The sequence below is a fragment of the Meles meles genome, chromosome 13, assembly GCF_922984935.1.
Source record: "Meles meles chromosome 13, mMelMel3.1 paternal haplotype, whole genome shotgun sequence".
NCBI classification, from domain to species: Eukaryota; Metazoa; Chordata; class Mammalia; order Carnivora; family Mustelidae; genus Meles; species Meles meles.
Genome location: NC_060078.1, coordinates 87,429,849 through 87,562,367, shown reverse-complemented (window position 1 = coordinate 87,562,367; position 132,519 = coordinate 87,429,849). Strand labels below are relative to the sequence as shown.

General features: G+C 62.2%; 9 protein-coding genes across 19 annotated transcripts in view; 5 read left to right on the top strand and 4 right to left on the bottom strand.

Moving 5' to 3' along the window:
* ECHS1 (enoyl-CoA hydratase, short chain 1) overlaps positions 1 to 678 on the top strand; it is a 7,540-nt gene extending 6,862 nt beyond the window's left edge. The window contains exon 8 of the mRNA XM_046027434.1: positions 177 to 678. Coding sequence (XP_045883390.1) covers positions 177 to 242 — 66 coding nt within the window. The 3' untranslated portion in view covers positions 243 to 678. The remainder of the gene's footprint in view (positions 1 to 176) is intronic.
* A 4,481-nt stretch (positions 679 to 5,159) lies between these two features.
* FUOM (fucose mutarotase) lies at positions 5,160 to 11,331 on the top strand. Of its 2 annotated transcripts, XM_046026852.1 has the most exons (6): positions 5,192 to 5,570; positions 6,311 to 6,379; positions 7,860 to 7,930; positions 8,090 to 8,188; positions 8,806 to 8,879; positions 9,133 to 11,331. In XM_046026852.1, the coding sequence occupies exons 1-6, from the start codon at positions 5,486 to 5,488 to the stop codon at positions 9,197 to 9,199; spliced, it is 465 nt and encodes a 154-aa protein (XP_045882808.1). In that variant the 5' UTR covers positions 5,192 to 5,485; the 3' UTR covers positions 9,200 to 11,331. The 2 variants fall into 2 exon arrangements, with proteins under 2 accessions (XP_045882809.1, XP_045882808.1); XM_046026853.1 differs by lacking the exon at positions 6,311 to 6,379 and having other exon boundaries at positions 5,160 to 5,570.
* Positions 11,332 to 11,466: 135 nt separating this feature from the next.
* PRAP1 (proline rich acidic protein 1) lies at positions 11,467 to 16,829 on the bottom strand. Of its 3 annotated transcripts, none has more exons than XM_046026851.1 (6): positions 16,778 to 16,829; positions 16,084 to 16,213; positions 13,665 to 13,731; positions 12,964 to 13,016; positions 11,875 to 11,978; positions 11,467 to 11,765 (listed from the first exon to the last, which is right to left on the bottom strand). In XM_046026851.1, exons 2-6 carry the CDS (start codon positions 16,089 to 16,091, stop codon positions 11,533 to 11,535), a joined length of 465 nt encoding a protein of 154 aa, XP_045882807.1. In that variant the 5' UTR covers positions 16,092 to 16,213; positions 16,778 to 16,829; the 3' UTR covers positions 11,467 to 11,532. The 3 variants fall into 3 exon arrangements, with proteins under 3 accessions (XP_045882807.1, XP_045882806.1, XP_045882805.1); XM_046026850.1 differs by lacking the exon at positions 16,778 to 16,829 and adding an exon at positions 16,422 to 16,503; XM_046026849.1 differs by lacking the exon at positions 16,778 to 16,829 and adding an exon at positions 16,439 to 16,495.
* Positions 16,830 to 20,575: 3,746 nt separating this feature from the next.
* CALY (calcyon neuron specific vesicular protein) lies at positions 20,576 to 29,087 on the top strand. Of its 3 annotated transcripts, none has more exons than XM_046026848.1 (6): positions 20,576 to 20,677; positions 26,344 to 26,502; positions 27,532 to 27,645; positions 28,175 to 28,288; positions 28,457 to 28,815; positions 28,903 to 29,087. In XM_046026848.1, exons 2-5 carry the CDS (start codon positions 26,368 to 26,370, stop codon positions 28,790 to 28,792), a joined length of 699 nt encoding a protein of 232 aa, XP_045882804.1. In that variant the 5' UTR covers positions 20,576 to 20,677; positions 26,344 to 26,367; the 3' UTR covers positions 28,793 to 28,815; positions 28,903 to 29,087. The 3 variants fall into 3 exon arrangements, with proteins under 3 accessions (XP_045882804.1, XP_045882802.1, XP_045882803.1); XM_046026846.1 differs by having other exon boundaries at positions 20,577 to 20,677; positions 28,940 to 29,087; XM_046026847.1 differs by having other exon boundaries at positions 20,658 to 20,760; positions 28,940 to 29,087.
* A 4,526-nt stretch (positions 29,088 to 33,613) lies between these two features.
* Positions 33,614 to 39,960, bottom strand: LOC123955154. Of its 4 annotated transcripts, none has more exons than XM_046026840.1 (2): positions 38,713 to 39,960; positions 33,614 to 37,189 (listed from the first exon to the last, which is right to left on the bottom strand). In XM_046026840.1, the coding sequence occupies exon 2, from the start codon at positions 37,089 to 37,091 to the stop codon at positions 35,841 to 35,843; it is 1,251 nt and encodes a 416-aa protein (XP_045882796.1). In that variant the 5' UTR covers positions 37,092 to 37,189; positions 38,713 to 39,960; the 3' UTR covers positions 33,614 to 35,840. The 4 variants fall into 4 exon arrangements, with proteins under 4 accessions (XP_045882796.1, XP_045882799.1, XP_045882797.1 ...); XM_046026843.1 differs by having other exon boundaries at positions 33,614 to 37,138; XM_046026841.1 differs by having other exon boundaries at positions 38,719 to 39,960.
* Positions 39,961 to 73,206: 33,246 nt separating this feature from the next.
* ZNF511 (zinc finger protein 511) lies at positions 73,207 to 76,912 on the bottom strand. Of its 2 annotated transcripts, none has more exons than XM_046026844.1 (6): positions 76,747 to 76,912; positions 76,396 to 76,469; positions 75,920 to 76,121; positions 75,530 to 75,654; positions 74,399 to 74,548; positions 73,207 to 73,599 (listed from the first exon to the last, which is right to left on the bottom strand). In XM_046026844.1, the coding sequence occupies exons 1-6, from the start codon at positions 76,897 to 76,899 to the stop codon at positions 73,521 to 73,523; spliced, it is 783 nt and encodes a 260-aa protein (XP_045882800.1). In that variant the 5' UTR covers positions 76,900 to 76,912; the 3' UTR covers positions 73,207 to 73,520. The 2 variants fall into 2 exon arrangements, with proteins under 2 accessions (XP_045882800.1, XP_045882801.1); XM_046026845.1 differs by having other exon boundaries at positions 75,920 to 76,031.
* Positions 76,912 to 94,254, top strand: TUBGCP2 (tubulin gamma complex associated protein 2). The gene is made up of 18 exons (XM_046026839.1): positions 76,912 to 77,040; positions 79,275 to 79,457; positions 80,656 to 80,784; positions 81,544 to 81,717; positions 82,724 to 82,883; positions 84,427 to 84,634; positions 84,919 to 85,118; positions 85,495 to 85,684; positions 86,249 to 86,394; positions 87,886 to 88,066; positions 88,746 to 88,926; positions 89,743 to 89,915; positions 90,183 to 90,311; positions 90,591 to 90,711; positions 91,201 to 91,344; positions 91,824 to 91,952; positions 92,593 to 92,756; positions 93,855 to 94,254. The coding sequence occupies exons 2-18, from the start codon at positions 79,308 to 79,310 to the stop codon at positions 93,988 to 93,990; spliced, it is 2,715 nt and encodes a 904-aa protein (XP_045882795.1). The 5' UTR covers positions 76,912 to 77,040; positions 79,275 to 79,307; the 3' UTR covers positions 93,991 to 94,254.
* A 1,665-nt stretch (positions 94,255 to 95,919) lies between these two features.
* ADAM8 (ADAM metallopeptidase domain 8) lies at positions 95,920 to 106,087 on the top strand. Its single transcript, XM_046026181.1, has 24 exons — positions 95,920 to 96,078; positions 96,976 to 97,079; positions 97,909 to 97,985; positions 98,076 to 98,154; positions 98,247 to 98,323; positions 98,611 to 98,794; positions 99,082 to 99,144; positions 99,222 to 99,290; positions 99,395 to 99,564; positions 99,685 to 99,766; positions 99,914 to 100,065; positions 100,145 to 100,322; positions 100,507 to 100,596; positions 100,684 to 100,873; positions 100,958 to 101,039; positions 101,363 to 101,528; positions 101,984 to 102,061; positions 102,482 to 102,566; positions 103,176 to 103,281; positions 103,646 to 103,802; positions 104,231 to 104,296; positions 104,506 to 104,556; positions 105,231 to 105,308; positions 105,596 to 106,087. The coding sequence occupies exons 1-24, from the start codon at positions 96,036 to 96,038 to the stop codon at positions 105,644 to 105,646; spliced, it is 2,478 nt and encodes an 825-aa protein (XP_045882137.1). The 5' UTR covers positions 95,920 to 96,035; the 3' UTR covers positions 105,647 to 106,087.
* Positions 106,088 to 124,800: 18,713 nt separating this feature from the next.
* On the bottom strand, positions 124,801 to 128,468 carry VENTX (VENT homeobox). Of its 2 annotated transcripts, XR_006821295.1 has the most exons (4): positions 128,237 to 128,468; positions 126,331 to 126,491; positions 125,814 to 126,250; positions 124,801 to 125,351 (listed from the first exon to the last, which is right to left on the bottom strand). XR_006821295.1 is itself a non-coding variant. In XM_046027683.1 (3 exons), exons 1-3 carry the CDS (start codon positions 128,466 to 128,468, stop codon positions 125,870 to 125,872), a joined length of 774 nt encoding a protein of 257 aa, XP_045883639.1. In that variant the 3' UTR covers positions 125,473 to 125,869. The 2 variants fall into 2 exon arrangements, 1 of the variants encoding a protein (XP_045883639.1); XM_046027683.1 differs by lacking the exon at positions 124,801 to 125,351 and having other exon boundaries at positions 125,473 to 126,250.
* Between the last annotated feature and the right edge of the window lie 4,051 nt (positions 128,469 to 132,519).

Here is a 132,519-nt window from a genome sequence, read left to right as displayed (position 1 = left end):
GTCAGGGAGCCCAGGCGGTTTTCAGGTTTCCAGGTAGCCCTGATGCGGGACCTCCCGCCTGTGCCCCCCGCTCTGGAAGTGCAAGCTCCTGAGGGCCCCACAGACGGCCGGAGCCCCGCGCCTTGACTCTAGGAAAACGTGACCGTCTGTCTCTCCTGTTTGCCGTTTCCCACCAGGAAGACCAGAAAGAAGGGATGACCGCGTTTGTGGAAAAGAGAAAAGCCAACTTCAAAGACCAGTGAGCGCCTCGACCTCTGCCTTGAACCCTCTGCTTAAGGACACGTTGCCGTCTGACCGGCTGAGAAGCAGATAATTCCTTCTCTTGTCAAGGGCCGTATAGGGGACACCAGTTTCTCTCGCCAGTCAGGCTCTTGGTCCCCGGGGTGCAGGCCGTCTTCACCAGCGGCCATGAGAGCCCACGTCGGGGCGTGTTCACGCTCTGACTGAGCCTGTTCTTAATCAGAAGTTACGGGGGTGCCTGGGTGGTGCAGTGGGGTGAGTGACTGACACTCAGCTCAGGTTATGGTCTCAGGGCTGTGGGATCGAGCCCCCCATAGGGCTCTGCTCAGCAGGGAGCCTGCTTTAGGTTCTCACTCCCTCTGCCCACCCACCTGTGTGTGCACTCGCTCGCCCGCTCGCTCAGATCAATACAAATCTTTCTGACAGTTCTGCTCATGAGCCTCTGGGGTGTGTTTCGATTTTTACTTGACTTCAGGATCTGAGAGATCGTTCGATGCCAAACACGCACTCTGTTCGGTGAGCAGCGTTGGGCTGGAAGCATGTCCCCCATGTGGTCACTGTGTGTGGTCACTGTGCAGATTCACAGCCGGTGAACATGACCGCTCAGAGGGTGGGTGCTGCCGACGACGTGGCAGACGCTGGGCCTCTCTTGCCTGGAGGCCAGCGCCACGTCACTCTTCAGCCTTCTGTCTGGTCGTGCTAGACCACAAGCAAGCGTGACCGTCCGGTCAGTTCCCAGCACGCCCCCAGGCTAACCCTCGTTAACAGGTGTGTAGCTTTCCAGATGCTTCCGTGCACACACGTGCAGACACACACGGGATAGCTGCTTTCTTACAGGAAGGTTGTGCGTCCACAGCTCTGCACGCACACTGGCCCGTCCCCTGTTTGCCCACCATCCCGTCATCATGGTGAAGTCGAAACCCAAAGCTTCCTCTCTTAATTGTCTTTAAATGCCAAGCTCAGCGGCACCACAGCTGTCCCTACCATCTGTCTCCGTGCTGCTTCGTCCCCAGAGACACTGTCCCCATCACACGCTAACCCTCAGACCCCCGCAAGCCCGGCATGCCCTCTGTATCTGGGAATTCAGCGCTACCAGACAGGCCATCCAGCTTTTCATTGCCCGGCATTGCCCTGTGAGCATTCCACTCGATGGCCCGGAAGTACATTAGGGCACAGGAATGTCCTTTATTTACTTATTCCCGTGGTGTTGGACGTTTAGGCTGCGTCCAGTTTCTTGTTACTGGCGGGTGACCCGACAGTGGTCGTTCTGCACGTGAATCCTTGCACCGAGGTGCAGGCTTGTCTGTAAGATTTGGAGAAGCAAACCTGCTGTGTGACAGGGCAGGGCCCCTCCCCTGGTGCTTCTCGGTGCCAGGCTGGCCGAGTCTCCAGGAGTGATGTTGGGACGGCTTGCATCTGACCCTCAGGTGTTTGCTTAAATCACGTGCCCAGACCTGGATCAGAGCTATGGGAGGCCCTGGAACGCGTGGTCTCCGAGGCATCCACTGGTTCCTGGTACCTGGCAGAGCTGTGCTCACGGCTGCGACACTGAGTGCTGTTTGCTGTGGGGACAGAACTCCACTGGGTTCAGACTCTGGTGGGCCAGCTGCATCCCCTGATCCCACCTCCTAGGGCATGGGGTGACCGGGGCGGGGGGGACCCAGTTCCAGGAAGCCCCGTCTGCCCACCAAACGTCTGCCGCTGAATTTGTGGCTGAGCACAGCACAGTGCTCTTGACCCTCCATCCCTCCAGGCCATGGAACAAAAGTCTGGAGCACGGGTCAAAGACCATCCTCCTCCTGCTTGGGAGGGCTTCATGGGTGTGGGGGCTGTCGCTACCCCAGGGCAGGGCCCCATCCTCAGAGCCTCCTTAGACCCTCTAAGGGGAGGTCAGGCCATGTGCATCTCTGCCGGCAGCCGCTGGGCACCAGGGGTCCCAGCCGGCTCTTGGCGCCGGTGCAGACAGGGCAGGTGCGGGCTAACCGATGGGCCCACGTGAGGGGCAAGGCCAGCTGCCATGGAACCCCTGTCCCTCACCCCATCGATCCTGCTCTGTGGCAATGACCCCAGCTCTCAGGGACAGCCCAGGGCTCTGTCTAAGCAAGGACTCCACAGTAAGACCGGACCTGGCTGCTCTGGGGGCTGCGTCTCAGAGCCCTCCTCCCTGGAGAGCCCGCTGTCCCAGAGCTCCGTGGTGTCCCGGAGGCTCCTGTTAGTGATCCCGCCCCCTCTGTCCTGCAGGAAGTTAAACCAAGTAGTCCCGTGACCAGAATGCAGCAGGGATCACAGGGCTGGGGTAGGGCCCCGACCGTGTACCCTCCCCCGCCCCCAGGAACGGAGCGGACGCACCTGCATTGCAGAAAGAACCGAAGTCATCTCCGAAGCTCTGGCTCTCTGAACACCTTCGGCCGCGGGCTCTCGTGTCGTTCTTTGCACATAAGCCTCAGGGTCTTGAACTGTGTGACACTTAGTACGGAACCAGGGACAAGGGGATGGCTGGTTTGGGCTCCCTTGGGTAGGTTGTCAGAAGGCTGGGCGTTCGTCCGTCTGGCGGCAGGTGTGGAAATACTCATTGATTAAAGCTGAATGCGGGGCGCCTGGGGGCTCAGTGGGGTAAGCGTCTGCCTTTGGCTCAGGTCATGATCTCAGGGTTGTGGGATCGAGCCCCCTGCTCAGCGGGGAGCCTGCTTCTCCCTCTCCCTGCACTCATGCGTGCTGTCTCTCTGTCTCAAATAAATAACAAATATTAAAAAAAAAAAAAATGCTGAGTGCACACCGGGGGGTTGTGCCAGGCGACATACAGCATATCCTAGATGCCAAAGGACGACCTGAAAGGTGGCTCCACTGGTCACGTGCCTCGGGACGTGGCCTCTATCATTGACTGCACGACGGAGCCCCGGAGTTCTGCGGAGCTAGTTTCGACGAGCCCACATGACACTTGCCTTCCTACCCTTGCCTTAGCTGTGCTCGGCCAGAAGCCAGGAAATGGTTAAACCCTGAATCCATACACAAGAGTCTGTGTGCCTCAGAGGTCTGGCTCCAGAGCTGGGCAGGGACAGGAGCCCACCCCCTCAGCCTGGGCCTGGCATGGGGGCTCTGCGGGACAACCACGGGGCCCACAAACCCCACAGTGAAGCTCCCACCCCCTCTGAGTTTATGGACCTCTGGCCCCATGTTGTTTGGGATTTTGATTTGTTTTTAAAGGGGAAACCTTAGCTTCTCACCTGAGCCACTTGGGTGGCCCCTTGCAGGCTGGTTGCCCTTCCCCCTCCCCATCCCCTGGGCAGCTCCTGACTCTACTCTGCCCAACAGGGCCAGCCCAGGGCCCTGAGTTCCTGGCCCTGCTGGCTGCTTTCCAATGGACCCCCTCGGCCGGTCGGACTCCCGGGGCCCAGCAGTGAAACACAGAGACATCTTCACCTTCTTCAGGTTTTTGCTCTAGTTTTGCTGTTTTTCATGTACAAAGCCTTCCCGGGAGTGGCCTGGCCTCCCAGCATTTCCTGTCACCGCAGGGCTGGAGGCTGTGACAAAGACCACAAACCCTGAGTCCATTTGGGAATGACGTGGAAGAAGGTGGGCTCCACACGGAGGGAGCCCGGCCTTGGCTCCGGGTTGGACTGTCTCCTGCTGGGCCGCTGTGCCAGGCAGCCCCGTGAGCGGAGGCCGGGGCCTGTTGGAGCTGAGCAGGGTCCCATCTGCAGGGTGAACAATGAGGTCTGGTGGTGAGGCTGTAAGCAGGCCGATAAGCAGCACACGTGTGGGCACCTGCGCCGCCGTCCGCCCTCCAGCCCGAGTGTGAGAGGGCTTGGAAGAGAGCAACCAAGATCGAAAGCCGAGAAAGGCCCTCGGCAGGGCCCAGGACACTCCTGGATCTGTCAGTCATGTCTGCAGAATTGCTCCTGAACTCAGTAGCTCAAGACAGCAGTCCTAGCTGTTCCCACAGTCTGTCTGGGTGCCGGTGGGTCAGCTTGTCTTCACCTCACTGTGTCTGGGCCCTGAGTTGGAACCTTCTGACCAGTCACTCGTCTGTTGGTTGGTGCTGCCCCCGCTGGGCCTAGCTGGGGCTAAGGGCCAGAGTACCCACAGGGAGGCGCTCTGTGTGCCCTAGGCTTCCTGCCAATACTGTGTCTGGGCTCCCTGGACAAGCATCCTGACGAGAGAATCAGGAGGAAGCCATACTGCCTTTTATGACCTATCCTCAGAAGCACCCTTTCCAGCACATTCTTTTGGTTGGAGCAATTACAAAGGTCCGCCTGGTTGAAGGGAAGGGAAGAGAGCCATCTCGCAGTGGAACGGGGCCCCTGGCCCTCCAGGATGGCAGATGCAGTGTTGCCACCGGTTTTGGAGAACAGCCCGCTCCACAGTCAACCAGGGTCTGGCCCTGGACACAGCCTGAGGGGTGCACCTCTGGGGAGGTGAGCATCTTCCAGCAGGGAAGTGGTGACACGGTGGACAGGAAGGCACGGTATGGTTCGTGGTCCCAGCATCCCAGATCCCAGGTCTCCAGGGACAAGGGTCCTGCAGGTGGGGGACTCTGGCCAGCTGAAGGCAAGGTGCTCCCTCCGTTCAAGGGCACGGGCTGTGGACCCAAGCCCCACCCCACCCCCAATCTGGACACCCCATCTTGGTGGGGTCAGGGGTGGGAAGGTCCAGTCCTGAGGAGGACAGTCAAGCTGGGGCCCCGGGGGAAGAAGCGGTCAGGTCACTGCTGTCCTGGGATGGAACACGGCACCCCACTCGGGTGACGGGTGTCAGCGGGTAGGCGCCTGGGAGACAAGGTGGAGACCCCAGCTTGGCCCCGAGGGGGCTCCTGCCTGCCCTCCAGGGTTCCCTCCAGGGCAGGCCCGTGGCTGTCCTTGCGAAGAATGTTGGTGAAGAAGTCGGACGGGACTGGCCACCCGCTCCTCCAGGGACCCGGGGGGCTGGGGTGGGAGTTGGGGCGGGGGGACAGCGAGACCTGGGGGCGTAACTGAAGGGTGATGGGGAGGCCGCGAGGGGCGGCCGCGGGGAGCTCGGGTCTGGGACCAAGCGAGGGACGTGAGGCCCCGGAAGACGCCTGCGGGGTGGACCGGGTGTCGCCCCCGCCGCCGCCCCCGGTCAGCACGCGCGAGCCGCAGTCCCGTGCGCGCAGTCCTCGGGCTGCCCGCTCCCGCCCCCACCCCGCCCCTGCGTCGAGGCCCCGCCCCTTCCGCCGAGGCCGCGCCCCTGCGTCGAGGCCCCGCCCCCCGCTCCAGGGCCGGAGATCATGGTGGTGCTAAAGGGCGTTCCGGCGCTGCTGTCCCCCGAGCTGCTCTACGCCCTGGCGCGGATGGGGCACGGCGACGAGATCGGTGAGGGGCGGGGACAGGGCCTCGGGACCCCCACCCTTGGGCAAAAGCCGGGCGAGGCGCGCGCGGGGCCCCCGCCACCCCAGGCCCTGCAGGGGTCCCGACCCAGACTGTGCCCCCAGCGGTGGGGGGGGGGGGCGCGACGACTCCCCAAGCCCGGGAAAAGCCGGGTCCCGGGGTGGAGGCCTTGGTTTGGCCGCCCCGTCCCACTTCCCAGTAGGACACCCCCACCCCACCCCCACCCACATTCTTTAGCAAACCGGGGCCAAGTTGGTTGGTGGCCAAGCCCCAGCCCAGACCTTGGTGGGCCCCAAGCGGTCACGAGGGCGGTGGCCCTTGGTCCAGGCTGCGCCGTGTCCGGCAGGTCCGGCCCCTCCCCAGCCCGGCTTCCTGGGGGCCCCCGGGGCCCAGTTCCCAGCTGCGGCCTCAGGCCGGTGCTGTTCTCCAGACGCCCTCCCAGAGGGTCCCCGAGGGGCCACGCCTCTTTCTCTGGCGGTTTGACTTTCCTGGAGCCCTGGGCCTCGGGCGGGGGCTGCGCTGGCGGCGCCCCAGGGGGTGGAACGGGGCGGGGGTCCCTTGTTCTAGTCCTGGGGCACCTGCGGCTTCTCCCCGCCCCCACCTCTGACGGGAGGGGTCGGGGAGGGCAGTGGGCGTGGTCTACCGTATGCGACAGGTGCCCCGAGGTCTGTGCCCACCCACGCGGGCCCACCAGGGGCTGTCTGACCCGGTTGCGTGGCGTTCAGTTTTCGCAGACGTGAACTTCCCCACCGCGTCCATATGCAGGTGTGGGCCGGAGGAGATCCGCGCTGACGGTGAGCGCCGGGCAGGGAGGGTTAGGCTCCCAGCTCTGCCCTCCCCAAGTGTCGCCCTGTGCCCCCATCCCCACTGACGCCCCAGCACCCACCGGTGACCCAGGGAGTCCCCAGAGGTGACCCTGGGCCTCCTGCTCCATCTCAGGCACCTCTTGGTAGCTTCTTGCAAGTGGGGAAACTGAGGCCCAGTGGCTTGTTGGCTGGCTGAACACTGATGCACCCCTGCTCCCCACAGCACAGGTCAGCTGTTCAGCTTTTGCTCTGCTGTAGAAATCCCAGTACTGACCTCGCAGGCTCCGGGTGCTCACATGCTCTGTCTCTGGGACCCTCTGGGTGGGTGGAAGGCTTGACTCGGAGGGGCCTGCAGCCAGGGCCCCAAGGTGACGGTTAGTACCAAGAGCAAGGGGGTAGGGGGTGTGAGGACACCAGCGTCCTGCCCTGTCCTGCCCCACCCGGGCTGGCACTGGCCTTGGCTGTCCCCCTACCCTCAGCAATGCTCTGAGGCGACACAACTCTCCCTGCAAAATCGAGGCCACTGTGGCACAAAGATGTGAAATGTAGGGTAAACTGGACAGGGGGCCAGTGGTCTGAGGCCCATTCAGTGGGTTGCTGACTCCAGACCCAGTGACCTTGGCTTCCACCCTCTGCTGAGGGAGATGAGCCAGCCGTGCCTCGGTTTACACCATGGGCCAGAGGACCCTGCACGCTCTCCTGTCCAAGGAGGACAGGACAAGGTGGGCCATGGGAAAGGCCAGAATGCTGAAAGGTAAGGAGTGGCCAAGCTTCCGAGCGTCCCACAAGCCCTGCGAGTTAGTGGCAAAAACGATGAGGCGTGAAGGCCAGCTACGCAGACGGGTCTGACCGCGGAGAAGAGCAGAAAAAACAGCAGAAGAAAACGCACTCGGGATAGCAGGGCTTCCCGGCCGCAGGCTGATAAGATGGCAGCCCATTTTGGTCTTGTCCCCAGCCCCGAATTTCCCTGTTCTGTGCAGCCACACAAGTCCCTTTAACCATGAGAAACCAGCTCCACAGGACGACAAGGACCTCGGAAACCGGCGGGCAGCCTAGGGCAGCCTGGGACAGAACAGCCTCTTCCCAGACCACACTACCCTCATCACAGGAGAAAGGCGGCCACCCAGGGGTCATCTGGGGGTGCTGGGGTCAGGGAAGTGGCCCGGGTGCCCATCCAGGCGGGTGAGGAGGGGAGGTCACCACCAGTGACTTATGAAGTACGGACTGGCGGGCAGGGCAAGCCCAGGGCCAGGATGGTCACAGGTGCTGCGGCAGGGAGACTCCAATAAGTGTCACCAGGCAGGCAGCAGGGGCCTGCCTCCCCCGCCCTGTCCCTGGCCCGAGGCCGTCCTGGCTGGCCAGCTTGGTAAGGCCCAGGGTAAAAGGCGTGGACAGGCCTGGAGGGCAGGCGGCTCTGTCGGCGGCTGGTGGGACGGGGCTCCCGTCTGAAGCTGGCCCTCCGCCCTAGGCCTGGGCATCCCACAGCTCCTGGAGGCTGTGCTGAAGCTGCTGCCGCTGGACAGCTACGTAGAGAGCCCGGTGAGTGCCTGTTGCCCTGTGCCCCCTCCTTGCTCTGGGCCTGGGTTTCTTCTTGGTCAGATCTCAGAGGACCCCTGAACTGTCATCCAGTGGGAGGGGAAGCTGGGACCAGGGCAGCTGGGTGCGTAGGCCACAGAGCTGACCCCCCGCTGTCCCTAGGCTGCCGTCATGGAGCTGGTGCCCGGCGACAGGAAGATCGGCCTTCAGACCCCGGTGTGGGAGAGCTACGAGTCCATCCTCCTGGAGGCTGGCTGCGTGGTGAGGCCGTGCCCCACCCCGGGGGCCCCCGGGGACCCTCTGCACCTCTGTGGAGGCCGGTGGGAGTAAGAGATGCGGCCCCAAGCCCCCTGCAGTTGTGGCTCACGTGCTCACCCTCCACAGAAGAGGGACCCTGGGACTGTTCCCGGCCCCCAGCCTCTCACCTCTCAGGTCAGGGACCCTGTCGTGGCCTGGGGTGCGTCACCCGTCCCAGCCTGTGTGAGGAGCCAGGGGCAAGTGAGGCACCCCGGCCCCTGTCTTATGGCCAGAAGCCTGGCCTGATGCTGCGTGTCACCCCTATATTTTGAGAGGATGAACCTGCCCTTCCCAGGACCTCCCACCGACACGTCTTGGGCAGGACCCATCGAGGACAGGCTGCCTGGGACTCCTGTCCTGGGCAGGGGCCCTCCTGCCCTTAGACCAACTCCAAGGGACACAGGGCCCTGTGTGCCTGCCTGCCCAGTCTTCACAGCTCAGAGGCTGAGCATCCTTGGGACCCCAGCCAGGAGAGCCAGTCGTGGAGCTCAGAGCGGCTGTGTCTCCTCATGGCGCGGTGCCTGCTTGGGCCCTGAGGGTTTCTGAGCAAGGCCCCTCCACTGTGCCGTTTTGCCTTCCAGAGCGCCCTGGTGAAGATAGAGAGGTTTGAGTTTTATGAGCGGGCCAAAAAGGCGTTTGCTGTTGTGGCAACTGGGTGAGTTCTGGCCGAGTCCACGGGGTCCCTTTGGGTCCTGCTGGTCGGGGTAGCTTTGGCTGGGACTGTCTGGGTCTGGGTCACAGGGCCACTCCCCATCCCGGGCTCAGCCCCGGAGGCACTGGGAATAGGATTGTCGAGGGATTCTCCTGAGAACTGGTCCCTGGACTTGCCTGGTGGGTGGGATGAAAGGGGGCGGGACGGGCAGCAGAGCGGGGACCCAGCCTGGTGCTCAGCTCAGCTCCTTGTGCAGGGAGACGGCCCTTTATGGAAACCTCATCCTCAAGAAGGGGGTGCTGACCCCCGAGGCTCTAATCTAGGCCTGGCGAAGACCCCTGGGCCCAGAGAGGAGTCTGCATGTCCAGGCCAGACCGCGGACAAACCAGCCCTGCCCCGCTCAGCCCAGACGGCCCCAGCTGAGGACCGCAGGGACCAGGCGGGTCTTTGGGGGGTGAGGGAGGTGCTGCTGACGGGGACTGGGCCTCACCCAATTTACGACAATGACGTGAAGTGTGGTGACTCGTCTCTGAAGTCAGAGGTTTCAACGACAGCCCCGTCCCCACAAAGATTGTTCGGTGCCGGACACGAGGGAGGCCGTTGTCTCCTCAGGGCGCCCCCCCATCCCCGTGCACCCTCAGGCAGGAAGGAAGGCCTCTCTCCTCCCTAAGGTCTGAGGCAGGTCCCTGCGCTCAGGACAAGAGCTCACGCGCGTAGAGGTCCTCTTGTGAGGAGACCCCGCGGAGGGCTGGGCTGGCGGGCCCTGAGTGGAGGGGGCTCTGCAGTCCGCCCCAGAGCTGGGGGTGGCGGGCAGGGGTCATTCTGGGCGCCGGGGAGCGTGGGGGTCGGTCATCGCTTCCCTCTCTCTGGTGGTTGAGTGCCTACTGAACACCCGGGAGCCTGAGCTCTTCTGCGACATGGGCTGGTGGGGGAGGGGAGGTGAAGGGCAGGAGCACGTCCCTGGCGTTGCCCAGCAGGAAAGGGCCAGACTGCCCGAAGGCAGCACGCAGAAGGGAGGCTGTGGTGGCTTCGGCCTGAGACTTGGGCTGGGGCTCAGGGCGGGGGTAGCCAGCCGTCACTGCTCTGGAACCCAGGGTCTCCCCAAACCTTCCCCCCCCCAGGCCTTCCTGTAGCCACGCGGATGCAGAAGCTGGTGTGAGGGGCGCCTGGGCCTCTAGGCCCCTCAGAGCCCGGGGCTGGTGTCCCGAGAACCTGGGGGGCAGGCAGGCCCACTGGGCTGGGGGTCCAGGTCTCAGCCTGGCCAGGCCCAGTCATTGCCAGGGCTTAACCCCAGACCCCTGACCCCACGGCCACCTCCAGCCACACAAAGGCCTTGCTTTAAACAGCTTTATTGAGACTTCACTGACCTGTAATACGCTGCACACAGGCCAAGTGTACAGTCAAATGCCTTTGGATGTTGTCTACACTGCAGAGCCTCTGGCCGCTGCCCGTGTCCTCTTGCTCAGGAGGCTCGCGCACCTCAACGGCCCACTCTCAGCTGCATGGCTGCACCCTCGGGCTGGAGGAAACGCCCCTGGGGAGTCCTGGCTCCAGTGACACGGGAGAGAGATGGGGCTACAAGCCACCCTGCGCTGCCCAGGACTGAGGCCGCCACTGACCTTGGATCTGAGCTGGGCACCCTCAAATTGCTCAGAGATGGCCACCCTTGACCCGACCGGGGCAGGGGGATGACCTACGGGCCTGCTAACCCCCGTGCGTGCCATGTGGGACGCAGTCTGGGGCCTCCCCAGGTACCTGGCTCCCCGGATCCGGGGCAAGAGCGGGTGCCAAGTGCACCGTGAGGAGGCTGGGGCCACCCTACCACTGTGAGGGCAGGACCACGGACAGGTCAGGGTCCAGTCTGGGGTCCCTTCCACGGTGACATGAAGATGGCAGTGCCCTGGGGCGTGGGCTGCCATCCAGGTGCTCAGAGGAGACCCATGACAGGACATGGAATTCCAGGGCACGTGAGGTTACCCTGGGCAGCCCGCAGTCCCCGGAGCAGCCACATGCCTCAAAGTCGAGCCCTGGATGGCCTCTGCCTGGAGCCCTATTCGTCCTAGCCAGTGGAGGGGCTCAGGCTGGGGCGCGGGAGGCACCCCAGGCTTCCCTCTTGAGACAGGGGCGTGATCGCCACACAGAAACCCCGACTGCCTTTGCACACACACTCGACGCTCGTTCAGTACGTCACATAGCTGCAGTGAGCCCATGCGTGCAGCTGCACGTTTGGGCCGTGCCCTGGGGTCCGGCCCCTTGGGCAGCTCTGGACAAGCACCCAGAGAATGGGGAGGACCAGGGGCCTGGGCCTGAGTCCTGCACCACCCCCAACCTGAGCACCCAGCGATGCACCCCCTGCTGTCTTTTTAGGGCCCATCTGTGGGGAGCTGACTGGTCCTAACCACTGACCTCTGCCATGCCCCGGGCCCCATCCCACCGTCCAGGGAGGAGGCCTGAGGGAAGCCAATCGTCCCAGGAGCAGGGGCGCTGGGATGGGGGAGCTTTGGGGGCTCTTGGTGTTTGGAGACAAGCCTGTGGCACCAAGAGGACACAGGCCTTTCCTTGTCCCCGACAGAGCAGGCTAGGACCGTGGTCACTGTTGCTGAAGACACATGTGGCCTCCACCTCTGTGAGGTTTATTTTTCCAGTTGGGGAGGGGTCAGGGCCCCCCAGAATCCTCCCTGGGGTGGTAGATGTGGTCTCGGTCCTCCTCGGGCCCTTGAAGCACCTGGGGAAGTGAGAGTGCCCAGGACCAGAGCCCTATCTCATCCTGGGCCTCCCTGGCCTCCTCGGGCGCTGGGTGGTACAGGTCATCACGGTCCAGCTCAGGATCCCACCTGGGCCTTGGAACATGGCCCAGGGTGTCCTCCGTCCCTGCCTGGGCCTTGGTGCCTAGGGACAAGGAGATGGGATGGAGGCGAGGTCTCCTTCTGGAGGGAGGTCGACCCCATGGGCTCTGCCGCTGTGACCTTGCCCACTGCCCTCCTGGTGCCCCCCTGACCTTGCCGTTTCTCCCACGTGGCAGCGGCAAGGTTTGGTGCCGCTAACAGCCCCAGGAGCTGGTTGTCTGTCTTCAGAGTGTCCACCACACGGGCGTCCCAGGCCCTGCGAGCAGAGCCGGGTCAGGTCTACCTGTGCAGGAGGAGCCAGGAGCCCCGCCAGTGAGGGTACCCACCACCTTCCAAGCAGCCTGGAGGCCCTGGGCGGGAGACCTCGTGGGAGGTTGCTCCCCACCAGGGTCCTTGGTGGCTCTGTTCCATCCCTCACCAGCGGCCCCGGGGGACCCCTGGACAAGCACCACATAGCCCAAGAGCTATGGCCGGGCAGCCTCCACGGAACCCAGACCCGCCAGCCAGGCAACCGCCGCCCCCCACCACCACATCCCTGAGCTATCGGGGCCCAGGAAGGTCGGAGCGTCCCTTGGGAGGCAGCCTAAGGGTGTCCCCTGAGAAAACATCTTGGCCCAGCCCTGCGTCGTGGAGACCTGGGAAACTTGGGCAAGAGCTCCCTCCTGTCCCAGAGGCCAGGCCTGTGCAGGCTGGGGAGTGGCTGTCTGTCCTCTGGCCTGGCTTGGCCTGACGTGGCCCTGGGGGAGAAGCCATCCGGGGTTGCCTCATAGGAGTGCAGGGAAAGGGGCTTGGCTTCGAAGTGCCTCTGCGGGGGGCGCCTGGGTAGCTCAGGGAGTTAAAGCCTCTGCCTTCGGCTCGGGTCATGATCTCAGGGTCCTGGAATCGAGCCCCGCATCAGGCTCTCTGCCTGCTTGTGATCTCCGTCTGTCAAATAAATAATCTTAAAAAAATATATGTATTTTTTTTAAAGTGCCTCTGTGGGTAACTATAACCCGGGGCGTGAGGGTGGGGTAGCCATCCTGGAGGACGCTGGCAAAGCTAGGGGATCTTTCTGGAGCACACCCCCCCCCCCCCCGTAGGTCTCTGACAGATCCCACAGGATCCCGTGCCGGTCGGAGCAGTGCCCCCTCCCGGAAGCTGCCGGGCAGGGCCTCCCCTCATCCACAAACGCCCTTAGCCTAGAGGGTTTCCAGAAGGGGCAACAGCCGGGGAATGTGGCAAGGGCTGCTGGGGACACTCACTCCTTTGTGTCGCGCTCAGGACCCCCGACTTGGCTTTTGGTCTGGATGAGGACCTGGAAGAAGGAGGTCACAGGTGTGGGGTCCGTGGTCAGAGAACACCTGCAGAGAGATGGTTCCACGCCCCGGGACCATACTTGCTGACTCCACCCCACCCTCTGGGGACAGGATTGAGGCCCTGTGGCTCCTGGAGAGACAGGGCCACCCCTGGGGCTATGTCTGCCCCCCCCCTCCCTGGCTGATGGCCTGAGGAAGGAGGGCCAGTTCCTCTGAGTCCGGCCCTCTGGGGAGCGGGGGGAGCACAGGGCAGGGAGTCGAACAGGACCTTGGGGAGCGGTCGCTGTCTGTTGCCAGGAGGGGGTGGGCCTTCCCCTTCCCAGCCCTCCCGAGTGTGCAAGTCTGAGTGGTCTGGACCCGAGGCGGGGCAGGCGGGAGGAGGGCTGGGGAGATGCGGCCGGACACCAGTGACGTGCACAGATTACACCTGAGCGGCGTGCACGAGGACGAGGAGGAGCTCGGACGCGCAGGGCACACGAGTGTCATCGAGGGCCCCTCCCCCACCTGGACCAGCAGGCGGCTGTGATGGGGCCACTCCCGCTCAGCCTGAGGCCCTTCCTGGTGCCCACAGGGCCGCCTGCTGCACTGGGTGCCCTTTCCTCACTTTCCAGGCCGGTGGCGCGGGGCCCGTGGAGGGGCACATGTACCTGGGGCAGGGAAGCCGGGCCGGCCTCCCCCAGCAGCAGAGCCAGCAGGCCGGTGACCAGGAGGAGCCTGCGGGGACCGGAGGGGAGAGTGAGAGGCAGGCCAGGGCTCATCAGGCTCCGGACAGGACACCTGGGGGGCAGCCCGGCACGCTGGCAGCTCGGGTCCCAGCGGGGGAGGCCTGGGGCCAGGTCCACAGGTGCTTTCATCCTGTCTCCATCCCCCAGACCAGAGACACACAGGCACAGGGGTGGGACCGCCACAGGCCCACACTTGCTCGCGGGGCCCCTCAGAGCGGGCGCCACCGCCCGTGCACCCAGCGCTCTTGACAGACCCTCCGCTGCGGACTCGGGCTGCCGGGTGGATGTGACGGGCCGCGCTTCCCCAGCTCCCTGTGTCCGTGTGGCAGCTGCACACGAGGCCACTCCCCCTCGGGCACAGAGCGGTGAGGGCGTCCAGCACCCTAGGCTGCGTGCTGACAGGCTAGGACCCGGGGCGAGATCTCAGAGCGCTCTGTGTCCGTGGCACCTGGAAGCTGTCACACGGCTCCCTCAGGGCCAGACTGCCCCTTGCTCGTCTCAGAGCTGCGCTGGACGGCGGGGCCAGTGCCTGGGCAGGAAGCCCAGGAGGAGGCGGGCAGGATGGGCTGCTCTTTCCAGACCCATAGGGTAGCCGGGATGGCCAACAGGGGAGCCAAAGACCAAGCCCCAGGCAGGGAGTCTGAGGGGCCATGGCCAAAGGGAGGAGAAGGACAGGAGGACGGACCCAGCTGTAAAGGTCCTGGATGCCTCATCCAAGACGGAGAGGGGAGGATGGGAGACTGACAGGTGCCTGATGCGTGTGTGCAATACGTGTCTGTGCGTGTCTGTGCGCCTGTGTGCGTGCGTGCGTGTGTGTCTGCACGCATGTGTGTGCGTGTGTTCATGATGCCTATGGCGTGCGTGTGTGACAATGTGTGTGTGTTAAAAACAAGACAACACGCCCAAAATGGAATTGCTCACCCCAAGCCCCAGGTCACCAATCAGAACCCAGAACTGGATCCTTAGAGCCGTGAGGCGGGAACGGCCCAGTCCTCCCTGGGTGGGTCACCTGTCCCACAGGCCCCTGCGTCCGTCCCCTAAAGGAAAGTCGCCATGCAGGGACCCACCGCTTTTTGCTGCTGTGACGTCCTCGTCCCGCCCCCTCAGGCAGCGCTCAGAAGGCCTCCTATCTCTGGGCAGGACACCCGATTGTAATTGATTTTGCTCAAATAAACTCAACTTTTAATAGGCTTCTGTTTATCTTTTAGCCGTCTGTGCTCGCAGGGTTCTTTCTGTCTCTGCGGCTGGCAAGGCGGCAGGCTGGGCAGGGCTGGGAGGGGTCGGGGGGCCCCGGGGGTCAGCAGGGGCCTCAGATCCAGACTTCCTACAAGCTGCCCCCTCGCCCCATAGCCACAGATTCCAGTCCCACAAAGACCTTTGCCTCTTCTCCAAGTGGCTCAGCACTTCAGGGTGAGGGTTCCTACGGGCACCATGGGAGCCAAAGGGCAGGGGCGTGCCCTGGACTTCGGGTCATGCGCCTGGTCTCGTTCAGCTGCGCTGCCTCTCCAGGGCACCCCCTCCCTGGTAGAGGCCGGCTCCCGTGCCAGCAGGGGCTGACCCGCGGACCCGTGCCTACGTGTCTGGACTCCACACCACCACCATTCTGTCCAGCTCAGCCAGGGAAAGCACCTCATGGGAGAGGACGCTGCTGGGTCCAGGGACCTGGGGTCCTGGCTGTGGGCCCCCTGTAGGCCTCTCTCCAGGAGGACAGCTCTGGATCCCAAAGGGCTCCCAAGGCCCCCAGGCCACCCAGTGACCCACTTCTCTACAAGGGATGTATGGCCTCTGGTTCACATCAGAGTTCCAAGGGGAACCCCCAGAACTGGAGGACAAGGGGAGAGCCCTGGCTAGAGGAGGAGGGAAGGGGACCCCCATGGGATGAAGGAAAGAGGGGACCCCTGCTTCCTGGGTGGTGTTCCCTCAGGGGACCCTCTGACCCCTGCCCTCAGCCCTTGATAGCCTCCAGCCTCCTCTCTTGACCGAACCCTTTCTTTCCGGCAGTCACAGACCTGGTGCCTCCTCCCTCCCACGTGCAGGAGAGATTCCTTGCTGGGCCAAGGGACCCCAAGGGACAGCTGTGCTCTCTCTTTCTCATGGGGGGCCCAGGGCTGGCCCTCAAAGCTGGGGCCTGGACGCAGACCGCAGAGGGGCCACCGTCACTGGTAGCTCGGGACGCAGAGCTCTGGCAGCCCTGGGTTCCGCCGCAGGACACTGGATGAGGACAGAGAGCCACCCCCGCCTGCCCGCCTCCCCCCGCCTCCCTCCCCTGCAGCCAGCCTGAGCCAGGAAGGAGGTACCCCAGGGACTAGGGGGGTCTGGCTTCAGGGGCATCAGGCATTACCTCCTCATGATGGAGTCCCCTTCTCGGTGTAGACGGTGCCCTCGGGGACCTGGAGTTCCAGACCCAAGCACACGGTGACTCAGATGCCTGGCCCTTTTCCTCCCCACGCAGGCTCCTTGGGGTTTTATGGCTGCGTGTGGGTGTGTCCAGACAGAGGTCAGAGAACAGGGATCCCAAAGTCACCGGCGACTTGTTCTACACCACTGGCCCCCAGCTACCATCACTCCCATGGCCCAGCCCACACCCATGACAGGAGGGGTCCGAGGCAGCGAAGCCTCCCACCTCAGCACCCCTGCTGGACCCTGCACGCCCCATGCCCCCTCCCCCTGGCCACCCACCTGCAAAGTGTTCTGACCTTGCAGGCCCGAGCTCTGTGACCCGGAGGCGCCGGACCCCAAACTGGGCTGCCTCGTTGGCTGGAAGCTGGAAAACCATCCCCTGCACTCGGGGCACAGTCCCCCTCCTGGAGCTGGGTTTGCTCAGTCACAGGCAAGGGACAGGGCTTCCCACAGGTTGGAGTGAGGAAGAGGCTCTGGACCGAGGCCCGAGGCCTGAGGCCCAGGCGCAGCTGAGAAGTGGGTGCTCAAACAGGCGGCTGAGCCTTGGGGCAGAAGGGGGGCGCCAGCAGCCTCCTGGAGGGCAGTGGGCACAGAGTCTCTGCGGGGGCACGTCAGGGAGGCAGCCCTAGACATACCTGGGCGCTCCCAGCTGTCAGCAGAGAGCAGAGCCCCGCGGACCGACCGAGCCCGGCCTTGAGCAGTGTAGGCACAGAAGGGACCCCGGGAAGCATCAGAGCTGGGGAGGACAAGTCACCGCGTGAGGGCAGTGCGCACAGCACAGGGAACAGCGGGCAGATCCGGTCTGAGGGAACCGCGGACCGCCCATCACCCCCAGGGGGAGACACCAGAATCCAAAGTGGCTACGATCTAATTTGGTTTTTGTTTCTTTTTTTAAATGAAGAGAATCGACTTTTTGAGCAAATTTCGGTACAGAGAAAAATCCAGCAGAAAGTAGAGCCCTCACCCGCCCACCCCGGCTCACCATTTCCCCACCACGGACATGCGGCATCGGCATGGCACCCTTGTGCCTTCACAAGACCATTAAAACACGTATGGTTCAACCGAAAATTACAAGCAGACAAAGAAACAAGGGAAGTGCAACCACAATTAGGGGGAAAGCAGGTAATAGGAAGTGTCTCTGAGCGGACCCGGATATCGGGCTTTGGGAACAACAGCGGACTGAACCGTCATAAAGAACCAAAGGGAAGGATAATGAAATGTCCGAAGTAATTTCTACAGACAGAATTTCTTAAAGAATCAAATGGAAATTCTGGAATTAAAAAACATAATCACTAAAACTTAAAAATTCACTAGAGGGTTTAGTAGAAGACACATTTAAGCATTTAATATCTTCAAGTTAGATCTGCTCTTAAAGACGGATCAATAGAAATTGTCCAAGGAGGATATCCCAGGAGGCCAGTATCCTCTGACTGCAGAGACAAAGACAGTACAAGGAAAAGAAAAGCATAGACTAGCATTCCTCATGAACACTGACAACAAATTCTCAATAAAATATTAAAACACATAAAAAGGAATTTATTTTAGGAAGGCAAAATTGATTTAATATTCAAAATGAATTACTACGTTGCACTATACCGATAAAATGAAGGACAGAGGGACGCCTGGGTGGCTCAGTGGGTTAAAGCCTCTGCCTTCAGCTCAGGTCATGATCTCAGGGTCCTGGGATCGAGCCCCGCATCGGGCTCACTGCTCAGCGGGGAGCCTGCTTCCCCCCAACCCCTCCGCTCTCTGCCTGCCTCTCTGCCTACTTGTGATCTCTGTCTGTCAAATAACTGAAAAAAATCTTTAAAAAATCTTTAAAAAAATGAAGGACAGAGAACACATGAGCATTTTAATAGACGCAGAAAAGGAACCTGACAAAGTCCAAGTCCCACTTACGATAAAAGCTGGGAACTAGGAACTGTTGTAGGAACACGCCTGATGAGAAGGCACGTACAAGGCGCCGCAGCAAACCGAACGCAGTGGAGGACGGACGGCTTTCTCCCTAAGACTGGGCTGGAGATGAAGACGTGCCTCGTCAACGCCGTACAGTCGATGCCAAGCAGTGTGGCAAGAGCAGAAAACCGCTTGAACTGGAATGGAAAGTAAAACCGTCTTTATTTGAGGAGGATGTGATCCCGTATTTAGAAAGTTCTAAGGAATCCAGAAAGAAATTACTAAAAATAAATGTCTGAGTATCAAGATCTCAGGATATAGGATCAATGTACAAAAACCAGTTGTCTCTGTACACTAGCAATGAAAAATTTTATTGAAATTGTGGGAAAAGTTCATTCATAATAACAATGGAATAATAAGACTAAATCTAACGAAAGAAGCACAAGACAAGCGCTGAGAGAAGTTACAGATCTAAACACATGTGCGGGGCGCCTGGGGGGCCCAGTGGGTTGAAGCCTGCGTCGGGCTCTCTGCTCCATGGAGAGTCTGCTTCCTCCTCCCTCTCTGCCTGCCTCTCTGCCTACTTGTGATCTCTGTCTGTCAAATAAATAAATAAAATCTTTTTTAAAAAAATCAAAATGCATCATTCTTTTTAAAAATGCATCATTTTTTAAATGTAACAGCTGAAATTATAAAACCCCTAGAAGAAAATAAATGAGAAAATTTTCATCACTTTGGGTCAGATAAAGAGTTCTTAAATACAACACCAAAAGCATGGTATGTAAGAGAAAAAAATGGATGGTGGACCTCATCAAAATGACCAACTTCTGCACTTCAGAAGACACCACCAAGAAAGTGAAAAGATACATTATAAACTGTGAGACATTGTTTGTGAATCATCTATTTGGTAAAGGACTTGTATCCAGAATATATAGAGTTCTTACAACTCAATAATAGGACAAAAAATACCCAACTGAAAAATATTCAGAACATTTATTTGAACAGGTATTTCACCAAAATTATATAAGTGGCTAATAAAACCATAAAGAGATGCTCAGTTAGCTTCATTAGTTATTAATATCATTAGTTGTCAATAACTGATTCCTTATTAGAATCAGGTTCAAAACACAGTGCGATATCACTAATGCCCACTAGGTCACTGTTAAGGCAGAATTGTCCCCCCCAAAATTCCTGTTGAAGTTCTAATCTTCAGCACCTTAAAATGTGGTTGTATTTGGAAATGGGATCTTTAAAGAGATAATTAAGTTAAAATGGGGTTCCATGGGGGGCATCTGACTGGCTCAGTCAGGGGAGCAAGCAGCTGTTGACTTTAGCGTCCTGAGTTCAAGCCCCAGTTTGGGTGTAGAGATTACTTAAATGAATGAACTTGAAAAAAAAAAACTGAGGTCATATGGGCGGGCCCAATCCATTCTGATTAGTGTCCTTATAAGAAGAGGAGATGAAGACAGACACACACAGAGGGGCGGCCATCTGAAGACAAGCCAGAGAGACAAGCCTTGGAGGAAACCAGCCTTGCCCTTGGTATCAGGCTTGAGGCCTCCAGCATCGCAGCGAACCAGGTTCCCATGGCGTAGCCACGCAGTCCGTGGCACTCCGTCATGGTGGTCCTAGCTGACCAGCACGGATGGCCATCTGGCTATTAGCAAAAAGACAGTAACAAGTATTAGCGAGAGGTGGAGAGAGTGGAACCCTCATACATTTCTGGTGCGAATGTAAAATGGTGCAGCCCCTTTGGGAAAAGGTTAGCATTTTCTTAAAAAGTTCAACCTAGGCTACCCTCTGGCCTAGCAATTCCACTCTTAGGTGCCCACCCAGAGAAGGGAGGCCAATGTCCACACAAACACAAGTATGACGTTCCCAGCAGCACCGTCTACTGTCGACAAAGCTGGAGACTGCCCAGGCGCCCACCGCTGGATAAACGGGGCCCAGCCAGACCGTGGCTTTATTCACATTTTATTCAACAGCAGAAGGGCCGTCGCTGACAACATGCTGTCTTCCACCGGCTGGGAGCCGGGGATGGGGAGCCTGACCCCGGCCAGGCGGAGCGCCGCGCTCCATCGCGGGACAAATGCCTACCGGGCGCCCTCTCTAAGGGGGCACAGGGGCTCGGGCACAACGGTGCCCAAGGACAGGCTTGCCCTGGGAAAGCTGACGGCCCAGGGGCTTCAGGCGCTGAAACATGAGGAGGAGGCCTTCCTCTCCGGTGTGAAGGCCAAACCAAAGCGAGCCAGAAGGAAAGTCTGAGCGCCTGACCAAGGTCGGGGGAGGGGGGGTGGGGGCAGCCTGGGTACCTCCAGACGGAGGAGCCGCCCAAGCTCAGCTGGCCAGGGTGTGCGCTCCCCTGCCGTGAGGTGGTGTGAGTGTGTGATGTGTGCGTGGTAGGCCATGCCCCCCCACCCCGCACGGCTGCAGTGCGGGGGCGCGGTGGGCGGGCAGCGGTGGCTGCAGACGCAAATGCCCCCGTCCCTCCGCCCGCGTCTCCCAGGCAACGGCAGCCTCGGTCTCGGCTCGGCCCCTCCCCCGCCCCGCCCCGGCTGCGAAGCGTCTGGAACCGCATCCTTCCTCCGCATCCTCGTCCTGCCACCGCATCGCGCAGCAGCTGCCCGTTGGAGCCGCCTGTGAGCCATTTCCACCTTTCTCCTTGTGGAGCGGGGGCAAGGGGGGCCGAGTGTGTGCAGGGGAGTGTGCACGGGTGTGTGAGGTACGTGTACAGGTGCGTGTGCGGTGCGTGTGCGAGATGCGTGTGCAGGGATGGGGGGCACTGCGGCTGACCCAATGGCGGCCAGGTCGAGCTGGGGTCCTCCCGTGGGGTCTCGGCTGACCGGAGCGGGGAAGCTGTCCCCAGGCCTCCTGGACGATCGGGGGCCCTCCGCGGGGTGAGCCACTGCCTGGACCTTCCCGAAGAACCGTAGGTATCCAGCCTTGCACAGACCCGACGGCTGCCCGCATCTCCGCACCGTGGGGCAGCTTGGGGAGGGGGGTCGGACTGCTGAACATCGGCGCGCCCGCCATGGTCTGAGAGAGCCACTGGGAGGTGGGCGTCCCCGAGGTGGGGAGGGGGTGCCGGTTCCAGAATCCGTTCAGCTCTGGCTGAGGGTGGGAGAGAGCGGGGGCAGGGGGGAGTGGCGGGGGGTGGGTGGCGGGGCGCGGAGGCAGAAGGCGGCGAAGGAACCAGATCACGGAGAAGCTCTGCTGGCACCGACTGCGGGGTGGCCGTGGCGGGGGCGGCCGAGTGGCGGCAGGAGGCAGGCAGAGGGACATTTCTCCGGAACCACCTGCCGCAGCCCCTGGACGCGGGGCCACAGGTGGCTGGTGTGCGGGAAGCCAAAGCTGGGGGCGGCCCTGCGCTTCTCCTCGCAGGAGCCCTCCTCCCTGGGCGCGCTCGCAGTCACCTACCCTCGAACCAAAAGCCGAACCCAGGACCGGCCCCAGGGCTGCGGCTGGGGCGGGGGAGGGGCGTGTGGGGGCGCGGGGGCGGAGGCGTGTGCTCCGCTGGCTTTCGGCAAAGCACGCAGTGCGCCGCTCCGCAGTGACATGCACGCTCCCGACAGGCGCGGGACGCTCGTGCCCAGCCCAAACAAGCCCGCGCCCCTGCGCACGGGCGCGCGCCCTTCTGCGTGACGCAGCAGACGAGGGGGGCGGTGAACGCGAGTCCGCGACCCGCCGATCTGCCGCGGGGTTTCCGAGCGCGCGCAGCTAAGGGCCCTCGTCCCGCCTCTCCACGCGTGCGTCGGTCGGTGCGCACAGCCTTCCCACCTGTCCGGTGCCCCCGCCCCAAACGTCGGAGAGGAGCGTGCGCCGCCCCCACCCACGAGTCCACGGCGGGCGGGAGCCGCTGAGCCGCTGGAGAAGACACTGTTACAGCGCAGGGCGGCCGGGGGCGTGGGGGGCAGCGGGAGGAGTCGGGGCGAACCCCTAGTCCACGGAGTTGTGTGTCTGCGAAGGAGCCCAGCCAGCCTCCCGGAGGCCCCCATGACTCAGCAACGGGGACGAATTCGGGGAGGGGGTCGCACACGCAGCCCAGCCCCTTCCCCAGCATTCTGCTTGGGGCACGAGGCCTGGAACCGGACGCGGAGAGTCCAGAAGGCCCCAAATGGCTCCTTTCCTTCGTGAAGATGCGTCATCCCGGCTCCGTTTCCATGGGAACCCGCGATGACGTAGCCTAGACGTCATGCCTTGTCGGAGGAGCTGGAGCTTAGGTTTGGCTCGTAGGGGACCCCAGAGGCGGAGCTCCTGGTAGGAGGAGGCCTCTTGCGGGGGGCACCGGGCAGACCCGGGCGCAGCCTTCCTGCGGGCGGGGCGGCCAACCCGAGACTGGCGGGGCGGCGGGGCGGTCCCGCGCTCTGTCCCTCCACCTCTCCCCTGCGAATGGCTGGACTTGTGAGCCGCGGGAGCCCTGCCGCCAGACGGCCCGGCCCCCTCGCACTGGAACCGCCCCCCCCGCCCCCCGCGGAGCTGCGCCCCAGCCCTGCGCACTTGCCGCCCCTCCCTGCAGCCCCCACCTCCCAGGCACCTCGCGGGCGCTTCCGAGCCTTTTTCCTCCGACGGCTCCGTGTCCGTGTCTGCCTCACAGAGAGGGCACCTTGTCGCGTGGTCCGCGTGAAGAATAACCCGGGGCAGGGGCAGAGGCGTCTGCGAGTCCGCCCCAGGCCGCTCCCTGCCAAGCCCCCCTTTCCTTAGGGAAAGTCTCCAGCCAGGGAGTGGCGTTGGGGGCGCTTTGCTGACCTGTAAGGGCCCAGGGCCTGGCGCGTAAATCCAAGGAAGGGCCCCAGCTCAGGCCCTAAAGGGACATCCCTCCCTGGCGGAAAGCCCACGAGGGGGTGCCCCCTCTTGCCCAGCCGGCTGCGTCTCGCAGGCCCACAGTGCGGCTGCTGCTACCCGCCCCCCCCCCCCCCGCCCCGGCCTCCACAGCCCTGACCTCCCTGCAGTGTGCACACTCTCCATCCGGGCACCTCTCCGTTCTGGGTGGGAGGGCCCCCCCCCCCGTAGTCCCGCCCTGCTTGTCCCGGCGTCTGGCTTGTGAGAGGCTGGGTCACCTGTGGGCCTGGTGGGCACCTGTGCTGGGGGGGGGGGCGCTACAGGGAGAGGGTTTGGGGCAGAAGTCCGGGCTTCAGAGGCACAGCAGTCTTTGTAGGACGGGTGCAGGCAGTGGCCAGCGAGGCGAGCACAGCCCCTGGGGCTCTGCCCTTGAGTCCTCACAAGGAAGATAGTCGAGGGACGACCAGGCCACCGTGGCCAAGGGGCGCAGCTTCTATGTTCAGGCGAACGTGAGGGTCCAAATCCTGGGGGAGGGTATGCGGTAGCTGGGCCTCGGCCACCAACCTGCTGCCCTTTGGCTGTTGGTTTCAATCATTTGGGACACTTTTTGTTGTGAAATACAATGACTGTTCAGAAGATGACGTAAAACAGACGTGCAGTTGATGATTGAAGGTAAGTGCTCCCCAGTCATCCCCTGTCCAAGTGAAGACTAGAAATCACCACCTCTCCCTGAAGCTGCTCCCTCCTCCGAGACCCCCCCCCAGACTCTCCAGACTCAGAAGCAATGGATTCCTCTGGACCCCAGAGTGCATGTCCCTAATTGCCCGTGATTGGTTCCTAAAGGTTATGGTTAGAGATAGCTTGTTCTTGAACCTGCCTCTGTGCCTGGCTTCTGTTAGCCTCATCTGGTGGGCTTTGGGGCTGTGACCCTTCACTGGGTAGGAATGCCCCCATCCGTTTACTTGCATTCCTCTGGATGTTGTGTGGTGGTGAGCACTTCTGGGAACAGCGCAGCTCTCCACGTCCACGCGTGCCCCGTCTCCTTGCTGGGTGTCCGCCTGGAGTGAGGGCTGGTCACAGTTGGACACGTGTGGATTGTGTGGGTCCACACTGCCTGTGTGGCATCTTTTGCTCCTTGAGCTCTCCTGGGCTTGGATGGGCTTTGGTGTATCTCCTTAAGCCGGTTCTAATTCATCCCCTCACAGACTAATGAGGGGGGCAGATTTTTAGTATTCATGGACATTTGAAACCCTTCTCCATCCATTTTCCAATTAGGTTTCTCTTTCTTTCTCTTTATCAGCTCGAGCCGTTCTTCACACACTTTAGACAGACATCCGCCTGTCCCGGCTTCCTTGGGGGGCTATAATGCATGAGCACAAGTGGGTGGCTTAAAACAACGGACATTTCTTCTTTGATAGGCGCTGGAGACAAGAAGCTGGAACCCAGGAGCTGGGAAGGGCTGTGCTCCCTTTGAGGCTCTAGGGAAGGATCTTTCCTGCCTCTCCCAGCTCTGGAAACCCCAGGCATCCCTTCGCTTGTGAATGCTTCCCTCCAACCCCTGCCTCCTTCTGGACATGCCCACCTCCCTGTGTGTGTCCAAATTTCCCCCTTCTGTAAGGACACCAGTCATTGGGTTATGGCCCCTGGAATCCAGTATGACGTCATCTTCACTTGATCTCATCAGCAAAGTCCCCGTTTCCTAGTAAGGTTACGCTCACAAGTAGTGGGGGTTAGGACCTGAGCATTTCTGGTAGACGAGTCTCAGGTCCCTTGCCACGACACGGTCCAAATATCTTCTCCACTCTTGCTTTCCGTTTCCATTCTTTGAAGGCTATGTTTTGATAAGTGGGAGTTCTTAATTTTAATGTAGTCCTTTCATGGTTGATACTTAATTCTCATATTGAGGAACTCTTTCCCTCCCCCAGACCAGGAAAATATTCTCCTGTGTTATTTTCAAGATGCCTTCCCAACTGAGGTGTACCCACCTGGAGTAGATTTCTGTGTGTGCTGGGAGGCAGGGCTTAGGTGCCCTGTCTTCCGTGTGGACATCTGTTTATCAGCAGGTGGCCATGCCCCTGCTTTGCACAACAACTCTGTCCCAAGTCTGTGGTCCGTGCATGTGTGTGTCACATGGGGCTTTGTGCACCAACATCAGCACCACTCAGCCGTGTGAGCTGGACGCCTGCAGATGAGTCCCCCTCCTGCTCTTTGACAAGAAGTCACACGTGCTCTTGTCCCCAGAATTACGATGTGTGGCGAGTTCACACACAAAATTCTGCTGGGCTGTCCACTGGCATTTATTCATCCTACAGATACAGTTTGGGGGGAAAGGACATGTTTAAATTTGGAACCTTCCAAAATCCATGACCGTTTTGTTCCCCACTTCTTAAGGAAGTTGCGTCTCCTTTTCTCTTAGTGATGTTTTCCCTGAGGTCTTGCATGATTTTCCAAGTGGAATTCCCCCATTTCTTGAAGTCTGCTCCTGAGCGTTCGACATTTCCAATACTGTTTAAATGGAGTCTTTCAAAAACTTATTTTCTAATTTTTTGTCACCGCTACATAGAAATATAATGACTCCTAAAAGCCTTGGATGGACCCTGCTGGACTCTCCCTCCAGTCTTGGTCATGGGTCCGCAGACACGTGGATTTTCTACACACGCGACGTCCGATCCGGGAGCAGTGAGAGCATCCCGATACCCAGGCCTTATCGCTTCCGCTTTTCCTCCCCACAGCTTGGCTCAGACTTGCAGCACCGTGGCTGATAGAACTGATAATAAAAGGCCTTTTTATCTCCTTCCTCACCTTGAAGGCAGAGCTTTCACTGTTCAGGTGCAGTGAGGGTTGGCGCAGGGATGCTGTCTGTGGCCTTCATCAATCAGATCGAGAAGCCCCTAGAGCGCTGATAGACTCTTAAAATAATAAATGGATGTTGGATCTTGTCAAATACTTTTCCAGATATTATTGAAATTAATCAAATGACTTTTTTAAAAGATCTTATTTATTTAAGAGAAAGAGAGGTGGGGGAGGGGCAGGGAGAGAGAGAATCTCAAGCAGGCTCCCCACTAAGCAGGGAACAGATGCGGGTCTCGATCCCGCGACCCTGAGATCATGACCTGCGCTGAAATCGAGAGTCGGATCGTTAACCGACTGAGCCCCCAGGCTCCCTGGGCTCACTGTCGTTGAGCAAGGTAGCTGCTCTCAGGATGTGCGCTACAGCCTGCGGGCCCGGCGGACTGGGTCAGTGCTGAGTGTCTGGGCATTCACCGGCCAGAGACACCACCCGGTGCCCAGCGCTGGGGCCCATGGAGAGACCAGAAAGCGGGAAGGGACAGAGGCCCAATTTGGCCTGGGAGAGGGGCCTGTCTGTGCGTGGCCTCCCTGCTCTGGCATGATAACACAGAAACTTATCAAGAGAATACAAGTTCTTCGGGCATCCTACCTTTAAGTGTCCCCTGGCGCCGGCCTCACAAGCTCGCATGGACATCTACTAGATGCTGAGTGGGCAGTGACGTGTGTCTACCTCCAGACAGGACAAGGACCGCCACTCACCATGGTGAAGCTGGGTTGCAGCTTCTCTGGCAAGCCGGGCAAAGACCCCGGGGACCAGGACGGAGCTACCACGGACAGCGTGCCTCTGATCAGCCCCCTGGACGTGAGCCAGCTCCAGCCGCCCTTCCCTGACCAGGTGAGGGCCTCGGCTGGCACAAAGGGCCGTTCCAAGCCTGCCCCGGGAATAGAGGGCCGTGGGCTAAGGGCTGTTTAGATGTGGTCTCCCCCCAGCACGCGGGAGAGCAAGCAGAGGAAGGGCTGGGCTGGGCCAAAACCCTAGTTGGCCACAGGCTCCCCGCGCGAACTGGTCGGCTCTCCAGCCGGTCACCCAGAGTCACCTGTGCGCTGTGGGGGACTGGCTGCAGGCGATCATCAGGACTCACGTGCCCTCTGCAGACAGTGCCCAACTCACGGTGCCACCCAGCAGGGTCTCAGCAAGGAAAATGCCCACCGTTCCCTGCGGGCCCGAGGCAGGCTCTTTGGGCCATGACTGAGAGCGCAGCTTTCGGAGGAATCTGGAGGAAGCGGGCCCAGCTCTGGAGTGGCCCTGCCTCGCCCTACCTGCGCTCTGGAGTGTGACCATCACCAGGAGTGGTCCCAGCAGGAGGGCAGGCCGCCACCATCAGTCAACTTTCGGCTGGGGACCACGGGGTGGGGACCTCAGGCATTGACAGGTGCGCCCCGCCCATTGGCCGAGGGCAGTTCTCCAGGGCTCTGGGCAGGCTTCGCGGGTGTCTGGACCCTGTTCTCCGCAGACAGGTGGGCCCACTGTTTGCCCCTCAGGAGCACCCACACAGCACAGGACTGGACTTGCCCGGCTGCATCGTGGTAGGGGCCACAAGAGTCTGGGAGCCAGAGGGGGGGTGTACTTCCTGGAGGAAGGAGCCAAGCTGTGGAAGCTCCAGGGGCAGCTCCTAGCAGGGAGAGCTGAAGGCAACCAGCAGACGGAGGGGCTCCATCTGTGGCCTGGCTGGGCCCCGAGGCTGCCACGGCCCAGCAGGCAGCCAGCATCCCTCTTCCCCTGGCCTTGGCTTGTAACCAGGGGAGCCTAGCCCACTGGACAGTCCTGGCGGCCAGGCAGCACCCACACCACTGCTGGACAGCGGCCCCCGGACCCCCCCTAGTCCTCCCAGTTAGGGTCTTTCTGGGTCATCTCCTCCTGCAGGTGGTTGTCAAGACACAGACGGAGTATCAGCTCTCCGCCCCGGACCAGCCAAAGAAGTTCCCTGACCTGGAGGCCCAGAAGCTGGCCTGTAACCACCCAGAGGAAGGGCGCAGGGTAACTCCCCCCCACCCCGTCCAGTGGTCACTTCCAGGGGAGCAGGGGCAGGGGAGACAGGGAGCGAGCAGCTGCAGGCATGGAGCCCACGTGCCAGCCAGGTCGGCTGGGGGTCCCTTTCTCACTCGCTTGCTCTCAGCCCAGTCAGAAGCCTTCGTCCTGCTGTAAACGGTAAACAGCTGCCTTCAGAGCCAGTCTGGGCCGCCCCTGTGCCTGCGGGCCCGTTTCTCCCAGGGGCTCACGTGTCTCTGCCTTAGGGACTCGGGTTCAGTGTGCAGTACGGAGGGTCCCTTCTGCCGCATACCTGGCTAATGCTTCTTTCTCACGAACGATGGTTTTGTTATTTGTGGCATACCGTTTCTAAAGCCGCTTGCTTTTCATCAGTAAAGCTGCTCGTCTCCTTCCCTCCCCTGCTTGGAGCTAGACATGCCCACCCCCAGGGGCCAGTGAGGCCCTGACGGTTGCCCTGGCCCTCGCAGGCTTCACAGCCCCCTCCACCACCCCTTGTCCTTCTCACCCGCCCCTGCAGCTGCCCACGGCGCGGATGATCGCCTTTGCCATGGCGCTCCTGGGCTGTGTCCTGATCATGTACAAGGCCATCTGGTATGACCAGTTCACCTGCCCCGATGGCTTCCTGCTTCGGGTAAGGCCTGGCGAGCAGCGGGGCCGCCTGGGGAGTGGGGCAATCCAGGGCCCCCTGCGCTGCGCCGCCGACCCGCGGAGTGTCCCCGCCAAAGCAGGGGAGGTGGGCTGCCTGCCCCCCCTCCAGGGCCGACCCCCTCGGCCGCCCTGACCCACCCCCGTCCCGCAGCACAAGATCTGCACCCCGCTCACCCTGGAGATGTACTACACGGAGATGGACCCCGAGCGCCACCGCAGCATCCTGGCGGCCATCGGGGCCTACCCGCTGAGCCGCAAGCACGGCACCGAGACGCCCTCGGCCTGGGGGGAGACCTACCGCGCCGTCAAGGAAGGGCCCAAGGCGCCCACCCAGGCGGGCGCGGCGGGGGCGGCGGCGGCAGTGGCCTCGGGGGCAGGGGCACGGGCGGCCACCGAGCCCCCCAGCAAGGTCTCCGCGCAGGGAGAGAAAGAGGCATCGGGGAAGGCGAAGGCGGCCGGCAGCGCCCCGCCCCCGGCCCCCCAGTGACGGCCTCGGGGCCTGCAGCCCGGGTAGGTGTGCTGGGGGCTGGCAGGGACTGATGGGGGGTCCCGGACTGGGCAGCGGGCACGGGGCTCGGCCTGCACTTCTGCCTCCAGCACCTGCTCTCCCCCCGCCTCTCCTCTGTCTTGGCAGCGGCCGCCGGCACCTGCGACCGCCCTCGCCGACGCTCTCCCGCGCTGTGGTCGTGCCCCTGCTCCCGGGACTCCTCGCTGACGCCCTGCCCCAGCCCGAGCTCCTAGCTCTACCGCTTTTCTCTAAGTAAAGATGCACTTCCGCCTGGTCTGTGTTTCTCCTGAGCATCCTCTGATCCGCGGGCCTCTCTGCGGCCGCCCCGACCCCCGCGGGAGTGAGCGCGGGCGTTGTGTCTCGCCCAGAGGGACCCCTGAAGGATCCCCAAGAGCGGCGGTGCAGGGGCCGGGCTGGCCTGGGCGCGGAGACCCAGCGCGGACAGCGCTTCGTCCGGTCCGTTGCTCGGCTGCGAAGAAATGAGCTGTTCCGGGAACCCTCTGGGGCCTGACCTCCAGCCCTGACTCCGCCCAGCCCTCCTCCTGCTGCACCTGGACCGCCCCCCCAACCCCACTTGACAGGAGCGGCTGAATTCCGCTATTCTGGGCAAGCACCCACGTGTGGCTCCTGACCCCACCCAACCGCCTCGCCCACAGCAGAGTCACTGAAGAAAGGAGAGGATGTGTGGATCCACGGGCCCTGGGCCATGGAAGAGGGGATGTGAGCCCATGCCTGGGACCTGAGAGGGCTACCTGCTCCCAGAGCACCCCATCTCCCATTCCCTTGGAGCTAGAGAGGAGGTGGGAGGTCCGAGGGTGTCGGAGTTGGCAAGAGTCTCTTGAGCCGGCCCCCAGCACGAGCCACCTCCCCCCCCTGCTCCGGCCCTGTGAAGCCCAGGCCTGCTCCCGCCTGGCTAGGCGTGACCATAGCCATGACCTACGCCAGAGGTCACTGTCCTCCTCTGAGGGCTTTGATCCTAGGCCCCCCTACCTGGTGAGAGGGGAGCTCAGGCCCCAGCACTAAGGGATGACAGCCTTGGGAGCTCATGCAAAAGAAACAGGAAAGAGGCTTTTCAACGGGGGCCACCTAGTGTTGGGTGACGTGGGTCAGAGTCCTGGAGGAGGTCCCCCTTGGCCCTAGTGCTGTCCTGTGGGGGGACACAGGGCCGGGCACTCAGACAATGTGGGACCATCCGGCTTCCAGACCAAGGAGGCAAGGTGAGGGGTCTGAGCAGCTTTGGAACAGGGGCAGTGACCAGGAAGCGAGACGGGTGTTCAAGGTGTTCTGAGAAGCCACGGACACACTGGAGGCTAGGTGGGGGGCATGGGGTGGACAGGTCAGGGCTGGGCTGCAAGTACCGTGTCCATCATCACTGGGTTCCTGTCTGTCCGGCCAGCCCTCCATCCATCCATCCACTCACCTGCCGATCATGACCTGTCATCTGTCCCCTGTCCCCGTCTTCCTCTAGCAGGCACCAGCTCAGACTGTCATCTGGCTGTAGTGCCTCTGAGCCTTGGAGAGGAAGTCGCCTCTTAACTCTCAAATAACTCAGCGTGGGTTTCCCGGGAAGGGCGTGTTCTTACGTCACTTCGTGCCATGGTCAAAATCAGGAACTTAACTTTGATACAGTACTTTTATTTAATTTACGTACCTTAGTAATATTTTCCCAACTGTCTCAACAATGTCCTTCATAGCGAAAAAAAAAAAAAAATCTGGCCTGGGATGCGGTCCAAGAGCCGGCCACATCCTCCTTACTGGTTTCTCCCCTGGGGCAGCTCAGTCTGCCTGTCGTGACGCCAGGGCTGGAAGCACGCAGGCCAGGTAATCTGTAGACTGGCCTCAGCTTACATGCGTGAGGCGTGCCGTCGCGAGCAGCCAGAGGCTGCACCCCCCAGAGTGATGCCGTGTCCCCCTCAGGGTCGGACGGGGGTCACATCAGGAGCCACGTGAGGTCTGCTCGTCCACCCCTGCGGTTGACTTAGTCACTCGGCTAAGGTGGCTTTGATGAGCCTCGTGACCTTACCATTTGCCCTTTGGAAATTAATACACATTTCGTGGGAAGATACTCTGAGACGCTGTAAATATCTTGGTCCTCACCAACCCCGCCCTCGTTTAGTGCCCACTGACAACTCTTGTCTGAACCAGTAATTCTGCATTTTCCAAGTGGTGATTGTCTGAACACAGCATTTCTTCTGCTCTTAGCTAGTTGACATTCTATTCGTTTACCGTAAAGAAAAGCTCTCCCTTCCCCCTTTCATTTTTGTACGTCAGTGACTCCCGATTCCCATCTTATTCGATCGGCCAAACCCATTGTCAGTATTTGTTTTTTGTGTTCACGTTGTTTCGTATCTGGCTCAGGGAAGTCAGTCTCTGGGCACTTCCTGTCTTTCTGGCCCAAAAATGCTCCAGGCTTGACTTGTGCTACCGGGATCTGGGAGCCGGTCGCCGGCATTCCTCCGGCCCCCTCTGTGCGTCGGGCTGGTGTGATCTATGTGGTATATGATGCTCACAGTCAGGCACACACGACGACGTTTCCCTCCTCTCCGTGTATCTGTGTGCACACAGACACACGTGCATGGGTGTGCGAGCGTCTGTGCACGCACGGACGCAATCCCGAGTCCGTACAACACGCCCAGACAATACCCGCAGACTGTGTGCACGTGTAGTGACGCCTCGAAGCCCAATCCCAAAACCTCAGGTTCATTCTCAGTCCCTCCGCCCTTCCTGATAACTGCCCCCTCCAACACAGAGAAACCTGTTCTCAGTGTATTCGTTTGCTTCGGGTTAGAATACACGGGCGTCCTTTTCAGAACTGGTAAGCCATAGCGTGAGTCTCACACGCGCAAGACTAGCGTCGGGGCCGCTCTGGAGTCTGTCTCCAGTTTGAGGGCAAAACTATAGTTGAACCGCGGTGCTCCTCGCGTCCCTGGGGCTGGGCTGTCCCGCGGACACCGAGCGGACTCACTCTCCCGCTTGCACTCTGTTTCTGGGTCCCTCCCCATTTTATTGATTTTATCCTACCATTAACAGGATTCCGACCAGTGACCGGCTCCCTCCCGCCCCTGAGGGAAATCAGGTTCCCGTTTTATTTGTCCCGTTTGACATTTTTTCACTGTAAGGATTTTTCCCCCACACCAAAGACAATCAATTCTCCGACACAAGCCGGGTGTCCTGCAGCTCAGTCCTAAGCCGTCAACTCCCCAGAACTAGCCCAGACCCCACAAGTGGAGGCCTTGGTCTCGGGAGCCGGCCTGACTCCAGCGCCGCACAAGCATCGGGTCTTCCGGCCACCCCCATTTCTGCCCCACTGGACGACCAAGGGAGGATCACGTCTTGTCTTGCGATTTGATGACTCAGTAGCATGACTTAGGGAACTCCGGAAAGCACTTACCCAGTTCTAGTTTGTTATAAAGTACACAGCGCTGGGAGAGGCACCAGGTGTGAGCACAGGAGCACGACCCTCCCCGCACCTGCTCACGGAAGCCCCGTCTCCCTGTGCCAAAGCCTATGAGCCACGTTCGCCCCTCAGTCCCGCAGGTCCTCGGTGGGGCTGAAAGCCACACTGCCCCAACTGCGTCATTCGCATAAATTCAGGCGTGGCTCGGAGTCACAAACGGTCTCTCAGGAAATCCCTAGTTTTAGGAGCCCTGCCAAGGGCAAGGGGACAAGGGCCAAGAACATTTTTTATTTTTATTTTTATTTTTCTCCAAGATTTTATTTATTTATTTGACAGAGATCACAAGCAGGCAGAGAGGCAGCAGGGTGGGGGGGGGGGGAAGCAGGCTTCCTGCTGAGCAGAGACTCCCCCCCAGACGCAGGGCTGGATCCCAGGACCCTGGGATCATGACCTGAGCCGAAGGCAGAGGTTTTAACCCACTGAGCCACTCAGGCGCCCCAAGAACATTTTTTATTGCCACGCGGTCACTTACAGGCACTGAAATTCCCCGGCGCTGGGTGTGAGAGCTCTCCTCTCCTGGTTCCTGCCCTGGCAGGACGGTCCCCTACCCCGTTCCCCTGCCTGGGCTCTGCTGGCGTGTGCGGTGAATAATTTTGCGGAGATTTACCTTCAGGGCAAATTCCCAGGAGCGATCTTGCTGACTTAAAATTTTTTTACGTTACAAACTGTTATGATGTACACCTATAAATTTAAACCAGGGCTGGGGAGCAAGAATTTCTTCCCCCCAAAGGCCCTTCTAGCTTGAGCAAGAATCACATTGACTTGAGACAGAGGAGCAGGACAAAGTCAAACCCAATGGCAGGCCCACAGGCATGTTCTCTGCAGGAGACCCTTTCCCTGGGTGGGCAGTGGGGGAGGCAAGCAGAAGGTGGCAGGGGTCCTGGGGTGCTGCGCTCCTTGAACTGGCCAGAGTTAGACCTGATGCATTTTTTTAAAGCTTGTACTGATGGATTCAGGAGAGCGCGGGCATGAGCAGGGGGAGGGGCAGAGGGAGAAGCCGACTCCCCGCTGAGCGGAGCCTGACCAGGGCCTCCGTTCCTGACCTGAACCCAAGGCAGACTGTTCACCAGCGGAGCCTCCAGGCGCCCCCGATCTGACGACGAGTGTTCGGAGTGGACGCCCCCCGCCTCTCGCAGGGCAGCAGGGCCGTCCGCGCAAGATCCCAGCAGAGCGGACCGGACGCCTCCTGGGGAACCGGAGGACGACTCTGGGCCGGAGGCCAAGGGCCCCACAGGCTCAGCCTCCTTGGCCTTCCTGAGCCCACACGATCTGAAAGCCGCTTGGATGTCCCCCAGCCAGAGTAAAAGACCAACAGTCCTAGAAAACGGTTCATTTAGGCATTTTCTCTTTATTGTGCGCACAAGTGTGTTAGTTCATGGCCTTACAAATCATGGCTTTTGAAGGGACAGTACTTCGTTGTCCTCTCTTTTTCGTCTGTCCGCTGTCTCTGGGCCACACAGCGCAGCGCGGTAGGGTGGGGATCGCCATCGCCGCGCGGTTTGCCCGAGGACGGGCCTGTGTGTGCCTGTGGGTGCCCCGCCCGCAGCTAGGCCTTGGCTCGCAAGCCCCCAGGGACCGTCCCCAGACAGAGCAGCAGCTGGCACAGCCTGGAGTGGGCCTGTGAGGGCCGTGTGTGCCCTCTGGGGGTTGGGTCCTGGCCTCGAGTGGGTACGGATGGGGCCGTTGTGTCCGCACCCCACGCCACCACTGTGGGGGCTGGAGGGTCCTATGGCTCCTGGGAGGCTCTCTCTCGGCCTGGGGCCAGACCAGGCACCCTGCCTTGGACATCTCAGATTCCAGGTGCTGGCGCCCCTTGGAGTGGATCCTGGTGCCAAGCACTGCCCCCAGGAAATTTCTGGCACCCAAAGCTCACCCAGTGAGCCCTGGGGCCATGCTCTACTGGGCAGCTACTCTTGTGACCTGGGGTCCTACCTTGTGCCTTTCCTCACACTGTCCCCTTGCCCAGAGCCCCTCCCTTCTCTGTCCCTCAGCCAGCTGCCTCTGGCCAGTCTCCTCCCTGTGCTTTCCTGGGCCCAGGAAAGACGAGAACAGTCCAGCCTCTGTGTTCCATTAACACGTGTTAAGTGTGTCCGGGCTGCTGGGTGGGGACTTTTGGTCCAGCAACAGACCACAGGATCGGCTGTGCTTCCATGAGAGAAGTTGAAATAGAGAAGTCTGTTGCTGGCGGGCCCTGGGGGTGGGGCACGCCTGCCCAGAGAGGCCATGTCAACACAGTGTGGTCACGGCCTGCGCGGACGAGGCAGGATCACAGCTCCCAGGGTCTCTGGGTGATGTGCTCTGGGGCTCCTGAGCTAGGACCGGACTGGTCAGCTCAAACCACAAAGCAGGGTTTTGGTAAGATCCGTGAGGTGGAGTGGGGCACATGAGAAGAGGATCCCTGGAGGCAGGCGCATGGTTGACCATAAGGGCTGCTCAGGGGTCAGTGAGGGACATGCTGTCCTGAGGCTGTGGTCTGGGGCCCACGCTTGCGAGTCAGCAAACCAGCCTGAGCCAAATACTCACCGGAGCGGCACCTGGCCACGGGCCTGAGGCACCAAGGTGGGCCGGGGACATGGGCCCGGCACTGACTTCAAATCTAGTGGGACACGCCCTGCACATTTAGAGACAGAGGAGCCAAGGCTCCGGCAGTGCCCAGGCCACCCCCATTTCCAAAGTCCGGCCCTAGCTCTCTGCTGGAGCCGAGGGACCTCGTGGAGCCCAGCGGACCCTCACATGGGCATGGAGTGTGAGGGTCTCACCCTCACCCAGGGCACAGAGCAGAAGGGGCCGCACCGTGGTGTCCCCTGTTCCGACCCCACAACCAAAACCAGCTCACAGGTTTCATGTTTTTGTCTGCAGACCGCACTCTGTTCTCACGAGCGTCCAGGGTGGGGAGTGACGCCTGCGCTCCCAGCCTTCTGGGTGAGGGGACGAGGTTGGAGAGCGCAGCCGGCTTCAGCCACCTCCTCTGGGAAAGCCAGGCTGGGGACAGGCTGAGGCAGGGAGGGAGCAGAGACCCGGGTCTGACCGGGTGTCCATGCTGAGGACACACTCTGGTCTTCTCGTTCCCAGCCACGGTGGGGCTGCGGCAGGCCCCCCGCAAGCTCCCAGCGTCGATGGCATGAGCACAGGCATGTGTCTGTGACCCGCTGCCGTTGCGCTCGGCCTGGTGTCCCCACACCGCCAGCGTCTGCACGAGTCCCGGGAGGAGGGGCAGGTGTCTGTAACAGCTGCTCGGGGAGAGGGTCACAGGGCGCCGGTGCGTCGGCCCTGGTCCCCCTGGGACGCTCACCCGCCGTGTCGACAGAGGCAGGGCAGGGACGAGCTCTTCCCGGGGAGCTGGCTAGACCCTCAGGGGACCCGCCCCCTAGCCCGCCCTCGGGTCGTCTAGTCTAAGAGCCCCTTCCCAAACGGTCGGGCCGGCCGGGCTGACCGGTCACTCTGCCTTCAGAGCAGCCCATGGGGCCCTCGGGCCAGTGTCCTGACCAGATGTGGGGTCCTGTGTGTGCCTCCTGGGCCTCGGGGAGGCCGTGTCCACAGGGGCAGCCACGCCCCGGAGGCCTCCTGCGGTCACACGGGGTCAGCCCCGAGGCCCCGGGGTCTCCTCAGCCGCAGAGACACAAACTGGCAGAAGCAGAGACCCAGCTCCAGGTGGCCCGGAGCTCCCTGGGTGTCCTCCCAGGCGGGGAAGTGCGCGTGGGCCAGGCAGCAGGCGTAGCCGGACGAGAAGCGCAGGAGGGCCTCCCGGAACAGGGCCTCGCCTTCGGGGGCCTGCAGGAAGACCCGGCGGCAGTCGTCCAGCAGCACGTACACGAAGTAGAGCTTGTTCACGGTGTCGCAGCCCATCAGCAGCGAGTGCGGCGCCAGCAGCACGTTGGCCTCGCCCACCCGCAGCGCCAGCTCCCGCATCTTCTCCCGAGAGAACCTCCGGAACCAGCACAGGGCGTTCACGCCCAGGACGACGAGCAGCGGGCAGAAAAAGCCCGTGGCGGCCACCACGTAGAAGCGCTCGGCCGGCGGGATTCGCTGCAGCCCCAGGATCAGGGGGAGGGTGCACGCCACCATGGAGAGGACGAGCAGGAGGATGCCCAGCGGGACCCTGCAGCCCATGTAGCGGAGGCAGGACCTGGGGGACCGCACGCCGTTCAGGATGCCCAGGGCGTGCTTGTAGACCTCGGGGTCCTCCAGCACCTCCTTCAGGGGGTCAGGGACGACCAGGGTGCTGAAGGACCCCACCTTCCACGAGGGCAGGCTGTCCCTGTTGATGCAGCTCAGGCTCAGCAGGGTCTTCCCGCTGTAGAGGGCGGGGGCCGGGCGCCCGGCGGGCAGGGCGCGCTCCAGGCGGCGGCCGGCGCCGCACAGCAGCTGTCCCAGCTTGCGGAGGAAGCGGCCGTCCGTGGCCTCCAGGTAGGTCAGGTGGCTGAGGTGCAGCGGGACCCGGCAGGGCCGCAGCAGGACGGGGATGACCGGCTTCCTCTCCAGGCAGTAGCCGAAGAGAGACAGGTCGGCCTCCAGGAGGCACCAGCGGCTCTGCACAAAGTCCTGGCTCAGCACCAGCAGCACTTTCTGGCTCTGCTGGATGCACTCGGCCATGTTCTCCAGCACGTTCCGGCCCGGGGTGAAGTCCCGCTCATGCAGGCAGACCCGCAGCCCGGGGAGGTCGGCCTCCAGCCGGCCGATGAGCCCGCGCGTCCACACAGCGTCCACGCTGCTGTAACTCACAAACAGGTGGAACTTCTCGCCCGGCTGCAGAGGGGAGATGGCCAGCGCCGCGCCTTCCTCCCCAGGGCCAGGATCCATGGAAGCCGCCGGGAAATCCATCCCTGGGGAGCTGCCTCCCGTCTCCGGAGAAGGAAACCGCCCTCGGACTGCAAGAGATGGAGACAGACTGACCCGGCGCGTGGACGACAGCAGACGACCTGTGAAGATGGGACCGCGGTCCACGGTCTGCGGCCACCAGCTCAGACAGCCACCGACCACCCGCACTACTTGCCAAACCTGCCAGGAAATGGTCCGTGACAGAGAGTTTTCCCACCCCTCCCCTCCCTTCCAGCTCAGGACACACTGGAGAAAGGCAGCAGCTCCCTTTACCAGTCAAGGACACCCCTCCTGCAGCTTCCTGTCCCGGCTTCTCCATCAGGGCACTGAGCCCCCTTCCCACCGTGACGTCTCCCACTCCCCTGCTTGCCCCTCGGTCTCTGCCATACACACACACACACACACACACACACGTCATGGGACCCCTAATTCAGTAAACTCTGAGGACTCAGCCTTGCTGTTCTCCTCTGGAGGGTTTTCCTTGATGTCCACAAGACATCGGCTTTGAAAGGCCTGGGGCACACGGTGCCTACACCGTCCGTCCTTTCTTTCTCTCCAGCGGCGGCTCATGTGGTCACTGGTCGGGAGGCGCTGCTGTGGACTGGATGTTCGCGTCCCCAGACTCACGTGTGGAAGCCCCGACCCCCAGGTGATGGTATTGGCAGGTGACGAGGGCAGGAGGTGGAGCCCCACGGATGGGGCGAGCGCCCTCGCCCCTCCAGCAGTGAGGACGCAGGGGCAGGCCCCGTGCACAAGCCAGCAGGTGGCCGCCCCAGACCCTGAGCGCACGGCGCCCCGATCCCAGAGCGCCAGTCTCCAGACTGTGGGCAGTGGCCATGTTGCCGGAGCCCCCGGACTGTGGTGCTGTGTTCCGGAGCCCGAGCGGACGAGTCAGTCCTCCTCCGTAAGGCATGCTGCAGGGAAGACCGTCCCACTCTCCGGAACGCGCTAGAACTCCCGCGCAGCGCCGAGCCGCAGTCACTTCCTGCTGCTCTGACTCGTGATCAGAGCACTGAGGTGCTGCTCGGCCATCGGAGTGCTGCCCGCCATGTCAGAGGAGGGGCACCGAGCGCCGTCTCCCCGGGACTCGCGGCTGAGACCCCCCCATGCCCGCGGCTAACGAAGGTGACCCTGTCCGGAAGCTCTGCCCGCTGCAGCCCCGCACGCCCATGTGGCAGCTGGTTTGACGGACAGCGCCACGGGCACACCGTGGGCTGCGATGCCGCTTGTCCAGGCCATCGCCAAGGGAGACCCCATCCCTCCTGGTGAGCGGGAGCCAGAGAGTCGGGAGGACCACCGGCGACCTGCTCCGGGAAGTGCAGGAGGAAGGAGCCCGTCGGCCCACGCCCTGCTTCCACGGGACCCCGTCCCCGCCTGCCCCATCTGGTCGCTGGGAGGGAGGCACCCATGCAGTGGTGATGGGGGGGAAGCATCCCCCAGCCCAGCCCAGCTCAGCGTGGGGCTGGAGCCTTTGCACAAGGCCACAGTGTCCACCTTCCTGCCGGCAAGCCCTGCTGCAGGCCGTCCCCCAAGCCACCCCCCTTCCAGGCGGCACCAGCACCCAAGGACGGCGGCTTTGGAGCACACTGGCTTCCCCAGGCTCCCCCTAGGCCCCCCCCCTCACCGGTACCTGCAAGTGGGTAGTAAGGACGGGCCCTCGTCCAGGAGAAGCGCCTGCTGCGGTCAAGCGCTGTGACTCAGATACTGTCCTGGGCCCCAAGCGCCTGAAGAGTGCGGACTCTGGGCCGGCTGGCTCCTCACCGCACCGTCCTCCTCCTCCTCCTCGTCCTTGTCCTCGGGGAGGCCTGGCAGGCAGCGAGGGACCCTCCCCCAGTGCTGTCCCCAGACAGGAGGAAGTTTGTACCCAATACTTTCTAGAGGCATCTCCGATGAAGCCCACATAGTGGGAAACCGAAAAAAGGAAGCAAATTGAGGAAGGCCCCTCCTGTGGCATGGGGGTGGGCGGACGGGGGCAAGAGGCATAGCCCTTCTGAGAGCAGATTCGGGCTGGGACTCCCGGGTCTGCAGATCTGAGGCTCTTGAATCTGTCTGAAAGCGACACTGGCCAGACCCACCAGGGCTTGCTGGCCGCTGGGCCGGGCCCTCCAGCTGGAAGACGTGAGGGGAAGGACTGGCGGTGCTTCCGTGGCTCCCAGCTGGCTTCACTGGAACAGGTCTGGCCGGGGCAGCGGTGGGGGGCATCCTCTGTGCCCGCCGTGCCGGCTGCACCCTCCAAGAGAGGGTCCCAGATGCTGGGTGCCTCCCCAAACAGCCACGGGAGGCTCAGGTCACCTCCCCGGCTCCCGCCCTCTCAGGCCAAGGGGACAGAGCAGCCTGGGAGCTGCAGCTCCCGACACAGTTTCCCGAAACCCCCCACACTCCATCGCGGCTCCTTCCCCAGTTCCACTCAGAACCCAAGGGGCCATCTCTGTCCCTCCGGGCTCTGCTGCCCCGAGACCTCCTCCCCCTTGAGCCAGGGGTGTGTCCCCAAAGGCTGGGCTCCGGGCTCAGCTGTGATCACTTCACGAATTCACACTCCCGGCTGAGGAGACTCGAGGGCACGGACCCTGTCCTGTGATTGCTGGGAATCCAGCCAACCCAGGGCCCACGCGGCTCTGGAAGCGGGCGGAGCTGGTGACGTTCTGCCGTGACCGCTCTGGAACACAGCCCGGCCGCGTCCCCCAAAGGGCGTGGAGAGAGGGGTCTGCCCTGTGAGGACAGAGCCCTGTGGGACAAGGCCACATGCCCGGCTGATGGAATCCTGCCTGAAATGATGGGACTTCGAGGGACGCACGCGTCCAGCATTGTCCATTTTTGGAGGATAAAGATTTTCTTTTCTTTATTTTTTTTAAGGTTTTTTTTTTTTTTTTTAAATTTGAGGGCGCCTGCGTGGCTCGGTGGGTTAAAGCCTCTGCCTTCTGCTCAGGTCATGATCTCAGGGCAGGGAGCCTGCTTCCCCCCCTCTCTCTGCCTGCCTCTCTGCCTACTTGTGATCTCTGTCTGTCAAATAAATAAATAAAATCTTTTAAAAATATACATTTTTTTTTATTTGAGAGAGACAGAGCAAGCACCCAAGCGGGGGCATAGGGAGAGGGACGGGGAGAGGGACGGGGAGAAGCCAGACTCCCGGAGCCGGCCGCAGTGCTGGGGACCTCAGGGCCCACTGGGCTGGGGGGGGGCGCTCCTGGGCTCGGAGCTCCATCCCTGGACCCTGAGACCATGACCCCAGCCCCATAATCAGCTGAGCCGCTCAGGCGCCCTAGGAATTAGATTTTCACAACTCATCCTCTGAGGGGCTCACCCCTCCCTGCTCACCCTGCCACTCTCCCGCAATCAGATGGACGCCCAGTCCTCACCAGCACCCAGTCCTTGAAGCAAGGGTGGCCTGGGGAGGAGAAGTGTGGGCTGGGGAGGCAGAAGCCTCTGGCCTCCAGGCTTTGGTTCCTTCTTCCGTGGGCAGCCGCTAATGGGGCTCAGATAGGGTTTCCATTGGCAAGGGAGGGAGAGAGGGAGGGAGGAAGGCAGGAGGGAGAAAGGGAGGAAGGAGGAAGGAGGGAAGAAGGAGGAGGCCCACTGCACCCTGACTCGGGGCAAGTCGCTGGGTGTCCAGGAGGAGGGTCTGGACAGGGGAGGGGGAGCTAGGGAGGCGTTGGGGTCCACACAGCACGGCCACGGGCGGGGTGTGGTGGGGGGAGCAAGATGCTTGCACACGTCTCCAGGGAAGGTGACCCTCCCCATCCATGCCCTCCGGGACACTCCCACACCTCCCCTGTCACAGGTCAAGGGTCAAGGCTGCTCATTGCCCCCCATCCGTAGTCAGGGACCCTCTGGGCAGTGCTCAGTTGTCCTTGGGGCCCTGTCAGTGACACGGGCAACTTTGCTCTCATAGCGCATCAATGGCCCGGGACAGGCATGCCTGCCTGAGCGACCCCCTGGCCTGCACCCCGCTCGGTTCAGGCCCCCCAGACCTCAGGGACCCCAGAGAGGGCGCTGCTTTCCTGTCCCACCCGGGCTTCCTCTTCGCAACTCTGTGCCCTGCCCTGGCACTCCGGAAGCTTCCCAGGGACCACGAGGCTCACTTCTCTGTGGGCTGCTCGGCTCCCGACAGGGGACCACCTCCTCCCGGCGGTCACACAGCAGGCCCTCTGCTCCTGTTCCTGGTCCCCTCACAGTCCCCTCACCATCTGACAGCGACTGATTGTCAAAGCCCCTGGAAATGGGAGGCGGTAGGGAGAGGGGAAGGGGGTGGAGCAGGGAGGGGAGAGGGAGGCGAGAGGAAAAGGAGGGTCAGGAGAGGAGTAGGGAGCGGAGAGGGGGGCGCGGGCAGCTGCCTTTGGGGCAGTCACAGGCAAGTTCTTCCCTCCCACAGGCCCTGGGCATCCTGGGCCGTTGCTGGGCTGGAAAGGAAAGCAGAGGGAGGGAGGGAGGGAGGGAGGCAAGAAGGCAGGAAGCGGCTGGAAGGTGGTCATCAGGCTGCTGGCTGGAGTCTGGGTGGCTGCGGCCCCTCAGCTCCCCAGGCCCACGCAGGGACACTGAGGGCCTCTTGCCTGCCCTTCCGGCCAGACCCGGCTCTGGGACTCCCCAGTCCTGAATGCATCTAAGTCCATCAGCCCTTGTGTACCCTGAGCCCAGGAGGGAGAGCCGAGTGTAGACACGACCACGCCCGGGTTCTTGGGTAACCTGGGGGCCCCCTACCCACGTGTGTTAGTGGGGACAGAGTCTGGAAAGCCAGCCTTTGCTCCCAACCCGTGAGGCCAAAATGTGGAGGGCTGGGACGCGAGAGGCAGGGCGCTGCCTCGTCGGGGTGGTCCCGCCCAGCAGCTGGCTGTCCTGTCCCTTTGTGGCCGCACCGTTTCCTAGCCCATGGCTATCAAGCGTCCGAGTTAGGGCTGGATCGGGGGAAGAACAGAAGTCGTAAGGCTCCCGCAACCCTAGCTCTCCCTTACCATACACGTGGCCCTCGGACAGAACCCTAGACTCGGGGGCTCAGCTGGAAAGGGCAGATGCTGCCTCTCGGAGGTCAAGGGCAGGGCTTTGGCCAAGCAAGGTAACAGGACGCTTTGTTCGACCCCAGGCATCTGGGGTTTTGTGGTGGTTGTTCTATCCCATATGTTGCCCACAGTTTAAACGAGCGAGTTGGCCCCGGCACAGGTCGGGGGGGCCCCTCCTTCCCGGGCACTGAGGGAAGTTCAGAGTCAGGTCGGCAGGCAGGGCCCGGCCAGAGGCAGCTACGAAGCCCCCGGGTGGGTCTGTGGTCAGTGGGAGTCGAGGACACAGATGCTTCTGCTGGGACACAGCCTCCTGGGCCCAAAAATGCGTCACCTGTAACGTTACTTACAACATAAGATGGAACATTCCCCACAACGGCCAAAGAGTGGGACCACCCCGGCTGTCCAACGGTGGAGGAAGGGGTCAAACCGCACAATGGAGAGTGGCCTCCGAGGAACTGCGTGCTGTCCGTGCGCCGCACGGCTGAGGCCCGGGAAGCCGCAGGCGGAGGGGTCGGACGCAAAGACACAGCGTGGCCGCTTCCCCTTCCTTGGTCTGCGGAACAGCCCAACGCATGGAGCCCACAGCAGGTTAGCGGTGGCTGCGGGCCGGGGGCCGAGGGGGACAGGGGACGGCAGCCAGCAGGGACGGGCTTTCTTACCAGGACGGGATGGCGACAATCTTCTGGAATTAGAGCACTGTGAAAACACTAACCCCACGAAAACGCACACTTCAAGTGGCAAGTTTGGTGTTCTGTGTATCGTAGTTCAACGAAGACTAACTGAGACGGCCTGGGAAAGAGAGAGCGGAGGCAGCCCACGTGAGAACTCAGGGGTGGCGGGCAGCCTCGGGGTGGCCAGTCAGGGAGGACGTGCCACCCTCTGGAGCTTTGTGTGTTTTCTTCAAATACAGCCAAGCGAGCTCCCGCGTCGCAGCTTGGGACCTGGGCTGTCATTCCCCTCCCCTCCCCACCTGATCTGGAGAACCAGAGTGAGCCAACACCATCCCATGCCTCTCACTCCCCATTCCCTTTGACCTCTCTCTTCTGAGCTGCGTCCTGGCCGCTCCCGGAAGAACAGGCGGTCCCCCTCCTGCTTCCCCATTAAGGCTGGACCAGAAGACCTCAGCCCTGCCATCTCCTCTCTGGACAGTGTCTGGACAGCCACGGGCGTCTCCTGGCTGTGGTGGGACCCCGCCGGCTCCAGCAACTGTCTCCTCCCCTGCCCCTTCACTGCCCGGGCTCCGGCCATGCCAAGCGCTCCATCCCGTGTCACGGCTCTGCCAAGCCTCCCTTCCCTGGGCTGGGCACCCTTCCCCTCTTTGCTTCCAGATCAGTCTCTGCGTGAGGCCCCCACGGGCATCTCACATCCTCCCCAGCAGCGCCCAGCACCTGCCTCCCGGCTCACAGGCTCACCTGGCTGGGCCCCACCAGGTGGGCAGCATCCGGGGCATCTGTGTGTCCAGCCCCAGCGCAACCAGCTGGCCAGCAGCAGACGCGTTTGCGGAGGGAGGGAGAGAGGACCGAGCTCTGCTCAGCCCCGCCCACGACAGGCTCCTCTGCCGTGACTCAGCCCTGGGTCCTGCGTCCGTCCCGGGACTCGGCCCTGCTCCAGCTGCCCCAGAAGGATCCTTGCTTCAAAGGGCTCTGACCTGGGGATGGAAGGGAAGCCCCCCTGCCGGGCAAGAGCCTCTGACGGACCAGGATCCGAGACCGTGCCGGGCACTTCGCTCCACGCCGAGCTGAGCCCCAGACACAGAGAGCCCTGCCGGAGGGAGGGCCTCCTGTCTGCACGGCAGGCTCTGGGGCCTGCCCCCCACCATGGCTCAGACAGGCGCACCCCAGCATTCACTTCCTCTCCTGGGTCAAGGCCGCGGCAGGAGGCTGCCCTCCAGCCCGGTGTCAGACATTTCCTGTCCGGCCGCCACCAGGCAAGGCCTCAAGTTTCTGCAAATGGGGGATCCTGGGCCCTTGGTTCCCTGGTGGTTGGTGGAAAACGTGCTGCCCATAGCCTGGCTAGCTAGGCCAAGGTCATTGGGGTCACTCAGAAGGCCAGATGTCCTTGCCAGCCACAGCCACAGGAACAGAGAGGGCACCGTGTGGTCACAGCCCGGAGTCCCCAACCATGGTCCTGGGGAACAGCAGAGGCCTGAGGCTGAGGGGTCTCTCTCTAGTCCTTCCTCTCGGGGTGTCCTCTCCCAGGATTCACTCCCGAGGTTCAAGGATATCTCTAGCCCCACGGAGGTGCCATGAGTGTGTGCGGCCCCGAGTCCAAGGAGGGGACAAGAAGGGCACCGGCGTGTTCAAGGCTTTCCTCTTCAGGGGCCCCGCGCAGCCCAGATGCGCCCCTAGCTGGTTCTGTCCCAGCCAGACAGCTCAGGTCTGGGCGTGGGTTGAGTCCAAACACCACCTTAGAAAAGCCGGGGACAAGGCTGGAAAACCTGCCAGTCCGGTGCCGGGCCGAGCCGGGCACATCAGCAGCTCCCGGCGCCGCTGCTCCGCCCCTCGCAGCCCACCCAAGGGCCTGTGGGGTCCGCGCCCCTGCGAGCCCCAGCGCCCACGGCCCCGCGCTGGGTCTGCCCCTTCCCACGCATCAGCAAGGGGGAAACACACCGGCCTCGTCGGAAGCTGGGCTGTGCCCCCGAGGGGAGGGCCAGCTCTAGGGGCACCCTCCCCGGGGACAGCACCTTCCTCAGCGGCCGCCTCCACTAACCGCCCTACCTGGCCCCCGCCTAGACCCGGTCCCCACCCCCGCTGTGCCCACGGCTCTCCAGGTGGGGCGGGCCTCCCGCCTGCAGAAACCAGGTCCTGTCCCCACTCCGGCGTGGCCGGCAGACCGCTCTGCCCTCTCTGGGCTCTGTGCCCCCACACGTGGAGATGTGTCCTCAGACTCGGGGCCTGCAGACTCGGGCCAGACAGGGCTCCCAGGGCTCCCGTCCCCAACTCCGGAGCAAAGCCAGGTCGCCTCCCTCTCATGACGCCCCTTCCCCACATGCCCTCGGGAGGTCGAAGGTTAGGGTCGTCTTCAGCTTACCCCAGTGACCGAGGTCAGGTGCGTCCCCGCCGGCCCGCAGGAAGTGTCCTGCTCTCCGGTCCCTTTGCCGAGCGGGAGCCTGGAAGTCAGACCTGACCCTGTGCTCTGCCGCCAGACCCAGAGGAAAAGCTCCCATCTGCTCTGCCCAACCAAATGTTTGCTTTGACCTTCCAGACGGAGAGAAAAGTCTGACGCAGAACAGCACCGCGGAGCTGGGCCGGCGCAGAGTGGCCGTGGGAGCCTACGGGGCCGCGAGAACCCGCGCGCCCGAACCTGCGGGTCTCCGGCTCCCGGCTGCACAGGAGGGCTCCCCGAGGCCACAGCGGCTCGTGGAGTCCCAGGGGAGACTGGCCGCCTTAGGGAACACACATGGTCCTCCTTTCTTCCCCTGCTTGTTCCTGGGAGAGGGTTTGGAAACAGGTGCAGTTTGGCGCCGGCCCCACTGGGCCGCGAGGGGACAGGCAAAGCTGGGCCCCAGGCCTCGCTGCGGCATCAGCTTCAGACCCCCTGCCGCAGCGCGTTATCAAGACAGCAGGTTCGCGGGGCGCCGGGGTGGCTCCGTGGGTGAAACCTCTGCCTTCGGCTCAGGTCACGATCCCGGGGTCCTGGGATCGAGCCCCGCATCAGACTCTCTGCTCTGCGGGGAGCCTGCTCCCCCTCTCTCTCTGCCTGCCTCTCTGTCAAATAAATAAATAAAACCTTTAAAAAAAAAAAGACAGCAGGTTCGTTGCCCAACGTTCTTTCGACGTGATAAAACCGGCTCCCCGTGAGCAAACTCGGGGTGCTGGAGGGCTGTCCCACGGGCGCAGTGGCAGCCACCACAGGACACCAGTAGAACTGGAGTGACGGGTGCAGGAGACCGCATGGGAGAAGACCAGCCCCTTCAGGAGGATCTGCTGGGCCCAGTCCCCGCACCTGTGGCCGCATCTCCATTCCCCGAAAGCAGGATGGCTCCGGCCGCTGAGCAGGGAGGGGCTCAGGTCCTGGGCAAGATAGCACAGGGCCCTCAGCCCAGCCCTCCATGGGGCCAGCGTGGGGAGGAGGGGCCTGACCTGAGAGCCCAGGAGCCCCCAAGCCCCCCCATCTGCGGTCAGCCTTGGAGACGGTACTCTGCCAGCTGAGCAGTGGCCCCCAGGAGCCAAGGAGCTGATGCCTCGCTCCGGGGCCTGGGTTCACCAAAACCCTCCCATTGCCACCTGGCCTGGAGCTGGGCTGGGGCGTTGCTGAGGAAGGGGCTCCCTGGGAGAAAGGGCCTCTCGGTGCGGGAGCTGGATAGCCATCAGGGTAAGAAGCGTGGGGAAAGGAACCAGGGATGGCCAGGTAGCTGCCATGCCTCCATGAGGGGGACGACAGGTCCCAAGGGGGTTAGAAGAAAGGGACACCCCCTCCCTACAGCCAGGGAGACAGCTGGTCGGCCAGCCACTAGCCCAGGCACAGCCACAGCAGAGTGGAAGGGGGCTGCGTTGCACAGGGAGGCAGGTCAGAGCAGCTCTCAGTCACAGCTGCCCCTGACAGATGCTCTAGCAAACCCTGGGCTAGGGGTGTCCCTGGGATGGGGAGTGGCAGGTTCCAGCCCTGCCCTGCTTATGAGCACCTGAGCACCCTTGGATCTGACCGGTGGGCCACCGGCAGTTTCCCCAGGGTCTGGACAGAGAACAGGTGCGTCCAGACCAGCACATTCCCAGGACCCACAACCCTAAACACATCCCTTCATCAGCAGACGGTTGCTGAGCGCTTCCTGGCTCTGTGCCGGGGCGCACCGGGCACACACACACGCACACCCACACTCCCTCTCTACAGGGAGACAGAGAAAAGAGACAGGGATGATCCCGTCAGTGGTCCTAAAGGCTGAGAGGGACCTGGTGGTCGGGGCGACCCCCTGGGAAAGTGACGTGGGGCAGGTTGTGCACGTGAAGGGACCCAAGCGGGCCCGGGTTCCAGGTGAGGGCCTGGCACGTGAGGCGTGAACGGGTGGTCTCACCCCCCTGGAGTGCGGTCACTGTTGGGGGGAGCCAGGGGGCGGGAACCCGAGCACCAGAGACCCAGTGGAGGCCCCTGGTCACATGACACCCTTGCACTCCGGGTCCCAGATTTAGAGGTGCCTGCGGCCCCCCCGGTGCAGTGCCTGGGCACAGTCACGAGGTGGAGGCCAGTGCTCGACCTGAGAGCTACCTCCTGGGGACCTTGTCCAGGGTCCCCCCCCGGGCAGAGGAACAGCCAGGGAGAGAGGCCCCAAACCGCAAGTGGAACCAAGAACCCCACAAGGTCCTGAGGCCACAGGGCTGCAGGGAGGGCAGGTGTGGGTCCGTGGGTGTGGGGGGAGGGCAGAGACACTGCCTGAGGCGCTTCCCAGTGACCTGAACCCGTGTTCTCCGACCCTCAGCTGCAGGAGGAAAAGGAGGGAAAGGAGGAGCCCAAGCGACAGCAGGGGAACAAGGCCCAGGGAAACCGAAGCGAGAAACTCCTACAGGAGGACAATGGGGGTGTCCATGGCATGCAGCCTGGGCGCCAGGCCCAGGAAGAAGGCTCTACTCTTCAGGGCCTCTCCAGAGCTCTCCAGCCCCCACCCGGCTCAGGGGGAGAAGGAGGCATCTGCTGGCCTGTCCGTCCTCATTCGCATGAGGCCAACCAAGGGTGGGCCGCTGATGGAGGACGGCAGTGGGCATCACCTGGGCCTCCTCAGCCCGATGGCTGCCACGTGTCCCCAGACCCAAGTCCTCAAGACCAAGACAAACAGGAGTGAGCTCAGGGAATTCGAGAGAGGCGTCCAGCAGCGCTGATGCCGAGCAAGGGCTCCAGGAACCTCACTCGGAATTTCAAGTGGGAGCCCCGTGCCCACAGCCGCAGCCTCTAAACGAGAACATGCCAGGCTGAGACACAACCCCGCCTGGTTCCCGCCTCACCTCCCTCAGCACCTGCTCTGGCCCTGCCACCAGCGGCTGGCAGATGGTTCCAGACCCAGGGGCTTCCGCTCCACTGGCCAGCCAGGCTGGCCCAACAGGCACAGACTCGTCCATCAACATCAGTGGGCTCCAAGGTCTGGAAAGAGTGATCCCAGGTCTGGGGTGATGACCACATGGCATGGGATGGAGATGTCCTTGTCTGGGTCAGTCTTGGCAAGGCCTGGACACAGGGAGTGGGGGCAAAACCAGCCTGCTTCCCCTCCACCTGCCGCTGACCCAAGCACACAAGCCCACTCAGGGGCCATGCAACCAGAACGTGGTTTCTCTGGAGTCCGTGGAGGGGAAGTGGCTGCTCTCACCAGGAGGATCACAGTCCAATCGGCGGCTCCGAGGGTCCGAGAAGATAACGGAGCAAGGCCAGAACCTGATGCCCTGGTATCTAGGGGGGGTCACTGGAGCCTGAACCCAGCACGAGTGGTGCTGGGCGGGAGGTGGCCTGTGGGGAGACACGGCCCAGGGTGGAGAGGCTACGGGGCGAGTGGGCAGGGGCACGTGATGCCCAAGACCAGGCTGGGCAGGGACTCCGGACTGACCTACGGGAACCTTCATTCTTTGAGCTAATAAGAGGCGGCTGTCTCCTGGGCTGGGGGGCAGCCGCTGCCAGAACGCTCCTGGGAGCTCCGAGGGGCTGGAAGTCTAGGAGCCTGGACATCACCCAGTGCTGCCTGGTCCCGGGTCGGTACAGCTCTGACAAGTGGCCACTGGGCTTTACGCACCTGTGTCTGCGGACTCACTCGGGCCGTACCGGGAGGTGCCCCCTGTGTCCTTACATGACCCAGTCCCTGGACAGTGTGGCTTGACCACCCAGAACCCCTGAAGGCTGGACCCCAACCCAGAATCCCAGGGCAGGCAAACCCCTCGTGCCACCTGGGCCAGGGTCCAGGGTCAAGCCCATCCCTTCCAGGGCCTGCCCACACGGGGCAGGGCCCCAGGGGTGTGTGTCCGATACGAATGGTGAGTGAACGGCGTGTTTTCATGGCGCCCTGTGCTCGTGCAAGAACGGGCGCTCCAGCTGGAGGACACGCCCCCCGGGGACAGGTGTGCAAACAGCAAGGGCCGCCCTGCCAACCGCCCCAGCTGCACGTCTGCTGGCCCTGACCCCAGAGGGCCGAGCGGGGGGCTGAGCAGGTAGGGGCTGGAGCCCAAGGACACCCCGTCCCTGAGCCACAGCTGGAGCTCTTCACAGCCACCCCTCCAGGCCAGCCCGGCACAGCTTCTGAGGCCTGAGGTCCCATCCGGGGCCATTTGGGGGGCGGTCTCCGTAGCTCTGTGCCCTAAAGCTTCCAGAATTCTCCTTCCCTTCTCGTTCTTCCGACAAACACTAAAAACAAAACAAAACGCAAGCAAGAGGACCAGAGCAGTGGGACCTCGTGCTGCTCGTGGGCAGTGAGTCCTCGGAGTGTCACCGGGTCGCCTTGGGGCCCTAGGACTGCTGGCCACACTTCACCTCCCACAGCCGGGGGGACCAGGCCCCCCCGCCCCCAGCGCGGGGCTGGTTTTAATCAAGTGGAAAAGGGGCCGAAGGCCTCGCAGGCACTGGGCGCTGGGTCGGAGTGCTCAGGGTGCCACCGGGCGGGCAGGGGCTTCAAAGGAGCAATGACCCGAGGGGAGTGAGGAGAGCCAGGAGGGGAATGGGGAGGCTGGGGAGGCCGGGGAGGCGGGAAGGGGGAGGCCTGCAGCCAGACAGCGAGCCCCGGCCTCCCCCACCCCCAGCGGCCGGCCCCCGCTCCAAGCCGCAGGGTCGCTGGTTGAGGGGCCCATGGTGCGGCTGCAAGCGGCTCCCGGTGACGTCTCAAAGAGCCTTTGGCGGGGAGCCCTGGCAGGACAGTCACCTGCAGAGACTCTCTGTAGAGCCTTTGAAAGCGCAGCAGCTGCCAGGGGCTGTCGGCCGGGCACCTCAAGCGGGGAGCTGGCCCCTTCCACGAGAGGCCACTCAGAAACAGCAGGCATGAGCCAAGCCCACAGACTGGGAAGAAAAGTGCTCTTCGTGGCGACTCAGAGTGTGAAGGAGACCCTTCCTCAGCCCGGGCGCCCTCGCGTGCACAACAAACGGGCTTCGGCAGGGCCTTGAGGCCAGCAGTCCCAGCAGGGTGGCCGGGCACTGGAGTGTGGCCCGTCTAGCCGTTGGCCCCGCCTGGCCCCGGCCCAGCCGCAACCCGCTCTGGGCGCGTCCCCAGGTCCCACAGGACAGGATGCTCCCGCAGGGAAGCCAAGGGTCACCGGCTCCCGCTCCTTCCGTGAAAAAGGCCCCGCACTGCCGCCAGAGCAGCCCCTGCCCAGTGCCTGCCTGGACCTGCAGCCCCAGAATCGCCTGTTCCGGAACCGTGAAGGAGAACTCGAGCAGGGCGGCCCCAGAGTGTCCCTGAAGCAGAACCTGATTTGCTTCACCGCCCACAGGAGCAAAGGACACGCAGCGGCCTCCAGCCCCCCTGACCAAAGCCCAGGGTCCAGACCTGCCCGGCAGCCTCCTTCCCCCGGGGCCGGGAACCAGACGGCCGTCAAGACCCGCTGCCGTAGCCGTCCCGTCTTTAATGGTCTTCCGGACCAGGGTGACGTTAGTCACTAGATTGTTCATTCCACGAGTCTCTTTATCAGAGAGAGAGAGAACACGAACTGGGAGGGGCAGAGAGAAGCAGATTCCTCCGCTGAGCAGGGCCCCAACCAAGCCGGACTCCTCCCAGCACCCAGGGATAACGACCCAAGCTGAAGGCAGAGGTTTAACTGACTGACCACCCGGGTGCCCGGCCCGCCATCTCGCTCAGATCGCTTTCAGACACCACAGTTCTTGGGCCACGACCCGCCCAGACCCGCACAGCTCCTTGCCTGCTGCCTTGATCAAGAGGAGGACTCCTGTGGGCTCAGCCTCTCGGAGCAGAGTTCCAAGTGCACCGCCTCCTCCCCCGTCCACCCCCACCGGAGGTGCAGAGTGGGGGCCCCCAGTCCCATGCCACCCGCACTGGCGGCGTCTGTGAGGCAGGAATGGACAGCGACTACCCCGGAGTGGCCGTCGAAAGCTTCAAGCCCGGTCCTGCACACCCCGCCCCCCTCACTTAGAACAGAACTCGTGGTCCCAAGGCTACTTTCCATGAGCTCAGGATTCTGTTTCCCTTTCTGGCCTCCGTCCCCAAAATACTCCCGGCATTCGATTCTCTGCCCCGATTTCATGATTTGGGTTTCCCTAACCACGCCCCAATGCCCTATTTGCCCCAGTGGCTTGAAGACTGTGGAGGGATGTGTTCCCTGCTCTTAGCGTGAGGAGTGTCCCTCACTCTGTCCCTGGAGAGGTCGAGTCTTGCCCAGAGGCCAGTATGGAGGGTGGACAGAGCCCTTCTTCCCCTTGGCCAGGCTTGGCCTAGGCACCAAGGGAGGCCGGGCAGACCGCCACTTTCTGGGACCGGCACCAGGATGTAGCTTCCCCCTTGCCATTTTCCGGAACGGAAGTGGTCAGCTTGCAGGTACCACTCCTTTCCATGTACTTCCTGAGGCGGGGTCCGTGCTCAGTGTGAACCCGGACTCCAGAACACCCACAGAGAACCGCAATGTCCCCTGTCTGGTTCTGACCCAACCAAAGTGGTTGTGGAGGGCCCAGCTGCCGCTCGTTTCGGCCCTGGACCTCGGCTGGGCTGAGGGTAGGGCACAGAGGGGCATGCAAGGCTGGCCCGGTTGCCTGTCAGCTTGTCCTGGACCCAGACCCCCAGGGCTCTGAGGGGCTCAGGGCTGGGAGGTGGCCACTCTCCTGGCCTGTCGCCATGCCAGTCTCGGCTGGGACTGCTGTGTGTGGTCTTCCCGCAAGCCTGCGGGGATCCAAGGTCCAACAGGATTAGGCCGGATTACAAGCCCCAGAAGCTTCCCCTCGGTGGGCTCAGGCCTGGCCGGAGCATCCGTTTGCAGAGAGAACTCCCACTTGTCCGGAGCGGACAGAGGTCGGCTGGAAAATCACGGTCGCGGCTGCGTTTGTTCCGAGAACTCGTACCTCAGTGAGGATCCAGCAAAGGAAGCTGTTAGTCCTTGAGGGTGTGGGGCTTCTCCTCCCTTTCCACAGAAGTTTTGAGGGGGCTTGTGCTCAGGTCGTGTGCTCTACTGCAGGGGTGGACCGGCTGAGGCCAGGGCCGCTCACCACGCCTCGCTGTCCTGAGACCCTCCGCTGGGACTTACAGGCCTTCTGGCTTCCTGGGGCTCCTGGCAACCGCAGGACTGAGGTTTGGGAATCAGGGTTTCGGCTCCGAGGTCCAGGTCCAAGTAGACAACGGCTCACAGCTCCCCTTACTGTTCTTACTGTCCTTACTGTTCGTGGCCCCTCTGTGGAGTCTCCCGGCGTCAGATGACTCTGCAGCAGACAGTGAGGAAGCCCCGGGTCGGCCCCTGAGCATAGCCCTCCTCCCCAGGGCTCAGGCTGGCCAGCACCGTCCCCCAGACCACCCGCAGGAACTCGACCATCCAGCCCTCAAAAGCTTCGTGTCCTGTAATGGAAGTATTGGGCCTGCCTGCAGGGCGGGAGGAAATCGTCACAGAAGCACCAGGTCCTGTCCGCTCGGCTCAGAAATCTCTCCAGCGTTCGTGACCCGGTATCTGGGAAATGACCGAGAAACTCTCCACAATATCCCAGAACAGCACGCCTTGCGGGCCCGAGACATCACCATGCGGTGAGTATGGTGTTGGCCAAGCGAGGGCAAGGTCCGGAGTGACCGTCAAACTCCCGGGGCCTCCCAGGTCGGGCTAAGCTAACAGACCTTCCCAGTGTGGGGACACAGCGAGTAGCCGCCGCTCAGCTGGGCCCGGCAAGGCGATGGGCGTGTTACTCTGGTCCAGAAGAGGGGGTGGGGCTCTGCGCAGTGGGAACAACAGACTTGGTTGTGGGTTTTCTTAAGTCTCATAACAAAATATTAAATAAATAAAAATAAAGCCTCATCATTCCCAGGGTCCTGGCCCAGTTCAGGGTCTTTCTGAAGGCCGGTGGGCTTGGGGTCTTCCTGGGAGGAGGCCTCGCCCCTGGCCCAGGCCTCTGCAAGGGTGCGATGGGCCCTCGGGACAAAGGAAGTCAATTCCGGTTTCTCGGGACAAAGGAAGTCAATTCCGGTTTCTCCCGGGCGTTGAGTGCTGGCCCTGAAGCGATTTTCCGCAGCCAGCGCGCAGTTTTATTTTCCAGCTCATTAAGCCGCGCACATAGCCCTGCCTTCCCAGGGGCCAGACCAGGGATTCCACCGTCCGGCCAGACACTGCCGCCCATTGCCCCGATTATTCAGGCCCTTTGAACTCTCTCCTGCACTGTGCAGCCACGCCTGGGAGACTGCGGTTAAAGGGCCCGCGCCCAGGGCAGAAACATGGAAACGTGGATGCAGCCTTCCCGGGTCAAGGTGCTCCGAGTGCCTGAGTGCCTGAGGGCGCAGCCCCCCCCCGCCCCCCCCGCCCCCCCCCGCCCCCCCCGCCCCCCCCGCCCCCCCCCGCCCCCGGCTTGGGGACGGGGCGGGGCACTCTCGGGAGGCTGGGGTGCACGTGGCCAGTCCAGCCCCGCCGTCTAACTTCCCCATGGCGGGGGCGGGTGGAGGAGGACCCCTCTGTCTCTCCCTCAGGTGGGGTCTGGGAGGTCACCTTCCTCAGCCCGGCTCCTGCACAGCGACCACTGCGTGGCCATCCAGCGGGGAGCTGGCGGGGGCTGGGAGCGCACCTGGTGGCCGGAGTAAACTAGTACAGACTCCGGGGCAGCACCAAGAAAGCAGGGAGGCTCTGAACCTGGCCTTCTGCTTCCCTCGCTTTGTCTGGGGGCGAGGGCTGCCGCTCAGGAGTCCTGGCCATGACCCCAAGCTCCAGGCCGTCCCTCCCCTGCGGCTCTGGAGTCCTCACAGTATACTCGCAGACCACACCGCGGCTGGAGGAGGCCCTGGCGCCCCACAGCCCCACGAGCTGCCCCCATGCCCCACTTGGCCATCACCACCCCCTGCACCCACGAAGGCCTCCTGCTCTTTCCAGGCCGCCCCCACCAGCCCCTTCTCAGCCAGAGGGTCCTGATATGCAGGTCTGGAAAGAGCACCTGTTCCCACCAATCAGCTGGAAAACCCCATGATCCATGGGGTTTGGGGAGGGGGATAGAGGGCCCTGCCTCAGTTGGGGGGATAGTCCTGGGTGAGCACAGCTCCAGACCTGCCTGAGAAATCAAGAAGTACTCGAAGGACCAACCGTTTCCAGACGACTTACCCACATCCCAGAGCAAACCCCAAGGGCATTTCCAGGAAATGACAGTGAAACTGTCCACTCACCAACAAGGTAAATTCATAAAGTGTAACATCTAATAAAATATCACCAGAAGTAAAAAGCAGTAAAATGTGACCCTAGTGAAAAGAAATAGCAAAACTGACCAAACCTGAAACGGATGAAGCACTTGGCATAGCGGTTACTGTAGCAGGATCTCACTGCTCGGAGCAGTGGGTAGAGACGGGACACGTGTCAAAAGACCCAAGCAGAATGTCTACAGATGAAAACTGCCGTGTCTGGGCTGAAACAAAACCAAAACAAGTAACAAAACACATCAATGGCAGAACAGACGTCACAGAAGAAAAGGGTTAGTGAACTTGAAGACAGTACTAGGAAATAGCTCACCCCAAAAAGGAAAAAGGTAACTTTTTAAAAATGATTTTTATGTATTTATTTGTCAGAGAGAGAGCGAGCACAAGCAGAGAGAGGCAGGCCGAGGCAGAGGGAGAAGCAGGCTTCCCGCTGAGCAGAGAGCCCCATGCGGGACTCGATCCCGGGACCCTGGGATCATGACCTGAGCTGAAGGCAGCTACTTAACCCACTGAGCCACTCAGGCACCCCCAAAAAGATAACTTTTTAAAGAATGGAACCATAGAACAACTTCAAGAGGCTCAAGATGCTTGTGATTGAGAACCCAAGTGTGGAGGAAGTCAAGAAAAATCACTGAATAACAGCTGACAATTTTCCTAATTGAATGAAAATTAAACTTGCAGATCCAGGAAGTTCAACAAAAACCAAGCAGAAGAAACATAAATAGAATCACCCCAAAGTCCATCATAACCAAATTGTTCAAAACTAATGATAAAGATAAAATCTTAAAAGTAGCCAGAGAGGGGCACCTGGTTGGCTCAGTCATTAGGCATCTGCCTTCCACTCCAGTCGTGATCCCAGAGTCCTGCGATCGAGCCCCGCAGCAGGCCCCCTGCTCAGCAGGAAGCCTGCTTCTCCCTCTCCCACTCCCCCTGCTTGTGTTCCCTCTCTCGCCGTGTCTTTCTCTGTCAGATAGATAAATAAAATCTTAAAAAAAAAAAAAAAGTAGCCAGAGAGAAAAGACCCTCGTGCGTGCAGAAGCAGAGATAGCAAAGTTCCGCGCCAGAGTCCCACTGGGGACACCTCAGGCAGGAGGAGGACAACATGTTCCCCATACTTTGACCCGTCAAGTCACAGTTCTGCTCCCAGGAAGGTATCTTTCAGGATTGTGGGGAAAGACGCATGTTTTCGGACAAAGAGAACCTGGAAGCAGAGTTTGTCTGCAGACCGCCACTACGAGAAACACCAAACAAAGCCCTTACTCTGGACCGTGACGACAGGTAGGAAGGTACCAGACAGGTGAAGAGCACCCGAAGTCACACCGATGTGAAGGGATAGAAAAGATAGTTTTCTTACGATTCAAATCTCTTTAAAAGACAACTGACCCTTCGAACAGAAATGATATCAGTGTCGTGTGGGTCTCAGGACGTGGAAGGAACAGGGGTCACAACAGCAGCACCAGGGCCTCGAAGGACACGTGACGACGCCAGGCGCTGCGGTGCCGTTCTCGCGAGCCGTTGTGTTGTCAGGAACGGAATGCGCTACTCTCGCCCCGACGGCCGCCCCTAAAGTGACAATACGAAAAGAGTTACCGCCAGTAAACCCACAAAGGAAATATGCTGGAGTAATGGAGAAATCCGAGGGACCCGAAAGAAAGGAAAAGTGGAACAACAACAGATGGGGACTTCCAATGGGACCAGGCAGACGACAGACTGAGCGGAAGCGCATCAGTCAGCCCAGGGCGTGTGAGCGGTCTGACTTCCCGACAAAGAGGCAAAGACTAGCAAAATGGGGGGAAGAGCCAGACGAAGGCTGCAGCCGTCGCGGAGCGTATTTTATTCAGTGAGTTAAAGAGTTTTGTTTACTTGTTTATTGCAGCGAGAGAGAGGAAGCAAGGAGGGCAAGGGGGAGCGGCAGAAGCGGACCCCCCAAAGCCAGGAGCCGACCTGGAGCTCAATCCCGGCACTCTGGGATCATGACTTGAGCAGAAGGCACAGGGCCAACCGTCTGAGCCACCCAGGTGCCCCCACAAGGCACTTTTTAGGGACACCAGGTGGCTCAGTCTTTAAGCATCTGCTTTGGGCTCAGGTCCCTGCCCAGGGGGGATGCCTGCTTCTCCCTCTCCCACTCCCCCTGCTTGTGTTCCCTCTCTCGCTGTGTCCCTCTCTGTCAAATAGATAAAATCTTTAAAAAAAAAACCCACTTTTTAAAGACACAACTATATTAAAGTAAAAGCATAGAAAAAACCCCAAACTAACACTGGTTAGAAGAAAGCTTGAGTGTCTACACTACAATCTTAAACACTTACGCAACTAACAAAACAGATTCAAAATACACCAAGTAAAAATGGTAGAACCAGGGAGGCCTGGGTGGCTCAGTGGGTTGAGCCTCTGCCTTCATCTCAGGTCGTGATCTCAGGGTCCTGGGATGGAGCCCTGCGTTGGGCTCTCTGCTCAGCGGGGAGCCTGCTTCTCCCTCTCTCTCTGCCTGTGTCTTTACCTGCTTGTACTCACTCTCATTCTCTCTCTCTCCCAAATAAATAAACATAAATAAACAATATTAAAAGAAATGGTGGAACCGGAACAGAAATCAAACCTCACTGACCGCTGCAGACTTCCGTTCGTTCTCAGAGACCGATGACACAAGCAGGCAGAAAGCCCGCACGGCTGTTGTCATACGTGCTTCGTCCAAATGACCCAGCTGACGTTTTCTGGACGGGCTGCTCTGCCATAGACGAACCCAGGGTCTTTGTGAGGCAACAGACATTGGCCAGGACAGACCGTATTTGGGGCCATAACAGAAGCCTCTAAATGGAAAAGGACTCATGTCCCAGCGCGTCCCTGACCTCACCAGAAGTAAACTGAAAGTCAATTTAGAAACATCCCTGGAAAATGCCCCAAATGCTGAGGAGCTGAATGACACACTTGTAAGTGACCCTGGGTCAAAGAAGAAAGCGAAAGCAAAGTGAGTGTTTCCACCTGGGTGAAGATGAAAACACCCCACCCGCGGGACGTCACTACAGCTGTGCTCGGGAAAATCTGTAGCTCGGGATGTTCTATTAGAAAGAAAGACAGGTTTGAAGATCAATGACTCAGTATTCCCCTTAAGAAACCCAAAAAAGAGCAAACAGAACTCGAGCCCAGTAGAAGAAAGGAAGCAATAAAGATTGGGGGGACCCCCTTGAAGCAGGAGCCAGGAAGCCATAAAGCGGGTGGTTCCGAGAGCCGGTGCCTTGAGGTCCGTAGCACTGCTGAGCCCGGGCTGCCCACACAGCCAGCGCCCACACACTCCTGCAGGGTTCAGGTCCCCGTCATGCCACCGTCCTGCCCCGCCCAGCCTGGCTGAGAGCAGGAGCCCGAGGCCCTGAGTCTAATGACGGCTGCCGCTGGGGCCTTGGAGCTGAGCAGTGCCAAGCTTGGAGGGCAGCCTGGCTCCCGTTTCCAAACCGTCCTGCACTCATCCTCGTCTGGCTTCAGGGGTCTTGTCCCCGCTCTCCACGGACTTCCCCCCCCCCCCCAAGGATCGCCAAAGAAAAGTTGTTAATCCTCAGCACAAATATTGGGGCACCTGGGTGGCTCAGTCAGTTGAGCATCTCTGCCTTTGGGTCAGGTGGTGATCTCAGGTCCCGGGATGGGGTCCTGCGTCTGCTTCTCCCTTTCCACCCGCTGCTCCCCCTGTTTGTGCTCTTAGTGTGCCCTGAGGCCCTGCCTTTGTGCCAGGCCCCGTGGGTGAAGGGTCACGTCTGTTCATCAGCTCAGCCAGTGCCGGGGTGACGGGAGAGCCAGAGCCAGAGACCGAGACCGAGACTGAGACAGAGAAAGAAAGACAGGGAGACACAGACAGAGAGAGAGAACGTGCACGGAGGCAGCATCCGGGGCCTGGTGGAAGGGAGAAGCCGCCCCCCTCCTGTCTGAGAAGCTCGCTCTCCCGCCCTGGAAGGAAGCCTCCTCCGTCCTCAGGAGCCCCGCCCCACCCGGCCCTGGCGCCCGAGTCTCTGGCCAGAACGGTTAGGTTTCGGGGGCTGGCAGCAGGCAGACAGTCTCCGTGTGGACCGCAACTAGTGCCCGGGTCCTCACAAAGGCACAGAGCCTGGGTGTGGTCAGCCGGCACCCTGCGCCCAGTTTCCCAGGGTAGAGACACCTGAGAACACGTCCCACCTCAGGGGCTGCGGAGATGGGCCGAGGAGCCGAGCAAGGGAGCCTGGGAGGGAGGCCGGGGCTCCAGGGGGAGGCGGGGCCAGAGAACGGGCCCCAGCGTCTCTCCCGGTGGCCAGAGACAGTGTCTAGTCTTTCTTCACACACAAGACATGGGTTTCTAGCTCCAAAGCCACGACATTGACAGAAACGGGGTCCCTTCTCAGCCTTCCACCCCTTGTCCCTCTGTGGGCCAGGCCCGGGGGGGTCTGAGGACGCTGTCCTGCTGGAAACCGGTTTGTGCTGAGCGCTGGGGCCCAGGGCCAAGGCGACTTCAAGGGGACGGACAGAAGCAGAGTTGCCAGTTCAGGCGCCAGATCCGTCATACGCGGCCCCCAGGGCTGACAGTGAGCGCTGGGGCCAAAGCAGCAGGCGCCGAGGCTTCGGGTCGGCTGGGGCGCAGGAGAAGAGCGGGCGAGCCACAGGGGTCGGCACTGCGCTCTCTCCGTCGCAGGATCCGCGCTGTCAAGGCCCGCCGTCGAGTCCTCCCTTTGGGGAACCTGGGGCCAGCTCCGCGAGCTCCCTGGGTGTCCCAGGCACCTCCTGGGCAGAAGGAGCGCGGGCCCGGCCGGCAGAGGTCCGGGAGAGGCCGGCGGGCGCTGGGAGAAGGACAGGGGCGCGCCAAGCCGGCGGGAACCTGGGGCTTAGGGTCCTAAGCGGCGGACCCGCCCCTCCCTGTCCATCCCGCCCCCGCCCCCAGGTCAACGAAGCCAATGGACACCCAGGCTCATGCTGCCGGGGCGCGGCGATTGGATGGCGGCGCAGGAAAGGGGCACCGCCCCGTATAGGGTTCGGAACGCACGGGCTCATCCAGGCCCTCGGCAACCGTGCCGCGCGCTACCCTCTCGTCGTGTCTGCGGGGCCCCGGCATGGCCCCGGCATCACTTGGCAGGAACCCCGCTGGACTCAGACGTGCGGCCGGGGGCGCGCGGGGCCCGGCCCGCTGCCCTTTGCGTCGAGTCGCTGCTGGAGGCGGAGCGCGGGCTGGACTCGGGCCCGCAGAGCTCCAGGAGGAGAGGCCACGGACCCCGCAGAGCCCTGGGCCTGGTTCCCCACGGCTGCCCGCTCGTCCTCCCCACGTAAGTGCCCTGTCGCACGGTCCGCGCAGCGAGAGAAGCCTTTATCCGGCCCAGGCTCGGAGGACGAGCGCGGGAAGGGCGCTGTCGCTCTTAATTTCGCAAAGTAGCGGCTAAGGCGCTCGGCTGGGGGGCAAAGAAAGAAACGAGCCCACCCGCGCCCTCGCACGCCCGCCCACCCGCAGGGCTCTTGCGGCCCACGCCAACCTCGAGGCAGAGTCCGAAACCCGTGAGCCCGCGGCTTTGGGGCTCAGAGCTTCCCGGCCCAAGCATCCCCCAACCCCGTCTGTCCCCGCGATGCTTAACTTGTGCTTGGCCGAATCCCCTCGAGAGCTCGCCCCTCCCTTCTTGCGGCCACCTCCTGCCCAAGCTTCTCGCTTCTCCAAATGGGCAGAGTTAACCTCCTCCCGGGCGCGCGGGGCAGCCTCCTTGGGGAGCAGAGTCTGGTGCCCACCGCCCGCCCGCGCACACAGTCTCCCTGAGGCCTTGTTCTCTGGCCCCAGGGGCTTCTGGAGTCTCGACTTCCCTTAGGGCCGACACTTGCCTTGGTAACCGGCCTTGGCGGGGATTGAAAAGCGTAGGAAAGAGGTGCGCACTGCCGGTCTCTGAGCACCGCTTTGTGCTTTTCTCTCCTCCCAGGCGCCCCCAGCCCTCCACCCTGCACCCTCCGAAAACACAAGACCACCCGCAAGCCGCGGACTCCCTTCACCACCGCGCAGCTGCTGGCTGGGGCGCAAGTTCCGCCAGAAGCAGTACCTGCCGGTCGCCAAGCGCGCCGAGTTTTCCAGCAGCCTGAGCCTCTCGGAGACGCAGGTCAAGATCTGGTTTCAGAACCGCCGCGCCAAGGCCAAGAGGCTGCAAGCTGGCGGCCGAGCCGCTGCTGCCTGCGTTTGCCTTGCCCGTCGCCCTGGGTGCGCCCCTGCCTGGCTCCCTGGCAGGTCCGCTGGCGCAGCGGGCACCCTGCCTCAGGTGCCGGGACTCCTCACCGCACAGCTCGGGGCCTACCGCATGCATTACCTGTCCTAGGGCAAGCGGGGAGGGAGGGCGCGGGCAGGGAGCTGCTGGTTTCCCTGGCCGGGCCTGTGAGGTGGGTCCCTGCGCCAGGGGCATCAGGCCGCAGCGTGGTATCCTCTCGCGGAACTGCCGCTCTGGGGAGCCCCCAGCGCTTCCTGTTCTGTTTGGTTTTTCAGGTTTTATGTTTCTGCTGTTAACACATGCATGACTGATGCGTCAAGCTTACCTGGGGTATCTCACGGATCTTTTTTTTTTTTTTTTTTTTAATTTTTTATTTCTTTGACAGAGAGAAATCACAACTAGGCAGAGAGGCAGGCAGAGAGAGAGGAGGAAGCAGGCTCCCTGCCAAGCAGAGAGCCCGATGCGGGGCTCGATCCCAGGACCTTGGGACCATGACCTGAGCTGAAGGCAGAGGCTTTAACCCACTGAGCCACCCAGGCGCCCCTCTCACGGATCTTTTAAAACAAGTTTCTAAAATCACATTCCTACAAACTTCTCTGCAGGGAACATGGACAGCTTCCCGTTTTGGGCAAAGCAGCTTGTAAGGTGTTCTGAAGTTTACTCTGTGGGTGTCTCCCTTAAGCAGGACACTCCGAACTGGCTCCATGGTTTGGGCTTCGGCAAGAACCCGAGGCCCGAACAAGGCGAAAACAGTTCGGTACCAGGAGTGTCAAACGGACCCGCTAGTTCCTTCCGCCGCCCAGATTTGTTGCCATCCTCACCAACGCTGGCGCTTCTTTTAGGGATTTTGCCGCATATTACTGTTTTCGTGGAGAAGGCCCTGCAGCCTTCGGGAACGCTGTCTGTAGGAGTGTGTGTGTGTGCGAATGTGTGAAGGTGTGGGGGTGAGTGCCCGTGGCAGGTGTAGCCCTGCGGGGGCGGCGCACAGCGGGGGGCGGGGGGGGGCGCAGGAATGGAGTTGAAGCTGCCCCTGGTGCTGCCCTGGTCCTGCTGGTCGACCTGCCTGCCCAGCGGGGGCGGAAGGGGGTGACGGCCAGGGACCAGCGGCTCAGCCTGCCACCGCTGCTTTACTAACCCAGGAATTGGGTTAAGGAAGCTGATGGTGTCCCTCTCAGTGTCCCCAACACTCAGCCTCAGCCCAGGGGGCTGCTGAAGGTGCCCCGAAAACCCGCAGGGCCCATTTCCCGCCCTCACTGCGGCTTGGGGCTGCAGCAGCCCCCTCTGGCCCCGCCCGCCCTGCAAACTGCCCACCCGGACCACAGGGCGGGGCCTTCCGAACCTGCCCCTCCAGACAGGACCGCAGGGTGGTTGCCCCGGACTGGGGTGCTGCCGGCCCCAGGAGGGGAAGGACCTGGTTTTACTGAGTAGGAGGCCCCCCAAAGTCCTAATATCGCACGAACTTGCCTATTAGTAGCCGTTATCCTCCGTCTGCTTCAGGGAAATGAGAATTCACGATGGGTTTCCAAGGGACCCCACCCCAGCTGCTCTCGGTGACAGTGAGTGGCCAGGGAGGGAGGGAAGCCCCTCCCACTTCTCCGCGCTGCGGACAGGTGCTCGTCCCACTATGCTAGCTCTGAACCAGGCCCGGTGCGGTGCTCAAGGGCAGGTCTGCAGACATGACAGAGAAGTGGTTGGAGGACCCTGCACAGGGGCCAGGCCCCCCAGTCTGGACAGTCCCGTTCGGCCAGCGCTGATCTCTTCACATCTGAGGTCCCTGAAATTCAGGACCAGCTCTTATGGACAGACAACAAGGCTCACTTTGCAAAGAGTTTGAGGATCACTGTGGTCATTTGGGACGCCCCAGGGCAAAGACGACAGTGACAGGAAGGCAGGAGGGAAACCCCCATCGAGCACCCACTGCCCAGCATCTCCCCTCACATCCCCTAGTCTCCATGCCAGCGCTGCTCTCGCCATGAAGCGGGGTCTACACACACGTCTCCACACTCCATTCCCATGGTCCTGCGCAGCCCAGAGCTGGCCGACCACCGTGCTGACTCAATTTGTTCGTATTTCTCCGTAACCATTTTCAGCCCAAGACACCTGCCTGGTCAATGGCCCGCCATCCCGGCACCCTTGTTGCTTGTCAAGACCAAGTCTGTCTGCTGTTCTGGAGAGGGCTACTGCCTCGGGCAGGGCCTGTCCCTCCTCCTAAGACTTCTGCTGCCTGTTTGCCTTCTCTCTCAGAGGACTCAGGTTCCTGCATGTCCTGGGCCAGATCCCCAAGCCATGTGGACGTGCTGATCTCTCTTCCAGCCAGTGTGTCTCTGATGGAAGTTCTCAGAGGCCCAGAGGGTGTCCCAAGCTTCCCAGAGGCAGCGTGGAAGGGTTCACCCATCGGGAACCTGCACGGAGGCGTGGAACCTCTGCCACCCTCGTCCTGGGACAGACACCCGATCTCTGAAGTCATGCCCCACCCCGTCTGTGCCCTCTCATGTGTTCCATGCCCAGCGGCTGCTGGTGGACTCAGAGACACCAGCCCTGCCCTTGGGAGACCAACCGGTCAAGGGGGAGAGGAACGCCGTTCCAGGCCAACCACAGCTCTTTCGGGGGCCAAGAACGGGTCGAGCTGCGCAGCGGTGTGGATGGTGGGTGACTCTGGCGGGGGTGAAAGGCGCTGGGACTGTGGAGACCCCAGCAAGCCTGCGTGTCCATCCATCTCACTAAACGAGTGGTGTAATCATAGGCCTGGCTGGTCTGGGTGGCCCGAAGCCCACCAAGCCTTGGGACTTGGCCCTGAGGCTCCTAAGTCAGGGTCCCGCTGGTCCAGTGGCTGGGTTCGGGCCAGTCTGGTTCATTCACTCTGGTTCCTGGGCACCTCCCCGGCACAGGAAGCTCTCAGAGCCCCTGCCACAGCCTTGCCTGCTCTGTGTTAAGGGTGCTGCTCTCGGCCCAGCCCCGATGTGGACCCAGCCACAGGTCCCACGTCTGTGGGCCCGCAGAGGGTGAACAAGGACAATTCTGTTCCAGTATTTCTCCGGGAGGGACTCCCGCAGTCTGACTGTAGGTCTCAATGATCACAAAGAAGCCATTGCCTAGAGGGCAGAGGCTCCTCATTGGACTTCTGGAAATGGGACCCCAGGGTCCTTCTTAAGCTGGGCAGTGGGGTGGCGTCTACCATTCCCGCCAGGACCTGTGACTTCACATGTGCGTTTGCTCTGCAAGGCATCTCATGACAAGAGCACACCACTTTGTCGGGTGCAGTGATTGCTAAGAACGCGCTGTCTCCGCGTCCTGGGATGCAGGCGCGTGCTCCAGAGGCCGCAGTCTCCACGTGTCCAGGCAGCATCTTTGGGCAGACGGTCGCACTGCTTGTTCGGCGCGACGGTACATGAAGCCGTCCGGATGGCCTTGAGCACGCGTGCTTTCATTCTGACATCTACCGAAGTGGGGTCTCCCTCCCCCAAATGGACAGTGTTTGCTGTTGCTGGTGCCCCGCACCATAGCCGTCTTCTGCCGACGAGGCCGTGAAGCACCAGTACTGCGGAGCGCCGAAGCGGACACGATGGGTGAAGCTTGGCGCTCGGCTGCAGAGGCGGCGCGGGTGGGAGGAAGGGGCTCCGGCGTGTGCGGGGCGAGCGTCTGGGACCCACACCCAGCGGCGACGCTGTCCTTTAAGCATCCAAGGGTGCGGTGTTTCCAGGTGGCACTCTGAAAGTGTGTGGAACGCGGAGTGACGCATTCGCCCCTGCCCTCCCGGCCCCTCTTTCCCGCGGGACGGCGATTGCTGCCCCGGAGGGCAGAGGGGAGGCCACGGGCGGGAGAGACGTGCCTTCTCGCTCTGTGGCAGTTTAGTGTCGGCGTTTCCGTAAACGGAGCTGGAAGTACGCACAATGGGACGTACCCTTCGCCCTTTTCCCTGTCACTGGGCAGCCAGCGCCTCTGGCCTCCGTGTGTGCAGAAGGTGCCAGAGGGGCATCTCGGTCTTGTTCATGTTCAGAGGAAAAATTTTCAGCACTTCACTATGAGCATAACGTGCATGTGGCGGGTTTTCCGAAACGCCTTTTCCAGGTGACTGCGGTTTGCTCGTGGGACTACTTAATACACACTTTTGTCCTCAGTGAATGTTGTACTTTATCAGATCCTTTTCCTGCTTATACTGATGGAGATGACGGGTCTGTTAATGTGGTCAAGATTCTCCACTGTTGACACTGGCGTGAGTCCCTAGAATAAACCTGGGAGGGGGGATTTGACACATTTAGGCAAAACAAACTGTAAAGATAACAAATGATGGATTGATGCTGTGACTGTTAGTCGGGTCCCACAAAACAGCACCAAGCCCACAGCACAGCAGGACAGCGGCATCACGTGGTCTGCCCCGGCGAGAAGGAGACACACCTTCCTCCCTGTGTTCGTGTCCGCGCACGTCTGGAGTCGGAATCCTATCCTGTGGACCGCACGTGTGTGTGCACGCGTGTGCGTGTGTGTCTGGCTTTGTCCGCTCAGTGTAACGTTTTCAAGGCCCTTCTGTGTCATAGCAGGAAATAGCTTCATTCCTCTTTACGGCCAAATAATATTTCATCATTTGAATACACCACCTTTGTTTACCCATTCATCAGTTAACGGATCTTTGGTTTGTTTCTACCTTTCGACTACTATGAATAGCGCGTAGAGTCCTGTGCGGACTCGTGTTTTCATTTCTCAGGTGCACGCCCCTTTCTCCGGCAGGTGCTCGTCCAGCTGTCCCGGCACCATGTGCTGAGAAGAGCATTCTGTCCCCACCAGTTGGCCACAAGTGTGTGTGTTTGTTTCCAGACTCAATTCTACCCCATTAATCTGCGTGTCTTTCTGCAGGTACCACAGTGTCATGGTTACTGTTACTTTGTAGTAAGTTTTGAAACTGCATTTTGTTCTCTGTCAAGATTGTTTTGTCTATTCTGGGTCCCTTGCAACTCCATATGAATTTTAGAATCGAGCTCGCTATTTCCACAAAGAAGCCCACTGGGACTCTGATGGAGATCGCTCCGCCTCTGTAGATCGGGGAATATTGCCATTTTAATGATGTCAAGTCTTCCAATCAGACCATGAAATTTTCTCCAATTCTTCAGACCCTTAATTCCTTGAGCGACATTGTATAGCTCTCAGAACGTGCGTTTTATCCTTTGGGGGAAGCTTATTCCCAAGTGTGTTATCTCTATTGATGCTATCGCAAATGAAGTCGTTTATTTCCACTTTTGGATTGTTCATTCCGTGTGTGTAGAATAGAATCAATTTTGTATACTGATTCTTTACCCTGCAACCTTGCTGAGCTTGTGGCTTTTCATCATTTTTCAGTGGGTTCCTTAGGATCTTCTATTACAAGATCGTGTCTTCTGAGAATAGGAATACTTTTACTTCTTCCTTTCAAATCTGGATGTGTCTTCTTTTTCTTGCCTCGCTGCGCTGGCTAGAACCTCAGCACAGTGTCGGGCGGAAGTGTCCTTATCTTGCTCCTGAAAGCATCCAGGCTTTCACATTACATGGGATGCGAGCTGTGGGCTTTCATAGATGCCCATTATCCGCTCAAGGATGTTCCCTTCCAGCCTTAGTTTTTTAAAGTCTTTTTATCATGAAACGGTTTGGGTTCTTGTCAAATATTTTTCTGCGTCAGTGGAGATGACCCAGCACTTTTCGTTTTTTATTGTACTGATGCTGTGCTATGAGGTAGTTTGTCCATCGATTTTCTGGAGTTAAAAGCGACCTACCGTTCCTGGGTTAGATCCCACGTAGCTGTGCTGTGTGACTCTTTTTACATATTGTTGATTTGGGTTTGTTAGTTTGCTGAGGAGCTCTGCATCTGTTTTCACAAGAGATATTAGACTACACTTTCCTTCGCATGTGTGTCCTTGTCTGGTTCTGATGACAAAGCCGTGCTAGGCTCACAAAGGGGAGTTGGGAAGCACTTCCTCCTACACTATGTTTTGGAAGACTTTTTAAAAAATTGCTGTGAATTGTTTGGGTAAATGGTAGAACCAGAGAAACTGTCTGGTCCTGAACTTCTCTGCTGTTCTTCACGGGCAGGTTGTTGTTTACTAATTTATTCTTTTTACCGGTTACAGGGCCATTCAGACTGCCCAGGACTCCTTCAGTCGGTTCCAGCCTGTCTCATCTGAGTCGTCTCAACCTAGAACTTCCCAGCTCTTCCTCTGTCAGGGTATGTGATAACCCCCTATTCGTTCTGATCGCCGGATGTAGAATTCTCGACAGCTTCTCTCTTGAAGCACTTGGAATACGTCATCCTCCTATCGTCTGGCTTCCATTACTTCTGCCGGAAATTCCTCTTAAGTTTACCCAGGCTCCCTTGTAAGTAATGAGTCATTTGGTCGTGTTGCTTTCTAACTTTTAAAGTGGGCTCCACACCCAGGATGGCACGCCCAGATCAGAAGTCGGACCTTAACGGACTGAGCCGCCCAGGAGCTCTGGTCTTGTTTTCAAGATCTTTCCTTGTCTTTGACTTTCAGCATTTTTATTATGATGTGTGCAGCCACTCCCTATGTTTATCCTACTTGGAATTCACTGAGAGTCCTAGATGTCAGGTAACTTGTTTCTCCAGAAGTTTAGGAAGTCTTTCGCCATGATTTCTTCAGTTTTTGCTCCTCTCTCTTCTAGTGTCCCGTCACTGGTGTGCTGGTGTTCTTAATGGTGCCACAGTTTTCCCTGAGGCTCCCTTCATGTGCTTTCATTATTTCTCCTTTCTGTTCTTCCGCCTCCACCATCGCACCCGAGCTATCTTCACGTTCACTTTTCCTTTCTTCTGTCAGTTCAGCTCTACTGTGGAGCCCCTCCAGTGGGTTTTTTAAAAATTTCCAGTGTTGTACTTTTCAACTCCAGACTTTTCCCTTGGTTCTTTTTAAAATAATTTCTATCTCATTGTTGATATTCTTCATTTGATAAGACATTGTACTCATCCCATCCTTCATCGTTTTACCATAGTTTCCTTTAGTTCCGTGAAATGTTTATGACGGCTACTTTGAAGTCTTCTCTGAAACATCTGACACCCTGTCCTGCCCACAGTTTGTTCCTTGCTTTCTCAGATACATGAGCTGTACATTCCTTTCTTTGCATGCCTCGTATTTTTTTTTTTAATTGCGCATTGTAGTTACTATATCACAGCAACTCTGGGTACCAGTCCTCTTCCTCTGGGGCCTGCTATTACTTACTTGTTTATCTGTTTAGTATGTGGCTGGATTGAGTGAAGACTATTCCTTTCCACCTCCACACCCCCAACATGCTGAGCCTCTGGGGTGTCCATAAGACTGTGCAGCTTTGGGTAACCCTCAGACCCCTCGGAGAATAGTGCTTTCCCGGGACTCACCTCCTCTTTCCCTGACCACTGCTTGCCAGCTGATTGCTCTGCGGTTGTCAACAATGCCCTGGGCACAAATTCCTCTACAGACTAAGCCAATCAATTCTGGCTTCCTTGCTTTCAGAGGTCAGTGTTTCACATTTATTTGACCCCAGGAGGTTCCTCCCAGTTTCCTTACTTCTGGGTTCTCTCCTATGAACTGGCCTCTGATTCAACCTTTATGACTCTTGACTCTTTTCCCACCACCCTTCACCACTATTTCACTGCTTTGAGAATGTCCTGGGGCTTGAAATTTTTTGTTTTTAAAGAATCATTATGAGGGGCACCCGGGCGGCACAGTCAGCTAAGCATCTGACTCTTGATTTCGGCTCAGGTCGTGATCTCAGGGTCATAGGACTGAGCCCCATGTTGGGTTCTGCACTCAGCACGGAATCTATTTAAGACTCTCTCTCCCTCTGCTTCTGCCCCTCCCTCCCCAAAATAAATAATCTTTAAAAAAATCAAAGGTTGGGCGCCTGGGTGGCTCAGTGGTTTAAGCCACTGCCTTCGGCTCAGGTCATGATCTCAGGGTCCTGGGATCGAGTCCCGCATTGGGCTCTCTGCTCGGCAGGGAGCCTGCTTCCGTCTCACTCTCTCTGCCTGCCTCTCTGTCTACTTGTGATCTCTCTCTGTCAAATAAATAAATAAAATCTTTAAAAAAAAGAATCAAAGGTTTACGGATATTTGATCTGTTTCATTCAGCCACAGTTATGATTCTCACTGATGAGCTGCCGTGTCTCTGGACAGGGGCCCTAGCTGAGCTGGCCCCTGAGTCTGACTTAGCATCCTTTAATAACTTCCTTGACTTCTAAAAGTGAATCCAGTCTTTTCAGTAAAAACACTAATTTAACAATATACCCATATTGGAACATGTTAAGCATATGTAAAGAGCATAGAGCAATGCTTCTAATTCAAACTTAGGACTACAAGGCGTCTATTAAGTTCCTTGATCTTAAATCTGTATCTTCATTTTACCATGCCAAAAAAATTCAGTTCTCAATGCGATTTGGGACATTTGAGCTGATTTCAGTCTTTAGTCATTACAAATTTTACTGAATAAAATGCCTTTTAAGGGCACCTGGGTGGCTCAGTGGGTTAAGCCTCTGCCTTCAGCTCAGGTCATGATCCCAGGGTCCTCAGACGGAGTCCCGCATCGGGCTCTCTGCTCAGCGGGGAGCCTGCTTCCCCCCGCCACCTGCCTCTCTGCCTGCTTGTGATCTCTGTCTGTCAAATAAATAAACTAAATCTTTTAAAAAATGCCTTTTAAATAGAGCTTTTGGATTCTTGCCAATGCGTGTTTCGGGTCTGTCTTTAGAAACCCATTTGCCGGGTCAAAGGGTGGGTGCAAACGCAATCATGTTAGATATCGCCAAACCCTCTTCTCGGGGCTCCAGCACTCAGCGGCCCCGACAGCGTGTGCAGCGTCTGTCTCCACGGGGCCCTGACAACAGAGCGTGACCAAACTTTGGGGTTTCTGACAATGGAATGTCTAAGAAAAGGCCTCGGGTTATTTTTATTTCTAACTCTCCTGCTGCGAGTGAAGTGAGGGCGTCTGTTTCTCTCACTGTCATGTTCTGCTTTGGCTGAGGGTCATGTAAAAGCAACAGAGAAAGAATATTTGTAGGAAAAGTGGGTTGGACTGAGAATCCCTACCCAATGATCCCTCTTTTTCTTTTTTTAAGATTTTATTTATTTGACAGAGAGAGAGAGAGATCACAAGTAGACAGGCAGGCAGAGAGAGAGGAGGAAGCAGGCTCCCCACTGAGCAGAGAGCCTGATGCGGGACTCGATCCCAGGACCCTAAGATCATGACCTGAGCCGAAGGCAGAGGCTTAATCCACTGAGCCACCCAGGCACCCCACAATGATTCCTCTTAAACTGACCCAAGATTGGGAGCACCCCTGGTCACAAGACAGAAGCAGATACTAATTTTTGCTGGAAGAATTCAGACATGACAGAGAAATTCCAGAAGAAAAGTTCCAAAAAATATAAACTCACAGTAAAAAATCACAAAATGCACCAGGAAACAAGGCAGTATGAGTGAGTCAGCAGAAGAAATAGACAAAAGAATCACACCCACAGAATCTTCACTATAGTTCCATTAATATTGATGCTGCCAATCAATAACGTAAAATTAGCTTAACATGTTTAAGAAATAAGAGAATGAGCTGAAAGTGTGATAGACAGGGGCGCCTGGGTGGCTCCATGGGTTAAGCCTCTGCCTTTGGCCTAGATCATGATCCCAGGGTCCTGGGATCGAGCCCCACATCAGGCCTCCTGCTCTGCCGGGAGCCTGCTTCTTCCTCTCCCACTCCCCCTGCTTGTACTCCCTTTCTCGCTGTGTCTGTCTGTCAAGTAAATAAATAAGATCTTCACAAAAAAAAAAAAAAAAAAAAGAGAAAGAAAGAAAATGTGATGGACAAAAAGCTATGAAAATACAAGAAATTAGAAAAACAACAAAGAGCTAACAGAATCGAAGATGATAATCGTTGAAAATAAAATCTGAAAGAGTTTAACGGCAAATCTGATATAATTGGTAAGAAAATTGGTGAACAGGGGGCACCTGGGTGGCTCAGTGGGTTAAAGCCTCTGCCTTCAGCTCAGGTCATGATCTCAGGGTCCTGGGATCGAGCCCCACATCGGGCTCTCTGCTCAGCGGGGAGCCTGCTTCTTCCTCTCTCTCTGCCTGCCTCTCTGCCTACTTGTGATCTCTGTCTGTCAAATAAATAAAATCTTTAAAAAAAAAAAAAGAAAGAAAGAAAATTGGTGAACAGGAAAGTAGTTCTGAAGAAATCATCCGGAACGAAGCAAAGACCACACAGGAATGGAAAATACAGAAGGGCTGGTGAGCAGCACGGATGACTGAGGCGGCGTCTGATGCACGCGTGGCTGGCATTCGAGAAGGAGAAGGAAGAGAAGGCGGGAGAGGCAGCGTGTGAGGCCGTAAGACCCCAGGCTCGCACAACGGAGGGAAGAACCAGCAGCACACAGACGCAGCCCCTCACCATCTAGGGAGCCGTGGAACAGCAAAGACGGAGGCCAGACTGAGCCCTTCTGAGGAACGGGGACAAGACTGGCCGCGGAACCCTCGGCAGCAGCGATGGGACGGACGCGACCCCCACCGCACTTGCTTAGGGAAAAACCTGCCAACCAAGCGCTGTATTCCTGACCAAACTGTCCTTCGAGAACAAGAGCAGAACTTTTCCCGGCAAATAGAACTGAGAACTTAGGACTGCTGACCTTCACTAAAGGAAATTCTAAAGAGATTCATTCGGCAAAGGACAACCGAACAGGGGTCAGAGGCAAGACGAAACGCCCAGCAGAAGCAGGGCAAACGACAGGGCAGGACAGTCCTGTGGGGATGCAGAGCGGACCCAGATGCCAGTGTGCACCTCTCGTCACACACACCACACCCGATGGTGGAGGTGGACGTCCACACTCCCTGTACTGTTCGGGGGAGGGGAAACAACACTGGTTAATCTCAGTCCCCAAGTACTCACATATTAAAATTTCTGAGATAAAACGAGTGCCTGACTTCCCAAATGTCAGAATGAGAACGGAAACCCACTCCATCCAAAATAAGGCACAAAAAGAGAAGAGAAAGAAAAGGTGAGCCGAGGGGCATGGAGCTGACTCGTGAGGTTCTTCGTATGATTTCGAGGAACTCGGCAAAGGCTGAGGACATGGTGGCCCAGGACGAGAGCAAAGTCCAGGGCTCTGCTCTGCTCCCTGCGGGCCTGAGCACGGCACACACTGATTAGGGACAAATAGGGTCACCCCAATAGGCTCCAGTCTCCCAAATAACAAAGTGTTGACTGTCTCACGTCAACTAAGCATAATAATCCCGTTTCCCACCACAGACAGACGAACGCAGGCTCAGCATCCCCAAATACTTGCTGACAGCCTGTCCTGACGTCTGGCTGCCGCGCTCCCTGCGGACAAGCTCGCCGCCGACGGGTCCGGTCGAGTCTTCCCGCGGCACTGGACTTGGAAACCACACCCAGGCCGGGCAGCAGAAACGCCACACGCAAGTCTGACTCCCCCCATTTCTCAAAAGAAAAACCAGGACAGACTGAAGGAGCGGCTTTCTGGGTAGGACTGAAGCGAGGACGGGAACCCAGGACGGTCAGGTCCCGAAGACTACACAACAGTCTCACAGGGGCCGACGCTGTGGACGAGGACGTTCACAACGAGAACGGTGGAAAAGGCCAGAGACGGCGCGGCCGCGGAGGAGCCGGGGAAGGAAAGGTCCCGGAGGGGAGGCGGGTACAGACAGAATGGGAGTTGTGTGTGTTCGCGTTCTTCTCCATGTTGTGAAGGGGCTCTGGGGCAGCCCTGCCACGCGGCCCTAGCCACGCTGGACACCGCCACCCCCAGCCCACGACGTGCGCACTGGGTCTCTCGCTGATGTTCCAGGGCCTGTGCTTCAGGTTTTGGGCTTTGCCCATAAGCACCTGGCAACCTACCACTAGAGCTTTTACTGCGTGAAACATCTGGTGTGACACGCCAGCCCTGCCAGTCCCTTGGCTCCAGACTCTGCGGAGGGACAGGTGTGGCTCAGCAGGAGCTGGGCGGCAGCCTCCGGGCCAGGAGAGCCGCAGACGGCCCCCAGCTGCCTCTGGCCGAGCCCGGAGCCTGGGAAGGACAGGCTGGCGGTGCGACGGAGGAGCCCCACCCTCCTGCTGGCTGACCGGGAGCCCTCGGGCCAGCCGCCAGCCCAGACTGCCCAGGTGCATGCGCGACGGGGAGGGGGCCCGTGGAGAGAGACCCCGCTGTCGGGCCCCGGGACCCCCGACAGACGCCGCTGCTTCTGTTTGGGTGCTTCCAGGGCCGCTTTCCCGGTGGCGACCTTCACTCATCTGTGAGAGCGCGAGGTGAGTGTGGTCCGCCGCCGCCAGGCACAACCAGCCGGGCCCTGGAGCTCCCGCCAAAGCCCCCTCCCTCACCGTGACACGCCCTCCTCTGCGCCGTCCGTCAGTCTTTCCTTGGAGAAAGCACCCCCGCAGCACTGCTCTCTGCCGCACCACGCGCCCCTGCTGAGGCACACGAGCCGCCTCTGGTTCTCACCAGACACATCGGGTCCGATCACTGATGGGGTGGATGGGTGACCCAGGAGCCTCTCGCCAAGCCACGACCATCAGCGACTCAGTGCTGCCTGCTGCCTTTGCCCCCCGGGGTCTGCCACTTCGTAAATCTTCCTGAACACGGAGCACCGAGAACAGATCAGCCGCGGGCAGCCGCTGCTCACTCCTCTACCCAGCCCGACGATGCACAGGTGACCACCGGAGACTGCCAGGGGCAAGGGTTTACATGTTTACAAAGCATAGCGTCCCGGCCCTGCAGAAGGAGGCAGGACGGCGGCCCCCATTTCATTCCCCAGACCGTGTGCTGGGGCCACTTCTTGAAACGGTGGGCCAGTCACGGCTTCTGCGGTCACACACTGGTCCGTCAAGGAACTGGCATCGAGGGTGGCAAAGGCCCAGGTCCTAGGGTGGCCGCACCAGAAGGCGAGAGAAACCGCACCACAGACACCACATCCTGCCAAAGGCAACCCCCCACCCCCGGGGTCTGCTCGGAGGCCCGTGGCTCTCCAAGTCCATGTTGTCACTGGTGTTCCTTTCTTTTCTTGGTGCTTTTAAATCCTCGTGACGCACCTTGACCGAAACAGATGGTAGAAGGTATTCTGAAAAGGAAAATAAGTCTTTGTACTAAACATCACGGTTTTTGCCAACAAAACACCCAACTCGTAAAAGCGGCATGGTGAGGACGCTCTTCTTGTTCTGGGGGCTCCTCCTCTTTCCCTTGTGGGACAGTCAGCACGTGCGCTCTCCTTTCCCCAGATGTCCTGTACCCCGGGCCCCGGGGCAGCTCCCTTCCTGCGGCTGGCCAGCTGCCGTGGACCTGCTTCCTAAGTGAGACCCTCCCAGCCAGCAGGATGCTCGCCTGAGACACCTGGCCAAGAGGACCACTGCTGCCAAGTTTCCAGGCCCAGGCTTCTTGCGACCCACCATCTGGAAGAAATCCCGACCGCCACAGGCCTCCAGGACCCACTTGCAGGCCGGAGTCTGGGTGGCTGCGGGAGGGCGGCGGAGGGACACGAGCCCATTTCCTGCCCGTTAGCGTTTGCTGGCGATCTCCTTCCTTCTGTCTAACATTCCCCCAAATGAGACTTGGAATCAAGTCTAAGCCAACAAGAGCATAATTACTGTGAGAAAGACGCACGTGTGGATCGTAACTTAAGCGACTACGGCCGGCGTTCGCTCTGTCCCAGGTCCGGCCACCATATAAAGGGGAGGCGGCACCTTGCCCTCCCGGTCCTGCCCTGGAGCGTGCTCAAGTCATCAGGCTCGCGGCTGCTGCGGAAGGCAGCGCTCCGACCCAGCGCCCGCTTCTCAGAGCCAGCGCTGCCCGAGCTCAGGCCCAGCATCGTCCGCATAAAACACACACTTGGAACTTGCTGCGGAAAGACGCCGGGTACGAACCTGTGGCTGTACGTCCGCCGCTCGCCCACAGGGTCTGGGCGGGGGGCTGCATACTCAGAGCAGACCTCCATGGCGTCCCCTCCTGACGGCTGCTCGTCCTCCCCCAGAGCTTCTGCCGACTCCTGGACGGCGGCCCCGGGCGTGGCTGGGCTGTGGAGACAACGACGTGAGTGGCGGCCGCTGTGGCCCTGTCCACTCGCCACCAAAGTGCCCCTTTTTCTTGCAGAAACCGTTTCCAGCTGTTCTGGTGTGGCGCGAGTCTCAGACCACTGAGACAGACGAGGAGGGCGACACAGCCCTAAGTGAAGGCTTAGGTAACTGGCCCCACGTCTATAAGCTCAGGGACGATTGCTCTTTATCTTCCGGAAATAGTTCCGGGGGCCACGTGCTGCCTGCCCTCCAAGGGAAGGTCTTCTCGCGGCCTCGCGTGAGCAACGTACTGACGTTCACTACGGGGCACGGAGCGTCTCCTCCCTGACCCCACAGCACGTGGCACTGCAGGGCTTTTCTCCTTGACATGGTCCCTCCAAAAGGAGAGCGACCCTGCCCTCTCCGCGCTGCCCTGCGCGCTCCGCGTCCCGTTACTTTAAAGAGCAAAGTCCTGCTGAGAGAAACCGGTCTGAGAAAACCTCGAGCCGCCCAGCTCCGGGTGGCCCTGAAGGACCACCAGAGAATCGCTGGAAAGCGGTGGCGGAGCAACACGGATCCATCCCCCGGGTGCGGGCTCAGCAGTGCCGAGGAGCAAAGCGCTTTGTGGTCAAGTCACCCACCAGGCAAGAAACCAGGGTGGGTGTGAGGGAGGCCTTGCAGCCCGGGACAGACCCCCAGGGGCCGGTGGCAGCAGCCGGTGGGGCTGGTGCCCGGGAGGGGGCGGAGGGGCAGGGGCAGCTGGAGTGCGGCCCCAGAGAACGGGCGGGACAGACACCAGGGAGACCCCAATCCCACCCTGCAGGGCAGCAAAACCTTCCCCTGGTTCAAGCCCTCCAGACCGACAGCCCCAGGGCAGCGTCTGCGCATCTGCCGCTGAACTGGGGACACGAAGCAGACGCTTGCCCTTGCGCCGCCCCCGCGTCTCCACACCCACAAGCTTGTCTGACTCCAGGGCCCGCCGCTGCGTGTCCCCCCGCGCACCCGCTGCTCTTCTTGGGTTTATCGAACCGGAAGTCCGCCGGGTACAGGTGACGCCTCACCAGGTGCTCCTTCCTGTCCCCGCTGCTCCGGAACCTCTGCGCACAGCCGTCCACCAGGCACTGGTACTGAAACGCACGTGCGGTCACTTCCGCCCTGACCTCCGCCCCCACGTGCGGTCACCTCCGCCCTGACCTCCGCCCCCACGTGGGGTCACCTCCGCCCTGACCTACGCCCCCACGTGCGGTCACCTCCGCCCTGACCTCCACCCCACCAGGCCCTCGAATCGCCCCGGACCCCAGGGCACCCGTACGACCAGGCAGACGACTCAGGAACAGCCCCCCCCGCCCCCGATGCCGGCGCCCGGGCCCAGGGGAGGGACGCGTCACCCACCATGTCCTGCCTTTCCGACAGGATCTGGAACAGCGAGTCGTGCCACTCCAGAATGTGGACGTCCAGCAGGTGGCCGGACGGGAAGGCGCGTCTGCAGAAGGAGCAGACGTTCCTGTGCAGAGTGTGGTAGTGGTGCTCGTAGTGCTCCAGCGAGTCGAACACCTGGCAGCACCCGGCCGCCTGGCAGGTGAACTCGGGCACCCTGGCGAAGGAAGCCCCGCTGGAAGGCCGCTCCGCTCCCGGCGCAGGGCCTCGGGCTGCCGGGCCGCACCCGCCCTCTGCGGAGCCTGACGCAGCTGTGAGGTTTCTTCCCCGATCCCAAACCCTAGTATTCGCAGACCGGCTAGGAGGGCGCCAGGCCCGACAACAGGGCCGGGGACCGTGGTCGGGCAGAGGGCGGGGTAGCAGGGCACCCGGGAGGGGCGGGCGGGGCCTGGGGCTGGAGGGGGGGCGGCGCGGGGCCCAGAGCCGCTCACCTGGGCCTCTCGGGCGACCCTGTCACCTGCGTGAGCACGTCCTGGAGGTAGAGGTGTCGCTGCACATCCCCGTCCTGCTGGACACACGTGTGGTGGCCGGGGCCAGTCGCGGCAGCACCCGCCCCCCCATCGGTCCCGCCCCGCAGGCCCGCCCCTCCAGCTCCGCCCCACTGCAGGCTCCGCCCGTCCGTTGGTCCCGCCCCTCCAGCTCCGCCCCGCCGACAGGCTCCGCCCCCGCCCGTTGGTCCCGCCCCGCAGGCCCCGCCCCCGCCCACCGGTCCCGCCCCGCAGCCCGCCCCTCCCGCAGGCCCGGGCCCCGCCGACAACCGGCTTCTCTCTCTGCTCACACACCTCGAAGAACTCGTGGTCCCGCGGGAAGCGCACCCGCCGCGCCGCGAAGTGGAAGGGCGGGGCTCCGGCCGCGGGGTCCCGCTCCACAGGCAGCGGCTCGGCCGCCCCGGGTGCCCCCAACAGGCGGGAGTGCAGCGCCGGCGGCAGCTGCATCGCCCTGCGCGCCGGCGCCCCACAGCCTGCCGGCCACCGTCCGCGAGCCGGGGGCGGGGCCGGAAGTGGCGTCGGGCCGTTTCCGCTGCCGGCCGGACCGCGGGCCTTCGGCGGGCTGGGTCGGGACGCGCGCTACCCGCGGTGAGTCCGGCCGGGCGTGGCGGCGCCTGAGCCCGGGGGGCGGCGGGGCGGGCGCGGCCCTCGTTCCCTGCGCGCCCGTCCGGCACGCGCAGCGCCTCCCCGCGCCGGCTGCCCGCGTTCGTCCCTGGACCGCGCGCTGTCAGACCCGGACGCCCGCACTGTCCCTCCCAGCCTCCCTGCGCGCAGCGCGTCCGCCTCCCGCGGGCAAGGCTGGGGCGGCCCCCGGGTCGTTCCGCTCCCGAGCGCGCCCCGGGCCCGAGCCCGCGTGGTCGTGGCGGTCCGCGCGCCCCGTAGCGCTTCTTGTTGGAAGAAGGCCGCTCCGTCCCCTTGGCGCAGTGGCCCTGTCTGTCCGCCTGCCTGTCTGGCGTCCTGCGTCCCGCCGCGCCCGAGACGTGCGGGGCTGTGCGCCGTGCGCGGTGCCCCCGGGGGGACGCAGAGGCGGGCGCGGCCACCCCGGAGCCTCTGCCTGGCTGGGGAGACGCCCGTGCGGCTGTGCCACGGTTCCCCGCTTAAGTGGGGGGAGCTAAGGGGCGCCGGGGGCCCTGGGCGGCGGGCTCTGAGGCCGACCCCCTGCTCACCCAGATGGTCCCGCGTGGAGTGGGGCGCACACGTGCTCGCGGTGGCCCCAGCAGATGCAGACGTAGCTCTGAGATGTCAGAGGAGGTACAACGACCTCACTTGGTTCTGGAAGGAAAGGCTTGTGCTTGTGCCCCAGTCGGCCACTTTGCCCCCCGGAAGAGCTCCGGACCGACCGTTGCTCATCTCATGAAAAAGCATCGAGGGTCTTGACTTTTTCCCACAAATTGTATAAGGTTTTCCAGGCCCTTTGTGCCGCTGGCTTTGAGCCCTCAGCAAAGACCGCTGCCGCTTCTCTCTGCCTCACTCACTCCCGGGGAAGCCGGCACTGGGCGCCCTCCGCACCCGCCGGCTGGTGGCTCACAGTCCGCCCCTCCCCCGCGGCTGTTGGCCGCCAGCAGAGGAGCGCAGGAGCTCAGGACGGGTGTGCCCTGGTGATGAGATGCTCCTGAGCTGCTCTCGGTGGGCGCCGTGGACGTGTCCGGTGGGATGCTTCTGCTGACGGTCCGGTTCTCCGGTCCCCTCCCCACTGAATACCCAGAGCACCCTTCTTGTCGCTGTGACAACCGGAAGTGTCCCTTACACACTTCCCCACGTCCTCCTGGGAGGTCCTGCCCGCCGTCGAGAGCCGCACACATCCCCATGGAGACCTGGCTTCCTTATGGTCTTTGTGACGAGGGCGTGTCTGCGCTTGTATTTTTACCACAAATACAAGGTTTCCTGCAGACAGTTCCCTCCGATGACCGCTCTTCAGGGCTCTCCCCCTGCCTGTGGGACAGGTGTTTCTGGTGGGAAGCGCAGTGTGCTTGCCATCTGGCATGCCGAAGGGTCCTCAGTCCAGCCAGTACGGGACAACCACATTGTGGAGGGCCCCTCGTAGCGCAGGGATGAAACCGGATGCCTTTGGATCGGAGAGGCCTCGGGGAAAGTTCCGAATCCTCTTTGCTGTCTTGTACGTTGCACTGCCTCATTGGAGGTCCTCTGTGATTGGTACCTGATGGTCTGGGATGCCGTCAGATCCCAAACTCGGATCCAGGGTTCCTTTTGTAAAACCAGCCCGTTCTCCAGTAACGCCATTTCCACGCGGTCAGCCCTACGTAATAAAAGCACGTTTGTTCCTGCTTCTGTAGCGACGGCGCCGCTGGAACTTCCTGGGTGTGGGTTCTTTGGTGCTTTTTAAGGGTGATGGTGTTGAAGCTCAGCGCACACAGCGGCTCTGTGGGTAGGAGTAACAGTCACCTCTTGTCAGAAGCCCAGAGAGGCCAAGTCCCTTGCCTAGGGCCCCACAGCTCAGAGCTGGCCAAGTCAGGGTTCAGACTGGCTGGGACTCCATCACCCATGCCCTGCTGCGCCTCATGTCGGTGGCCGTGGTTACCGTGAGCGCCTCCCGATTCGTAAGCGTGCGTGTTCGCGCCGAGCTCCTCGCTGTCACGTTTGGAGATGACCTGGCTCTGGCCCGTTCTCAGTGTCTGCGCTGCGGGACTAGAGCTTCACGTCTCGGGCTGGAGCTGCGAGTTAATACTCACGAGTCAGTCAGCAAACAGGCGTGTACCGCGTCTTCTCTGCCTGATGCTCGATGTTGAACCGGGGCCGCCTCGTCCTCACCAGACCTGTTAGCACAGTTTTGTTTTTATAAACAGCTTCCCTCTCACTTTTAGGAGAACCTGTTGTGATGTTTCAGAGCCAGAACTATGAGTGAGTTTCGGATTCACCACGACGTCAATGAGCTGCTCAGCTTGCTGCGCGTCCGTGGAGGGGATGGGGCTGAGGTCTATATCGACCTGCTGCAGAAGAACAGGACGCCCTACGTCACAACCACGGTGTCTGCGCACAGCGCCAAGGTGGGTTCCGCCCTGCTGCTGCGCCGCCCCGGGCAAGCTGGGACCGTCCTGGGGTAGCTCTGCGCAAGTTCACAAGTTCCTGACGGAGCAGCTGCAGCGCCAGCACTGTCGATGGCAGACAGTACTGCTGGAAGGCTCTTCTCGACACGTCCCCTGCTCAACTCAGTGCTTCCGCTGGTTCCTCACACGGGCTCTTGTTACGCACCCTGTTGCGCAGATGAGTAAATGGAGGCTCGGGGAGGGTGCTGGGATGTCAGCCTGACCTCAGAACCGAGGTTCCGGGTCCCACGAGGAAGGAGACTCCTGTTCCTCTGCGTGGAAAGGAAGCTCCTGGTGGCGCCTGGCTGGCTCAGTTTGTGGAGCAGCTGGACCTCGGGGTCATGAGCTTGAGTCCCACCATGGGTGTAGAAATTACTTAAAAAATAAAAAACTTGAAAAGAAAAGGAAGCTCCTGGTATGAAATGTATTGAAATCCCTTTAAAGCAGATTTTTCTATCTTTATTGAAATAATGTATAATTCAAAATTACAGAGTTTCAGTAAAGAGAATTTTTAAGTTTATTTTTAGAAACACACTATGAAACTTTAGTTATTTAAATAGCTTAACAATGGCACCAGGATAATTAGGAAAACGTGCTGAGCAGGCAGTGTTGGGGAACACAGAAGTGAATATAATTCATTACAAAGGGAACACCATAAATCAGTGAGCAAACGTAACCCAGAGCCCGTGCCTAATTCCAGAGGGAAGAGCACTGAATGTATGAAGCAAATGCATAAAATGGTAAAAAAAAATCCAAGTGACTGTTTCCTGATCTCGGGCTGAGGAAGCAGGAGGGAAAGTACAGAGGCGTGTGTAGGGCTAACAGCATTTGTTGGGTTCAAGTCTTATTTCAGAGGGTTGCGGTCATGTAGCCTGCCTCCTTGCACTGTTTCGGGTTTTGTGTTTAATTTTCTTTTTTTAAGATTTTATTTATTTATTTGATAGAGATGACAAGTAGGCAGAGAGGCAGGCAGAGAGAGAGGGAAGCAGGCTCCCCACTGAGCAGAGAGCCCAGTGCAGGGCTCGATCCCAGAACCCTAAGACCATGACCTGAGCCGAAGGCACAGGCTTAACCCACTGAGCCCCCCAGGCGCTCCTTTGGAAGATTTTTAAAACTTGTTTGCTATTGTCACTGAATCTCTCATGTTTTTGCTTTTGAGGTTAAAATAGCAGAATTTTCTCGTACTCCAGAAGATTTTCTAAAAAAGTACGATGAACTGAAATCCAAAAACACGAGGAACCTTGACCCGCTGGTGTACCTGTTATCAAAACTCACGGAAGACAGAGAGGTAATGGCTGCGTGGTCTCGCGCGGGGGGTGTCGGGCGAGGCGACTGTGATGTGGGTTTCTGACGGGGCTCGTCTGGTGGGCTGCTCTGATGGACACTCACGAGATTGGCTCCGTTGGCACGAGACCTCTGACGGCACACTTCTGCCCACGTGTAGCTTCTTTCCCTGCCTTGTGCCCTTCGACGTGACGTAGGAACGTGTCTGTAGAGCTTCAGAAGGGACAGCGACTTGCGCTGGCAGTAAACTTGAGACGTAGTACAGCCGTTGCCTCCCAGGATGGGGCCTTTATTTTTCGTCACATCAGATGTGTCTTCCCGCGGTGGACGTGTGCTGCTTGCCACACTAAGAAAAGCACTTAGCTTGGAGGCCGGCGCGGCCGCTGCACCCCCAAGCACCCAGGGAGGTGATCGGCCCCTTCCCTCTTCAGGCCCAAGGCCTGTTCGGGTGTGCAGGGTGCGGCTAGGCCCACTTGACTGTCCGCACTGGGGATGGACAGAGGGAAGTGGTCTTGCCGCGGCCTGGGAGACTGGCAGAGTGTAGCGGAAGGACCATGCCCTGGGGAGTGGAATTTGGGAATTGGCTGCCTAGCGGCCTTGGGGTTATCCTCCTGCGTTGGAGCTATGGTGCCTCGCAGCGGCAGACGCTGAGACAGGACTGCAGCTCGGGGGCTCACGGGGGTCCTGCCGTCCCTCCACGTGGAGGCGGGAAGGAAGGGAGCCAGGGCTGGCCCGTGCGACGCACCGTCTGGTGTGTTTCCAGACTCTGCAGTATTTACAGCAGAACGCGAAGGAGCGCGCAGAGCTCGCTGCCAGTGCTGCAGGCGGTGCCGCCGGCTTCAGCGCCCCGGCCGCGGCCTCCAGGATCTCCGCGCAGGAGCTGGAGGAGCTGAGGAAGCAGCTTGGCAGTGTGGCCACGGGCTCCACGCCGCAGCAGGTACGGAGCCCCTGCCGCCCGTGCGGGGGACAGTCCTGGACCCCAGGACCGGACGACAGTGCAGGAAGGTTCTGACCCACCGGGCTGTCGGGCTTGCCTGCTGGGGACCCTCGTGTGGCTCTCAGCCTCCATTAATTGTGATTCTTCCTTTCCCTCGATGAGTTTTTGGCAGATTGTTTTCGTAAGATTGAACTTCATAGATCATTTTCCCTGCGCCGTTTCTGTCTCATCCTTAAAAACTGCTCCCTTCTGCTTTCCGTTTCCCGTCCTGCCCCAGCCCCTTGCTGTGCGTCTGTCTTCTGCCCTGGTCCCTGTGGCCTTCAGGCTCCTCAGAGCAGTGCCCCGTGAGGGTCTGAGCAGGGTCTCTGCTTGTCCAGTTCAGTGGCTCCGACAGGGACAACGGCCAGTGCTGGGTGGGAGTGTCTTACGTCAGCACCTCGGGTGTCCTCACTCTGCTCCCCTGGATGACAGATGAGGGAATAGTTTGCACACGCCCCGCCTCGGCCACCCTTGATCTGGAACTTCTGAAAGCTGGGTCCCTAGAACTGCCCTGGTCAGCCTCTGGTGGCCCGTCCCACAGGAGGACCACTGCTCTGGGCACGTGCCGCGGGTGCTGGCCTCTCCCCGTGGCCCTGAGGGGCCTAGGTGGGGGCCCCCTGCTCCAGTTGGCTGTCTCTGGGGCCTTGTCTCCACCCATCAGGTCATGTCTAGACTTTGCGCCACCAGGAAAAAGCCATTGAATCTATGTGTGGGTGTGCCCAGGAGGGGTGCAGCCCATTCCTGGTGTACCTGGGGGTCCTGCAGACTGCGAGCCTGAGGGGGTGTGGGGTCCCCTGTCTTACAGCCAACGCCTTGCACCCTGCCGGGCCTGGACATACTCGTTTTCTCACATCTGTACCGAATCTTCACGTGTTGAGTGATTGACTTCTCCCGGGCCCTAGATGTCTGTCTTCAGTGTTGGTACTGAAAGTGTGTCTCTCTCTGTTTTTGAAAATATCCTCACCAGTCTCTGGAACTTACAAGAAAGCTGCTTCGTGATAAGCAGAACAAAAAAAATTCGGGCCAGCGCCTCCCGGTCTTTCCACCGTGGGTATACGAGAGACCCACACTGGTTGGGGATTTCCTGACTGGCTCTGGCGTAAGCACAGACACGGCTGTGCCTATAGGTATGTGATGCGCGTTTCCGATGTCCGGGCACCCTTGAGCAGCATGGTGCGCCGTCCTTCCTGAGTTCTCATCCTCGGTAGCGCCAGGCTCTTAGGTCCTCGCTGCCTCGACCTGTCCCTTTCTCTCCTGCTCCCCCCACCCCACCTGCCAAGTGCGTCCGCGGGGCTTGCTCTCAAGTCTTCCTTGCCACTGTCCCTTTGCAGGGTGACCTCGTTTGTTTTAGGGAATCTTATTGCCTCTATTCCAGTCCCAGATCTCTGCCCTCAGGACGTCTCCCTGAAATTTGGTCTCCCGCGGGCATCTGTCGGTCATGTGTGTCTGCAAGGGGGCTCCTGACCTTCCCTGTAATGTCTCCACTTTTCACGTGGCGACTGGTGTCACAGTTCGCGGGGTCCTGGAGCTGCGTCTGCCCCCAAGGCTGGGGGCCCTACCCCAAGACCAGCTGACCCGGTGCTATGCCCCCACCCCCCACTGAGAGCGTCCACTAGGCCTCTAACTCGGGGGATGCTCAATTTCACATGAGTGGGGGTGGGGCTTGGTGGCAATTCCTAGACACCACCCCCGCGCTTGAGGAGCAGGAAGCTGAACCTCACCGCTTCCGTCGGAGCCGTGAGCGAGCTTGTCCTGACAGCCGCCGGCGTCGTGGAGAGGAAACGGAGCTTGAAGTTCAGTGACCCGTGCCACGCACGGACAGGTGGCTGCTGGGCTCAGAGCCTGTGTCCTGCCATCAGCAGGCTGGCGGGCGGGGGTGTGATGCCAGCTGAGCTTTTGTGAACTGACGCGTGCGGGGCAATGCCATCCGGAGCCGCCAGGCCTGGGTTCTGGGAGGCCGGGGGGCTGACAGGGCCACCCACTGGGCCAGCGGTGTAAGGCTGGGCTGCGGGGCAAGGGCACGGAGACACCCTTCTGTCACTGCCGCCTCTGGCTCCCCACGCATGGCGGTCTGTCCCAGCGGGTGCTGAGGAGGACGGCGAGGCTTGTCCTGGGGCTGTGAACCGAGAGGGGCAGGGAGCTGCCGGGGCCAGGAGGCATTTGGCTGGTGGCCTTGCTTGATGGCCTAGGACCATCCTCAGTTAGATGACGGTAAGGAAGCCGCCTCATCCTGCTGGAAATTGTCACCGCTTTAAAGTCTTCAAAGACAGTCTTTGTATCCCACGGCAACCCAGACCTGTGAAGTTGTAGTAAGTGCTGTGAGAACAGCTTACGTCCGAGATGCTTCTTAAACCCTTAATTTTATCCTCTTAAATGTCCAGCTTTTCCTTGTGTGCAGAGGCTTTTATCTCCTGGTGCTTTAAGGCTGTGGCACATTGCCCAGGCTGCCCCTGTCCTGTGCTCCTGGTGCTTTCAGAATCCTGGCGTTTGTGCCTCCCTGGGATGAGTCAGACCCCAGTGAACAGCCGATTCTCACGGCCATGAATGTTTGAGGGACTCACAGGGAAATCAGCAGAGGGTACCTGAGTAGATGAGGTCAGGAGAAAGGTCAGTGGGAGTGAGGGGCCCTGGAATTGAGGCCGTGGCCCAGCTGGTGTCTGCGGCCCGTAGGCACGCTGCCCCTGGCCTCCCAGGAGTCGGCCGTGGTGGAGGACCTGCTGTATGTGCTGGTGGGTGTGGACGGCAGGTACATCACCGCCCAGCCCCTCACCGGGAGGCAGAGCCGCACCTTCCTCGTGGACCCCAACCTCGACTTGTCCATCAGGGAGCTAGTGAACAGGATCCTCCCCGTGGCTGCCAGTTACTCCACAGTGACCAGGTAGGCGCCTGACAGGCCCTGAGGCCATACGCAGGCCTTCCCGGGTGCTCCTGACCCCATGGCTCACACCTTGTGTCCGTGAGGGCCGTTTGAGTCCTCTTCTAAAAAGCGTCCTCGTCTTGTTGCGACCCGGTCTCATGACTGGCATGGTTTTGAAGGGCCTGGGGACAGGTGCAGGGGGCTGGTGTCTAACCTGAGAGGGGAGGGGGCTCAGAACATCGGACCTCTAATCGGAAAAGGTGGCCTCCCCTGCTCACGGGCCCCGGGTGTTCTGTTCCGCCTAGGTTCATTGAAGAAAAGTCTTCCTTCGAGTACGGACAGGTGAACCACGCCTTGGCAGCCGCCATGCGAACCCTGGTGAAGGAGTACCTGATCCTGGTCACGCAGCTGGAGCAGCTGCAGAGGCAGGGCCTCCTGTCCCTCCAGAAGCTCTGGTTCTACATCCAGCCAGCCATGCGCACCGTCGACATCCTGGCCTCCCTGGGTACGTGCCTGCTCCCCGTCGCCACGCCGGCCAGGCCCTGGGACGGACTTGGGGCAGTGGGCCAGCACATTCCATGGTGGAGAGGGTCGTGGCATGTGAAGGTGAAACTCCCAGGCCAGGCACGAGGCATCCGTTTCTTCACCGAGAACACCAGGGTGTGAGGCCAAAGCCTGTATTGCTTCCAGTTTTAGCGTGTGGGAGGAAAGCTCTGGAGGCTCTGACTGACAGACGCTCACTAGCGACTTCAAGCTCACGGTTCGAGTGTCTCCCAAAGAAGGACCGTCTGTCCCTAGAAGGAGGTCCTGGTCTGTTGTCACCGAGCTGGGGCAGCCACGGGCACCCCTTCTCAGCTGACGGCCGCCTCCCCTCCTGGCAGCCACGTCGGTGGATAAAGGCGAGTGTATCGGGGGCTCCACCTTGAGCCTTCTCCACGACCGGAGCTTCAGCTACACAGGCGACAGCCAGGCACAGGAACTATGCTTGTACCTCACCAAGGCCGCCAGTGTGCCTTACTTCGAGATTCTGGAAAAGTGGATCTATAGAGGGATAATCGATGACCCGTACAGGTAGGGCTCGCGGAGCCGGAGGGAGTCGGGTACAACACCCACGTGCAGCCACGCAGCCCAGAGAGGCTACAGCACGCCGAGGGGCGCTCCTGGCCTCCCGCCCTGGGCTTCTGTCTCGGCAGGCGAGGGCTCCTTCCCAGCCTGGGGGTTTCAGTACATTGAAGGAGCCCGGTGGCTCGTGGACAACTCTGTCGCGCTGAGTACTGCTAAAGTACTTTCGAGGTCATGGCTAGAAGTAGTGCTTTTCTGCTGCCGGTTCCGGTAACAGTCTGAGGGGAGGGCCCGACAAGGAGCGTGTTTTAAAACCGTGCCCCCCTAAGTAATGTCCGACACAGGCGTGAAGGGGCCGCACCCCGGCTGTCGGGACCGGCTTGTTGCCTGTGTTCGCACGGGAGGGAAGTGCTGCGTTTCCTGACGGGTGGAACCAGAGAGAGGTCAGCCTGCGGCCTGTGGCCCTGAATTGCCTCCGAGCCGCAGAGCGGGCGCACAGCTGGGCACTGACGGGTGACCCGCTCGTGGGCGTGGGACCTCCTGAGCCTGCTGAGCGCGCCCTGTGCTTGCCAGCGAGTTCATGGTGGAGGAGCACGAGCTGCGGAAGGAGCAGATCCAGGAGGACTACAACGACAAGTACTGGGACCGGAGGTACACCGTCGTGCAGCGGCAAATCCCGTCCTTCCTGCAGAAGATGGCCGGCAAGGTGCTCAGCACAGGTGCGCCCGTGCCCCAGCCCAGCGCACACTTGCTCTCTGTCCTCTGGCTCTGTCGTGTCCCCTGCTGCAGGGCAGGTGCCCCGCTGTGCCCAGGGCTGGAACAGCCTCCGCAGGGCCTTCCTGCACCTCGTCGTCGTCCTGTCCAACTCCTGTGGCTCTGGGTGCCGTTGTTTTGTTCTCCGGCCCTGGGAGTTGTCCCACAGGTGACTTTCCTCCACTACTTTGTTTCCAGAACTCTGTTGCCATTGACAGGAAAACTTCTTTCCTGTTCCCAGCCGGCCCCAGACGTGCGGCTTTTCCACACCAACGTCCAGCTCTCCTGCTGCCCGTGGACGCCTGCTGGGTGTCCCGTGAATTCACCCAGTCCCGGCACGGAACACCCAGGGTTGGTGGGTGTGGGCTCCTCGGCCGCAGAGCTCAGGCTCTCAAGGCGGCCCCCGCGTCCACAGTGTCGGGTCCCTAGGCCACCACATCGCCATCTGATGTGGCCGCGGGCTGGAGGTTCCCGTGACGCCCCCTGCAGGGGTGACGATGTGCTAGGACAGCTCACGGAGCTCAGGGCGACGCCGTGTTCTCTAGATCACCGGGTTATTAGAAAGGACGCAGTGAGCAGCCGGGTGAAGAGGTCGGCGGGTGGAGGTCTGGGCGGGGCCGAGCCGGGGAGCTCCTAGCGCCTGGCCCCGGGGGCACTGCCCGCGTGTGGGTGTGTTCACCACCCTGGACGCGTGCCTTGCTGCTCCGTGTAGGGTTTTAGGGAGGTTCCGCGACGCAGGCGCGAGTGAGGGAATCTGGCCGTCCGGTGACTTTTCCGCCTCCGGCCCCTCCCCGTCCCCGGCAGCAGGGACCGGGACCAGACCTCCAGCCTCTGGTCACAGGGTTGGGTCCCCGGCACGCAGCCCCCATCCCGAGCTGTCCGGGGGCCGCCCAGGGTCACCTCGCGGGGGCAAACTCAGCTGCTCGGAAGGGCCTCCTGGGTCTCGAGGTCCCAAGGGTTGTCGGAGCTCGGTGCCAGCAACAGGGACAGAGGCCAAGGGTCCGTGTCCTTGTGGGTCACTCATACACCACAGGAAAAGCGGTCAAGGACATGGGCCTCAGTGGCCCAGCAGTGTTCCAGTCACCATCACATGGGCTGGGAACCGGAGTTAGAAGCACAGAAGGGCTGAGGTATTAGACAGGCTTAAGCCAGGGACTCGGCGGTCAAGGATATGGTTGGAAGACGACTGAGAATCTCATTCTCTGAAAGCTTCTTAGAATTATTTCTGTGCTCTTTGTCAGAAAACTCTGGCTGAAAGAGAGCCCAGCCCGTTACAGCACTTAGTGCTTCTCTCCTCCGTGGACAGCAGTTGTGTTTCCCTGCCTTGTGCAAAGGACCCTAGAACCGTGTTCCCAGGCCCCAGCTGGTATTGGGGTCACAGTATCCGAGGTTCAGGCCTGTGGTTTAGTGTCCGTATGTAGTGAAATTTTTATTCCGTTTTCTCCTTGTCTTTTCAGGAAAATACCTGAATGTAGTCAGAGAGTGTGGTCACGATGTCACTTGCCCGGTGGCCAAGGAGATCATCTACACTTTGAAGGAGCGAGCGTATGTTGAGCAAATCGAGAAGGCTTTTAACTATGCCAGCAAGGTCCTGCTGGCCTTCCTGATGGAGGAGAAGGAGCTCGTGGCGCACCTGAGGTGAGCTTCTCCTTCTGCCTTCTAGCTCAGCTCATGGAGCCCTCCCGGTGTCTGACCGAGGCCAGACTCTGTGAGTGGCCCCGTTTTGTCACTAGGAACACAAGCACGCTGCCAGGTTGTCTCCAGCCCAGGAACCTTGCGCGTTTGTGACCCCACTGCCTTGATCCTGCTCCCAAGAGGCCCGTGGGGCAGTGTGTGCCGGTGCTACCTTGTCCGAGGCGGGCCAGCCTGCCAGCCTGCCCCCATGCAGGGCCGCCAGCCCCTTCTGGGCAGTGTGTCTTACTGTAGTTGGACTCAGAGGTCCTTCACTCCTGCCTAAGAGCTGTTCACTTCTGCTCTTCCGAAGCTGACCGCCGGTCTCCCCTTTCTAATGTACTTCTCTGGTCTGTGGCCTTCGCCCCCTGAACGCACCTGATCTTGTCTGATCCAAGAAGCTGAGCAGGGTTGGGCCAGTTAGCACGGTCCGTGTACTTCTCCGCGGGGAGTGCTGCGGGGCTCGGGGCTCGGATCACCCTCCCTGGGCCGTGCGGCCCCAGCCCACCCGTGCCCACCACATCGTCCGAACCGCGGGTGGTGGTGGGAGTCGTGTGTCTGCATGCGGCTCTTCCTGTCGGCTGCCGGTCGGTTTTCCCGAGTCTGGGCCGCTCTGCCTGACCTCCGCGCCCCACCTGCTCTTCAGGTCCATCAAGCGCTACTTCCTGATGGACCAGGGGGACTTCTTCGTGCACTTCATGGACCTCACCGAGGACGAGCTGAAGAAACCGGTGGACGACATCACGCCCACCCGTCTGGAGGCGCTCCTGGAGCTGGCCCTGCGCATGAGCACGGCCAACACGGACCCCTTCAAGGATGATCTCAAGGTGGGCCGGGGCCGGGGCAGCACCCTCAGACCGCGCACCTGTGTCCAGAGAGGTGGGGCGGCCGTCTGAGCAGGGCGGCCGACGCAGAACCCCGGGGGGGGGGGGACCTGACTCCTGCCGGTGCTCCCGCAGCTCACCCTCAGGCAGCATGGGCGTGAGCCAAGCAGCTTTCTTCGTCAGCACAGTCCGGGGACGTGAACACGTTTCCTTCTTACTGACTTTTCCTCCTTTGTAGCTTTATCGTGAGGACACACCCCGTGCTACAGCGCACGAGACGCGTGCTGCTCACCCGTGCCTGCCAGCCTTCCAGGCGGCTGCAGGCTGTTCGCAGTCGGGGTCAGGGAGGTCAGCAGACCCCCGTGGGTTCTCAGCTGAACCAGCATGTTCGCAGTCAGCCATGACTTGCCATGTAGTTCCTCGTTTACACCGTTGGGCAGCTTACAGATAATCTCTGCGCTTCTCTTTTTTGGCTTTGGTGGAAGTGGCTGAGGCCTTACTGGCAGACACGGGTTTCGTAAGCCGGCCTTCCCGGTGCAGAGTCTGTACCAGAGGAAGCTGTCTCAGTCCTGGACATGCGGCAGCTGGGCTGGGGCAGCAGTCAGGACGCAACGCCTTTTTTTTTTTTTTTTTTAAGATTTTATTTATTTGACAGAGATCACAAGTGGGCAGAGGCAGGCTGGGGTGGGGGGAGCAGGTTCCCCGCCGAGCAGAGAGCCTGATACGGGGCTTGATCCCAGGACCCTGAGATCATGACCTGAGCCCAAGGCAGAGGCTTAACCCAGGTGGGTGGTGACGCTTTTTTCTTTCTTTCTCAAGATCGATCTGATGCCTCATGACCTCATCACTCAGCTCCTGCGGGTTCTGGCCATTGAGACCAAGCAGGAGAAGGCGATGGTCCATGCTGACCCCACTGAGCTCACGCTGAGCGGCCTAGAGGCCTTCTCTTTCGACTATGTCGTCAAGTGGCCCCTGTCGCTGATTATCAATAGGTGTGCGTTGGTCCGTCCGGCGCTGGCTTCCGTGGCCGTGCTTCCAGGCTTGCGGGAAGGCAGGGTCGTGTCTGCTCAGCAGACGCTGGGAGCAGCCGTGCATGGTCTCTCCTGTGCGGGGTGGGCTGCCCGGCTTCTGGGATATAGGACGGCGTCGGTGGTGTCAGAGCCTCGGCCACCGTGTGCCGTGAGCCTCACGACATCCAAGGCCAGCGGCACCCGCCGGGTGTCCCGTCCCGACGGTGTCCCGTGTGCCCCGTCCCGCAGGAAAGCGCTGACGCGTTACCAGATGCTCTTCCGGCACATGTTCTACTGCAAGCACGTGGAGCGGCAGCTCTGCAGCGTCTGGATCAGCAACAAGGCCGCCAAGCAGTACCCGCCACACTCCGCCAAGTGGTGCGTCCCTCGGCTCACCGGACGTCCCGCCCACAGCTCTCGAAAGGCAGCTTGTCTCCGCCTTGTAGCTTTTTGATCCGGGACAGGTTTCACGCTGCAGCGCAGAGCCGTGGCCCCCACAGTGGACGCTGGCTCTGTGTCGGTCCCTCTGCTGTCGGTCACCGGCTGGTGACAGCAGGTGCCGTGTGTGCCTGTGTACGGGCGCTCGGAGGAGGGGCCCCAACCACGGAGCGGGGCGCGCGTGGCGGCCACAGCAGAACCGCCCTTGTGCTCACGCAGGTTTGCGGGCGCCTTCACCCTGCGGCAGCGGATGCTCAACTTTGTTCAGAACATTCAGTACTACATGATGTTTGAGGTGATGGAGCCCACCTGGCACATCCTGGAGAAAAACCTGAAATCCGTGAGTCTGAGCTTAGCACGTCCCTAACGCTGTAAAGGCTCTGCACCGACCAGGCTGCACCAAGTAGGTTCCTGGAGGGACGGAGGGTCGGACGTTGGGGGGTGAGCGCTGCACCTGCCTGGGCTGGCGACGAGAGAGCAAAGCCCCCGCACACAGGGCGTTTCCTTAGGAACGTGGCCGCATGCGTGTGAGCCAGGCCGCCAGTGTTGGGGGGTGGGGAGCCTGGGGGCTCTGTGCCCCACCCACACCCTGCACACTCGGGGCCTGTCAGCACGTCCCGGAAGCGTGAAGGGACAGCAGCGGCCTTTCCTTCTGCCTGTGCTTAAGAACCCAAACCCTGGACTTTGGCAGCACGTTGAGCATCCAAAGCCATTGGGTCACGTAAGGAAACAACACAGAAGTGTGCAGAACCTCAGCCTGGCCCGTGCAGGGCGGGTCTCCTCGTAAAGTCCTGCTGCGAGCAAAGGCGGGTGCCCTCTCTCCACACAGGCGTCCAACATCGACGACGTCCTGGGCCACCACACGAGCTTCCTGGACAACTGTCTGAAGGACTGCATGCTGACCAACCCCGAGCTGCTCAAAGTCTTCTCCAGACTCATGTCTGTGTGCGTCATGTTCACCAACTGCATGCAGGTGCGCCGCCCGCCGCCCGCAGGCCCGGGTCCCCGAGCCCTCTTCCACCGCCAGGGCCCGGGGCCAGCGGCTGCCGCGGCTCCATCCTCAACCCTGTGCTGGGCGCCCGGTGTCTTTGTGTGCAGCCGCGGTTACGGGTAGCTGCCTCAAAGTGCTGGTACGGAAAGTAAGCGTTGGGAGGCAGAGGGGGTGACGCGGGGTCACCAGGGCTCTAGAGTCTGGGGGGGTCGAGCTGGAGAGCATGCAACATGGTAGCCGACCTCTGGGGCCAGGAGCCTGGGAACCAGATCTGTCTGGGGCTCGCCGTCCTCAGAAGCCTGTCAGTGAGCTCCCGGACGGGCACCCTTGGAAGCCGTGTGGGCGCACTGCGGCTCCCGGGGTTCACGTCTGCTGCCCCGTGTGTGCTGCTCCGAGTCTCGGCTGTGCAGCGGCACGTACTTTCCTTGAAACTAACTGCAGCGTTTCTTCCTGACCCCAAGAGATTTACGCAGAGCATGAAGTTGGACGGCGAGTTGGGCGGGCTGGTGCTGGAGCGCGGCACGGTGCTGGGGCCGCCCACGGAGGCTGAGCGGGTGGAGGAGCGCGTCCGGAAGGAGCTTGCTAGGAAGGTGTGCGGCGACCGGCTCCTCCGCAGGCCCGCGGCTGGCCTGCACTGTTTTCCTTCCGGTTAGAAAAGGCTCATCCCGTTAGGTTCCAAACCTGAGCTAGAGGATCTCCTCTCCAGACTTGTCCAAGCCTCAGCTCGGCTGTGCTTGAGGGCGAGGCCACGGTTCCCCCCAGCAGGGCTTGGGGTGTTCGTGGAGGGCCTGCCCCGCAGGGCCCTGCCCTCGGTACAGTTAGAGCCCAGCCTTGATTAGAAGGGCCGGGTGTGTCCGGCTTCTCCGAGGGGATGCTGGGGATGCGGCCCCGCGGCAGTGGCGGGGGCTCTGGAGGGAGTCCAGCCCTGTGGTCGTGGCCACGCCCTTGTGCCGCAGCCCCTTGAAAATCTGAGCCATGTAAAGAGCCCATGAGGTGCGCGGACGCTGTTTCCATGTGGGGGGACAGGGCAGGGCGCAGGCTGCCGGAGCGGAGCGTGTCTCTGTGTCCCACGGCCTCAGGAAGTCTTATGTCGCCTTAACTTTTATCACATGAAAACTTGCCTAAATTCCTCCTATTTCCTTTTTTTTAAAAGAGGGGAGAGGGCAGCCGAGCCGGTGGAGAGAGGGTGAGGGTGGGCTGGCGCTCACGGTGTCCAACTGTGTCCCCCAGTACGTGGCTGAGCACGCGGACGCCCCCCAGCTGGCCTCCAGCTTCGAGGCCACCATCAACAAGTTTGACAAGAACTTCTCAGCGCACCTGCTGGACCTTCTGGCTCGCCTGAGCCTCTACAGCACTAGCGACTGTGAGCACAGCATGGCCAGCGTCATCTCCAGGTGGGTGTGGGCGGCCTCTGCGCACTGCCGTGGCGCCGTCCTGTGCCCGTCGGGCCGGGGTCCCAGGCTTCCCCCCACGCTGCCTGCGCTCCCCCACTGTGGCCTCAGGCCCCCTCGGGAAGGAGGGACAGGCAGGGTCTGCTTGGGCGCGCGGCTTCGCGCTTCGCCGCCGTGCTGCTGCTGGTCACCTGAAGTGACGGAGGCTCGTGCGTGGCGGTCTGTGTTCAGTCGTGAGTGTGTGCACCAGCGTGTGCCAGTCCGCCCCGTCAGTGCCCCAGCACCGGTCCCTGTCTGTGTGCTGGGCTGGGTCAGCTGCACCCAACACTTGGCTCCCTGAGCCAGGGCCCTCCCAACTCGCAGCCCTGGGCCGTGCGTGGCAGCGGCATCACCCCGTTTCCAGAAGAGCGGCCAGGAGGTGGGCGAGGACAGGGCCAGCGGTGCTGGGGGCAGACAGTGGGGGGTCATGGCAGCGCTTATTGAGGCCTGCAGGTTTGGGCTCTTGGGACTGGGTGGGTCTTGTCGCCACGCTCAGGAGCTGTACCGGAGCATTCCCGGTGACGCTGGGAGGGGCCCACTGGGGAGGACAGTGTAGGGACGGTGAGGACAGGTGCAGGGGGCCAGCAAGCTGGTCAGCCAGTCTGTGGTTCTGGGGCCAGTGGGTTCCCATGGCCTGTGGAGCCTGGCAGTGTCCTGGATGCCCCGCTCTGCAGATGCCCCGCTCTGATTCCCAGGGGGTTGGGGGGTTGTCTGCCTGGGAAGCTGTCAGGCGTCTGATGTCCTAAGTGCAGGGCCTGGGAGGTGCCCACCCTGTGCCAGGCAAGGCCAGCCCCAACATCCGGGGCCGCGGGGTGGACGGGCACTCTGCTGGAAATGCTTCTGCCTGGACTCCTCGTGAGGGTTTCTGTTGTGCATCTCTCGTGTTGCACGTGTGTTTACATTCTGATGTCCGCACTGCCTGACCCCGGGACGGCTGTGTGGGTGGGTGTCCCTCACACCTGGTGCAGAGCCGACCCTTTGCCTGCGGGGTGGACGGGTCGCCTGGCACGGCACCGCAGGGCAGCCCAACCGGCGTGGCAGCCCAGCCCTCTCCTCCCGCAGACTGGACTTCAATGGCTTCTACACGGAGCGCCTCGAGCGTCTGTCTGCAGAGAGGAGCCAGAAGGCAGGCCCCCAGGTGCCTGTCCCACGGGGCCCCCCGGCATCAGCGCCCAGGGTCGCTGTCACCGCACAGTGAGGCCGCTGGTGCTGTGAAGAAATGAGTTTGGAAGCCTTTACTTGAATACCGCCAGACGTCCTGTTGTTTCTGTTTAAACGTGAAGTTTGAATGTTGTCCCTGCCGTGCTGGCCTCAGGGTCCTGGGTTCTGCTCCACAGTGGCCGCCCAGAGCTGGGTTGGGGGGGGGGTCTCCACAGCTGTGCTCCTCCGTGAGCTGGCTTCAGTTGAGCAGGGCCACTTTTTAAAATGTTTTCTCCTCAAATAAAGACAAAGTGAAAGCGTACGGTGTTTGAGCAACATGAAGGTAATCACCAAGGTGCCATGCAGGGGACAGGGTCCAGGTGCCCACATGGGGTCTGGTGCGCCGGCCTGGACCCCCAGAAATCCAGCGTCGTGCTGGGATGGGCTCCTGGCACTAGGGGGCAGCATGGTCCTCTAGCTGTCACAGGGCCTGCCCGAGGCTGGGCGCGTCCTGTGGACACCTGTGGCCGGGCTGGGGAACCTGAGCCCGGCTGCCCCCCCGGCTGGGACCCCCACCACGGCGCTTGCAGGGCTCCTGCTCTGCTGCCCACTTGCCAGAGGTCACGTGTCACTGTCCCAATTCAGCTCTGAGCACCTGCTTCCGGAGGGGGGTGTGCTGGTGGGCAAGGAGGAATGAGAGCCAGAAGCAGGCTCCTGGAGGCAGCCTGGGTCCCCCCCTTGCAGCCTCAGCCTGGCCACTGCCTTGCACAGGAGGCACCGTGGAGCCGGGGGCTCCCGTTCAAGCCACAGGCTGTTTCCTCTTCCAGTCTAAAGCCTGTGGGGGTGCCTGTGAGCCATCACGGCCAGAGCCCCAGCCTTGTGCAAACCTTGTGAGCGGAGTAGCCCGCTGGCCCCTGGCTTGGGCCCGCCTGCCCTGCCCTGAGGCCCAGAAACTTCCTGTCCCCACCCTGGGCTCTGGCAGGAGGCTGCAGCTGGTGAGGGGGAGGGCCGAGGTGCATGTGGGGTCTTGGTCCTGGCTGCTGACGGCAGCTGCACGTGGCTGGTCCGAGCTGCCCGCAGAGCGGAGCGTGGGCCCCCACAGCAGCTTTGGTTTTGGCCTTTTACTTTTTGTTCTCAAAGAATTGCCACATACGAGGAAGGAAGAGATCAAGATCGCCGGGGCGTGGGGGCTCCTGTGCCTCGTTTCATCACAGGAAGCGGTGTGTGAGCAGGGGCAGAGCCCGTGTATTCGGACCATTTCCACGGCCTCTGTCGCCTTTGCCGGAGATGCCTCCGCATCCACGAGCTCCTGCTGCCCTCCCTCTGGAGGAAGTAAGGGTCCAGCTCTGCCCTCTGGCCCGGAGGGGGGGGGGGGTCGGCAGCACAGCCTCCCACGCGGCCAGCTCAGGGGGCTCGTCCAGAAAGCAGCTCCGGAGCCACGTGGTTCAGCTGCAGGCAGTCCAGGTCGGCAGGTGACAGGGACCCACGGAGGAGCCCGGGTGCCAGGCCAGAGCGGGGGCGGCCCCACCCCCCCAGAGCAGGAAGAGGCACGGGGTGCTGCGTGGGTAGCTCTCTGTTGCGCAGGGAGTCCGCGCCCCCTGCGCCCCCCTGCCACGCCCCCGACAGAGCCTGTCCAAGCCACTGCCCCGCCAGCAGGCCCCTGGGCCAGGCCAGCTTGGGCTTCCTCACCTGCGCAGAGCGGAGGGCGACCTTGCAGGGAGGGGTCAGATAGTCTGTCCGCCGCCCCCGCCCTTAATTCGATCCGCATTTATGAAGCTTGTTCCTGGTGCTGGACACCAGGCGCTGTGCAGGAGCCCGCAGGGGCCCTGGAGTAGACGCGGGAAATCCGCGGGGCGAGGCGCCCCTCCCCGGCGGGTGTCCAAGCACCGCCCCTCCCGGCGTCGGAGGGGCCGATAGGCTGCGGGCCGGGGGCTGGTCTCCAGGGCGGGGCGGCGGGGCCAGACCTCCTTCCCCGCGCGGAGCCGCCTCCGCCAGCGCAGCGTCGGCAGACCCTGGACCTCGGACCCCAGACCTCGGGCCCCGTGCGCGCGCCCTGTTCTTGGCCCAGACCCCAGTGTGCGCCCCCCCGAGCGCGCCCCGGCCATGCGCGGCCTGGGGTTCCCGGTGCTCGCCCTGTGTCTGCTAGGTGAGTGCTGCGGGGAGGGGCCGCCGTCCGGGGCGCCGGCGGGTCCCCCGGCCTTCCGCACTCTGCCGAGCTCTGGGTCAGTCTCCGGGGTCGGACGCGCCGAGGGGAGCCCTCACCGGGAAGGCCCAGGGTGGCAGACGGACACTTCAAAAGGGAACTGGGGGGAGAAGCCGCCTGGGGAGCTTCCCCAGCGCTGGTGCCGCTGGGGACTCGCAGGGCACCGGGGAGAACCGCGCCACTCCCCATCCACCCTGGAGCCTTGGGATGACTGCCCACGCCCACCCAGGTCCCCGGCCTGGCAGGGAAGGGAGGACCGAGGAGCGGTGACCTGGAGCCGAGGGTGGGCACTGGGGGAGGGGGGCGGGAGGGGGCAGTCGAGCCGCTTGGGACCCACCCTGGGCTCCGCGCTCCGGGCTGCTCTGGGCAGCTTTCCGGGCTGAATTCCGTGGTGGCCCAGACCCCAGGTTGGGGGGGCCTCTGCTCTGGTAGGCGGAGCCTCTCTCTGCGGTGTCCGCTAGATGCGGGGGCTAGATGCGGGTCTGGGAGACACATCCATTAACGCTCTACGACCGAACCACCTTGCCTGGTGGCAGCTCTGGGCCTCACCCCACTCCCAGGGCTGTTTGTTGTGGGACACCTGCAGCTGCTGGATCCGGGCTTCGTGAACGGCCTGCGGGCAGGAGAGCAGACCTATCCCCCACCCAGGCCGGTGTGCGCCCTCAGACCCGAGGGAGGGGAGGGGACAGGAGGTCAGGTCAGGTCTAGGTCAGCCTGGTGGGTTCCACCCCGGGCAGGGGAACCCCGTCTCCCAATCCCTGGTGCTCATGCTCTCTGGTGACCCCGCAGGGGAGGAGGTGCAGGTCACCACCGGCCTGCTGACCCCCTTCTCGCCCGCAGTGGCAGCCCCCAGCACCCCACTGCCCCACGTGGAGCGGTACGAGGTGGTGTGGCCCCGACGCCTGCCAGCGCCCCGTGCCCGCCGAGCTCTGCCCTCCCACCTGGTAAGTCTGGGCGGGGAAGCCGGCCTGGGCGGCCCCACGGGCTCCCCGGAGCCGCTCCTGTCTGTAGCTCCCAGCGTGCCCACCGCAGGGGACCCCGCAGCAGCGGGCAGGGCTGTCTCTGCCCGCACTTCCTCCACCCCCGGCCTCCCCTCCCTGCATCCTGCCTCAGCCTGACCCCGGCGGGTGGGGCGAGGTGAGTGGCTTCTGCTGAGGGGGGTGCCCCGGGGGCTGCTCTGGCTGCCCGTCAGCAGCCGGCATGGTTCCGGGCACGTCACAGTTTCACTCACCGGCAAGATAAGTCTGATCCCTTCCAGGCCGGAGGGGATGGCTCATCTGGGGCGTGTCACCAGACGGGTGTGTGGTGACGACGATGACGCACCTTTGTGGGGCATTTGGAGCTGGGCTGGGATTCCCCGAGGAAGGCCGCCTGCAGGCATTCCTGAAATCCCTGTGGGACCGCCCGTCCTGACCTTGGTGTCTGGAGAAAGCCTTCCAGAGGTCGGCAGGCTGGAGGCGCCCCACTGGGGTGCTCGGTCGTGTGCCCGCCTGCATCCCCTCTGCCACCTTGGATCTAAGGGTCAGGGCCCTGTCTCCCCGTCCCCCTGCTTCCTGGGAAAGGGGGTCCTAGTCATTATGTGTGTGGGCGGATGGGGAACTTGAGGTCTAGAGCTCCAACCTGCCCAGCCCCAGCTTCCTAATACCAGCCAGACTCGGAGCGACCCCCAGACTTCAGGGTGCCCTGGCCTCGATGGCACCCCAGCCCAGCCCCAGTGTGTGCGTGTCCTGGGTTAGGGCCCCTCACCCTGGACCCCTCCCTGTCCTGGCTCAGGACCTGTTCCCGGAGAGCGTGAGCTACGTGCTTGGGACCCAGGGGCACAACTTCACCCTGCATCTGATGAAGAACAGGTAAGTGGAGGCTTGGCCACTCTGCCAGGCCAGAGGCGGCTTTAGTGGGGGGCAGGCGCGGCCCCGGGAACCACAGTGGCTCTTTTCCAGGGACCTGGTGGGCTCGGGCTACACGGAGACCTACAGGGCTGCCAATGGCTCCCAGGTGGTGGAGCAGGGACAGAGGCAGGTAGGGCCCAGGACAGCCCTGGAGAGGCCAGCGGCCGGCCGGAGGGGGGGAGGGGGAGAGCTGCGGGCCCCTCACGCCTCCCCCTTCTGCAGGGTCACTGCTTCTACCAGGGCCACGTGCAGGGACACCAGCACTCCGCCGCCAGCCTCAGCACCTGTGTGGGCCTCAGGTGGGGGCCGCAGACTGGGGGGGCGGGGGTCAGCTGTCCCCCACTCGCTCCAGAGAAGTCGTCAGAGGCCAAGAAGAGAGGGGCTCGGGGTGGCGACCTTCCTACACACGGACTGTGGCCCGTTAGAAGTCACAGGTTCCCCGGGGCTGTGGGGCTCCCCTCGGGCCCTGCAGCCTGTCCTCCCACCCCCCCGGGCCATCTGTCCCAGTGCAGAGGGAGGCCCCGTCCTCCCAGGCGCCCGCGGGGGTGCGCTAACTCAGAACCACCTGGCTTCCCTCTGCCCTCAGGGGCTTTTTCCGGGCTGGCTCAGATGTCCACGTGATCGAGCCCCTGGACAGGGATGGCGAAGAGGGGCGGCACGCGCTCTACCGGGCGGAGCGTCTGCAACAGAAGCTCGGGACCTGTGGGGTCAGCAACATCAGCTTGGAGCAGGCCTTGGGGCCTCGGACCTCAGCAGCCTTCAGGCCCCGGGTAAGGGGGGGGCCCGGACCAGCAGCATCACCCTGTCCCCTGGGACTGCACCCCCGACTCTCCATGTGCTCGGCTGGGGGTCCCCATGGCCCATGGGCTTGGCTCTGCCAGTGGCTGCCAAGATCACTCCTTGGCCTGAGCTGGAGCCTCCTGGATGGCGCCCTCGGTCCCGAGCAGGTCCCGAGCCTGGAGCAGGCTCCAGGACCCCGGGAGAGGGTCGATGTGCGAAAACTGGCCCCGGGCCAGGACCGTGGCTGGGGCGGCTGACCGGCGTCTTGTGCCCCCAGAACGGGCTGCTGCCCCGAGACACGCGCTATGTGGAGCTGTATGTGGTCACGGACACTGCAGAGGTAGGGAGGGCAGGGCGTGGGGGCAGGGCTGGGGCCGGCTGGTGGGCCGCGTGCCGCTGAGGCCTGCCGTCCTCCAGTTCCAACGGCTTGGGAGCAGAGCAGCCGTGCGCAGCCGGGTGATGGAGGTGGTGAACCACGTGGACAAGGTGGGCAGAAATCTCGGTGGGGAAGGGCAGGGCCAGCAGGGAGCGGGGCAGGGTCTGCAGCCCTCGCTGTCTCCGAGCCTGACCTGGGTCCCCTGCCCTCCCAGCTTTATCAGGAGCTCAATTTCCGTGTGGTCCTGGTGGGCCTGGAGATATGGAACCAAGAGGATGAGATTCGGGTGAGCTCGAACCCCGACACCACCCTGGACAACTTCCTGCAGTGGCGGGCACAGAAGCTGGTGGGACGGCACCAGCATGACAACGTGCAGCTCATCACGTACGTGGGCGCCGGGCACAGAGCCGGGCCCCTGTGGCTGGGGGGCTGCGTGGGAGCGCCGGGGCACGTGGGAGGGGCAGTTTCGGGGCGTCCACCTTTGCCCACTGCTCTTGTTTCCAGTGGGGTCAAGTTCACCGGGACCACCGTGGGACTGGCCAAGGTGTCGGCCATGTGCTCCCAGGACTCGGGGGCTGTGAACCAGGTTTGCTGCCTCTGGACGGGGAGCCCCACGCTGTCCCAACGGGCTGGAACGCCTGGGGGCCGCCACCCTGGAGGGTGCAGGGATGCTGTGAGAAGTGTGACTGGCGGGACGGGGTGTGGCATTAGCCAGCGTGGCCTCTCCCGGCAGGACCACAACCTGGAGAACCCTGTGGGTGTTGCATCCACCATGGCCCACGAGATGGGCCACAACCTGGGCATGGACCACGACGAGAACATCCAGGGCTGTTACTGCCCCGTGCCGCGGGAGGGTGGCGGCTGCATCATGGCGGCCAGCATCGGGTGAGGCCAGGGGCTGCCCGAGGAGCGGGGTGTCCTAGCTGCCCCGCACCCTGACCGAGGCCCCGCCCTGCGCCCCCAGCTCCAAGTTCCCCAGGATGTTCAGCGAGTGCAGCCGCGCCAACCTGGAGGTGTTCGTGGAGGAGCCTCACACAGCCTGCCTGGCCAACGCCCCGGACCCCGGCCGGATGGTGGGCGACCCTGTGTGCGGGAACCAGTTTGTGGAGCGTGGGGAGCAGTGTGACTGCGGCCCGCCCCAGGTACAGGCCAAGTGCCCGCCGCCCTCTGCCCGCACGGACACGCATTCGTGACCCACCAGCCACCCCACGTGCCGTGGCCACACAGCAGGACACTCCTGCTCCGAGCCCTGTCACCACCCGGAGGGGCTCCTGGGGAGGGGGCCCAGGGTCCGCACTGGAGCCCACTCCAGCCTCCGCCCTCCAGGCCTGTCAGAACCCCTGCTGCAACGCCACCACCTGCCAGCTGGCCGCGGGGGCGCACTGTGCCCAGGGTGCCTGCTGCCGGCGCTGCAGCGTGAGTCCTGGGCCCCCAGGCTGGTCGGCGGGAAGGGGTCCCGAGGAGATGGCTGGCAGCGCACGTGAGCTCTGCTCTGCCGGGCAGGTGACGCCTGCCGGTGAGCTGTGCCGTCCCCCGAAGGATGCGTGTGACCTTGAGGAGTACTGTGATGGTCAGCAGCCAGCGTGCCCGGAGGACGTCTTCCAGGAGAACGGCACACCCTGCCCGGGGGGCTACTGCTACGATGGGGTCTGCCCTGCGCTGGCCCAGAGGTGCCAGGACCTGTGGGGGCCAGGTGAGGCATGGGCGCTCTGGCATGTGCCCACAGGCTGCGGGGCCCAAGCCAGAGGACTGACCGCCTCCTGCCCCCACCCCGCAGGTTCTCAGGTCGCCGAGGAGACATGCTACACCTTCAGCATGCCCCCAGGCTGCCCGGGCGGGCCCGTGCACAGTTCCAGCAGGTGAGTGGTCCTCTGTGGCCTGATTCCCCTGGGTCGCCGGCCACAGGATGGCCCTGGGAGTGGGGCTGCCCAAGAAGGTCTTCTGCACAAAGGAGTCTGGGGTCTGAGTCAGAGGTTCTCCAGGGGGTCCACCCTGCCCTCCAGCACCCCCAGGCCTGAGCACGTCTGCCCTCACGGGACGGAGGGTGTGTCACTGTCACGGGGGGCGGGGTAGGAGCCCATCCGCGGGCGCGGGCCTCGTTTCCGCAGCTCCCCAGGCCTCCCGAGGCGCAGCAGGCATCAGACAGGAGGCGCAGCAGAGCTGGTAGCTTCTCTGTCCACAGGGTCAACAGGTGCGGCACCTTATACTGTGAGGGCGGACGGCAGCCGCCGGGGCGGAGATCCTGTGCCCTCACCCTGCGCACGGGCAGCAGCTGCCAGGCTCTTGCCCTGGAGGGAGATGCTGCGTATGAGCCGGTGCCGGAAGGCACCAAGTGCGGCGAGGAGATGGTGAGCGCCCGAGCCCCTGTCTGCTGCAGGGCACGCCCACTGGCTGCAGCTTGTAGGGGCTTCTGAGGGCTGTGACCCAGACGTGAGCCTGGACGTGCCCCCTGTGGCGGTCCTAGACACGTGGTCCGAGGGCCGTGCACACGGGCTCCTGTGTGTGCTCGGTCGAGCCGCTGCAGGACGACGGGAGGTGCTCAGGCAGCCAGTCCTCTGTCACGGGGTGTGAAGACCATTCTGTTCTGCAAGCCCACGCTTCCCTGGGTCTGGGGGACGCCAGCCCTCTGGCCCCGGTGGCCACTGTGGCCTGGCCGGCCTGGGTGTGATGGCCCCGGCCAGCCTCCCCCAGCGCTCCCCGTTCAGGCCGAGGGTCTGCGTCAGCTGACGGTAGAAGTGGGGACACGGGGGCTCCAGGCGGTGGCCTAGAATGCCGGCCTGAGGGGGTCCCCTCTGCCCTCCAGATTTGCTGGGAAGGACTTTGCCGGCACCTGCGCGTTTACAGATCCGAGAACTGCTCTGCCCAGTGCAACAGCCACGGGGTACGTGAGCCCACGGGGCGTCCCGCCACGCGCCCTCCGGGGCTGAAGGAGACCGGTAGGCCGTGCTCGAGATGAGCCCAGGCCCCGCAGGGGACGCTGCCAGAGGCTGGTGGCATCTGGGCGTCCCACGTGAACACCGAGGCCCGGGGCGGTGGTGCCGGTGGACGCGTGGGCTGGGCCGGGGCAGACTTGAAAGCGCTCAGCGTCAGTAGCGTGGCACGACGTGGGGGCAGTCAGCTGCTGAGAGCGCGAAACACCAGGGCTGGGGCTCCCTTCCGACCCCCGTCTCAGGGAGGTTTGGGGGTGTGCCCCAAGGACAGCCCACAGGAAGCCGCCAGACGGGCTGCTGGCCCCACGTTGGACGGACAGGGTGGCGGACAGGCATGCGGCGGCCTTTGGTCTCACGCCCAGTCCCCCCAGGTGTGCAACCACAAGGGAGCGTGCCACTGCCGGCCGGGCTGGGCCCCGCCCCACTGCACAGAGCTGCTGCCCCACCTGCGCACAGGTAGGCCGAGCGACCCGGGGCTTTCGCACCTGCACGGCCTGATAGGGTCCCGTGCAGGTCCTGTCCTTCCTCAGACCACCTGGGCTGGGCTGAGAAGGACACCACGTGCCCTCAGGGCCTTCAGGCATTGTTAAAGATGCAGATTGGCGGCCCTCGACGACCCCGGGCTTTCTGACCCCTCGGCAACCGCGGGCGCCGCACAAGACAGGCAAGAGGCCTGTCCTAGAGGGAGGGCACAGTTGCAGTGACGGGACAGGACGGCAGCCGGTTTGCTGGGTCCTCGGCCACCTTCTGAGCGTAGGAGTCTGAGGGCCCCCCACTCCCGCAGGTGTCTTCTCCGGTAGCCACCGTGCGCACGGCTGCCCGCACAGCTTGGCCTCCTGAGCCTGGCCAGACCCTGCTCACATCGCTGTGGGCCAGGGTCAGCCACCACCAAGCCCTCCAGCCCTCATCTGAGAGCCCACAGGGCTGGTGTAACAGACTTGCTCTCAGCGCCGAGGCTCCTCACGTGGGCCCTGGGGTCCCGGGTCTCTGCCTGAGAGAACGGTCCCCCCTTGGCCCTGGGGCCCTCACTGCCCTATTGACCCCTGGTCTCCCGCACCCGTACAGGGCCCAGGAGCCTCCTGGTGGGCCTGCTGGCCTCTGTGGTGCTGCTGGTGGCTCTCCTGGCAGGTGTGGTCTTCTGCCGAAAGGCCTGGAACCGAGGCTCTGGGAGGTGAGCGTGCTCTGGGGTTGCACTTCCCGTGCGTACATCATTGGGAAACGTCCTGCTGTGGTTTGAGGAAGAGGAACAGCCTCCGCACAGAGAACTTGGGGCCTCTGCCTCTTGAAGCCCGGGCAGGTGACAGGCGAGGCCAACAGGTGGGGGCGGTAAGCCCAGACAGAGCCCTCCATCCCCCCCCCCCATCGGTGCCAGAGCACTTGGGAGGATATGGGCTCTGCCCATCGTGGGCAGCAGCCCACAGAGTTGCCATGGGACCTCACCCCATCTTGCTGGCTGCAGGACACACCCAGGAGCCCGATTCCCTGGGCCAGACCCCAAGGCCAGGACACACTGACCAGTCTTGCTTCCCCCCCAGGAGCTCGGCCAAGACTACCAAGGGGCTCTCCAACCCCTTATTCCATGAGGGGCCGGGTGTACCAGCCAAGGGTGGGGCTCCGGCCGCCACCGCCCACCCTGACCAGCCCGCCAGGCCCACGGCCTCCAGGATGACCCCTAAGCAGCCGCCCCCTGCGGTAAGCAGTGCACCCCACCACCCCTGGGCCATCCCCATCCCTCCCGGCAGGGCTTAGAGCTGCCCCTCGGAGGCAGAAGCAGGCTGCAGGGTGGACGGTCTGAGAACCCGCACGAGCCAGCGACTGACCAGACAGACCTTGGACTTGGACGTGAGGCTCTTGGCCTCTGCAGGGTGGATGGAGGGGTTCAGGCCCAGATGCCCTCCGCTCCCGCCCGGCATCTCTGGGCCCTCCACAAGGCTGACAAAAGGGAGGGTGGGAGTCACCTAGGCCTTGGGGACCCGTGGGGCAGGGCAGAGCCTTCCATGCACTCACTCTCCCTCCTCTGGGAGGGCAGGGACCTCGGGTTCCGGGCTGGGGGCTGCAACGCCCGGCTGCCCGGACATAGCCTCCCTGCGAGACCCAGGCTCCCCGCCCTGTTCCTGCAGCCCCCGGCCACCATGTCCAACCCACCCTTCACCATCCCTGTGTACACCCGGCCGCCCCCGGACCAGGTGAGCAGCAGTGGGGCCCAACAGCCAGGGCATCTGGGAGCACCACGTGGGTCCTAGGCGAGGAATGCGGGCTGGGGCTGGACTCAGTGAGCTGGGGACCCCAGGGCAGCAGCCGCTAGACTGCCGGCCCAGCCAGAGGATGTTTACTAACCCGGGGGCGCCGGGGAGCCTGACTGCCACGCCTGACTGCCACGCCTCCCTCCCACCAGCTCAGACCTCCTCCTCCTGCCAAGCGCCTCCCCGAGCTGAAGCCCAAGCAGGTGAGAAGCCCCTGCCCTTCTGGGGACCCCCACCGGCCCGCACGCGTGCCCTTCCCTGGCAGCTGGGCCCCTCCCGGCCAGACCCTGTGGTGTCCTTGGCTCCCTTTTGGAGCTGCTCTGAGACGCTGTGATCCCCAGGGTCTGCAGCGACCATCTGGGCTTCATGGAAATTCTCTTTTTTTACTTTTTGAACTAATTTTAGATTTACAGCAAAGCTGCAAAAATAGCCTTGTGGGGGGGTTGAAAGGAAAGATGGACAAAGGGGCAGAAATGGGTCTAGCCAAGGAGCGACTACAGGGGAGCTGTGCACACCAAGGGTCTTGCCTTGGAGGGGGGTGGCCGGTCCCCACGCTGGGCCTTCCCTTCCTCCACCCAGATCCCAGGGCACCTGCCCTGCCTGCCCAGAGGAAGCTGAAGTGTAAACAGATGCCAACTTCAGTGGTGAATTCTCAGCATTTGAACTTCCAAAGACCCACATTCTGGCCATTTAGAGCCTTTTGTGGGAAATGCTGGGGTGGGGTGGGGAGCTGGAGTGCAGCTGATGGCCCAGGAGGGGTTTGGCCCCAGCTGGGGGCCCTTCTTTGTGGAGAAGCCTGCAGGGGGTCGGGAGCAGAGCCAGTGCTGGGGAAGATGGGGCTTTCCATGGTGTCCAGAGTCCACTGTCTGTCCCCCAGGGTGCGAAGCCAACCTTCCCACCCCCGATGCCTCCAGTCAAGCCTGGGGCGGGAAGGGCCCCCCCTGGACCCGCGCAGGTGAGCCTGTCTCCCCCAGGGCGCTGGGCAGCAGGGGGGGTCTCCCTGGCTGGGGCACTGCGGCGGGGTCACCGTCCAGCCGGTTTGTCTCACACCCACTTGCCCCCGCTGGGACTTCTCCGCGAGCCGCCCCTGTCGCCCGTGTCTCGGTTCCTCCCGTCTGCCGGGGGCCGGGCTGGGGTCGGGGGGTTAGGGCCGCGGTGACCCCCGTTTGGAGAGCGCGCGGGGAAGCGTGGCTCCTCGGGGCCGCGGCCGCGGCTCACTCCGCTTCTCCTTCCTCGTCCCAGGGCGCCGCGGGCGCGAGGGCGGCTCCGAGGCCCCCGGTGCAGCGGAGGTGACGCGGGGCTGCGGACGCCGGCCCGAGTGGGGACCGCAGTGCCCTCCCCGCGGGGTTCGGGTCGGCCCGGCCCCTGCCCCCCGCCCCCGGGGGCCCGTCGGGCCTGAGGAGCGCGAGCAGAGGAGCCACGGCCGGCCGCCCCCCTGCCGGGCCCCCCCCGCGCCCCCCTGCCGGGCCCCCCCGCGCCCCCCTGCCGGGCCCCCCCCGCGCCGTCCCGCACCCCGAGGGGCCCGCGCGCCCGCAGCGGGGCGGGCGCTGCCGTGAAGTGTTTCCGGATTGAGTCGCCGACCGGTTCTGAGCAGTCGGGACCGTCATTAAACCGACGCAGGAGCGTGTGCGCAACCGTGTGCGGCGCGAGTCACGACCCGTCCGGGCCCCTCACCGCCGGACCGCGCCTCCCGCCACCCGCCCTCCGCGACCCAGCGGCCCCTCCCCCACCGGAAGTCCGCCGCCCGCCCCTTCCGGCTCCCCGCGGCCTCCGCGCCCGGCCGGTCGGGCTCCGGCTCAGCCGCCCCAAGCGCCCCGTGGCCCGGGCTGCAGCGACGGCGATGAGGGCGGGGCGGTGCCGGGGACTGACGGCGCGGGGGGCACCGGCCGGGGAGGGTGGAGGCCGCGGGGCCGCCCGTCAGCCGGCGGCGAAGGGGCGCAGCGGTCGGGCCGGGCCCGAAGGCGTCCCCGCGGCGCGCGCTCCCTGCACGTGCGGGAGACCCGGGGCAGGGCGCGAGGCGACGCCGCGAGCAGCCGCCGGCCCCAGGGGGAGGAGCCACGCGCCGCCCGGGTCCTGCCGCCTGGCCGCTGCGGCCGCTCGCCCGGGACGGGGCCGGTCCCCGGCAGGGCGCCTCCTCGGGGGCCCCCAGCCCGGCCGACCTTGCGCCCCGGCCCCGGCGGTGCGGGCGGAGGCGCGGGAGCGCTCCCACGGCGGCTGCTGCCCCGCGTGCTCGGCCTCCCGCCCCACCCCTTGCTGTCCGCGGGCGGCGCTCCCTCCTCCCCGCCTCCGGGCCTCCGGGCCTCCGGACCGCGGTCCTCTGGCCGCTTCCCTGACGGTCTCTCGGGTGTGTGTGTCCCTGTCCACTGGAGTCCCCTCGTGCCGCCAAGAGGACAGCGCGGGCAGTTGAGGCCACCCCACCAGGGCATCAGTCCTGCCCTCTGGCCGCGCGTCGGGCTCCCCGACTCCCCAGCAACTCCGGGCTGCGGGCTCCACGGGCTCCACGGGACCGACCGGCCGTCTGGTGGGAAGCGTCCGTCGTGGTGGGCGATGGGAAGCACGGGGATCTTAAGTGACCGCGGAAGGAGGAGTGCTGCAGTGGGGAGGAGGGTCCCTGCGCCCTGAAGCTGGGCAGGGGGGGCTCAAACTGCTCGGGGCCCCTGGAGGCCATGGTCAGGACCTCTCTGAGCCTGAAGGGATGGGAGGGACTGTGGGGTTGACCCCTGGGCTAGTTCTGGTGGGATAGGACTCGTTTCAGAGAACTGAGAGGGAGAGGGGACTTGGGGGAGGTGGAGGCAGGGGGGCTCCCGCTCAACCCCAGGGGTGGGAGGGGTAGGCGCTGGGGGTGGTGAGAAGTCCGAACGGCGAGCACTTGGGCCGGGAGCCAGCAGGACTTTCTCCCTCGGAGGCCCAGGCTGGGACAGGCCTGGTGAAGGCACGGGGCACTTGAGCGCTCCGGCCCCGGATAGCACTGCTGGGAACAGGATGGTTTCTGTGGCTGCAGGGCAAGGAGGCCCACGGGCCCCAGTCTGTCCCCCGAGGAAAGCCGGACGCACCTCCTGGCCCCACGAAGCGTGCTGCTCTGAGGACTGCACCCCCACGTCCTTTGCAGGAAAGTCTTTCACAAGCCACGTTTGTGGGTCTCAGAGACGGAAATCCAGAGGGTGGTGGCCAGCACGCCGGGGCCACCGGCCCATCTTGTGTGCCCCGAAGGAAAAGGTGAGGGACGGCGCTGCACGGCAAGCTCCGCTCACAGCAGCCGTATCTGTTGGGGCCTTGTGTGGCCTTTGCCCTGCTGTGTTGGTGGTGCCGGGATGTGGCCGCTTACCTGCCAGTGGTAACAGCACGCAGGATGAAGGCCCTGCACACCAGACCCCGGGGTGCGGACTCTGCAGCTCCAGCCCTTGGCCCGTTCCTGGCCTGACCCACCGGCCTGGGGCAGTGAAAACTCCTGTGCCCAGGCCCACCCGGGGCCATGCTCTCTCCTCTCCGGCCCCTCCCACCCGCCTCTGCCCAGAAACAGGCTGAGGAGCAGCACCTCCAGGGCTGGCCCTCAGTGTCCAGCCTGGAAAACCTTGGCAGGACCCAGGACCCTCCAGGGCTAATGCAGACCGTGGCAGAGCTCGCCAGCCTGGCACACACGGGTCGGGGAACTGAGGCCCGTCACAGCCCCCTTGGGCTCCCACAAAGGGTGGTGTCAGACAAGGCTTGTGGCGCTCTTGACTTCACACCTCCAGAAAGGCAGGTCCTTGCTCTGAGGGGACGGCCAAGGGGAGTCCCGGGTCCAAGGGCCACCCAGGCTGCAGCTTCCTGAGTGGGAGCCCGCGGCCTGTCCACGGTCTACACGGGCCTTTCAGAGGCACCCGGGACTGCGCTGTGGGTGGATGTCAGGGCGGTGCCTGCGTGGTGCACCCCCGCACCCCGTGCTGCCGGGGGGGCCAGCCTCTCCTCTGCGCTGCTGCGTCTGCTCGTCTCAGACGGGCTGAGCTCCACGGGGCCCTCCAGCGCGAAGACCCTTCGGAGTCAGAAGACTCCGGAGAAGACGGGCCACTGTGTGTGCACAGGGCGGGCCCCCGACTCCTGACCTCTGCCCTTCGCCCCGCACCCCTCCTGCGCTAGAGGCCGGGTGTCTGCCTTTCAGTCAGGCCGCAGCCCGTGGGCCCCGGGAGTACCCAGAATCGGCTGCAGGAAGACGGTCAAGGTGCAGCGACCTCGATGCCCAGATGCCCCCCAGGAAGCAGATGGGGTGCATTCATTCCTTTCTAGGAAGCTGGGCCAGGCGTGGGTGCCTGCTGGGCGGGCTGGGGCCAGCAAGGTCCCTGACCAGGGAGAACCCAGATTTAGTTTGGCTACTTAGCAAATGCTTCACTGTGGAACATTCCAAGCATACCCAGAAACAGAGCACAGAGTATGGGGCACCTCCGTCCCCCACGGCTCACCGCCACCCAGCCTTGGCCATTCCCAAGCCCCAGGGCCTATGGGGACTATGGACAGTTACAGGTGCCACCACCCAGAGGCCCACAGGCTGGGGGCTCAGGGGGGCAAAACACACTCCCCCCAAAGCACACACCGGGTTCCACGGGGGTGCAGCTGTTCCTCTGCTCTTTCACTAAGGGTCTCCCGTGCTCCTGGGTTCAGGGAGTGCTCAAGTCCCTCGCTGACATAGTGCCCTCCCCCGTGTCCACCCGCATGCCCACCCCCATGGGAGCACGGGCCACAGGTTTGCACCTGAGACGGTGCAGGGAGCCGTGAAGAATTGTGAAAACAGCCTGGTTCCCTAGCTGATGCCCGAATCTTGATGAGCTGTTTTCCTGAGGAAGCGGGGAAAGTGATGTCATCGTGCGGTCGGGATTTGCTGAGGGCAGCGGAGAGGAAGTGAGAAAGCATCGGGGCTGAGGTTGCTGTCTGGCCCTCGCCGGCGGCACTGGTTGGTGCACCAGCAAAGCGCTTCTAACCGTTTGACTTCACCAAACTGGGAGGGGACCCTGCTGCACCTGCCCTTTGAGTGCCGCGGCCCTGATGGTCACGACGGGCCATCCTCCCCGGGGAGAAGAGAGACTTGCAGGGGAACGTGGGGGAATTCCTGCGTCTGCCAGTTGGTGGAGCAGCTGCCTTGGGCTGGGAGGGAGGCCGTGGGTCGGCCGGGGTAGGGCGGTGGGAAAGAACCCCCCGCGGTGCTGGCTCTGCGTGTGGTCCCGCGTCCTCACAGCTCGTGCCCGGGGACGGAACATGGGGCCAGGGGCAGGAGCTGGGAGCATGCCAGATCGCGCAGGCCCCATGCTGCCCCCGGGCTCATGGAGGGGCTGTGTCTGCTGAGACGCTGACGCGTTGCTCGACCCGCGGGAGCTGACTCCGTGGCGAGGGCGTGGGCGGTCACACCACTCGTCCGACAGCACCTCGTGCTGGGGGCAGACACGCTTTTGCTCGCTGCGGGGGTGGGCCTGGGTCTGCGCGTCCAGGAAGGAGAGGTTCGTGATGTGCCCGGGAGCACCCGGGGCCAGACGGCCTGGGGGGTGGGGCCTGGCCGTTCCCCGCACGGGCTTCAGCACGGGACGTCTTCTCGGCGGTTAACTTTAGAAGAAGACCCCGCATGCTGCCCAAATGCCGCGCGTGCGTCCAGTCCACCAGCATGTCCGCAGGCCCTTCCTGCAGGGTGGGGCCCTGTGAAGTCCCAGCGACAAAACCTCCCTTCCCGAGTCCACTCCTGCCGCCAGGACCCCCCCCGCTGCGTGGCCCCCTGGGGGATGTGAAGTTCAATTCTGACGGAGCCTTTCCCTGGGGTCCCCCTGGAGGGCTTTGACGGAAGCACCAGCCATGTGGCCCTCGCAGGGGGGTTGTAGCTGGACACGCAGCCAGGGGTTGACCCTGCCCGGCCCCCCACAGGCGGACAGGGCGCCGCCGTCCTGCAGATTTTGCAATGACGGTGGTCTGGCTGGAGCTGCTGGTGAAGGACCAGCCGATCAGAGAGCTGACGAGACCCGGTGACCCAAAGTGGCCGCGGAGAAAGGATCCAACGAGAGGCCCAGGACACACCCCTCCAAGGCCCCTAGACCTGGAACTTGAGTCTGCACAGAGCGCCCCCAGACCAGGCATTCTGCACGTGGCCCCGCAGTGCCCAGCCGTGCAGGGCGGAGCCCCGCGCGGGGCCCCGGCGCGTGGGTGTTCAGGAGCCCGGGGCTGCTCGCCCAGCAGAGACCCGTCTGCACGCAGACTCTGCTCCCGCTCCCTTGAGCCCCTGTGCTGTGTCGTGGTCATTGCGTCCGTGAACACAGAAGGTTCCTGTCTGCATAGACTGTTGTATGGGTGCAGCGGTGGTTGGGGGGGGCCAGCCATGGCCTTCATCAGCCACATGGAGGTCCTGTGCAGGATTCCGTGGAAACAGTGCCCTGGGAGGTGTGTCCCTGGGGTCTCTCCACTGTGTGAAGGGAGCACGTGAGGAAGGGGAAGGGCCATCGTGGCGAGCGCACGGGGGCTGGCTGCCGGCCCTGTGTGGTCCCGGGTGCCTCGCAGTGATCCCACAGGATGGCTTGGGCCCTCCTCTTGGCTCTGGAGAGGTTGGACCTGGTGTTGCCGTGGCCTCCTCCGGCTGCCTCACCGCCCACCCCCCACCGCCTGGGGCCTGAGCCTGGCCCCGTGCAGGGACCCAGAGCTGCAAACTGCCTCCAGGGCTCCGGAGTCCTCCCCAGCCGCCCCCCCCCCCCAGTCAGACTGCATGTCTCTAGGCACATGTCAGGGCTTTGGGGTCAGAGGCAGGGTCTAGGGCCAGAGAGAGTGAGTGTGAGAGTGCGTTATGCCCCAATAATGGGTCCATGATTAAAGGAGCGAGACTGATATAAAGCGGAAGGTCAAGCAAAGCTTTATTTCGCGCCAAGCATCAAGAATCTAACCGAACGTTCGGGGCCGCACCTCTTACAAGAGAGGGCGACCCTTCCCTGTTTCACAGACTAGCTTTTAAGGGCAAAGGCCATGCGGTCGGGCCTGGCCATGCACAGGTGGCCAATGAAATGGTAACACACACAGGAAACTCCACAGTGATGCTAGGTGACCAAGTGAATTACAATTTACCCCGGTAGACATTAGAACCAGCCTATCACACCTTTATTAGGACTGGCGCCAAAAAGGCTCCCAGCGGGCAGGGGTCCCTACTCCTTGGTAGCCAGGGAGATGGTATGCGCCCCCACTGATCATGTCTCCACCTGGCCTGACACACCCTTGTATCTGGGCTGTTACCTGGAGCTGGTTTCCGGGACTTGTTTTTAAGTGAATCCCCTGGGGAAAGGGGAACAGGGACAGTTTCTAAATAGTTCCTTATGAGAGAGAGAGAACCGGCCAGGAGGCACACGGAGACTCATGGCTGTCTTGGCCAGAAGCCTGGGCACCAAGGTGTGTGGAGGGTGGATGCTGCGTCCAGGCGGGGACCCATCCTGGAAGAGCGCTCCTCTGCCTGCTGGGCCTGGGAGGGGCGGTCTGCCCCCCCCCCGGGGAACGAGGACCCACGGGGTTTGTGGGGGTCTGCGACGAAGGGCACGTGCTTGTTCCTAGTGTCAGGAGCTCACCCTGCCCCTGCAGGAGCCCGGCTGCTGCCTCCCACTCTCCCGTTGCTTCGCGGGCACCCTGGGCCAGACCTGTGCAGACGACACCCGTGCGCTCCTGAGGCTGCTTGGTCTTGTAGAAAGAGGAGGCTGCCGTGTGTGTGTGTGTGTGTGTGCGCGTGCCCGCGTGCGCCAGCCTGAGTGCAGGGTCGTGCCCGCGCTCCCCGGTGGAGGTGACCCTGAGGGCTGGGTTTTGGGGTAGAGACAGAGGATGGAGCTTGGGGATCATGGCCCCGGTGACGGTGCCTGGAGACAGGGACCACTTCCAAACGCAGGCCTGGATTGCTGACCAGCAGGCCCATGGCATCCTCTTTGGAGATGGAGGATGGGGAGGGCTGTGGGGACCGGCAGGGAGAGGGGTGTGAGCCCCACCTGGGTGAAGGAACAGCTGGGTGTGCACCCAGCACAGGCTGGAATGAGGAACAGCCCTTGGTGGGTGTCTGGGATGCGGGGGCGGGGCACATCAGACCCCATCTCTGGAGGGCCTGATTCAAGGGCCTGAAGCCCCTCGGATCAGCCCAGCTCCTGGAGAGACAGCCCCCTCACCCCTGCCCTGGACAGCAGAGCCGGTGGTCAGGTTAATGGGCAGTGGGTTCTGAGCTCTTGGCTGTGGGCAGAGCCGATCCCGGCTGCCCCCCACCCTGGGGCAGTGATGGGGGAAGCTACCAAGCCACACCGCATAGGGGGCAGGACCGTGGGCTGGTGCTCACCCCTCTGGGCTCTGTCTGGGAAGCCCCGGCCCAGCAAAGACCCCAAAACTGAAATCCCAATGATGGTTCCTTTGGGGGCTCCCTCTGGCCCAGCAGCACCCATGACCTTGGGAGGTCTTAGCCTCTGTGGGGCTAGGGACTGATAGCCAAGCCTGGGTGCTGGCCGGGGACTTCACAGGGGACCCAGGTCAGGAGGCGTTGTGGGGTTGGAGCCGCCTGCGGAGAGCAGACTCCTAGTGCCCCCTCAGCCCTCCCCAGGGCGCTTGCATCTTGGGGTGCCGCTCAGAAAAGGCTGGCGGGGGGTGCAGGTCCTGGAGGAATGGTGTGTGCCCCTGCAGAGTCGGGGTTCCCGTGGGGCCAGTACGAAGTGGACGAGTGAACGTGGGGTGCTGCTGTAGGCCCTGCCCACCCCATTCGGTTTACCTGAGAGTGTGACGTCTCTCACGCCCGCCTCAGGGGCTCCTGCCAACGGTGAGCAGGTGGGAAGGTGCGGTGCTCCGCAAGCCCAGAGTGTGTGCCCCCCCAGGAGGCGGACGTGGAAGGTCGCCTCACTGCCGTGTGCTCATGGCGGCTCACAGTGGCTCACGGTGGTGGTGAGCTGCCCGCTGGCCAGGCCTCCTCGGGGAGGAAGCCGTGAGTGACCCCAGCCAGGAGCTGTTTCCCAGGTAACCCTACAAGGGGCCAAGCTTAGGGTAAATTTAGGACAAAATCAGAAGCCAGGCCAACCCCACCCTGTAGGGGCCCTTCCTCTAGTTCGCCGTCTAACTTTCCGTTGGAGCAGGGGGTGGGCGGGCAGCCTCTGCCAGGCCCACAGGCCAGCAGACCTCAGTTCCTGCCGGTGATGTCCCTGCACGGAAAGTGCTAGAAGCAAGTGAGTGCCTGCAGGAGGGATTCCGTGTGACACAGACCTTCGCTCCCTTGTCCGGAGACGGAGGCAGAGCAGCGCGGGCGGAAGGCGGGTCTGAGCGCAGAATCCCCGGCGGCTTCCCCTCGGGGGCGAGGCTCTGGGCCCCGAGCAGCCCCACGGACACGCTCCCGGCGGCCTCCCTCCCCTCCGACCCGGTTTCTGGCCATGGGCTCGAGACCGCTTGCGAGTGTAGGTTGGCGAACTCCGGCTTTCTCCCCGCGAGCAGCGCCCTCCCGCCCCTGCCTGCCCAGGCCCGACAGCAGACCGTGGGCGCCGGGAGCTCGGCCGCCCGTTCGGTGCAGATTTCTGCGTAGATTTCTGCGTGTGTGAGGTCATTTTCTAGACGTTGTCAGGGAAAACCCTAGATGCACAGCGGTGTCGGTGCGGACCAATGACTGGAAATCCGCTGGCCAGGAACGCTGAGTGCACCTGAGGCCTCGCCTGCCCCTGCCCAGGGTAAGCCACGATCTGGGGCGGCTTGGGCCACGAAAACCCACTTCTTCGTTTGTAAAATGGGGAAGCGAAGCTGTCAGGGCGCAGGGTGGCCTGGGCCTCACTCCCGCTCCCCTCCACCCCGTCCCTGAGGGCCTGTCCCAGGGGTGATACCATGTGGCCTATGCAGGAATCATGCTTGCTTGCTTGCTTGCTTGCTTTAAAGATTTTATGTATTTATTTGACAGACAGAGATCACAAGTAGGCAGAGAGGCAGGCAGGGGTGGGGGGGAGCAGGCTCCCGCTGAGCAGAGAGCCCGATGCGGGGCTTGATCCCAGGACCCTGGGATCATGACCTGGGCCGAAGGCAGAGGCTTTAACCCACTGAGCCACCCGGCGCCCCGGAATCATGCTTTCTTGACTCAAAAATGGGCAACGCACTGCTGGGGTTTGCAAACATGGCTGCTTTGCACCTGCACGACTGGCAGGCGGGCTTCCCCGTTCCCTCCCCACCCGCGAGGCCTGGGGATTCCCACTTCAGCTGGAAACCTGTGAGGTCACTGCTGCGGGATCGAGGGTGGGGGAGCGGGCGGTGGGCAGAGACCCGGCTTGGTCTGTGCTCCATGGGGAGCCCCTGCCCACCCGGTGCCCCTCCCTGCCTCAGGAGTCTATGTTTTCATGAATTCTGAAACAGCAGGTCCAACTCTGTGCCCACTTTTCCATTCCCAGTTGTGTTTGCCGGTGAGGGCCGGAGTCTGGGGAAGTACTGCGCAGGTCTGAGCGGGACGCACCTGGGGGGCGGCCCCAGGAATCTCACGGGCCCCACAAGCTCCTGATGGCTTCCATTCAGGCAAAAATGTCATTTCACACGGGTGTGTGGTGCCAGGGGCAGTGGTGGGAAGCGAGGGAGGAAGACCCTCTCTCTGCCGGTTTCAGCCCCCAAGCACCCCTAGGAGCAGAGAGACGGCATCCCCACCCTCCTGGCACAGGCCCTCTGGTGGCAGAGGGGAGGAAACCACGGGCAGGATAGGGAGTCGGGGTACTAACTGGAAATGGGGCAGAAATAAGAACGGGGCATTGTAGAGGGGTGTGGTCAAGGAAGAAGAAATGGCTTGAAGAAAATGAGGTTGATAGTTCAGGAACGGCAGCACGAACAAAGGCCCTGGGGCAGAGAGCCAGGGGTCAGAGGGCTCTTGTGCTATGGCCTGCGGGCTAGTGGGTTGCGGCTTGGGGAGACTTTGCCCTGAGAAAGGTGGGAGCCATTGGCAGGTTCTGGACAAGCGAGGGGCTCAGCATTCTGTCAGGGCCTTGTGAGCCCAGTGGGTTGGGGCCTATGGGCTGGGAGGCCCCCGAGACAAGCCCAGGTGGACAAGGCCCTGGAGACAGTCCCAGAGTCTGAGAAGTCCTGCTCTTTGGAGGTGGAGCCAGCAGGACTGGCGGTAAAGGAAAACTTGGAACAAACGTCCTCAGCATCACTGATGAAACACGTCCAGAATTCCAGATAACAGAGAAAGGGAGTCTTTTGCTAAAAGCGCCGTCCATAAAGCTGTTCCCAGGCAGAATGGAAACCCCAAGGTCCAGGGCTCGCGTGGGGCTCAGACGCTGCGTGAGCTGCTTCGGTTGCCCTCCTGAGCTGGGGACCGGTGGTATCGGCTCCGCGTTTGTGCCCAGGCTCCTTCACAGCATAGGACTTTGCATATCTTTTTGCAGGGTTCAATATTTTGTAACTTTTTTTTAAGAGAGAGGGAGGGTGCACAAGCAGGGGGAAGGGCACAGGGAGAGGGAGAAGCAGGTCCCCCACTGAGCAGGGACCCTGACGTGGGGCTTGATCCCGGGACCCTGAGATCATGACCTGAGTCAAAGGACTGAGCCACCCGGGCACCCCTATTTTGTAACTCAACATTTTTTAAGGGAAAAAACACTCAAGGATGCACAGAAGGTGTGACAACGTGAACTGATGATTCGAAATGCACCGTCGGGCATCCTGCTTTTGTAAAACTTTAGAAATTTACTTAAAGTACAAAGTTTAGATCAAAGTTTGAGTGACCCCACGTGCTGAGTTAGGACTGGGAGTGAAACCGCCGGGGAGTACTCAGGAGGAGACCCCGCTGCGCAGCGAGCCGCCCAGGCTCAGGCCGCTGCCCTCCCTGACCGGTGCAGGCAGACCGCTCCAGGCCTGGGAATCGCCCCACCGCGGGGGCCGCCCAAGGAGGTGAAGGCGTGCCCGGAGCGAGGCTGGTCAGAAACCAGTGCAGGGACCAGTGATGGCTTTTGGGCGCGCACGGTCGTCTCTCCTCCGCTTTGCTCTCCATCTCCGCAGTGACAGGCTCTGTGACTGGGAAGAAATGGAAAACGCTGGTTCTCCCCGGCTTGCCTGGCAGATGCGGAGATCTGAACCCCTGCCTCCGGGCCCCCCTGACCAGGAACCACAGAACCTGGTGGCAGGGGTTGGGGGATGGGGCATCCTGCAGGCTGGCCCTGCCCCCGGGGAGGGGTGGGGACCTCCCAGGCCCTTCTGACTACTCCCGCCCCCCGGTGGCAGGGGAGGGAACAGCAGGTCCAAGTAGGGGAGTGGCGCTGCGGGGGGCGGGGCGGAGGTTGTCGCCATCCCCTGCCTTTGTCAGACCCGCCCCTAGACTCCTGACCCTGCTTGGCACGGTGCCAGCTTGCCCGCCCTGCCCCCTGTGTGCAGCCCATGCTGGGCAGATGGTTGGGGGGTGTTGAGCCCTCTCTGGCTCCCAGAGGAAAGCTCACCCTTCCAGGCTCGGCCCCAGGAGCGACCAAGAAGAACTGAGTGTGGTATTCAGGGGGTCCCTCCTCAAAGACCATGATGATGCCCGGGGGGCTGGCGTCTCAGGAAGGGCCCACGCTCCCCACACATCGCCCCAAACCTTCCGAGTCTCCCGTCCCCTTCTACCCGGTGTCCCGGTTCGCCCCAGCCCTGCGCAGCCGCCCCGGTCACTCTGTCCTCACTGTGTCCTCACTCTGCCGTGGGGAGGAAAGCAGGGGCTCTGCTCACAAGCGTTTCCAGGCCCAAAGGCCTCTGACCCCGTCCTCGCTTCTCCAACACTCCCTTCACCAGCCTTCCCCACTCAGGGGCCCGGGCCCGGCGCAGTTCATGGTTGCTCCCAGACACACTCCAAGTGCACACGGGCGTGTAAGTGCACGCTCGGTCCCCAGAGCGCCCTCCTTGGCTCCCCCCACCCATGGTCTCCCACCCTGACCGTTGGGATTGGTCCTCTTCTCCATGGGCCAGAATCGCACAGAGCCACAGGTCCCAGAGCTCCTTGCCCCGTGGCCTTCAGCCCTGCAGCCAGCACAGGCTGGCCCCAGCCCAGCCCCCTCTCCAGATCCGGGGTCCATGCAGCCTTCCCAGCTCCCACCCAGGGCAGGGGGCACCCTCCAGCTCCCACTGACCCGGCCAGGCAGTTTCTCTGATTACAAGGAGAGTGGGAAGGGGACCTCTGGAGGAGCGCCCGGAGCAGGGAGACCTGTTTCCTATCCAGCCTGGCCCGTGTCCCTGGACACTAGGCTCACCTTGCCAACCTGGGCCTCGGTTTCCCCCTCAACAAAGCGAGGCCAAGGCCCAGGGCTGCACAGGCCCAGCCAGAGCTGATGCGTGCAGGGACTGGCCGTCTGGCCCGCAGCATTCCCAACTCCTAACTGACCCCAGGCTTCTGCCAAGGAACCTGCACTACCACTGCACATCCCGAGCCAGAGCCTGAGGAAGGGGGTCTCTCTGTGGGTCAGCTGGCCCAGGACCCGAGAAGGCCCTGAGGGAATGGCAGCAGCCATGCTATGGGGAAGCTGGAAGGTGACAGGCCCCTCCCTACACCTCGGGGCAGAGCCCCTCCTCCGTGGGAAAGAGACCCTGGGCTGCCAGGTCACGGATGGTGGTGACTGAGCTGGGGTTGGGGTGAGTAGTTGGGAACCGGGGCTGAGCCGGCGTCCAGACCCCAGGCGACGGGGTGGGCCTCGTGTGTGCCACCGGGTGTGAGTGAGAGACCTGAGCGTGAGTGTGGAGCGAGCGCGCACACACGTGCTTGTGTGAACGCGTGTGCACGTCTGCGGGACGGGCCCAAAGACCCAGGCTCCGGGCCGGGAGCTTGGAGTGGCTCCCAAGGGCTGGAGGTTGGGCTGCCCGGTCAACCGTCCTAACAAAGGGCCCCAGTTCCTCAGGGGGTGGGGGTGGGGGGTGGTCCCGGAAAGGCCAAGGGTGCCCTGGGAGGGGTTTGTGCACAGTGGCCTTGGAAGGCAGAGGAAAGTTCCCATGGCCGGGCCAGTGTTCTGATACGGCGCGCGGGAGAGGAGAAAGAAAATATCAAGGAGCCGCGATTATCTCCCCGGAGAGGGAGTCACAGGACACAGCCTTGAAACCTTGACGCAGACAGAGGCAGGGGCCTCCCAAGCCAGGCTTAACCCTTTGCTTCCCCCCATCCCTTCCCGGAGGCCCATTGGTCCTCCTTCAGAAACTTTGGGCACAGGCCCCACCTGGCCGACCTGGAGCACATGTCCCGGGGACCTGGCACCCACACATGGCATCCCATGGGGACCTTCTCACTGACGTCGCACTAGCCTCAGGGAACCCCCAGGAGCGCAGGGATCCCTGCCTCTCCCCACTCAGTGCTGAGAACGGAGGCGCAGACTGGCTTCCAGTTAGTCCACTGCCTGAGCCCTGGTCCAGCCATAGATGAGGGTGCTCGGACCCCAGATTTAGCAAATTGAAATTCAGGACACCCAGCTCAATTCCAAGCCAGACCAACGAGCAGTTTTTGTTGTGACTCTGACCTCTGCTCCCCACACCTCTGTGAAAGGTTGTGCTCGCTCTAGTCTGTTAGGGGCCAAGGCTCTCAGTGCTCTGGGTAGGCACCCAGGGGTGGGCACATAAGCTTTAACCTCAGGTCTCCAGAGGGCTCGGCCATTTCCAGCACATCCTTTGACAGGTGGGGAAACTGAGGCCAAGAGAGGCAGCGCATGCCGTGGTGCCGTGATGAACCCTAATCTAGGCCTCGGCGGCTCCTTTGTGGAGAGGCGGCCCACCCTGCCTGACTGGGCTGGAGAGAGCCTGCGGAGCCTAGCCCAGAACTGCAATGAGTCAGTGACAGTACAGGGCAGGCTGGGGTGCAGACAGGCTGGGGTGCAGACAGGCTGGGGTGTAGACAGGCTGGGGTGCGGACAGGCTGGGGTGCGGACAGGCTGGGGTGTAGACAGGCTGGGGTGCGGACAGGCTGGGGTGCGGACAGGCTGGGGTGTAGACAGGCTGGGGTACAGGCAGGCTGGGGTGTGGACAGGCTAGGGTGTAGACAGGCGGGGGTATGGCCAGTCTGGGGGGTGCTGGGCAGGCTGGGATGAGGGCAGGCTGGGGTACAGGCAGGCTGGGGTGTGGACAGGCGAGACCGAAAGCTCTGTATCCACAGACTGTGGGATGCCCTCTCTGGGAACAGACCGGGAGAATGCAGCTCGAGTTAACAGCAGGCTACCTTCTGGGGGTTGGGAGCCCCCAGTGCTGAGCAGACACAGACAGCTGTGGGAGAGCCCCTCCCCACCCGGAATAGAGCACAGGGAGGGAGCAGGTCGTCTTGAAGGCCACCCCTTATCGCCTGGCAGCTCAGAGCCAAGCACGTCCTCCCAGGGCCAACAAGGATATTTTCTGTCTTGTAGGCAAGGGAGGGCCAGGCCCAGTGTGTTTGGAGTTGTAGGGGCTGCTCTTGGGGTCCACGGTGCCCAGCGTTTAATTGGACCTGGCAGGGGGGTCCTGCCGCAGGTGACAGGGACCCAGGCCTGCACGGACTCCAAGGGGCTGGCCAACGGGCAGGCTTCCTGGGGAAGGGGTCTGTCTAAAGGACCCAGGAGAGCTGTGAGGACCCCACACGAGTTGGGGCCTCCCTGGAATCCAGCCTCTGTGTCTGCCCACCCCGGAGGTGTCCTCACCACGTGGGGGGCAGCGTACTGGCATGCTGGAAAGTCTGGCCTGGAGTCTCCCTGGACAGGTGGGATCTGGGCTGTGCAGCCCCGTGTGCCTGGGGCCCGGCCTTCCCGCTCCAGGTTTGGGTTTCACTCAGCGCAGGGAGGGGGCAGGCAGGGTGCACCTGTTGGGCAGTGAGCAGCCCCGTGTCCCCCTGCTTGGGCTCCCCCAACCTGCCAGGCGGACGCTGGACCTCCGTCCATTCCTCCACCTCCGGGACCACCAAGCTCATAACTGCGGAGGCTGATGCCCCGAGCATTAGGCTGTCCAGGGGCCACAGCCAGGTGGGCTCCTGGGATTGGACCCCCCCACGGAGCACCCAGCGTCTCAACTGCCTCCTCCCTCTGACCATCTCCACCCAGCAGGCTGCGGAGGGCCTCCTGGGCACAGACTCCACAGCGTCGCCCCTCGCTCTCCGCAGGCAGTGGTCTGGTCTTCTCTCCCGGCTGGTGGGGGACTGGCCACCCCACCCCCAAGGGTAACCCCTGGGCTCCTCCAACTTGGAAGGGAAAGGCAGGCCAGGGGGATCGTGAGGTGACCGAGGGGGCCGGGGACACCCAGCTGTGGGCAGGTTAGGGGCCTTGGGGGATGCTGTGGCTTTAGACCTTTCTGGACCCTGGAAGTGCTTTGTCCTGAGCAGGCGTGGACTTACACTCAGGAAAACAAGCTTAAGGAAACCAAGTGCCGAAGTCCCCGTCCTCTGGGGCACGGCCTGTCCCCACCCCACCGCCCTCGCCTCCTGGTCTGTCTGTCTGTCACCGCCCTGACCTCTTGCCTCCTCCCCTCCTGAAGACCCACCTCCAGGAGCTCAGGGTCAAGGGTGACAGTGTGTTTCCCAGAAGCTCCGGGGCAGGATTGAGTCTGACCCCAGACCCGAGCAGGACCCCTGTGGAGTTACAGAGAACAGTGGCCAGAAGGGATGGCCCCTGAGCCACCACTGGGCTGGAGGACTGGGGCTCAAGGGGGCCCCCCATCAACCCGAAACTCAGCAGGCGGCTGGCTCCCTCTCCGGCCAGCACGAGCGAGGGTGTGGGGTGCCCCTTCTGGCAGAGGATGGGGGCTGACACCCTGCTGTGCCTCCATCACGGCTTGGGAGTATCTGTCCCTAACCCCCCAGCTGCTGGCTCTGTGCCTCTGTGACCATCAGCCCGAGGCAGAGGCTTGAGGCCAGCGCCAGGGACTGTCCCCCGCCAAGGCCCTGGGCCTGCAAATGCTCTGCTCCAAAGAGAGGCCCAGGCCACCGCGGTGCGTGTCAGGAGGGCCTGGGCCAGGCAGCAAGGCCCACGTGTGTTCGTGGGAGGCCGATGGCCATGCTCTCTCCCGGCTTCCCTCACGTGTCCACCTGTGCCCCTGAGGGTCCCGCCCCTGCCCACCTGGAGGCCAGCCTGGTGAGAGATTCAGAGCAGCAGCAAGCCCCGCTCTACAGGCCAGGGTGGGGGTTCCCGCTGAGGTCTGCGTGCTCGCGTGTGCTCGCACAAACACCACCCCTCTCCTAGGCAGGTGCTCCCAGGCCACGGAGGGCACGCAGGGCAGCTCAGCTCCTGCCGTGTGGAAGCTGGTGCCTGGTCAGTGCCCATCCAACTCTGTTCACAGAACTTTGTGACTGTGGGGATCAACAGAGCTGGGGGCCAAGTCTGAACCAGGAGGATCTCCAGGTCCCCACCTGTGTCCCGGGCTCCCTGGGGTGTGCGGTCTGTCCCGCCCCTGCAGCCTCTTCAGCTGTCCCCTGGGCTCCCGTGGTGTGTGTGTGTCTCTGAGTGGTGGTCTTGGGTCCCTGCTCAGTTGCCCTGGGTGTGTGGGGCCCAGAGAGAGCTGTCCCCTCCCCCATCCTCAGGACTCCTGGGGGGGTGGTCTCCCCAGGACAGGGGTCTGGGACTCAGTGCTCAGGGGCACCGGTGGGGAAGGGAGGGACAGGGAAGAGGTGGGCACTTTCTGGGCCTGACGTGAGCAGAGCAGCGCGTTGGTGGATGAGGCTGGCCAGGGCTGGCTGCGTCCCAGGTCCCAGAGGCAGCCCCCAGGCGCCGTGGTCCCACCACCCGCCTGCCGGGCCCAGGCTCCGCGCTCTGCTCCGGGCAGGTCTTTGTGCCCCAATCTCACAGGCGTGGGGGTGGACGGGCTCCTTGGCACGGCTTGGCCTGGAACCACATGTGACTGCCGCTGCTCTGTGGGCCCCAAGGTCGCTGTCTCCCATAAATGAGGCAGACCAGCCGGCAGAGGCAGAGCTCCAGCGGCAGCAGACGGGCTCTCCTCCATGCTCCCAGGCTCCGCGTCGGCGCCGACTGCCCGGGACCCGCGGCCTCCCTGCTCGGTGCCAGACCTCCGCGGCCTCTGCTCACAGGGACCCTCCCTCGCCCGGGACCGGACCGCGGAAGCTACTCGCTGTTCCTTTTTCCTATGCATATACTTCTTTGCGGATCTGGCCTGAAGAGGTGTAGGCATGGGAAAATGGGGCAACGAGGTCCTCCTCGCCACCGAGCCGCCCCCAAGCCCGTGCTCCCCGCGTCCCTCCACAGGCCCGCCGGCGGAGCACGGGGTTCTGTGTGTCCGGGAGGGGCCACCGTGGCTGCTCTTTGCCCCCGGGCCCGGCGTGCCCCCGAGAGAGCCCCAGAAGCTGCAGGAGCAGGACGGGGGGCGGGAACCCCACGTGGGAGGCTTCTGTGGGCGGGAGGCTGGGGCGGCGCAGAGGCCGCCCTGGGGTCAGGGTCCTGGCGATTTCTGCTCTTTGCAATGGACACTTCTGACCAGAAATGTCAATAAAGCCAATTTCGCATGAACTCAGGTGTGATGTGTGAGCTGAAATCGCAGCTGCCCCGGCTGGCCTCCGCTCACTGCCGGCGCGTCGGGGGTGGTCGCACGGGGGCCGTCTCAGTCTCGGAGGAACTTGGTAGGAAACATCTGGACATGGACCAGAGGGGCTGACCTGGCTCTGGGCGGGCGCGGGCAGGAGTGGCAGCAGGGCCCCGTCGCCTCGGGCGGGCGTCCCCAGGGTGCCTGGGAGCAGCGGGTGGGCTGGGTGGGCTGATCGGCCACAGCCCCCGCGGGTCAGGGTGGGGCCCCTCGACCTAGGAGCCTGTGGTCTTAACTTCCTGGTGTAGAGAATGGACCGAAGCCTCAGGAACCAAGCGTTTCCACAACCATCGTGGGCCTTTGTCAGCTAATCGGCCCCGCAGAGGGAGCCATCACAGGCCCCTTTATCAGCGGCCGGTCCCCTAATCTCATTTGATCCTTCCTTCCTCCAAGCCCATGGCCTCTGGGAGGGGGGTCGGGGGTGGGCCGGGCGGGAAGCAGGGTGGGGCCGTCCCCGGAGCCCCTCCTGGTGCCTCATCCTGTGGGGTCGCGGGGAGGGCTCCCAGCGGACCCTTCTGAGCGCCTCAAGCAAGCAGGTAGGCCAGCGGCGCTATGTGGACGTGCTGGACAGGGCCTGGCTCCAGGGTACTGGGAGGGTCATCCCTCAGCCCGGCCGTGACTTTCCCCAGGGTTCTGGGCTGACTGTGGCTCACAGGCCTCACACCAGCACTGCGTGGGGGTGGGGGGTGGTGGTCCCAGCTGACCGACCACTTGGAACTGGGTGGGCTGCTGCCTTACGACCCGCGGAGAGCTGCCCTGGTGGGCTGGGCCGCTGCTGAAGGTCGTCCTCTCACATCCTCCCACATTCTCCCGCAACTGCGGCTGCTGGGCAGTGATGGGGTCCCAGGGACAGCCCTCCTTCTCGCCCCGGGTGCCCACAGAGTAGAGCGTGTGCAGAGAGTAAGAGGTGTGTGTTTTCACCATCGGGGGAGTGCAGGGTCCCCACGGACACCCCAGAGCAGGGGGCGGTGGGCAGCAGACAGCCTCGGCTAGCGGGTGGTGGGGTGCGGCTCACTGCCAGGGGCCCGCCGTGTCCCGCCTGGGCGTGCCTCTTGTCCGGCCAGCGCCCCAGCGGCCCCGCCGGCCACTTGCTGTGGTTTTAGAGATGTGCTGGAGGACACAGGCTCCACGTCCACAGACTGCCACCCAGCCCACGGTGAGACCCAGCCCACGGTGAGACCCGGCCCACGGTGAGACCCGGCCCACGGTGAGACCCTGCGGGGAGGCCTGCTTTCCCGCGGTTCAGCCAGAGGTCGCCACCGCTGCCTCAGCTCCCTGACCCCCTGAAAAGTGACTTCAGAGGAGCCCCAACTGGGGTCCATGGTGAAGTTCCTATTTTCTGTAAACTGGAATTTAGGTTTTTGGCGAGACCATTTACACATGTGCTTCCGTCCGTGCTGAGCCTGAAGGTGAAGCTCTCTTGGGCTGCTCACAGCTGAGGGGGACCCGGTGCCCCACCGTGGTCTGAGCAGCGTGGGGAGGGGCTGAGGAAGCCCGGTCCCACTAGTCAGTCCCACCCCCGAGCCCGAAGGTGACTGCTGGCCGTGAAGGCCACTCGGGTCATAGAGGAGACCAGGCGAAGGGGTGTCCACTGCCCATTAGCGAGCTGATGTTCCATACACGTGATGCCCCAAGCTGCAGGGCGAGTGGGTCCTGGGAGCAGAGGAGACGGCCCAGACGCCCCGGTCACACCGGACAGAGGACACAGGAAACACGAGACACTGTGACTCAGCTTCCCTTGGAAACACTGGGCAACTTGGAAGCAGAAGGTAACTAGATGCTTGAGTTTTTAGGGGTGTAGAAAGAAAGAATCCAGTTAGGGTGTTTTTTTTTAATCTTTTATTTATTTGACAAAGAGAGAGAGATCACAAGTAGGCAGAGAGGCAGGCAGAGAGAGAGGAGGAAGCAGGCTCCCCGCTGAGCAGAGAGCCCGACGCGGGGCTCAATCCCACCTGAGCCGAAGGCAGAGGCTTTAACCCACTGAGCCACCCAGGCACCCGTTAGGGGTTTTTGAATCAAAGATGAAAACACACAAAGCTCAACAGTGTGTGTTGAAGCAAAGCCTGACTCCCCAAGAAATCCTCGGGAAAGGGCCCGACAGGATGGCACAGGAATGGCAAGTGATGGCGTAGCGGCCGTCCCCACGAAAGGGCTGAGGCTGTGGCCTCTAACAGGCCTGTAGCTTTGCTGCCCCTGGACAGGTCTGTTCGGACGCCCAGACTCCTGCTGCTGGAACTGAGCAGAGAAGCTCTCAGCGTCCCGTGGCACCCTTCTTCCTGGCAGGCACCCAGGAGCCCAGGACAGCCCGGTCAGAGGGACTGGTGAGAGGTCGAGCCCTCGAGCCAGATCATACACGGGTTTGGATGCCGGCTCCCCACGTTTTTCTGGCCAACAGGAAAAGCAGAAGGGCCATGAGAGGCACCCCGCATTCTGACCAGACTGCAGGGGCTCTACAGACACAGCAGAGCTTGCCAACCCCACTGGCGTCTGTCGCTGCAGTGGGCAGGCGGGCATTCTGTATTCCTCCCTGGTTCCAGTCGTGGGGTCACTGTTAACAGGAAAGCTTGTAAGCATACAACACAAGGAAGTCCCCATCTTAATTTTTTTTTTAAGATTTTATTTTTAAGCTCTACGCCCAATGCAGGGCTTGAACTCACAACCCCGAGATCAAGAGTTGCATGCTCCACCCAGCCAGGGACCCCTGAATCTTTATTTTTTCCAACACTTTATAATGAATAAATTACCATTCAATCATGCGCTATAAGCCCAGCACTCATCAAGTCCACTTCTGGCTTTTGATTTTGTTCACTGACCATCATTTCATTCTTAAACTAAGCCTGGAGTAGTTTTCAGTGAATGTCTTCAACTGTAACCCTCCGGAACCTTACAGTGGGTCAGGGTTCCAGGTCCCGCGTGTGGATGGGCACAGAGCTCACACCCGGTGCCACTGTGATGGAAACAAACAGTGAACGGCTCTCCGGGGAGATGCCAGGCGCCACACTGCACGCACCTGCTCTGGGTGGACAGCTCCCGCTCCTGCCCAGGCCTCGGGCTTATCACACATCCTCAAAAGGCATCCCCGGTCTGGGGCAGGTCACACTGGTCCCAGGGTCCCCTGGACAGGGCCGGACCCAGCGTGTGCGCCTGGCCCCCAGGGTCCGGGAGGCAGAACATCAGAGGCTGTCTGCTGCCCGCGGCCCACGCCAAGGCCAGGGAGGCTTGTTCCACTTGGCAGGGATCCCAAATGGAGCCAGGGGGCTGTGTCAGAGCGGGAGGCCCCAGTGGGGATGCCCAAGGGCACAGAAGCTGCAAGCCACTGCTGAGGGCAGAGTGGGGTGGGCAGAGCGGCACCGGCGGACAGAGCGCTCCGGTGAGGGGGCGGCTGAGCCGGGAGTCCTGCAGCTGGCGTTTGTGTTTCATCCGGCGGTTCTGAAACCAGGTTTTTATCTGCGGGGAAAACGCGATCAGAGCAGGGGCAACAGCCGCCGCACGTCCCGGACGCCCGCCCGGCCCGGCCAGCCCCTCACCTGGACCTCGGAGAGCCGCATGTCCCGGGCCAGCCTCCGGCGCTCCAAGGGGCCCAGGTAGCGGCGGCGCTGGAAGGCGCTCTCCAGGGTGCTGACCTGCTCCGCGGTGAAGGCCGTGCGCACACGGGGAGCCCGCAGGGCGTCGGCCTCCCTGCTCCACCCTGGGGAGGAACGAAGGGCACTGAGTCCCCCGCAGGAGCGCGGGGCCTCCCGGCTCAGGCGGCTTTCTCCGCTCTGCCGTCCCACCGTGACTGGGCACAGCTGCGGACGGATGCGGCTGCCCTCCCCTCCCCTGCCAGCTTGAGCATGGGGTGGAGTCTGGGGACACTGCACTGAAGGAGGCCCCCAGCACAGCTCAGCTCGGGTGCAGCCCATCAGCCTCCGCCCCTGCACACGGACCCCCCAGCCCTCCAGGGAGCGGGTCCTTTGGCCTGCACACAAGGAACCCAGGTCCCAGGGGCGGCCCTGAGGGCAACAGGGCCTTCATCTGACGCCCCCAGGCTCCCTGCCACCTACTGAATCTGGGACTAGTTTTTCTTTCTGATTTTACATTTATTTATTTTAGGGGCGGAGGCGGAGGCAGAATCTCAAGCCAACTCCTCGTGGGGCCTGAGGTCAGGACGCGAGTCAGGCCCTTCGCACAGCTGCGTCCCCCCGCACCCCGTGTCCGATTTCCAAATCAGGAGGCGGAGGAAGGCAGCGTGCGGCGAGCGCACCACCGCGTCTTCCAAGCACGACTGACCAAGACGCCAACAGGCTTTGTGGGGGAAGCAGATCTTACAAAACTGATTCTAACACTTAGCTGGCTGTGCAGGAGGACACGTGGGGCTTTGCCGGGGGCGGGGTAGGGGTGACTCGTCAGCATGAAGGATCTGGACGCAGGGGTGACCGGCTGGGTTTTTTCTGTGCGGGGCATACTGGTCGCAAAGGATAAATTTAAAATTTTACTTCATGAAAGTATAAAATCCTTCCATAAGATAAACTTCTTCAAAAATGAAAACTTAGAGGTGTCTCGGTGGCTCAGTCGTTAAGTGTCTGCCTTACGCTCAGGTCCTGATTCCAGGGCCCTGAGCTCGAGCCCACATCAGGCTCCCTGCTCAGCGGGGAGCCTGCTTTTCCCTCTCCCCCTCCCCCTGCTTGTGTTCCCTCTTTTGTTATGTGTCTCTCTCAAATAAATGAATAAATAATCTTTAAAAAAAAAAGATAATATCAACCCCACTTTGACTACATAGGACTTTAAAGCTAAAATCAATGATTACACCAAAAAGACAGAGAAACCCTCATCAGCAAAGTACAAGGCTAAGACAGTCTTTAGGAAGCCACCAGGAGGGGCGCCTGGGTGGTTCAGTGGGTTAAGCCTCTGCCTTCCGCTCAGGTCATGACTCCAGGGTCCTGGGATCGAGCTCCGCATCAGACCAATAGGGTTCCAGGTCCACTGTGAATAAGCAGAAATCTGGATGCCATGCCAAGGCGCCCAGCTTTGAGGGAAGATCCACAAGGACCCCTCTGAACAGGACAGCTTTCACAAGCTTTAGCCCTGTGACTCCTGCAGAAACGGGCCCCAAGGACGTACTGCAGAACCGGAAAGTCAGCCGCAAGGGCGAATGTCAGAGTCCCAGCTCCCAGTGCGGAGCTGCCGCAAGGATGCGGTGCCCCACCCCCCCGCCCCGCCCGAGCCAGAAGAGGTGGGTGGGGAAGAGGAACCCCCAAGGGACGTGAGGAGGGAAAACCCCACTGTGGCTTTTGCTTCCTAGAGCAAGTTATTTGCCCGCCGGAGGGTTAGCTGGAACCTCCAACCCCAGCCGTGGTAAGAATGTCCCCACCTCCAAAGGCCTCCCCCTGAACCCTCCCGGGCTCCCGTCCAGTCTGGGAAGGCAGCAACCTCCCCGCCTGTCCCCACACCTACCCGCCGTGGGCGTCCCCAGCGAAGACACTTCTGAGGGCTTCTCCTCCGTGCCCCCAGTCTGAGGGAGCTCCCTGCCGCTGGATACCCTGGCTGGAACAGAGAGGCTCCTCCAAGAGACTTCGGCGGGCCTGGAGGTGTGTGACGGCCCCACACGGCTGCTCTGGGAAAGCCAGTCCACGGAGCCAAACTGGGATGGCTTGGGGCCACTGGGTTGGGCAGCGGAGGGAGACATGGCTGTGGGGCCTGCCACAACGTTCCCGGGATAGATGACGGGGGTCAGGCACAGGGTCCTCAGCAGGTTCAGCCGAGCTGAGTGGCCTTTATAAGCTCCAGAGGAGGGAGCGCCAGGCCGGTAGGTGTAGATGGCTCAAGTCCCCCACCCCCCCAGATAAGTAGCACCTAATTGCCTTCGATTCAGAGGCACAAAGGAGGCCATTCACACCTCCCCCGGCTCCGAGATGTCTGGAGAGGGGCGGGGCTGTGGCCACCGGTTAGGCGAGCTGTGGAGCTGGAGGACTGGTCACATCCTTCCAGCTCCCCCCAACCCCCACCTGGGCTGGCCCCCTCCCAGCTGAGCACCCATGCTGCAGGCTTGTCCTCGAGGGGATGCGGAGCCACCTCGTTTCCCACCCCGCGGGGGTCCGCGGTGCCAACGACGACAGGTGTGCTCACCTGCTGCAAGCGGGGGGGGGGGGGGGGGGGGTCTGCATTAGTGTCCCTAGGACCCGGCAGGGGGGCGGGGGGTCCCAGGGCAGATGTCCGGCAGGGTTGGAGGGCAGGCATTCCTGGGTGAGGACTCCAACCAGACAGGGAGTCCTGCTTTTATCTGGTCACTCCCTCTCAGATTGTACTTCGTGGCCCCCCACAACCCTACTCCCCGCCCTCGACCTCACTCTGGTGCCGCAGAGCTGGATTGCAGGGACAGAAAGGGGGGTGTCTGCCCGTTGGGAGTATGGATTCCTCCGTGCTCTTCCAGAAGGACCCCAGCAGGAAGGACTGAGGAACCACTGTCCTCCCCCTCCCAAAGGCTGCCCCCACTGTGGTCAGCACAAGCCCAAAGTCGCCAGGGGACGCTGGAGCCCCAAGCCCAAGGGGTACAGAGTCCTCACTCAGGAACGGGCTGCGTGGGGCTCCAGGGAAGGGTGCCGAGTCCCTTTGGGGTCATGCTCGCCTCCCACGTCCTCAGGTGGCCACCACCTCTTTCTTCGGACGCGACCCCCAGGACTAGCAAGAGTGGCCTCGGGGGCGAGTGCCCCCCCCTCCCCCCGCGGGTGTGGTTGCCCCAGCCCACCCCCGGCTCCTGGGGGCGCTGGCGCCAGTCTGGGCGGGACCGCCGGCCTCTGCGCCCACCCTGCCCTGCGGGATCAAAGGCCCCTCGGGCCTGGCCGGGATTAACACCCCCAACCCCGCCTTCCGAGCCTCTCAGGCCGGGCAGGGGGTGAAGTCGGAGTCCGGCGGGCGCGGCGGGATGGAGCAGGCGCTGACCCCGGGCCGTGAAAGGTCAGGGGAGGGGCCGCGATGCGTCTGCGCCAGCCAGCTGGTGTCCCGGTCCCCGCGGCTGCCCGCGGCGTGCGCCAGTGTGACCCACGCAGGGGGCGTGGGGGCCCCGCGGTCGCGCCAGCCGGACGAGGCCAGTCACCCTCCCAGACCGCTCGGGCCGGCTGAGAACCTCCGCGGGCACGAGTGCGTCGCGCGCTCAGAGTCGCGGGGGCGACGCCGGGGTCAGCGCAGCGGCCGCGGCCCTGGAGCGCGCGGTGTCCTCCCTTCCCATCCCGCCGCCGGCCGGGGGTCCTCCTCGGGGCGCCCTGCCCTCGCCCGGGGGTGGGGCTCGCGTCCGCCGGGGCCTCCCCTCCCCCTGCCGTCTGGGTCGCCCCCGCACTCGGGCCGGCCCTGCCGCGGTGTCGGGCTCTCCCGCCGAGTGGCCTCGGCTCCGGCCGCCGACCTCCCCCCGAGTCCCGCACCTGCTCGCCGCGGAGACGGGGCGCCCCGGCGGACTCCCGGCCCTGCAGCCCCAACCCCGACTCACGCCTACGCCCCGTTTCCGCGACGGGACCTTCCCCGACCCGAGCCGGCCGCCCGCGCGCCGGGGCCAGTGTCCGGCCGCGCGGGCGCCTCCGCCCCGCCCCGCCCCGCGCGCCTCCGGGGCCAACCCGGACGCTCGCCGAGGGAGCCCGCCCCGCCAGGACCCCTTCTCCACGCCCACCCCATTAGGAGGCCCAGCGCGGCGCCCCGAGCTCCGGGGGAAACCGAAGCCGCAGGGCCCCCGCCTCCCCGCCCGCCACAAGCGACCTCCGATCGCCCACCGGGCGGCCCCTCCCCTTCCTTCTCCGCCCCTCCCCCTCTCTTCGCCCCGGAGCCCCTGCTCTTCAGACTCCGCGTCGGCCCCCCCACGCCCCTCCCCGGGCTCCCCGCCGCCCCCGCCCCCGCCGGAGCCCCCCGACGTCCTGTTTGTGCTCCTGGTGGAAAGAACCTCGGTGTGCGCTTGGAACGGCGTGGACAGGACCCCACCCCAGCTGGGTGGGGGGTCAGATTCCGGGCTGCCGCTGTGATGAGGCAGAAGCACCCCCAGCCCCTCCCTCGCGCCACACGCAGGGCCACGGGACACAGGACCCTCCGGCTCTGTGTACTGAGGCAGGCCTGGGGGTTAGAACCCGAACCAGGCGGGGTGCATCAGGTCTCCTCGGAACGGCAGGGAGTGCGCCGTACTGCTGATGCTTCTGGGGCCTGACCGTTCTGGCGGGGCCAGAAGGGCCCTTGAGAGAATGGCTCCGAACCGAGGGCTTGGAAAGTAAGGGAAGGAATGGCGCGCCCACTGGCTGTCGCGGAGGTGGGAGTCACACTCGCTCTCCAGGCAGAAGCGCTTGCCGGCCGCCCAACAGCTAGACCCCAGCAGATTCCCCAGCTGCTGGTGATGGAGCGGAGGCCTGCCTCCACCACGAGGCCTGGCAAGCCACCAGGACAGTCAGGGACTCTGTGGGGCTGGCGTCTGCACCAGGCCAGGAGGACACCGACAGAACCGTTGCCTGTGAAATCGGAAGAACAAAAAATGTTAGCATTTCTCTAGAACTATCACAAGTGACTGTTCTGGGAGAGAGCAGCTGTGAATGAGCCCTGGTGGGCACCACCGAGGACAAAGGGTACTCTGAAGGGTACAGTGGACTCGGCCCTGAATCCCAAGGCCGCCTGCGTGGTAGATTTGACACGCGCCCGGGAGCTTGGCTCTAACAGAGCACCGGGGGCTGGAGGGTTAAACAGACACGTCTTTCTCCCAAGTCTGGAGGCTGGAGGTCCGAGATCAGGGTTCCAGTGGGGGCCACCTCCTGGGCAGCAGCTGGTCACTTCTTTGCTGTCCTGTCTCTCTTTAGAAAGCACCAATCCCAGTGAGGAAGCTCCACCCTCACAGCCCAAACCCGACCTAAAGGCCCCACCTCCCAACACCATCAAAAGGGGGGTTAGGATTTCAGCATAGGAATTTGGGGACGCAAACGTCCAGTCCGTATAGAGCACTATGGTTTCTTAGGGGCAGAACCGCTGTGGGAGGTCAAGCAGGAACCAATCTTGCAGTCAGAGGGGCTGGCCTCCAGGGGACATCACAGGAGGGAGAAATCACGGATACCTTGAAATTGGAAAAGGTGGGGGGTAATCAGGCCGACCACCGGCCTCCGGCAAAACTGAAGGAATATAGAGGAGGCTGTCCTACCTCCTTATAAATCATATGAAAGATAAATTTACTGGGGTGCCTGGGTGGCTCAGTGGGTTAAAGCCTCTGCCTTCAGCTCGGGTCATGATCTCAGGGTCCTGGGATCGTTTCCTGCATGTGGGGGGGTCTCACTCAGCGGGCAGCCTGTTCCCCACCCCCCGCCTGACTGCCTACTTGTGATCTCTGTCAAATAAATAAAATCTTTAAAAAAACTATTAAAAAAAAAAAGAACACGAAGCGGTTGGCTTTGACTTGAAAAACAGAAGGCCAGTTGGCTTTGACTTGAAATGCAGATTTCAGAGCCTGCCCTGCCCCAGAGCTGAGTCGGAAAGCGGCTGTGGTTTGAGTGTTGCAAACACCGAAATGTTGATCCGTAGAGCAGTACACAGAGGCTGTAATTAGGGGAAGCAGCACGGAGGAGGCGGTAATTTGGACAGATAAACAAGGACGACTGAGAAGACAGCAATTTCAAACACGAAATCACAAAGGAAGTTTACTTTTGTTAGGGTTTCAGGCTCAGCTGGGCACCAGAGAGAGCACAGGGGCGAGGGCTCACTCCAGACAGCAGCGCGGACACACGTGG

Bases quoted from the DNA above. Each gene is read 5' to 3' on its own strand.
- FUOM (XM_046026852.1), top strand. From the start codon at position 5,486: ATGGTGGTGCTAAAGGGCGTTCCGGCGCTGCTGTCCCCCGAGCTGCTC. The intron at 5,571-6,310 runs GTGAGGGGCGGG...CGTGGCGTTCAG, and splicing joins GGGGCACGGCGACGAGATCG to TTTTCGCAGACGTGAACTTC. The intron at 8,189-8,805 runs GTGAGGCCGTGC...TTTGCCTTCCAG, and splicing joins TCCTGGAGGCTGGCTGCGTG to AGCGCCCTGGTGAAGATAGA.
- PRAP1 (XM_046026851.1), bottom strand. The intron at 13,017-13,664 runs GTACATGTGCCC...TCCTTCTTCCAG, and splicing joins GCCCGGCTTCCCTGCCCCAG to GTCCTCATCCAGACCAAAAG. The intron at 11,979-12,963 runs GTGAGTGTCCCC...CTCTGCTCGCAG, and splicing joins CCTGAGCGCGACACAAAGGA to GGCCTGGGACGCCCGTGTGG.
- CALY (XM_046026848.1), top strand. From the start codon at position 26,368: ATGGTGAAGCTGGGTTGCAGCTTCTCTGGCAAGCCGGGCAAAGACCCC. The intron at 27,646-28,174 runs GTAACTCCCCCC...CCGCCCCTGCAG, and splicing joins ACCCAGAGGAAGGGCGCAGG to CTGCCCACGGCGCGGATGAT. The intron at 28,289-28,456 runs GTAAGGCCTGGC...CCCGTCCCGCAG, and splicing joins CCGATGGCTTCCTGCTTCGG to CACAAGATCTGCACCCCGCT.
- LOC123955154 (XM_046026840.1), bottom strand. From the start codon at position 37,091: ATGGATTTCCCGGCGGCTTCCATGGATCCTGGCCCTGGGGAGGAAGGC.
- ZNF511 (XM_046026844.1), bottom strand. From the start codon at position 76,899: ATGCAGCTGCCGCCGGCGCTGCACTCCCGCCTGTTGGGGGCACCCGGG. The intron at 75,655-75,919 runs GTGGGTGACGCG...CGTGCGTTTCAG, and splicing joins TGTCGGAAAGGCAGGACATG to TACCAGTGCCTGGTGGACGG. The intron at 74,549-75,529 runs GTGCGCGGGGGG...TTGTCTCCACAG, and splicing joins AAACCCAAGAAGAGCAGCGG to CCCAGCCACGCCCGGGGCCG.
- TUBGCP2 (XM_046026839.1), top strand. From the start codon at position 79,308: ATGAGTGAGTTTCGGATTCACCACGACGTCAATGAGCTGCTCAGCTTG. The intron at 84,635-84,918 runs GTAGGCGCCTGA...TGTTCCGCCTAG, and splicing joins AGTTACTCCACAGTGACCAG to GTTCATTGAAGAAAAGTCTT. The intron at 91,953-92,592 runs GTGTGCGGCGAC...TGTGTCCCCCAG, and splicing joins GGAAGGAGCTTGCTAGGAAG to TACGTGGCTGAGCACGCGGA.
- ADAM8 (XM_046026181.1), top strand. From the start codon at position 96,036: ATGCGCGGCCTGGGGTTCCCGGTGCTCGCCCTGTGTCTGCTAG. The intron at 97,986-98,075 runs GTAAGTGGAGGC...GCTCTTTTCCAG, and splicing joins CTGCATCTGATGAAGAACAG to GGACCTGGTGGGCTCGGGCT. The intron at 102,567-103,175 runs GTAGGCCGAGCG...GCACCCGTACAG, and splicing joins GCTGCCCCACCTGCGCACAG to GGCCCAGGAGCCTCCTGGTG.
- VENTX (XM_046027683.1), bottom strand. From the start codon at position 128,468: ATGTCTCCCTCCGCTGCCCAACCCAGTGGCCCCAAGCCATCCCAGTTT. The intron at 126,492-128,236 runs GTAGGTGTGGGG...GTTCCTCCCCAG, and splicing joins GCTGGGGACGCCCACGGCGG to GGTGGAGCAGGGAGGCCGAC. The intron at 126,251-126,330 runs GTGAGGGGCTGG...TTTTCCCCGCAG, and splicing joins TGCGGCTCTCCGAGGTCCAG to ATAAAAACCTGGTTTCAGAA.